The sequence below is a fragment of the Symphalangus syndactylus genome, chromosome 2, assembly GCF_028878055.3.
Source record: "Symphalangus syndactylus isolate Jambi chromosome 2, NHGRI_mSymSyn1-v2.1_pri, whole genome shotgun sequence".
NCBI lineage: Eukaryota > Metazoa > Chordata > Mammalia > Primates > Hylobatidae > Symphalangus > Symphalangus syndactylus.
In genome coordinates, this window is record NC_072424.2 from 28,569,929 (window position 1) to 28,714,107 (window position 144,179).

General features: G+C 42.6%; 1 protein-coding gene and 1 pseudogene across 15 annotated transcripts; one reads left to right on the forward strand and one right to left on the reverse strand.

Annotated features, from left to right (window-relative positions):
* Positions 1-1,187: 1,187 nt before the first annotated feature.
* Positions 1,188-59,778, forward strand: XPNPEP1 (X-prolyl aminopeptidase 1). 15 transcript variants are annotated; one of them, XM_063617922.1, is made up of 22 exons: positions 1,203-1,349; positions 10,299-10,387; positions 16,168-16,292; positions 31,271-31,334; positions 32,510-32,614; positions 35,739-35,831; positions 36,142-36,285; positions 38,004-38,099; positions 40,196-40,277; positions 41,699-41,909; positions 43,377-43,466; positions 44,066-44,116; positions 46,222-46,280; positions 46,413-46,490; positions 48,688-48,759; positions 50,856-50,916; positions 52,424-52,493; positions 53,353-53,526; positions 54,232-54,308; positions 55,857-55,955; positions 56,982-57,039; positions 58,819-59,078. In XM_063617922.1, exons 1-22 carry the CDS (start codon positions 1,318-1,320, stop codon positions 58,941-58,943), a joined length of 2,055 nt encoding a protein of 684 aa, XP_063473992.1. In that variant the 5' UTR covers positions 1,203-1,317; the 3' UTR covers positions 58,944-59,078. The 15 variants fall into 15 exon arrangements, with proteins under 15 accessions (XP_055105730.1, XP_063473992.1, XP_055105738.1 ...); XM_055249763.2 differs by lacking the exon at positions 58,819-59,078 and adding an exon at positions 59,237-59,778 and having other exon boundaries at positions 1,216-1,349; XM_063617932.1 differs by having other exon boundaries at positions 1,216-1,349; positions 58,880-59,095.
* On the reverse strand, positions 54,335-54,403 carry LOC129477439 (uncharacterized; annotated as a pseudogene).
* Positions 59,779-144,179: the final 84,401 nt, after the last annotated feature.

Here is a 144,179-nt window from a genome sequence, read left to right on the forward strand (position 1 = left end):
GGGGGAAGAATACAGTACACATAAGTACATTTAAAGAATCCTGTTAAAAGGTGATGTGCTATGGAAAAAACGAATTAGGAATATTGGAAGGATTTACAAGTTTAAATAGGATGGTCAGGGTAGGTGATACTTGAACAAAGACTTGAAGGAAAATGAGGAAGGGTGCCTCAATATTTGGGGGATGAGCAAGTCCAAAAGCCCTGGGGCATGAATGTGCCCTGCTTTTTCAAGGCGAGCCAGGAGGCCATTTCAGCTGAAGAAGAGTGAGCAAGGTGAGAACAGGAGGAAATGTGGTTGGGGGTAGATCAACTGGAGCTTTTATCCTGAGTGAAACAAGGAATTAATGGAAAGTGCTGAGCAGAGAAGTGACCTGGTCTCACGATTCAAAGGACTGGTCTGGTGGCTTCGTTCAGGCTGGACTGTGCAGGTGCAGGGTGGTGGGGGGATATTTGGGGGGCTGCTGTAACCACACGGGTGGGGTGGTACAACCCTCTGATGCACATCAGAGGGTAGCAGGTGGAGGTGGTGTGACATGGCCAGATTAGGGGTCTATTTTGGAGGCAGGGCCAACGAGATTTTGCTGGCAGATTAGATGTGGGGTGTGAAAGAGAAGAGGCAGGGAGGATTCCTAAATTTTTGTCCCTTAAGAATGGAGTAGCAATCGATTGAGATGGCAAAGAAGACTGGTGGAGAACGTTTTTGTTTTGCTTCGGTGCACTGGGAGTTCCAGGAGTTCCGTTTGGACGTTAAGTTTGAAGGGGCTATTTACTATCCAAGCAGAGCAGAGAGCTGGATTTTGAAGCTGTCTGGGGACATACTTTTGGGGACATTTCTAAAGCTTGAGACCCTGTTCCAAAGCCTCGAAGACCCTGTCGAGGTTCTTCCAGAGCCGGCCACGTCCCTCTCTTCTCAGCCCTCCTAAATTAAGCCGGAAAATCCCTGGGACAGTAGCCCCTTTATTCGGCAAAGCCCTTTTTCCTCTTTGAGGAATGACGAGAAAAACGAACAAAAATGAAGACGCTCAGCAGCACTGCGTCCTTTCCCCGCACGCTGCAGGGAGAGGCAACGCGGCCTGGTGCGGAAGAACAGGCCCGGCTCTGGGCCGCAAGCGCCGCGGCCGCGAACCCCAGCTCCAGGCGTGTGGGCGGGGCCTTCGTGTGGGCGGGGCCGCGACGCCAGCGCACGCCACAGGCGGGGGCGTGGCCGACCCGGCGCTAGCCCGCCCGCCCGCTCTCGCGCCTCCCTCGCGCCGGCCCTTCAGCGGGTGATCAGCTGGTCTGCGCTCGCCTGACGTGGGCTGGGGCACGTCACCGCCGAATGGCAGCCTCCAGAAAGCCACCGCGAGTAAGGTGAGGGCACTCCGCCGGGAGCCGGCGTCCGGGCAGCGTGCAGCTCTCACTGCGCGGCCGCTCACGTTGCACCTCGGCGGGCAGGGACGCGCGGGTGAGGAGCCTGGCCCGCCGCAGTGTGGAGAGGGCCGCGCTCGTCGGAGCCCCGGAACAGGAGCAGGGGGAGGGGGTCCATGAAGCCGGGCGAGATCCGGTTCGTTTCTGGCGGGTTGGTGGGCACGGGGGCGGCCCGAGCCCGGTTCCTGAACGCATGTGCCCGCGGAACTGCAGCACTCGGCCCGAGGGGGCGGCGGCCGTCACAGTTCCCGGCCAGCGGGAAGGCCCTGCTCTTGGAGGAAGTTGGCCCCTCCTGGCCCCTCCTCGTGCCCGGGGAGGTGGGCGAGCCTCTGCCCTCGCTCCTGTTACCCAGGAATCTAAACCTGAAGTTACAATCTCGACAATACTGACTCCTACAATTCGCTCTATTGATCTGTCACCGCCACAAGGATAGACGGTCGCGGGCCCCTCCCCACCCAAAAGGTTTCAGAGGCTGTGTAAGGGAATATTTTGGTATAACCTCCAGGAAAATCCCCCCAGTAGCCTGCCCTGGGCTCTCCTTGGTCACAGGAAGGTGAGAAGGATAATTTCCCGGCCTCAAGTTAAACATGTTTTAGTTTATTCCCCTCCCATAACCAGGATGTACTTATCAGAGCCTCTGACAAAGTGGGAGACAGAGAGAGGTGTTCAGAGTTCATGGAGGCCACAGGCCAGACTCCCTGGCCTTCCCCAAGGGGTCACCCACCTGCTAACCACTTAGATATGAATGCACTCACTTTGCAGCATCGCCAGGCTTTCTTGCTGAACACAGACCATGGCTCCTGCTTGTGTTTGTAAGTAGGGGGGTCCGAAACCTACCTTGACCTGGATTTGCCCTTGCCACAGCTTGTTAAGGTGAGCAGAAAACCAGACCCACCCTGTGGAAGTATGTGGGAGGGGTGGAGAACTTCCATCTGGAAGGAGCTTCCTGTAAGTGAAGTGCTGGAAATGGAGTCAGGCAAGTGGATAATGATGAATTAGGCTGTAGGCCTCAGGTGGCCTTTGGGGGCCAGGGTGATCTGTGCTAGGTTTATAGACTCACAGCCTTTTAGGAGCAGAAGAGTCTTTTCTACACCAGCTGGTAGAGTCTTTTTTACCTCAAAAGAAAGTCCAGTGAAAGGCTGAGAGAGGAGAGGCCATTTTCCACAGGCACCTCCCCTACTGGTAGAATTTGAGTGCCATTCGTTGTAAAAGTGAGCACTTCTTTCAGTTTCGGTAATGGAAACTGAACTCAAATTGATTTAGCTAAAATGGGGTGGAGCTGGCTTCTAGTGTGGCTGAATCCAGGAGCACCACCAACATTGGCTTCAGAGTTGGGTTCTCTTTTTCATCTCTTGGCTCTAATTCATTCAGTATCGGCTTCATTCTCAGGCAGACTTTCTCCTTATGGCAGGTTATGACAGTTCTAGGCTGACAGCCCCAGCAGAGAAGTTGAGCCCTCTTTCCTAATGGAGCAGAAGTCCCTGATCTGATTCTCACTGGGCAGCCTTAATTCTCATGTTCGTATGTGAACCAATCATTATGGCCAGAGGGAGGGATTGACCTGCTTTGGGTCCCAGAACCTGATAGGTGTGTGGATAAGACTCCTTTGAACCCCCTTGGGCTGAAATGGAGAGGGTACATTCTCAAAAGGAAAACCAAGGTTCCCATCAAAAGGAGGGATGGATTCTGGGTAGACAAAGTCAACATTGCTTATTTCCCAACCTTAGAACTTGTTCCAGTTTACCCTTGTCTCATCCACTAGGTGTGACTGAGCATCTTGTTCCTTGTTTTGCCCCATGCTGAACACTATACATGTGTGATTCCCATGAAATGGGGGTTGCAGGGGGGTGAGGTATTCAGAACCCTGCCAGCATTTCTTTTTTTTTTTTGAGACGGAGTCTTGCTCTGTCGCCCAGGCTGGAGTGCAGTGGCGCAATCTTGGCTCACTGCAAGCTTCGCCTCCCGGGTGCACGCCATTCTCCTGCCTCAGCCTCTCCGAGTAGCTGGGACTACAGGCGCCCGCCACCACGCCTGGCTAATTTTTTGTATTTTTTAGTAGAGACGGGGTTTCACCGTGGTCTGGATCTCCTGACCTCGTGATCCGCCCGCCTCGGCCTCCCAAAGTGCTGGGATTACAAGCGTGAGCCACCGCGCCCGGCCCCTGCCAGCATTTCTTGGAAAAAGAGGGAGAAGGCCTTTTCTAGTGCTGCCATAACCATCTTATACAAAGATTGAAAGTGCTCTGCATGCTTCTTGCCCCTTACCCACTTTGTGGCTCATCATGAAGTTGAGAAGGTGTAGGTCGAAGAAGTTCTGGAAAGGGTAGGAGCACTGAGCTGGAAGTTGGGAGGCCGGAACGCTGGTTCTAGCTCTGTCAGCAGTTAGCTGTAAGGCCGTGAGCTAGTCATTTGATCTTTGTTTCTTGGTTTCCTGGTTTAGAGGAGGGAATTGAGTTGGATAGTCCCTGAGGTATATTCTTCTAGCTCTTAATATTTAACGATAATTGTGCTTTGACAGAGAACTTAAGAATTTTATCTGTCCAAACAAGTGAAAGGTGGATAGATCTTGGACTCTATGGAGACCAGGATATGACAAGAGCAGAGCAGCTGTAGTATTGAGCTGCTTCATAGCTCCTATGATCCTGACAGAAAGGTGGAGGTGTTAATGCTCACATAGAGAGTTTGAGCTCACCTGTCAGACCTAGTTTCTGGTCTTGGCTTTGTAGCTACTGAGTTATATGGCCTATGGTAAGTTATCTTTGTTTTTTTCTTCTGTAAAATGAATGAATAGGATTACCATAAGATAACCTTGGCTAGGCGTGGTGGCTCACACCTATAGTCCCAGCACTTTGGGAGGCTGAGGTGGGAGGATCACTTGAGGCCAGGAGTTTGAGACCTGACTGGGCAATGTGGTGAGATCCTGTCTCTTCAGAAAATTATTAAAAAAAAAAATCAGGTTGGTATGGTGGCATATACCTGTAGTCCTAGGTCTTTGGGAGATTGAGGCAGGAGAATTGCTTGAGCTCAGGAGTTTGAGGCTGCAGTAGGCTAAGATTGTGCCACTGCACTCCAGCCTGAGTGACACAGCAAGACCCTGTCTCTAAAAAAAAGATAACCTTCCACCTCTGTAGTCATGTGTCTGAACCAGTCGTTGGGATCAGTTACTTACCATCTTAGAAACTTATGTATGAAGTAATGGGAAATTGGATGAGAATCTGACTTGTATCCCTGTCCACAAGAAAGAGATGTTATAAAATTTATAACGGCCTTATTGAGATATAATTCACTTATATACAATTCATCTATCTGTTAAAATGTACAGTTCAAGTTATTAGTATAGTCACAGAGTTGTACAACTATCATCACAATCATTTTAGAACATTTTCTTCATCCCCAAAAGAATCCTGTTACCCATAATCAGTCACTTCTCACCTCAGCCCTTGGCAACCACTAACGCTGCATGTCTACTTCCTGTCTTTACAGATTTGCCTATTCTGGACATTTTATGTGAATAGAATCATATACTATGTGGTCTTTTGTATTAGGCTTTTTCCCTTAGCATGTTTTCAGGGTTAACCTATGTCGTAGGTGTGATTTCTTTCCTTCTTTCTTTCTTTCTTTCTTTCTTTCTTTCTTTCTTTCTTTCTTTCTCTCTTTCTTTCTTTCTTTTTTAGACGGAGTCTTGCTCTGTTGCCAGGCTAGAGTGCAGTGGCACAATCTTGGCTCACTGCAGCCTCCACTTCCCAGGTTCAAGTGATTCTCCTGCCTCAGCCTCCCGAGTAGCTGGGACTACAGGTGTGCACCACCACACCCAGCTAATTTTTGTATTTTCAGTAGAGACGGGGTTTCACCATGTTGGCCAGTATGGTCTCTATCTCTTGACCTCATGATCTGCCTGTCTCGGCCTCCCAAAGTGCTGGGATTACAGGCATGAGCCACCGCACCTGGCATGATTTCTTTTTATTGCCAAATAACATTCCATTGTATGGATAGATGCTTTTATTTATCCATTTATCAGTTGGGCATTTGAGTTGTTCCTACAGTTTGGCTGTTACAAATAATGCAGCTGTAAATATTTGTGTACAACTTTTTATAAGGATATATATTTTCAATTTTCTTGATTATGTACCTAGGAATGGTTTTTCAAAGCCATTACACCATTTTACATTCTCATCAGGAATGTTTGAGGGTTCTAATTTTTTCTATACCTTCACCCGCACTTGTTACTGTCAATCTTTTTTATTATAACCTTGCTAGTGGGTGTGAAGTGGTATCACACTGTGGTTCCAATTTGTGTTTCCCTAATGACCAATGATGAGCTTCTTTTCATGTACTTCTTGGTCATTTGTGTACTTTTGCTGGAGAAATGTCTATTCAGATCCTTAGCCCATTTAAAATTGGGTTATATGTCTTTTTATTGTTGAGTTGTAATAGTTCTTTATATATTCTGGATACTAGACTCAACAGATTTGCAGATATTTTCTCCCATTCTGTGGGTTGTTATCCATTTTCTTGATGGTATCCTTTGAAACACAAACATTTAAATTCTGATTAAGTCCAGTGTATCTCTTTTTTCTTTTGTTGCTGTGCCTTTTGATTTGTGTCTTAAGAAGTCATTGCCTAATCCAAGGTCAGGCAGACTTATGGTTGCGCTGTAAGAGTTTTACAGTTTAGCACCTACGTTCATACCTGTGATCCATTTGTGTTAATTTTTTTTATTTTCTTTCTTTCTTTCTCTTTCTTTCCTTTCCTTCCTTTTCGTCCTTTTCTTTTCTTTTTTCTTTCTTTCTCTCTTTTCTTTTCCTCTTTCTTTCTTTCTCTTTCTTTCTGTCTGTCTTTCTTTCCTTCCTTCCTCCCTCCCTCCCTCCCTCCCTCCCTTTCTTTCCTTTCTTATCTTTCCTTCCTTTCCTTCCTTCCTTTCTTCCTTTCTTTCTTTCTTTCCTTTTCTCTCACTCTGTTGCCCAGGCTGGAGTGCAGTGGCCCAATCTCAGCTCACTGCAAGCTCCGCCTCCTGGGTTCACGCCGTTCTCCTGCCTCAGCCTTCCGAGTAGCTGGGACTACATGTGCCCGCCACCATGCCTGGCTAATTTTTTGTATTTTTAGTAGAGACGGGGTTTCACCGTGTTAGCCAGGATGGTCTGGATCTTGTGACCTCGTGATCTGCCCGCCTTGGCCTCCCAAAGTGCTGGGAATACAGGCGTGAGCCACCGTGCCCGGCCCATTTGTGTTAATTTTTGAATATGATATGAGGTGGGTCAAACTTCATTTTTCTTTTTTTGAGGCAGGGTCTCTCTGTGTCACCAAGGCTAGACTGCAGTGGGGCGATCAACGCTCACTGCTGCCTCAACCTCTCTGGCTTAAGCGATCCTCCTGCCTCAGCCTCCTAAGTAGCTGGGACCACAGGTGTGCACCACCAAACCAGGCTCATTTTTGTAAATTTTGTAGAGATGGGTTTTGCCATGTTGCCCAAGCTAGTCTCGAACCCTTGGACTCAGGCAGTCTGCCTGCCTTGGCCTCCCAAAGTGCTGGGATTATAGATGTGAGTCATTGTGCCTGGGCTTTTTTTTTTTTTTTTTTTTTTTTTTGAGGCAGGGTCTTGCTCTGTAACCCAAGCTGGAGTGCAGTGGCGCTATCATGGCTCACTGCAGCCTTGACCTCGAGGGCTCAAGTGATCCACCCCACCTCAGCCTCCAGAGTAGCTGGGACTACAGGTGCATGCCACCATGCCTGGCTAATTTTTGTATTTTTTGTAGAAACGGAGTTTTGCCATGTTGGAAACTTTATTCTTTTGCATGTGGATATTCACTTGTCCCAGCACCATTTGTGGAAGAGACAATTTCTTCCCCATTGAATGGTCTTGGCATCCTCAAAAATCGGTTGACAGTTGTGAGGGTTTATTTCTGGACTCTTAATTCTGTTTTACTCATTTGTAAGTCCATTCTTATGCTAGTACCACACTGTCTTGTATGTAGGTTTGAAATTGGGATGGAAGAGTTCTTTTCCAGATTTTGTTCTTTTTCAAGATTGTTTTGGCTATTCTGGGTCCCTTGCATTTCCATATGAATTTTAGAATCTGCTTGTCAGTTTCAGCCTCCAAGCTAGCTAGAATTTTGGCAGAGAATGCATTGAGTCCATAGATCAATTTGGGAAGTACTGCCATCTTACCAATAGTAAACCTTCCAATCCATGACCATGGAATAGCTTTTGTTTATTTAGGTCTTATTCAGTTACTTTCAGGAGTCTTTTTTAGTTTTTATGGTGTACATTTTACACTTCTTTTGTTAAATTTATTTCTAACTATTTTTTGTTTTTGATATTATTGTAAATGGACTTTTCTTAATTTTATTTTTGAATTGTTCATTGCAAGGATATAGAAGTCAAATTGATTTTTAAAATACTGATTTTTGTATCCTGCATTCTTGATGAACTCAGTTATTAGTTCTAATTTTGTTTGTGGATTCTTTAGGATTTTCTGTACTCAAGATTATGTCATTTGCAAATAGAGATAGTTTTACTTCTTTTCTAAACTGGATGCCTTTTGTTTCATTTTCTTGCCTACTTACCCTAGATAGAACTTCTGGTACAATGTTGAATAGAAGTGCCAAGAGTAGACATCCCTGTCATGTTCCTGAGATCATAGGGGAAAGCATTCAGTCTTTCAGCATTAAGAATGATGTTAGCGCCGGGCGCGGTGGCTCACGCTTGTAATCCCAGCACTTTGGGAGGCCGAGGCGGGCGGATCACGAAGTCAGGAGATCGAGACCACGGTGAAACCCCGTCTCTACCAAAAAATACAAAAAAATTAGCCAGGCGTGGTGGCGGGCACCTGTAGTCCCAGCTACTCGGAGAGGCTGAGGCAGGAGAATGGCGTGAACCCGGGAGGCGGAGCTTGCAGTAAGCTGAGATTGCACCACTGCACTCCAGTCTGGGCAACAGAGCGAGACTCCGTCTCAAAAAAAAAAAAGAATGATAGAATGATGTTAGCTGTAGGTTTTGTAATAACTTTTGTCAGGTTGAGGAATTTTTCTTCTAGTTTGCTGAGTGCTTTTATCTTGAAGGGGCATTGGATTTTGTTATGCTTTTTCAGCATTTGTTGAGAAGATCATGTAGATTTTGTTCTTTTTTCTATTGATATGGCCTGTTTTAGTAATTGATTTTTCATATATTGAGCCAACCTTGTATTCCTGGGATAAGACCCACTTGGCGATGATGATCCTTTTTATATTGTTCTAGATTCAGTTTGCTGGTATTTTGTTGAGGATATTTGTATTTATATTTTAGAAGACATATTGGGGTGTCTTACTTTTTTATGAAAGAATAATATGTTTACCCTCATTAAGAACGTCCCATTCTGTCCAGTAAAACTAAAGTCACAGCCATATGAAAGCAGGCCTAGAGTCATTGGTAAAGCTGCCTGATTATCTGGTTCTGGCCGTGTGGTAGACTGAGCTAATGTGTCCCTGTCTGTCTTTACCAACATGTAAAAATGCGGTTAAATTATAACTTAATTAACTTTGAGTTCATAGCTGAGTAAAATTCAAAACCTTTTCTATGGCCCCACAGTAGGCCTCCTGGTGCCTCTATGATGTTGTCTCTGAACCACTTACCTCCCCGTCCCCTGATACAATCACACTGTGCTGACCTTCTTGCTTTTCCTCAGGTAAACTAGACATACTCCTGCTTCATGGCCTTTGCACTTGCTATTCTCCTGGAACATTGTTCCCCTAGCCGTTCACATGGCTTGCTTCCTCACTCTTTTTAGGTCTGTGTTAAAATGTTGTCTGTTACCAGAGAGGCTGTCCCTGGCTACCCCACATGAAATAATCCTTCCCCTTACCTCCTTGATGCTTTCTTCCCCTTGCTCTGCTTTACTTTTTTTCACAAAACACGTTCTTATTACCTGACATATTGTGTACTTGTTTTGTGTCTGTTGCCTTCTCTTCCCTGTCTTCTGCCCTATCCCCCTGCCTTGAAGCCCCATGTTAATTTGTTAAAGTCAGAGATCTTGTCTGTTTTGTTCACTGTTGTGTCCAGAATAGGGCCTGGATTATGGAAGATTTTTCAATAAATATTTGTTGACTGAATGAACTTGAAAGAAAGAGAAATCCTCAAGTGCCTAAAATGTAGAGGGAACCTAATGCCTGAATGGTATGCTAGTAACCTGAGCCTGGGAGAGTTACCAGATGCAGATACAGACCCTCATGCCTGGTGTCCAGGGCATTAGACTATCCCCGTATGGGAACAAGAAGTTTGTGTGTAAATCTTCTAGCTAAGAAATTAATGTGAAAGTCTTAGAAGCAAACAATAACAGAACTGCTTGTACAAACCAGGACCCATCACATTCTCGTAAATAGCCTCTATTGAAGATAAGCTCTTAATAAAAGATCACAAAGCGCAGAAGGAATGAATCACCAAGAGGGAAAGGCAGCAGACCTAGCAAACATGAGGGTTAGTCTCCCAAGATCTATTTGAAAGTATGGGAGAAATTACAAAATAAGGGCCTACAATAATGAAGGCACAAAGAGAAGGCATAGAAACCAGAGTGAAACAATAGGACACCATAAAGAAAGAAGGGGCAGATGTGAAAAAAATCAAATAGAACTTGTGTAAGGAAAAAACATATTGAAAATAAGTCTTCTTAATCTAATTAAGTAGGAGGTATGAGAATTTATGAACTGGAAGCTACAACTGAGAAGGTTAACCTGCAATGGGGATGTTTTACACCTGCAAGTTTTACATCAAACTTTTATTTATTCTGCCACTGATAATGGGGGTGAGAGTTCTTCTGACTCATGTTAGAGAACTGCTAGGTTAAGCGATGCCCCCTCTAACTGAGCCTTGCCACGTTTATTGTGGTCGAAGTCTGCAACTTCCTGTTCTTTCTCTCCTTAAGGGCGAATCACCAGGATTTTCAGCTGAGAAATTTAAGAATAATTGAACCTAACGAGGTGACACACTTAGGAGACACAGGTGTGGAAACAGGTAATAATTTTGTCTGGAAATTAGATGGAACATCTGTAAAGGATTTTAGATCTCCACCTCAACCCCAGGTTGGGTAAGAAGAAGAGGGTAGGGAATTAGTAATAGATCATGACTGGGGGTGAGTATCTGGAAGTTAAAAACCATTTTATTTTTTGGCTTCCTAAGTGGTTGGTTACTGTTTCTGTATATTTACCATTTTTTTTTTTTTGAGAGGGAGTCCCGCCCTTTTCACCCAGCCTGGAGTGCAATGGCATGATCTGGGCTCACTGCAACCTCCGTCTCCTGCGTTTAAGTGATTCTCCTGCCTCAGCCTCCTGAGTAGCTGGGATTACAGGTGCCCGACACCACGCCCGGCTAATTTTGTATTTTTAGTAGAGATGGGGTTTCTCCATGTTGGCCAGGCTGGTCTCGAACTCCCGACCTCAGGTGATCCACCCGCCTTGGCCTCCCAAAGTGCTGGGATTACAGGCGTGAGCCACTGCGCCCGGCCATTACCATTTTTTTTTAAGGTAGTAAGTTAGAGAATTCCAACTTTTTTTTTTTTTCATTTTCCGTTTTTGTCGGAGCAGTGGTGGTGGAGAAGGAGATAGGTTATTATGGAAAATGTTCTTCATTTCTCTAATATAGTCCTTTATTGATTGTCTTAGAAATTAGCTTTCAATTTTGATCATAAGATTGCAAAATGAGAAAAGCTTGTAATATATTATTGTGCTTTATAAATTGAGTGTGCATTTAGGAAAGTCTTTTTGGGAAATATTTCTTGGCTGTCCCTTCTCCCCAGAACTGATTGTCTGATGGGTTACCAGAAACCTGAATTCTGAAAAGCGGTATATTGCTGTATCTCTATCCCATGTAAGCCAGTACTGTTCTACTGATTACTGAGGAGAACCAGGTTTTTATTTTTTTTATTTTTTTTAGCTGACTGAAAAATTGATCTCTTGAAGTATGTAAGAAACCATGCCTATCTAATCTCTGTTTGGAAGATCAATGCTATAATTGCATGCAATTTTAGATCCTTTTCTTTTAAAAAATATAGATGTATCCAACACGTTTTGGACCATATTAGGAGGTATCAGAGGAAGGAGGAAAAAGAGAAAGTAAAGAAAGGAAAAAAGTGATGGAATCATCAAACTTAGAGTTGGAAGATAACTTCTTTTTCTTTTTGTAATGTATGAGGAAATAGAGGTTAGGGAGCTTCAGTTGCCTGAGGTTGTAGATCCCAGCTGGAAACTGGAGCTCACTTGTTTTGCTTCTGTTGGTCTTAGAACACTTTAAGGCTCTATTATGTCCCCCAGATAATATGGTGTAATAGTGCATGGACTTGGGAATTGCATAGACTTTGAGTCCTGGTTCCTGATGATCCAGCTGACTTTGGGCAAGTACTTAACTCCTTTTAACTCCTGTTCCTTTATGTGTAAAATGAGAATAGTGAAACCTCTCTTGGAGGATCGTTGTGAGAATTAGCCACTCATGTATGGAAAGCCCTTAGCCTTCCCTCAGCTGTGCAACAGAGAACCAAACCACTATCTCTAAAGCTGTTGTTGCTGGAAGAGCATCTGTGCCTGTGTTAAGATGTGAAATTGGAGTAAACTGGCCTCTTCCATTCTTATAACGAGACGTGGGAATTCCAGCTGGTGCTTCAGATCCAGATTCAAATATTTCTTGAGCTCCTGCAGTGTATTAGATGCCGTGCATGGTGCTTTCACACACGTTATCGTGTTTAATTTGCCTGGCCACCAGTGAGGTAAGTATGGTGTGCTTTTCATGTACAATCAGTGAAAAATCTTGTTTGTGATAAAGGCTGAAGGTATCGGAACTTATTTCTAAAAGCAGACCTGTATATGCAAGACTTTTAAGTGAGTCATTCTCTGTAAGGCATAGTTTGAAAATATCTGGCAGTGTATGGGCTAATGTTTCATCGTGGACTAGGCCTGTTGCTCTTGGCTTTCTACTTTCCTGCACACTTTGCTTAGCTCTTGGCTGTTTCTAACATTTCTAAAAGTCATTGGATGTGGAATGAGCAGATGTCATAATACAGCACCTTGCAAGAATCTATCTGTCACTGAAGATTCATTATTGTTCATTGATACTGAAAAGATCATAGACCCAATGTTGTGAATTTGATTTAGCCATCTTTGAGTGAGCATATGTATATGCTCTGTATCCAAGTGTCTATAACTAACATATACATATGCTCACTCAAAGATGGCTATCTGTATACTTCTCCTGAAGGCAGGGATGATGTCATCTCTGTATCACATGGACAATGTAGTAAGACCCCGTCTCCCCTCAGAAAAAAAAAAAGAATGCCCCTCTGAGCAATATTCAGAAGCAGCTGTAATGCAGGGAACATGGATATGCTTGAATTATGAGTAGGACAGTTTCCATTGACTCTTCCTTTGAGTACTTCTCTCTTCTCAGACTCCTGAGGTTGAGCCCTAAGGCCTGCTTTTGAAGTTGCCCTTGCTGCAGATGATAAGTGGGGCACTTTTTCTAGCTCAAGATCAGTATGGTACCCCATAGGGGATTCTATTGGAGATAACCGTAACAACTGAGGCATAGAAGCCTAAGGTGCTGGTGATGATGAAAAGGAAGAAGCAAATGAGTATGTTAAAGAAAAAGATCCAAAAAGGACCTATGCCCCGCAGGGTTTAAGCTACAGCAAGTCAGGATGTCAATCCTTAAAGATCACCTCATGTAATTGCCTTGATTTAACTCTGCGTTACTTACAGAGTTGTGTGTTACAATGTTTTTGATTAAGTAAAATATTTTTATTTGTTAAAAAATGAGTTGGCAAACTCCAAAACACCAAAAACACCAAATGAGTTGAAATCTTATGTCTACCTAAAATCTGCACACAGATGTTTATAGCAGCTTTATTCATGATTACCAGAACGTGGAAACAACCAATATGTCCCTCAGCAGGTGAATGGATAAATGGTGGTACATCCAGACAATGGAGTATTATTCAGGGCTAAAAAATGAGCTATCAAGCAATCAAAAGACATGGAGGAGCCTTAAATGCATATTCTCTTTTTTTTTTTTGAGACAGAGTTTCACTCTTGTTGCCCAGGCTGGAGTGCAATGGTGTGATCTCGGCTCACCACAACCTCTGCTTCCTGGGTTCAAGCAATTCTCCTGCCTCAGCCTCCTGAGTAGCTACGATTACAGACATGTGCCACCATGCCCAGCTAATTTTGTATTTTTAGTAGAGATGGGGTTTCTCTATGTTGGTCAGGCTGGTCTTGAGCTCCTGACCTCAGGTGATCCGCCCGCCTTGGCCTCCCGAAGTGCTGGGATTACAGGTGTGAGCCACTGTGCGTGGCTTAAATGCATATTCTTAAGTGAAAGAAATCAATCTGGAAAAGCTATGTATTGTATGTTTCTAACTATATGACATTTTAGAACAGGCAAAACTATGGAGACAGTAGAAAAGCTCAGTTATTGTCAGGGGTTAGAGGAGAGGAGGAAGGAGGAATGAATAGGCTGCATGTGCATATAGAATTTTCAGGGAAGTGAACGTACTCTGTGTGATACTATAATGGTGGATACATGCCATTACACATTTTTCAAAACCCACAGAATGTACAACACCACGAATGAACGCAGGAGTAAGCTGTGGACCTAGGGTGATGATGATTTGTTAATGTAAGTTTATCCATTTTAACAAATGTACTACTCTGGTCGGGGATGCAGATAGTGGCAGAGGGCTGTGTGTGTGTTGGGGCTGGAGCTACATGGGAACTCTGTATTTTCTGCTCAGTTTTGCTGTGAACCTGTAACTGCTGTAAAAAATGAAGTCTATTAAAAATGAATTGGAAAAACTCATTATTCTACTTAGAATTCTAATAGTATAGTTTTGTACCAGTATATGGGATATAGTGAAATATGTATGATCACTATTCTGTAATTGGCTCCTTCTGAAGTTGTTTTGTTATGTAGACATAGGACTACAGCTATGATGTTTATCAGAACATTAACTAATATCAGCGATTGTTGAGAAAAGGTCTTTTTGAAGAACCAACTAAAGTGGTTAAGTCAGCTTGCATGATCTGTGCTTCCACTTAGGGAGTACAAGAGACTATCCCTGACTGTAGATATAGATGAAACAAGTTTAAGAATTCCTAGTAGGACCAGAGTTAACATCTTTAACATTTCATTTTAATTAGTTTTATATTTCTATTCCTATTTTGTAGTTTCTAAAGCTGGTGATTCCAGCTCTGGTTTTATTTGAATGGTAGACTCCCCTGGCGCCTTGGGACTTCGTTTGAAAACCTTGGGTCTCATCCACTCCTGCCATACTTTATTTATTTATTTATTTATTTATTTTTTGAGACAGAGTCTCACTCTGTTGCCCAGGCTGGAGTGTAGTGGCGCAATCCTGGCTCACTGCAATCTCTGCCTCCCAGGTTCACGCCATTCTCCTGCCTCAGCCTCCCGAGTAGCTGGGACTACAGGTGCCCGCCACCACTCCTGGCTAATTTTTTTGTATTTTTAGTAGAGACGGGGTTTCACTGTGTTAGCCGGGATAGTCTCGATCTCCTGACCTCGTGATCCGCCTGCTTTGGCCTCCCAAAGTGCTGGGATTATAGGTGTGAGCTACTGTGCCCGGCCACTCCCGCCATACTTTAAAGAGGAGAACACAGAGCACTGAGGCCCTGGTCCCCTTCTCCCTTGCACAGCTGGTTGGTAGCAGGTATTCACTAGAAGATAAGACTTTTGACTCCTAGTGGATGGAACTTTCTTCTCTAAATCTGTACCTGGGTATTTAACAAAAGGTTTATAAAACATACTTCTTTTAAAGCAGTCAAATTTAAAAAGCAGAAAAATACAAGAAGACAATAATCACTCCAAATTTACTTACCCAAAGGTAACCACTCTTAACACTTGGGTGACTGTCCTTCTAGAAACTTCTCTTTGCATATATACATACACAATTTTAAATAAGAACAATCTATATGTGTTTTCTTTGTCATCTGTTGTTTTGTTTTGTTTGAGACGGAGTCTTGGTCTTTTGCCAGGCTGGAGTGCAGTGGTGTGGTCTCAGGTCACTGCAACCTCCGCCTCCCGAGTGCAAGTGATTGCCCTGTCTCAGCCTCTGGAGTAGCTGGGGCTACAGGCACGTGCCACCACGCCTGGCTAATTTTTTATATTTTGTAGAGACGGGGTTTCACCATATTGGCCAGGATGATCTTGATCTCCTGACCTTGTGATCTGCCTGCTTTGGCCTCCCAAAGTGCTAGGATTACAGGCGTGAGCCACCGCGTGCAGCCTGTCATCTGTTTTTAATCACCCAGAAGTGTTGTCTAGATATCTTTCCAAATCAAATATATAAGTCTATGTAATTCTTTTCTAGGTCTGTGTAATTTTTAATGAGTACACAATATACTGTTGTATGTATTATAGTTTATTTAACTGATCATACGCTTCTCCTGTTTTTTTCTACTATAAACAAAGATAAACACCTAAATTTCTGTGTACTTATCTCCTATTCTTGAATAAAGTCCTAGGAGTGAAAGAGGTAACCAGTCAATTTGGAAATGGTTAGTAGCTAAACTTTTCTGGCCACAAATGGCTATTTGGAGGTAGTATTTAAGAACTGTGAACATTAGTGTTTCTGGCAGCTTTGGTCTCCGTCTGGTGGTGGGATGTTCAATTTGAAGACTTAACTGGGAGTGGGGCAGAACGTGGAAGGCACTTCTCTCTGTGGCCCACTTCGAACTGGACATTGAATTGCCGGGGGCAGGCTGGTTTTGAAATAAGCTCTTCTGTTGTTGCAGACAGCAGAATGCCTCCAAAGGTGACTTCAGAGCTGCTTCGGCAGCTGAGACAAGCCATGAGGAACTCTGAGTATGTGACTGAACCGATCCAGGCCTACATCATCCCATCGGGAGATGCTCATCAGGTACTGCATGGCAATGGGCCTCTCCTTTCTTTTCAGTCTTTTTTCCCCAGCCCTAATGTGTTTGTAGGATTCTAATTGTCAACCCACAACCAGGGCCACAACCAAGCCCTTCCAGGGCTTGCTATGGGGATCTGTGTCCAATAGGTCTCACTGAATGCTTGTGGATTGGCCCTGGCTTCCTTGATTCTAGTGACTTAGCCATCTTGCAATGAAGAATTAGTGGGCAAATTAAAGGACAGAAGTTCTGGAACTTTCTGTTGCTGGCATACTCCACATCTCCTCTGCCATACTCTGTTCCTAGCAGAATTGTTTGCCCTGTCTCTCTTTTGCCCAATCCAGGAGAGTTGGAGAGGCAGAGACCTCATGTGATAGGGTTGACAGGCAGTAGGGTAAAAGGATTCTAGGATCCACTGTGAGGTCACTGAGTCAGCAAGTATTTGAGTGCTTACACTGTGGTTATGGTGTTGTAGGGTTCAAAGATGAACTTAATGTTGAATATCTGCTCTCAATAGGGTTATGGTTTAGTGAGAGATGAAATAATATAAGAGTGCTATTCTTCCACAGAATCATCTATAAGTATAGTTTTCCCAACCTTTGCCTATGTATAAGGCTCTACCCATCTCAGGTATTAGACATGATATAGAGATGAGAATTGTTCCTGGTTTTAAGAAGCATACGGCTTAATAATGGAGTTTAGATGTACATGCACATACATGTATTGTAAGGTAAAATGTGGTAAGTGTGATCTAGAAAATCTGGACAGAAGGCTGTGGAAGTTTGAGGGCGAGAGGGGAAGATGTTGAAGAGCTTCATGGCACAGGGGAGGCACTTGAATTGGACCTTGAAGGATGGGTGGAGTTTGGGTAAATAGAGGGATGGGGTGGAGGAGGAGGAAAGAGGTTCTAGGTAAAAGTATTAGTGGCAGCAAAGGCAAAGAAACAGGGAAGCTTCGAGTGCTTTTCAGAAACAGTGGGACAGGTTTCCCTGGCAAGAGACCAGGGAAGTGAAAAGCAGTGGTGGGAAATAAAGCTGTTGTTACAGGATTCTTCAGTTGCAGGTAATAGAAACTGCCTTGAGATACCTTGAGCAATAAAAATGCTTTATAAGGATTCAAGGGCAGAGCCACCATATTGGCACAACTCCAGATTGTGAATGATGCTCTCAGAGTTTTGCATGTCAGGGCAATGTCAGATAGGGTGTCTTGTGGAACATGAGGGCAGGAATGCAGCAGGCCCTAAAGAAGAACTGGGACAGGACGGTTTTCAGGTCTTGCTGCATATCAGTTTCTCTTTTTCAGCCAACTGGGTGGGTTGTATAAACCTGACAACACCTACATTTATATCTTTTCCTCTCTTAGTTTCAAGATACCAGATTGATCTAGAACCTTAATCCCCCAAATTCAAAGTCCAGGGTGAGAACTTGATTGGTATATGTAGCAACTTGGTTCTGCATGGTCCTGGTTACTCTGTGTGTGTGCACGTGCGCGTGTCTGTGTCTGTGTGATGTCAGACATGAGTAATGGGGGTCCACCAGTCCACCATGATGGAGGGGGTGGTAGATAAGCGTATTTCTGTAAGTTGAGCAAAGATCACAAAACATGTCCATTCTGGCTGGCTGACTTCCTGCCTCTCCCCAGAGGTCCTAGTCTACATGGTTGCGACAAGGGCAGGCCTGTATTGACCTGGGGACAACTCAACCTCAAGATTGGATCTCTGCCTGGAGACATGGATTTCCTGGCCTTAGGAGCAAATGAAGGGCTTGAAATGAATAAGCAAAGGGATCGGATATTTGAGGCAACAGTATGAAGTTTAGCATACTTTGATGTTTAGAACAGTGTTCCCCAAACTGTGTGTGTTCTTCAGTATTCCTGTTGTGTCTTGTAAGATGCTCTACAAAAAATAAATTTTTAGTTGAGAAAATAGTGAAATGAGCTGAACAGTGTTTTTTTATTGTGGTAAAAAAGTGTATAATATGACATTTTAATCATTTAAAAATATACAATACTGTAGTGTTAACTACATGCACATATTGTTGTGCAACAGATCTCTAGAACTTTTTCATCTTGCAAAACTGAAACTGTATATCCATTAAACAGCTCCTCCCAGTCTCTCTCCTCCCCTCCTATCCCTGGCAACCACCATTCTACTTTCTCTTTCTAAGATTTTGCTGGGCCAGTCACCATAGCTCATGCCTGTAATCCCAGCACTTTGGGAGGCTGAGGCAGGCGGATCACGAGGTCAGGAGTTGGAGACCAGCCTGACCAACATGGTGAGACCCCGTCTCTACTAAAAATGCAAGAATTAGCCAGGCTTGGTGGCACGTGCCTGTAATCCCTGTGCTCAGGAGGCTGAGGCAGGAGAATTTGCTTGAACCTGAGAGGCGGAGGTTACAGTGAGCCAGCCGAGATTGCACCACTGTACTCTAGCCTGGGTGACAGAGTGAGATTCCATTTCAAAAAAAAAAAAAAAAAGTTTGCCTGCTTTAGATAACGCATGTAATTGGAATCATGCAGTATTTGTCTTTTTGTGACTGGCTTATTTCACTTAGCATAGTGTCCAAGGTTCATCCATGTTGTAACATATGACAGGATTTCTTTCTTTTATAAGGCTGAATAATATTCCATTTTATTTAGAGACTTTTCTTTTTTTTTAACCTGTTCATCTGTGGATGGTCATTTCAGTTTTTTCCACCTCTTGGCTATTGTGAGTAATGTTGCAATGAACATGGGTTTGCGGATACCTTTTTGAGATCCTGTTTTCTATTCTTTTGGATAAATGCCCACAAGTGAGATTGCCAGATCATATGATCCTTCTATTTTTAATTTTTGGGGGAACTTCCATACTGTTTTCCGCAGCACCTGTACTATTTTGCATTCCCACCTATGGTACACAGCGTTCCAGTTCTTCCACTTCCTCACCAACACTTGTTATTTTTTGTTTTGTTGTGAGGTGATGGCTCATTTTGGGTTTGATTTGCATTACCTGATGGTTAGTGATGTTGAGTATCTTTTCATATGCTTTTTGGTCCCATTTGTATATTTTCTTTGGAGAAAGTGTTTATTCAAGTCCTTTGCCCCTATGAGTTTCATAGCTGCAGGACTTCTCAGGGCCTTTAATATGCTGATGTGCACTCTGTACCTCTAAGGAGGGGATAAAGTATTCAACTTTTTTCAGACTTAAAAGTCCATGGAATTTTCCCAGTTATTTCAGGAGTGGGGTGGGAGAATCTAGTGTTCCATGGAATACCTTTATATGTTGTTCTATGATAGTACTTTTCATCTGATGATGGGTCTTGCATGTAGAGGTGGATGAAGGGAGAGGTCAGAGTGAGAGGTGTATTCAGGCACCAGCTCACTGGATGTTCAGCCTGGCAGAATATAGCAAAAGTAGAATATCAAGCTGTAATCGGGGTGGTGACATATGAGGAAGCCATGAGGCTGGGTACATAACTGTTAGATCTAGTAGGCAGTAGGAAGGTAAGGATAGACTTGGTGAGGTTCATCTGTGTTCATTAGAATAGACAAATAAGATTGATCAGCTTCAGGCTGGGTGTGGTGGCTCACGCCTGTAATCCGAGCATTTTGGAAGGCTGAGGCGGGCGGATTACCTGAGGTCAGGAGTTTGAAACCAGGCTGGTCAACATGTGAAACCCCATCTCTGCCAAAAAATACAAAAATTAGCTGGGCGTGGTGGCTCATGGCTGTAGTCCTCACTACTTGGGAGGCTGTGGTGGGAGAATCGCCTGAACCCAGGAGGCGGAGGTTGCAGTGAGCTGAGATTGCGCCACTGCACTCCAGCCTAGGCGACAGAGCAAGACCCTGTCTCAAAAAAAAAAAAAAAAAAAAGATTGACCAACTTCATATGAAGCAAAGTATCATCTTGACCAAGGACTGGATGAGGAAGTAGGCTGGCCACTGTGATTTGGGCCAGAGTTATGGTAGGAGTCGTAGGTAGCAGAGGAGCTGGGCACTCCCCCATTTAAGAAGGGCAGACCATTGCCTTGTCTTCAAGGAATTTTGTTTTTTCTTTTCTTTGGGCCCCTCTGATGAGCTCTTCCTTGTTTCCTGTCAGTCATAAGCCTTAGCCTTTGGATGTGGGATTCATGTCACCTGGATTCTCTGCTGGATTCACCAGTGGCATTTTTAATTTTCTGCCCTTCAAGCATTGGACAGTTGCCCTAGGCTGATTTGATTACAGTCACCCTATTAATGTTGAGCAGATGGTGGTTCCCGCAACTGGAGCACATTATGATTATATAGCAGTTGGTTTGGGCAGTTCTGTAAGTCCCCTGGCACAGTTGTCTGAAATTGGGGCCCCCTCCGAAAGGGTTCTCACAGGCCGTCATGGAGCCCCAGCTGAAGTCTCCTAATAGCTCTACTATTTGTGAATCTTCATCTCCAGGGGAGGCCTCAGTATACAGAAAGATTCGACCTGCTAATGTTACTTGAATTAAGAGTTGAAGGTGTCTGGTTAAGGGTGTGTTGGAAGCTTTGTAGTCTTTGTATTTCAGTTTCAGTTTTCTTTTGCCTGGAGTTAGGATATTATCTGTGTGTTTACTAGTAGGAGACAGCTAAGTCAAGTTTATCTTGATGTTCTTGGTCCTGGGTGCTGTTCCTTTGCCAGCTTTTTTTGTTTGTTTGGTCATCATAAAGCTGATTTTTGAACACCATGACTGATACTTAAAAATGTTCTATCTTTGACAGTAGGTGTGGCCTAATACATCCGAAGCAATTCCTTCTGGGAGTGGCAGTGAGGCCATCCAAGCCACAGGGGATGTTCTAGGCTTTCCCTCAGCTCTTTATCTCCTACTAATGATCCTGCAATATCAGAATTGGATGGCTTTTCCCTCCATGAGGAAACTGAGGCTCTAATCCCAGACAGATGTGTTTTCTAGCAACATTCTGAAAATACAAAATGTGTCAAGCTTGCTCGGTGTTAGCTGTTGCTCTTATTGCAGAAGTCACTGTTAAGACTTCACAGACTTACATTTTTTTGCAGTCTTGCTGTCCTTGCATCTTCATCACCCCTCTCCACTTTTTCTTTGGTAATCTTAACTGTCATTTCTATTGCTGTAGCTTAGCTGTCTGTCTTACATACATGGGGAAATTGTGTTTTGTTTGTTTGCATGTTTTCTGACTGCCGTTCAGGGCTAGGTCCTGGGGCAAATGCAGAGGGCAGATAGTTAGCATATGGGTAATTGTATGAGCTCTAGAGCCTCTCTGGGTTCAGATGCCAGATTTGCTACTTACTAGTTGCTTGACATCAGGCAAGTTACATGAAATGCTGAAGTGTCAGTTAAAGTTTCTGGGTCTCAGTTTCTGTATTTGCAAAAAGGAGATTGTGACAGTATGGTATGTACCGCATGGGCTATTGTTAGGATGGAATGGGTTCATACTGTAGATGTGAATGCTTGAAGCACTTGAATGCTTGCTGCTTGAATGCTTGATGTCACCTGAAAAGTCTTGTCATATTAGCTGCCGCTATTGTTGTTATTATTACTGTTGTAGAGATGAATGAGATTCCCTTTGAAGAGATTAAAGAATAGGTAAGCCACAGTCATAAATGTGAGCACAAAAAGAAACTGGTGAATGTCATGGGAAAGGACCTCATTAGCACTGTCTGGTAGAATCTGTGAGATACATATGTAATATTAAATGTTCTCATAGACACATTAAAGTAAAAGAGCAGTGAAATTAATTTTAACAATATATTAATCCAACATATCCAAAATATTATTTTAGCACATCATCATTATAAAAATTATTAAGAAAATACTTTACATTCCTTTTTATGCTGAGTTTTCAAATATGGGAAATTTTTACATTTACAAAACTTGGCAATTTGAACTTGAAATTTTCATTGGAAGTATTTGATCTGTGTTTAGATTTCATAAGACTGACAGTTGAAAAGGTGGACTCACATACCCAAGTTGTTCTAAACATACTTAAAAGTTTTCCAGTAACTGAATCTTGAATATCAGTTTTAAAATTTGTATTTCAATTTATTAAAGTGAAATAAAGGCCGGGCGCGGTGGCTCACACTTGTAATCCCAGCACTTTGGGAGGCCGAGGTGGGTGGATCACGAGGTCAGGAGATCGAGACCACGGTGAAACCCTGTCTCTACTAAAAATACAAAAAAATTAGCCGGGCGTGGTGGCGGGCGCCTGTAGTCCCAGCTACTCGGAGAGGCTGAGGCAGGAGAATGGCGTGAACCCGGGAGGCGGAGCTTGCAGTGAGCTGAGATTGCACCACTGCACTCCAGCCTGGGCGACAGAGTGAGACTCCGTCTCAAAAAAAAAAAAAAAAAAAAAAAAAAAAAGTGAAATAAAATTAAGTATTCTGTTTCTCAGTCACAATAGCCACATTTCAAGTGCTTAGACACATGTGGCTGGTGGCAACTGTAATGTAAGTTTACTTAAAGTGTGAACTGAATTCAAAGGTGACAGAGTATTTTAAGCCAGCAGGATCAAGGAAGTCTTCATGGAGAAAGTAGGATTTAAATCGGAACGTGAACAGGTAGAATTTGGATGCAGGGAAAGAGGGAGAGAAGTACAAGAAATACCATGGATATCTTTTTTTTTTTATTATACTTTAAGTTCTAGGGTACATGAGCACAACGTGCAGGTTTGTTACATATGTATACATGTGCCATGTTGGTGTGCTGCACCCATTAACTCATCATTTACATTAGGTATATCTCCTAATGCTATCCCTCCCCCCTCCCCCCACCCCACGACAGGCCCCGGTGTGTGATGTTCTCCACCCTGTGTCCAAGTGTTCTCATTGTTCAATTCCCACCTATGAGTGAGAACGTGCGGTGTTTGGTTTTCTGTCCTTGGGATAGTTTGCTCAGAATGATGGCTTCTAGCTTCATCCATGTCCCTACAAAGGACATGAACTCATCATTTTTTATGGCTGCAAAGAATTCCATGGTGTATATATGCCACATTTTCTGAATCCAGTCTATCACTGATGGACATTTGGGTTGGTTCCAAGTCTTTGCTATTGTGAATAGTGCCGCAATAAACATACGTGTGCATGTGTCTTTATAGCAGCATGATTTATAATCCTTTGGGTATATACCCAGTAATAGGATGGCTGGATCAAATGGTAAGAAATACTATGGATATCTATGGAATTAGGAGAACATGCATGACAATAAGCTTGAAGAAGAAGGGAGGACAGTGGCCTGGTTAAGACCATCCGTGAATTACCCCTGACTGGTCATGGTTGTCCTTGACCACCAGAATCAGGATTTTAGAGTGACATGATCAGAGGGAGCAGTGTTTAGTATGGGTTGGAGAAAGGAGACCCTGGGAATTGAGAAACCTGTTAGGCCTTGCAGAATCTCAGAGTTGGGGTAAAGAGGGCCTGGACTTGGGTACTGGGGTTAGGAGCGGAGAGGAGGGGTAGGATTTGGAGAAGTAGTACAACCTGGATTAAATGTGGACCTTTCAGGTAGGTGGTAGAGGGGATTCGGAAGGTTTGAAGCCTGAGAGTGTTTATGGTGCCATCAACAGGAAGAAATGGGTTCCTTGTTTTAGTTCCTGTGGAGAAGAGAGAGATAGTTGGGGTAACTCTGTTAAGTGCGACTCTGGATCCTTGCTGTGACTGTGAGAACAAGAAGGAAGGGCTGGTTTCATGTGTGACCTGCCATAGTAGCCTCCTCAGTAATAGAGAGGCTGCTGTTCCCTGCGGCTCTTGTTCCTAATTGTTTCATTTCAGTGTAGATTCTGGGTTGATGGAGTTTCTCCTACGGTTGGGGAGGGGAGGGTGTTGGAGAAGTGAAGGGGAATCTTGAATTCTGTCCTTTTTGTACTTTCCAAAACACAAATATACACACCCACACACTGTTCCCTGCTAGAGAGAAAACATATCTCAAATGCATAATTACGCAAGGACTTGGCACTGCAGTGGTCTGCTTCTCTCTGTCCTCTGCAACTCTAAGGGTTTCTTCTTTTTAAACTCAGAACAAGGGTTGTAGTATTAGGGTTGTGGTATTAATGAGCTTGGGACCCGGGGGACTTTTATAGCAAGGAATCGTCTGTTCTCTCTGGTAATCTGGATACTTTCACGTACCGTCCTAGTCGTATATTGGGATTCGTGGGCACCACTTGCCTCAAACCAGGAGAATCCTTGGTTGGAGTCAGAGCTGTGCCAGCACCGCCTTTTAGAAATCCTGATTCCTCATCCTCCTCATCTGTAAGACCCCATATTATGTTGTTGGGCTTGGCTTAGTCAAAGGGTGATATTTTGTCAGGGACTGACTCTGCCAATGTGAATTTTTGGCTTTGTTTATGGTTCCTCCTCCTGGAAGACATGAATCAGATTTTCCTAAACTCTTTGGACCCTACTCCATTCTCCTGGAGTCAGCTTCCTGTTTTGTTTTGTATTTCATAAACAGGCTTTCTCTTGGGTTAGGGTTAATGATTTTTATCCCACAATGATTTTATCTGTTGTGCTAGAATAATGCTAGCTGTGGCAACACATCTCGAAGTTTCAGTGGCCTGGTATTGTAAAGCCTTATTTCTTATTTCATGTAGCAGTATAGAGTGGGTGTTCCTGGTTGGTGGGGGACTTCCCTCTACCTTGAGGGAAAGTGATTCAGGGATCTAGGCTCTTTCCATCCCATAGTACCACCATTTTAGCTGGTAGAAGGGGAAAGAGTATGGACAGGGCACACTCATTTGTAAGAGCCCCGACCCGGGCATCACCTCTCACCCACATTTCATTGGTAAGAATCAGTCATGTGACCTCACCTCAATGTAATGAGGCGTGGGCATGAAGGCCTCACTGGGCAGCTGCTTTCCAGTGACTCTTCTAGACTAAGGAAGGAGCACGAATCTTTAGACAGCTATCAATTTTTCCCACATACCCTGACTTGGTTTCTTTTAGGAGAGAAAAAAATGCCAATAACTTATATTTGGAAACAAGGAGTCCACATCTCCATTCACAGTCTAACCTTTGGTACTTCCTGTGGACCAATGGCCATTTATTCATTCAGTTTCATTTTTCTTGAGAGCCTCGTATGTTTGAGGCACAGTGCCAAGCTCATGGCTGATGGGAGAAGAGGGTCAGGGAGGGGGAAAGATGTCACCCTAATGTGGACTCTAGTAACTTTAGTTGTGCTTATCTTGGCAGTCAGCTGTCAGCTTTACTTGGCAAGTTCCATCTGCATGTGACCAGCCATGTTGATCCCTCTTCTTAAAACCCAGCTCTGGTCATGTCACCACCCTCTCTTCAACTTTTAGTGTCTCTCTAGAACTTGCAGGATAAAGTTCAAGCCTCTTAGTGTGATGTTTGAGGTCTTTGACTATTTGTCTTCAGATGGCCTTCACAGAAATCTCTGCAGCTGCTCCCTTGAACTTCTTGCCCCTGCCATTAGGCTAATTGGGTGTCGCCTCGTGACAGGCCTCTTGCCTCTTGCTTCTGGGCCTTGTCACACCTTTCCCTCTCTCTGGACTGTTTTCCTGCTCTCTTCACCTATCGTTGGTGGCCCAGTCAAACTTCTGAGCTTGGCCTGATGGATCTAAGGCACATCTGAGCATCCTTTAAACTATAGCAAATACCACACTGCATATTCAGCATCGTTTATATGGCTGTTTATTAGTGTTAATATTTCATGGAATATCTGTCTACTATTGCTGATTGTCTACTTCGATAAGATAGTTTCTTATATTTGCTATAGAGTCAGGCTCGGTGCAGTACATAGCAATAAGTGCTGCAGTTCATCAGATGTTTGGCATGCACTAATTGCTTTATGTCACACCTCAACCCTTCAAGGTGGGCATTATTTTCATCCCCATTTTACAGATGAGGAAGTTGAGCCCTAGGTTCACCTAGCTAGTAAGTGGGGAACCAGGCTTGAACAGAGTTCTAACTGCTGGTTGTAGGAGATGTCTATTATGTGGCTGATGAAAGTAGAGGTAAGTGCAGCATACACCTCGTATTCCTTGTTCCCTCAGAATTTATAATCCAATTGTGAGACTAGATGTGTACAACTTCTGTACAAAATTAGAAGAGGTTGCTTGGCAGCTTGCAAGGGTATGGGCTTTCGAAAGTCAGACCTGAGGCTGGATGCAGTGGCTCATGCCCGTAATCCCAGCACTTTGGGAGGTCGAGGCGGGCGGATCACTTGAGGTCAGGAGTTCGAGACCAGCCTGAACAACATGGCAAAACCATCTCTACTAAAAATACCAAAATTAGCTGGGTGTGGTGGCGGGCACCTGTAATCCCAGCTACTTGGGAGGCTGAGGCATCAGAATCGCGTGAACCTGGGAGGTGGAGGTTGTAGTGAGCCTAGATTGCGCCGCTGAACTCCAGCCCAGGCGACAACGCAAGACCCCGTCTTAAAAAAAAAAAAAGTCAGACCTGATTTCAGATCTTGGTTCTGCCATTTACTGTGGGGTTACCTTGGGAAAGTTAGTTATTTCTCTAAGCTTCATTTTTTTCATCTGTAGATTGGCGAGGAAGGATACCTTCCAGAGCTGCTGTGAGGATTAGAATGAGAGGAAATGAATATAGTTATTGACTAGTAGGTGTAGAGACAATAATAAACAATGCAGACTAAATAATCTTAGCTAACATTATTTGTCAGCATTACCCAAGGTAGGGTATGGATAAGTGCCAACATGGATGGTCCTGTAAAATTCAGAGATGTGGGAGCCTCTGAAAGCTGAAGTGGGTCAGGCAGCTTCATGGAAGAGGGGGCACATGAACCAGATTTTTGAGAGATGACTAGCTTTTTTTTTTTTTTTTGGTAGTTTACAGATGCTTTATTTGGCTATGTATTGTTTATATTGTTGGAATTAGATGCCAACATTTAAAAATTGGGTAATTTCTCGTGAACCCATATTTCTAGCTTCTTCTGAAATACTGAAGGTTGGCAACATGTGGCCTGCATTTCAGAAATCAGAGCTGAGTAGGAGCTGCTGTCTTTAGAAAAGATATCCTTTGTCCTGTACCCTGAGGTATTTGAGTTTGAAACCCCATTTATAATCCCTTACCATCTTTTCCCCATTAGATAATGTATTAGTTTCCTATCACGGCTATAACAAATTACCACAGTGACTTAAAACAAATTTATTCTCTTATGGTTCTGGAGGTTTGAAGTCTAAAATGGGTCAGCAGGGCTATGTTACTTCTGCAGGCTCCAGGGAGAGTCCGTTTCCTTGCCTTTTCCAGTTTCTAGAGGCCGCCTGCATTCCTTGGCTCATGGTCCCTTCCTCCATCTTCATAGATATGGTTGAGGTTTTAACTGGATGTAGGGAAAAGCTTCATGTGTCTTTCTGCTTGTTCATTTATAATACAGATGTGGGTTGAGCATCTACTGTGTGTCACCTGTGCTGAGTGTAGGGACAGTGACAGGACAGATATCCTGATCTGATGGAACTTATATGCTTGGGGGTAAGATGGGGGTTCAGGAACAAGACAATAAAAATATAAAAAGTTCATTAAAAAGAGAAACATTGCCCAGCATGGTGGCTCTTGCCTGTAATCCTAGCACTTTAGGAGGCTGAGGCAGGCTGATCACTTGAGCCCAGAAGTTCAAGACCAGCCTGGCAATGTGGTAAAACCCCGTTTCTACAAAAAAAAAAATAAAAAAATAAAAAAAATAAAAATAAAAAAAGTGTGTGCCTGCTGTAGTCCGAGCTATTCAGAAGATTGAGGTGGGGATTGCTTGAACCTGACAGGTCAAGGATACAATGAGCCATAACTGTGTCACCATACTCCAGCTAGGGTAACAGAAGGAGATTCTGTCTCCAAAAAAAAAAAAAAAAAAAAAAAAGACAAATATCTAGAGTATGTGTGTGCTATATAGAGACTTAAAAGTGGCCAGGTGGCTATTATAGCTGTACTACAGGTAGGCCTCTCTGTAGAGGTGATATTTGATCTCAGATATAATGATGAGAAGGACCTAGCCATGCCATGATCAGAAAGACGTTTATAGGCACAAGGAAGCACATGTGCCAAGGCCTTGAGGCAGGAATGAGCTCAGGATATGCAAAGAGCAGAAAGGAAGTGGGTATGGCTGGAGCATAGTGAATGGGAGCAGAGCTGCAAGAGGACTGGCAAAGTCAGATCAGCTGGTACCTTGACTGGGCCAGAGTTTGGATTTTATCTTAAATATAATAGGAAGCCATTGGAGGGTTTTAAAGAGGTTGCCAACATGATCTTAGATATTTGGAAAAGCTCACTCTGAGTGTATGTGCAGAGTGGATTGTAGGGGCGGTAGTCCAGGTAGAGATGATGGAGGCTTGGACTGAGTGCTGCTATTAGAAATGGAGAGAAGTGGGTGGTTTTGAGAAAAAGCCAGCAGCTGTGCTTCTTTGTGCTTTTTCCTAGCATGCTACAGCTTTGGTTTATTTTAGGCCCTATGCTGTGCTCTGAGGAGACCGCCCCTGGGCGTTGCCAGCTTCATGCCTGGGAGAAGGAGAGTGACAGCCCTGGGCCCAGTGCTTGTCTGGCTTCTGCATAGCCTGTCAGTGTGGAGGTGAGGCTGTGGCCAGCCTTGCTCAGCAATGTCTTTCTGGAATGTTGACCACTTAGGTCATGTCTGGACATTCTTACCCCAGACCTTGTCTCCATCCCAAACTAAACATGTCCATTTGCTGTTAATTCCACCTCCCTTTGGAGGAACTCTTTCCTTGCCTTTGCTGATGGAGAAGTCTTGGTAAACCCTGTGGATCTTCCATCTCTCCCAAGCTTGCCCAGAAAGGGGTGGGGCATCCCTGGAGTACTATGTCCCTGAGTGGAAGAGTCCAGCTGGGCTCAGACCTGCACTGCATTCTCTGCCAGCCTTTGCCAGTATCTTCACCCTGTGTCACGGGTGGAAGAGCCCCAAGCCCGTGGAGTCATGTTGTTGGTGGAGAGTACCCTCACTGTGTATTCCCCATTGTGCGCAGTGATTTTTAGCACAAGAGTTATTTTTAACGTAGTTTTCCCAGCCCCTTAGATGCCTTCTCACTGTTTAGGAAGAAGAGATTAATAATATCTCTTACATTGCATATGTGCAGCACTTTCAGGTTTCTGGTGAGTTTTCAAAGACGTTAACTTACTGTTTGTCACAAGAGTCCTAGGAGATGTGTGGGCCACCCTTCCCCCTATTGTTACTTTTTAATAAAAAGTCTTGCACACAGTGATTACTGGGTTAATAAACAAATGAGGATTCTGCAGTTCCTAAACGATGCTGGTGGCTATTTCTTTCTATTTCCTTAGTGCTGTTGACTGAATGTTCCTTTATGCTTTAGGAATAAAACGTGCTTGCTGTTGCATTTAGCAATCTGAAATGACCTGTCTTAGAGATGAGGAAATGAGGCTGAGAGAGCTGCCAAGACTTGTTGCAGACTATGCAGCTGGGCCTGGGCTAGTGGGCAGGTGGCCCAGAGCTGCTTTATCCTGCCATTGTGGTTCTCTATGCTGGCCCTTCTAGTATCTCCCTGAGGCTGGTTTGAGGCTGTGATTGCTGGTGCCTTGGTGAAAGAGGCAGTCCTTTTTATTTTTATTTTTATTTTGTTTTTTGAGACAAGGTCTCACTCTGTTGCCTAGGCTGGAATACAGTGGCGCAATCATGCCTCACTGTGCAGCCTCAACCTCCTGGGCTCAGATTATCCTCCCACCTCAGCCTCCTGAATAGCTGAGACTACAGGCATGCGCCACTGTGCCTGGCTAATTTTTGTATTTTTTTTGTAGAGATGAGGTTTCACCATGCTCCCAGGCTGGTCTCGAGTTCCTGGGCTCAAGCAATTCTCCCACCTCAGCCGCCCAAAGTGCTAGGATTACAGGCATGAGCCACTGTGCCTGGATGAAAGGGGTGGTTCTTAACCATATAGCAGGAAAGGAACATGAGGGCCTTTTCCCCCTGCATCATGTTGACTGTCCTAAAAATGCCTTGGGTCTGGCCAGCAGCCCCATTCCCCACCCTAAACTTGCTTAATCTTGCCAGGTCCTTTGGCTTGGGAGAATCCTGGTAACTGCAGAAGGAGCAGCAGCTTTGTACTCAGGCAGGCCTGGCTTTGGATCCTGAACTACTATTAACTTGTCAGTGGGCAGGTTACTTAAAGATTCTCTCTTTGAACCTCAGTTTTCTCATTTGCTGTTGGTCTTATCCTAGAGAGTGATGAGGGCGAGAGATAAAGTGTCATGCATTGGCAGCCTGGCATAGGGCTTCAGAGTCCAGACTGTGGAGTTGACTGCGTAGGTTCAAATCCTGCCTCTGCTACTTAATTAGCTGTGTGATTTCGGGCAAGTTACTTAAACTCTCTGTGCCTCACTGGCTATTACCAGAAGTTGCACACTTTGACTTGTACCCTTTACCCACGCATAAGAATTTCTTACTTTCTTCACTCCCTAACCCCTTCCATACAGAGCAAGGGGATTATCAGCTGATAAGACCTTGGTTTTGGACATGACATTTTATTTTGCTGAAGCCTCCTGGATTGGATGACGTGTTTCCGCTCACTCCGTAACAGGAAGGGACAGGGTCTGCATGGGAGAGATTGGTGATGCTACCTCAGAGGAGGACCCAAACAGGAAGTTTGGAAACAAGTCAGTATCTACAGAAACTTAAGTTAGGGAATTATTGATGCTTAACACAGAAATTCAGCCTTACTTTTCAGAAAAACAACAGATGCCTAAATGTCAGTGGCAAGGACGGAGAAGGCTATTATTGGTTTGATTTTTGAGTAAGGTCTCAGTGAAGAAAGAGCAGTTGTTATCTGTTTCTTCTGATGTGCTTTGGTTCTCCTAATGAGGAAATAGAGGCTAAAGGGAATAGCTCTCTCTGCCCTTAATTAATTCGAGTCTTCTGCAGTGTGTGCTAATCTGTTGTTTTCAGCTACACTATTGGCTCCTTGAGGGCGGGTGCCAAGGATTCCCCAGTCTTCGTAGTCCCCGCTGGGCCTAGCACAAGGCTAAGCAGGCAGAACAGTCTGCTCATGACTGATCGAGGGCCACTTTGTTGTCATCTTTGTTTTCCAGAGTGAGTATATTGCTCCCTGTGACTGTCGGCGGGCTTTTGTCTCTGGATTCGATGGCTCTGCGGGTGAGTCACTACCTTTTCTCTGTTCTTGCTGCACGTTTGTTTGCCTCCTAAAAATAACCGAACCGAGTTTCAGCCTGTGATATAGAAGCAAAAAGAAAATGCAAACCGGATGCTCCACATTGACTCTCTGCAGAAAGGTGTGGGTTCCCAGTCTTTCCCGCTCCCCAAGGTCACCTTTCAGTAACCCTTTTTTTTCCTCTCTGTATCTTTGCCTTCAAAATTTTAACAATTTTTATTTTAAAAAAGTTTTTGAACTTTTTATTGAATACAATATACATATAAAAGTTCTATCAATTAAACTGAATATACCTGTGTTACTAGCGCCCCAAATAAGAAATGAGACTTTAATATCATTACAGAACCTCCTCTCTTATCTTATTGGTCCCAAATGATTCTCCCAAGTGCTTGGGTTTTGGTTTCTCTGTTTTCACTCTTGACTTAAATAACAAAGGTTAACGTTAAGCTGCATTGGTGTTCCTCAAAACCATTATGCCTTTGAGTTTTAGGGTGGACTCCCCACTTCAGCTGGACAAGGTGGGAGCTCCCCTCCCCTCATAGTTAGCACGCTGCTTCCTTTGGCGTAAGTGCTTGTGTTGGTTGGCACATTAGGATTGGCTTTGGCTGACACCTCTGCCAAAACCCCAACTTCTGCCAGGCCTGTGGGAACGGAGGGCGGATAGAGGTAGGAGGCACAAGCTTCCTGCTAGTGACCACAGCAGGAACACTCATAGGGCCCACTTGGTCTTTCTCCAGGAAAGGTGAAACAGCTCCCCTGGGGTGTCTGGTGGAGCAGAGGAGTAGCTGTGATTGCTGAGCAGGAACCATCCCTCCCTGTGTCTTGTTGATTATACGAGAGCACTTTGGCCATAGGTCTACAGTTCCCCATTCTCTGTTCTTGACTCATAATGGGCAAGTGGAGTCCTTTTTGTGCAGGGACCAGTGCCAGGCAGCTTGGGTCTCAGGACTGTTCTTTCAGAGCTTGACACACAGCTTGTTCTCAGTGGTATGGTCTTCTCTTGCCCAGAGGTTTCCTTGGAGTCAAGGACCCATCTGCCCCACTAGGAGCTGATGCCTCTTACTGCTCTTGCCTGTCTGCTGTCATTTTGTGCAGCTTCTGAGCAGTTGTTAGAAACCTTTCTGCTTCTTTTTTTTTTTTTTTTTCTCCCCTGCTTCAGGCACAGCCATCATCACAGAAGAGCATGCAGCCATGTGGACTGACGGGCGCTACTTTCTCCAGGCTGCCAAGCAAATGGACAGCAACTGGACACTTATGAAGATGGGTGGGTACAGGCATGGCTAGCCCAAACTTAGTTGGCCTGATCTGAGCAGGGATCCTAGAGGTCCTCAGGACTCCTGGATCTTAATCCTTTTATGCAGTCATGGACCCTTTTGAGAATCCAAGGAAAACTGAGAAAAAAAAAAAATGGCATGCCTATACATACGTACCAATGTGCATTCAATTTTGGAGGACCCTGGTTCAGGATACTCATTTTACCGAGGGGAAACCGAGGGCTAGAGAGGACAGTTGATTTGCTGCAGATCACATTGCTGTGCATTTCACTCCTGTACTGGGGGGCCTTCTACTATTTGCTGCCTCATGATTCAGAGTGAGATAAAGGCAAGCAGTCATTGGCAACAGAAGCCAGAAAGCTTTCCCCCGAGGCTCTCTCTGAGGATCTTGGATTTGCTTCTGGCAGCTTAGCTCTGGAGAAGAGCAGCATTCAGGACAAGCGAACAGGTCTGGAACTTGCTTGGGCTAGTCGCTTCACTTGCAGTGCTTTAGTTTCCTCATCTGTAAAATGGGTTAATCACAGTAAGTAACATATAAAGTGGTGAGAATTAAAGCATTACTATGTGGAAAGCATATAGATTAATGTTTATTGAATAATGTGTGTATGTACTCTGTGTTTTCATTTAATTTTCTGCTGTGTGTACTTTCCTGTCATTAAAATAGTCTTTAGAAACACGGTTTTAGGGACTGTACAAAGTCTTTGCTTCCTGAATTTTGAACTTGGAGAACAGAAGATAAGGAAGGGCCAAGTGAGAAAGAGAAGATGAAACAAAATACCTGATGCTTCTTGTTTGTTGTAAGAAATAATGAGGAAATAAAATAGTCCTCAGACTCACAGCAGGGAACAGAGGACTAGAACATGACCTTGAGATCCAGGCAGCCAGCTGACTGAGGGGTGCGTGCACTCAGGTGTATGCCACACACCCTCCACACACACACTCACGTGTTCTTTGTCTTAGGGAGGAACAAGGAACATTTTTGTCTTGGCATTGGATTAAGTTTCTATTTCTCAAAAATCATTTCATAAATATAAAAACAGCAAAGCTACAGATTGTTGCCTGTTGGCTGCAGTTGATTTCTCCTTCCTTTTCTCTCTCTCTCTCACACACATACACACACACACACACACACACACACACACAAAGGCAGGCATTTGAGGCTGGCTGTTATAAATGGACAGGCTAGTGGCCTTTAAATTTTTTTCTTTGTGTGCTTCTGTTAATGGGAGTCAAGCACCCGCAACGTGTATGTATGTTTGTTTATTTGTTATTTATATGTGCTAGTGTTCCTCTGTATTCCAAATATAAAAAATTAACTTTGTAATTTCTTTATAAAACATAAATACAAATAGAAGCTTTGATACTTTCTTCTTGCACCCAGTAGATCATTGTGTCCCCCTGGGGAGCAGGCATCTCTCTTTGGGGCCTACAGATTCCAGCTCTTAGGTCTGTTAGCATTTTAGGGGTCAGAATGTTAGAGGCGCGAACACTGCCTGCCTGTTCCTTAATGTAGGTATGTGGCAGCAAGTGGGTGGCAGAGGGAGTGAGTCCTCCTCTCCTCCAGCCTCCTCCCTAGTTTCCTCAGTCGAGTCTTCTGTGTAGGGAGATTCTGGTGGGTTTGGTTGGCCAGTGAGTGATTCATCCCTGGGGTTTTGCCAAAGATCTGTCTGCTAGGAAATGACATGACTTCATCCTGTGAAAGTTATACTATATAGTATACTAGGGCATTAGGAGAAACTGTATTAATAAGTGGCTTGTTTAGTGATTTGAAAAAAAATAGGAAAGAATCAAATAGCAGAATGAAACTCAAATGTAAGCTTCTAGGCAGTGTTTTACAATTGGAATTCATGAGCTTCTTTCTTTATAAACCTTTGCACTTCCCTTCTGTGGTTATGTGGTTATATCAGTAGTCAGTAGAAAAAATAGTAAAGATAAGTTTCTACTGTTTTAGAATATGTGAACTTTTACTCTAAATATATGTATATTTTATCAAGATGTTAATTGTTTGGCCAAAATCTCATTGGTTAAAAAAAGTATACATGTCAAAGATAACTGGCTAGGTATGGAAGATGTTGGCTTAGATTAAAGGAAAACTGGACTACAGAAGTAATTTTAGTTCCATTCTGGAGGATGATATAGTGTCCTATTACCAGTGTTTTAGAAACAGAAAGGGCTGTCTCATCCTGGGAGTTGGGGAACTCAGAGGGTCATGTTAAAGGCAACAGGACGGTCAGCACTTTGGGAGGCTGAGGTGGGAGGATCACTTGAGGCCAGGAGTTCGAGACCAGCCTGGCTAATATGGTGAAACCCCATCTTTACTAAAAATACAAAATTAGCTGGGCATGGTAGCATGAGCCTGTAATCCCAGCTACTTGGGAGGCTGAGGCAGGAGAATTGCTTGAACCCAGGTGGTGGAGTTTGCAGTGAGCTGAGATGGTGCCACCGCACTCCAGCCTGCGTAACAGAGCGAGACTGTGTCTTCAGAAGTAAATAAATAAATAAATAAAGACAACAGGACAGGTGCCTGTGTGCCTCTCTTAAAATCTTTGGAAAGATCTCTTTGCTGCCAAGACTTGTGCTTAGCCCTCTATTCAGAGGCTGGTTATGGGGCAGCAGCCTTCTCTTGGCCACCCTGCCCTTGCAGATGAGGGGCGGGCACTGGGAGCATGTTATCACCTTACCTGGTGTGTGATATGTGGGAGTCTCCCAGTTCCCAGACTTCACCAAATCACTGCCCAAGTTCTTATCAAGTAACCAGTAATGGGGAAGTGACTGAACGCTGAGGGGACGATCTTTGTAGTGACACCATGTGCCTACGTGGCAATGATCCCCAGGATATTTTTATAAGGGGTCAAGTGAAAAATCATACTTTTTTCCCTTCTGTCTCACCCTTGTCTTATGCTTTTCATACACACAAACTTACACTTCTCCCTCTCTTTCTGTAGCCTTCCAGGATTAAGGGAGGTTCAGATTTTCTAAGTCCTGTCAATCCACTTTAAAGAAGCTGCTTAATAAAGAGCCTGCTATCATGATGTTAGAGAATTGTATCCTTCTGGTGGGATAATGAGCGTGGGCCCACTGGGAATTGTTTCTTATCAGTTCTTCCCCCTGTAGGTCTGAAGGACACACCAACTCAGGAAGACTGGCTGGTGAGTGTGCTTCCTGAAGGATCCAGGGTTGGTGTGGACCCCTTGATCATTCCTACAGGTAAGTGAGCTTGGTCCCTTTCTGCTTGGGTAAGGAAGTGGCTTCTAGACTCCCCTCCATCCTCTTCATTTGCTTGTGGGGTGTGGAGCACTGGAGGGCTTGGCATGACTGATTTTATAGTAGAGGTCAAGGTGAAGAGAAGAATTCCACTGGTGGTGAAGATGTGCTTTTACAGTTCCTCATCCTGCACACCCAGCTCTGGGCCACGGCAGGACCACCTTTCTGAAGGTTCCGGACTTTCAAGGCCCTGCTGCCTGCCCCGCTGCAATGGGCGTTCGGCTCATGGCTGGGCCACAATGTGTCTCCTCAGATTATTGGAAGAAAATGGCCAAAGTTCTGAGAAGTGCCGGCCACCACCTCATTCCTGTCAAGGAGAACCTCGTTGACAAAATCTGGACAGACCGTCCTGAGCGCCCTTGCAAGCCTCTCCTCACACTGGGCGTGGATTACACAGGTCAGAATCAACGGTTCCACCCAGCAGGGCCCCGGCCGTTGTCCCTCCACCTCTTTCTATTGTCTCCAACCTCGTCCTCCGAATCCAAGTCGAGTTTGAGCTGACAGGAGGATTTTGCCCTACTCTGCCCCAGTGGGATATTTGAAGAAGCAGGAGCTTTATTTGTTTCCACTGTTGCCACCTACTTGCCACTTAGTTTGGCTTTGGTTATTTTTGCAAAGCTCGTTTGGGTGGCTTTTTGGGTGCTGCTGAAAAGACGGAGTTTTTTTTTTAACCACTCAGCTGCTAACTGCCACTCGAACATATTTGATATTGGAAATACAGCATAGAGGTTTCTAGGTTCCATTTCCCTTCTTATGTCAGCATTTGTAGATTTACCTTCCTAGGCCTTTGTCCTCCATCTTGTACCTTCTGCTTTAGAGGCTTTGGGGTGTGGGTGTGTTTCCTTGGCCTGTGCGATAGTGATGGGTAAGCAGCGTGTTCTCTGAACCATTGTGTAGATTTATGAAGCAGTGAGGGAGCAGAGAGAGAGGCCTGGAGGTGGGGCTGCAGGGGAGGGCGTCTTGCTGTAGAAACAGAGGTAGATGGGGGATGGCTGTGGAATGTAGGCAGATTGCCCAGAGGGGTCCTGGGAAGAAAGCGTGACAGTCTAGATTCTGGGCCAAGTTTTAAACAGCATTCCCGAACTGATCTTCAGTGCAGCCCTGGGTGTGGGAGCAGCCCCCAGCCTGCTTTCTTGTGTGACATCCTCACCAGAGGGGTATTGCGGAATGGGGAGGATGGGTCCAGTGAGTGGCCCAGGGTCAGCTAAATATTTTCCATCAGCGTGGTTTGAAGTTTTTTTCACTAGAGCAGAAGCTCTGACTTGTTGCTTATAGGAGAGGGGAGAGCAAATGTTGCTGATAAAGCTTTTGTTCAGTACACATTTGGGTGCCTACTATCTGCAGGATGCTGTGCGAGGTGCTGAGTGAATAAGACAGATGTCCACCCTGCTCACAGGTGACTGTTCCTTGAGTTATGAATGCTGCCCTGGTAGGGTGGTTGTGGTGGCAATGGGGTGAGCTCTAGCACCACGATTTCATCTTGCAGAGCAGCAGAGAGGCCTTGGCAGTGTCTGAAAGGGCAAGTGTGATTTGGAAGTGGTAATCACAGTGAGTCAGACTACAGGGAATTCCTAGGTCTTAGCACCGAAAGGCAAGTCTTGCAGCCCCAGGAACATCAAGTGGTGGGTGCTGTTCCCCTGACCCCTGATACTGGGTGAGTTCCCTCTGCTGGGTAGTGTGTTGATGTAGGTCCCTGTGTGTCCCCTATTGCATCAGTATTTACAGTAGTGTGTTAATTGCTGGTTTAATTATCTGTCTTCCCTTCAATATTGTAAGCCCCATGAAGGCAGGGACTGGGTCTGGCTCAGAGCTGTAACCACAGTGACCAGCAGAGTGCCTGGCACGTATCTATGCCTGGCAGATCTAGATGCTACACAGGCATTTGTGGGATGCGTAAATGAATGAATTTTACTGGTGAGGCAATCAAGACTCACGACAGTCAAGTGGCTTGGACACCTCTTGTATAGGGCTTGAATCCAGGCCTCCTGCCTGTTTAAGTAGCGTGCTCCTGTAAGAAATGGTGCTGATTAAAGATGTTTGGGGTAGGTTCTTTTGCTGGGTTCCTACTGCTTTCTGGGACCAGGGCTGGAGTTAAAGCACATTTGTTTCTTGCAGGCATTTCCTGGAAGGACAAGGTTGCAGACCTTCGGTTGAAAATGGCTGAGAGGAACGTCATGTGGTTTGTGGTCACTGCCTTGGATGAGATTGCGTGTGAGTGCTCTGGTTTCGCTGTTTGGGCATGTTACCCGATCTCTCCTTTGGGTCTCTGGGTATCTGTGTGTTCATGCCATTCAACTTTCTGAGTGGCCAGGGAATAAGCAGAAGACTATGTCACCAAATGGGTATAGGAGATGCCAATTAGGATGAAGGAGAAAGAATTACAGGGAGTTGAGGGGGGGGAGTGGGCTTGTCCAGAGCAGTATTACAGCTGGGTGATGCCCACCTCTGGCCAGTCCCTCAGGACCATGGCACCTCTGAGGAAGGGCATTTCCTACAAATATTTTATGTCTGTCAGCCTCTCTGTAGGTGTAGAAGTGGGATCATAGGAGAGGCCTTCTTTCTTTACACTTGTCCTGTGGTTTCCTAAGGTCTTTATAGTGAGAATGTTCTGGGAACATTTCTACCTCAGAAAACTAGGAACTAAAAGTTCCTTCCCAAGCCCTTTGATATAATAGTAGCTTCTCAGTCTTTAGACCTTAACTCACCTTCATGCAGTTGTTCAGCACCTTCTTTCATCTAAAACCTGACGGAATCTGGTTGAACCTTCCTGTCCTGTCTTCTGGTTTCTGAGTTGATTTGACCCAGGGCAACTGAGAAGAGGCACTGCTTTATCTTTTTGCCTTCTCACTAGAGAATGAGACCCTACTGCAGTGTCTTCTCTCTTCAGTCCCTGTGTCTTCCATCCCCAAAACATTGTCAAGTGTGTCAGTGACTTACATCCCTAATTAATGACCTCAGTGTCAGAGAAAAACACCTGTAAAACTTTTTTCTCTCCCTGATTGTAACAAAAACACAATCCCATGACAGAAAACTTGGAAAATGCAGAGGAAGTAAAAAGAAGAAAAAAAATCACCTATAAATTCTGTTACTTAGAGATAATCAGTGTCAATATTCTATGCATATATCATTTTATACCCTGATTTTTTCACTGTATCAGTATACTATAAGCATATACAAGCATAATTTTAAGTGAGTATTAAATATTCCATCATGTGGTTATAGCATAATTTATTTAACTGTTTCCCTAAGGATGACCTTTGGGTTATTTGCAGTAATCCGTAATTTATTATGATGCTACCATCAAAATCTTGGTTCATGAGTCCATGTCTTAGTGTTTGATAATTTTCTTCCTCTTTCTGGTTGGCTTTTAGGGCTTTTGACCTATCTTGCCCTTTGCCTGCCAGAAAATATGCACCTTTATATTTGAATTTGTCTGTCTTGCCACACCTGAACCCCAGGTACTGTCATTTTTTAAGAAGTGCTAGTATGATAGGTATAAAATGTTGCCTCATCACTTTATTTTGAGAAGCCATTATTTTAAAATGGAGGTTATACTTTTAATGCCCAGGCCTTTTTTTGTTCTGATCCTCATGAGAACAAGTGATGGAAGCTGGAAGTCCTGGGACCAGAACTGTGCTCTCTCCTGGTCTGTCTAGTTCTCAGACGTTCAGCAACATCACTGATACTGGCTGTCTGCAGGTGCCCCACCCAGTCGTGGTGCCAGAGCAGACCCATGGGTGGGCTGCAGGCTCTGATTTCATTCGTGAGCTGCAGCCTCGCTGACTTACTGCTTTTCTTTCCACCTCTGACAGGAAGCTCCGTCTCCATGGGGCTCACTGACCCTTACAGAGGAGGCTTGCCTGGCTTCCCTTGTGGGAGGGTCTCAGTTTTTCTACCCTAGGTCATCTGCCTCAGAAGGGAGAGAGTGCTTGTCTCCTTCCTTTTTATTTGGGAGCGCCAGAGGTTTGTCGGCTTCAAGGCCAGGCCTGGCAGGTCACCACTAGGCGGATCGTTTCAACTACGTGTGGGGGCAGATCTCAGGATTTCGACTAATTGCTTTTATTCCCTTCTCCGGGCAGTGATGTGGAAGCATGAGAAACAGCTCTGGTGCCATCACGTGGTGGACATGAGCAATTGCAGCTCAGAGGTGGAACCAGATGGGAGTCAGGCTTCCAGCCTTTCTGTGCGATTCCGCTGAATCCTTCCACCGCAGCTGGACTCCAAGCTGAAGCTCTTCCCTCCCCCTACAAGCGACCCCTTAACATCTTAAGTCAGACAGGTGACAGGGACTTTGATTTCTTTTCTAGGGCTATTTAATCTACGAGGATCAGATGTGGAGCACAATCCAGTATTTTTCTCCTACGCAATCATAGGACTAGAGACGATCATGTGAGTGTTTGCCCCGCATCTGGAACTCCCTTCCACAGCTCCTCAGAGCCCTAGTGTGCCCTTTCTGGTCCTGGCCCACCCATCACTGCCTGATATTTCACTGATGTGCTTCTTTTTTCTTGCCCTTTTAACATTTTCCCTTCTTGTCTTCCTTAGCAGTAGGTGTTTATATCCTGCCTCTCTTTGAGCCACCAAAATGATTTGAAACGCATGAAAGTGTCTATAGTTCGGGCCACCCATTTGATGCCAAGTTTTCTAGCAGCCAGTGTAAAGGGGTATATATGCTCAGTTATACAATTCTGGGTCCACAATGCAAATAAACCCAGTCATTTTGAAGGTCAAAAATAATATGGGAAAACCCCTCCAACTACGCTTTGTTGAATTGTCAGTTTATTTTTTCAAAGCATTTTGTGTGGCCTTCTTTTCATGACTGTTCTATTTAAATAGCTTTTTGCATGAAGACAACACATTTATTAAGTGCCGGTGATGTGCTAAGGGTCTCTGTTAGGTGTTAGGGTGACTGAAACAGGACGGGGTCCTCAGTTGGAGTTAGGGAGATGAGCATGTCCTCTTTCTAAAGTATTTGGGCACATAAGTGGGCACCAGTCTGCTTGTGGGATGGATACAGGTGTTATGAGAGGGGCCTGACCTAGACTTGGAGATCAGAGGAGACTCTGGGGGAAAGCAATATTTTGAAGCAGAGAGTAAGGATAAATGTGGGTGAGTTAGGTGAATGGCAGGGTGAGGAGGAGCGGGGAACCATGATCCAAGCAGAGGGAACAGCATTTTCAGAGACTCTGGGCAGTAGAGAGCACAGTGCCTGTGGAGGACCTGAAGTGGTTCAGTGAGGTCAGAACATAGTGAGGCCAGAATTTGAACAGGGGCCACAGAAAAGAAAGGCCTTGTGGGCCACATTCAGAAGCTTGGGTTCTTGTTCTGAACAAGAATAGTGGGAAGCTATTGAACGAATTTTTCAGAGGGAACCACATGTTAGATGTACAAGTTGTAAAGAATATTATGACTGAAACATCGGTAGATGGGGAAAGACTTAGAGGCTGTGGCACTAACCCAAGTGAGAGATGGTGGGACCTGAACCTGAGTGGTGACTGGGTGAGGCTGTAGATGAGCTGGACAGATTAGATGGAGATTTAGGCTGTGGGTCTCAAGGTCTTAATGAAGGATGGGAAGAGGGTCATCAGTGAAGGAGGACACTGCCCAGATTTCTGGCTTGGCGAATTGGGTGGATGGGGACAGGGAGTGCACCTTGGAGGGCAGGATTTGGGAAAGGAGTGGGGAGGAGAGAAAAGGGGCTTGGTTTTGGTTGCCAGGAAACAGAGCCTGATGTGTATGTGTGTCTGTGTTGCCACCCTCTCACTCATGTTCCCTCCTTTTTCTGCCACCCACCTCTCCTCCATCTGCAGGCTCTTCATTGATGGTGACCGCATAGACGCCCCCAGTGTGAAGGAGCACCTGCTTCTTGACTTGGGTCTGGAGGCCGAATACAGGATCCAGGTGCATCCCTACAAGTCCATCCTGAGCGAGCTCAAGGCCCTGTGTGCTGACCTCTCCCCAAGGGAGAAGGTGTGGGTCAGTGACAAGGCCAGCTATGCTGTGAGCGAGACCATCCCCAAGGTTGGTGGCCCCACTCTGGCCCATCTAAACTCTGCCACCCCCTTCCCAGTTCTGGTATTGTCTTTGGAGCACAGGCAGATTTCTGAGGCTGTCTGTTGGATCAGAACTGTGGTCTCCCTGGATGAGGCCTTAGAGCTGGAGCCATACCAAGAGCCTGAGGGCCCTTATTGCTTGTTGAGTCTTGTGTTTTCCAGAGTGTGGCATGAGAGATTATTTTAGGTGGTACACATTATTATTTAGGTTTACTTAAATATGTCTGTTTCAACAGCATTTAGCATATAATAGAAAAAACATAACTAGCATGAGTTCATGTAATAAAGTTGAATTTAATAAAGCTGATTTAAAGATGGTCTAAAGAAAAATACTAAGTGAATAAGGGTACAGTGGATAAGAAGGTAGGGTAAAAGCTGTGCAAGTGGTATAAGAATGCTTGAAGCTTGGGAAATGCTTCTCTACCCCCAACTTCTGCCCCCCCACATTTTATAGCTAAGGACACTTGAGGCCCAGAGAGGATTGGGGAGTTGGGGATTTGTCAAACTCAAGTGATAGTGATAGCCTTGCCCTTTACTGAGCCCTTGCTGTGCAGTGCTAAGCAGCTGACACTTTTTGCTTCTTTTTCATTAGGGTCTGGGATAGGACTGGAATCCAGGCCTCTTTAGAGGTAGGCTTTTCTACTGTCCTGCCCTGGGCTTCTGGCTGGCAAGTGGCCTTTGGCAAGCCCAGTGATGTCCTTTCTTCTCCACTGAGCAGTGGGCCATCCCGGGAAGAGTCCAGGCCTGGCTCTCTAGATCTGGCTTGCCATTGTACCCCTGCCATCATCACACACAGTGTGACTCCTCCTCTCTCTCTGGAGAGAAAGAGAAAAGGAGATAAGATCATGAAAGCAATTTGAGAAGCTTCGTGCAAGTGCCAGGTGTGCTGAGGCCCCTTTGCTGGATTCTAACTTGTTCTCAAATTGGAAAGGGTCGTCTTCAGCCCTTTAAGATCAGATCATTATCAGTAGCTGAGATAGGACCACTGGGCAGGAAGGGAGGGAGCAGGAGACCTCACTCATCAGGTCATGTGCATCGCCAGACAGGGAGAAAAAGCCCCCTTTGTACAGCAAGAGAAGGGTGATTTCGGTCAAGCTTTCAGTGGTTAGTGAACTCTAACCACAACCACAGTGGCTTGGAAGGCAATGTCTTGCTGATGGCAGGCAGCCAGCAGTCTCAAAGAGCTACGGGATTGAGGGATGGAAGAGAGACACCTTGTTTGATATACTTACTCTTTTTGGTTGAGCTTAAGCTCAGGGTCGTCAATCAAAAGGGATAGGTCATTGGGGCCCCAGGGGACAGCTGTGTGGGTCGCCAGTGGGAGCTCTTCAAATGATTTGTCTAAAGTAAGTTTTGCTGAGCAAAAAGGTTCTTGCCTTGGTCTTGGGTGGGTGGAGCAAGTTTGATTTCCTACCCTACTGCCCTTTGCCTCTAGGACCACCGCTGCTGTATGCCTTACACCCCCATCTGCATTGCCAAAGCTGTGAAGAATTCAGCTGAGTCAGAAGGCATGAGGCGGGCTCACGTGAGTAGAGGAGCTGGTGCAGAAGATGGGATGTGAGGTGGTCAGAAGGCCTGGCTCCTTTACCTCCTCTGTGGCATTGAGCCTGGCACAAGGTTAGAATCTCTCTGAGCCTCAGCCTCCTGGCCTTCCAGAGTTAATGAGGGATGAAATAAAATACTTGGTGGATTAGATCTTTACAAAGTATAATACACAACACAAAAGGAGATATTGATGATGATAGTGTAGATGATGGTGATGACACGATGCTGATGAAGAAAGATTTTGGGCCCAGAGGTGGCTTTTGATAGTGGCCTATTTTTTCCTGGCCCCTGTAGGGTTCTTAACCTTTAAGTTAACCTTTTGGAGGAGCTCCCTGTGCTCTGAGGTGGGGCCCTTCCTGATTATACCTGAACTACTGAATAGCAGAGGAGCCTTTCCCTGATAATGGGAGTTGCTGCACACACCGGCTTCCCAGAAATGTCCACACGTAAAGCTCTGGTTGCTGATGATGTGTGGCCCTGCAGGTACAGCCTTCTCAGTATTGCATTAGGGCTAGGCTCTGAATCTGGTCATGTGATTTTCAATAATAACTTAAAAAAATGTCTCCATTGTTTGCACAGATTAAAGATGCTGTTGCCCTCTGTGAACTCTTTAACTGGCTGGAGAAAGAGGTTGGTTCTTAGTCTTTGTTTAATATGTGGATATACATTATTCAGACCTACCTGTATGTGATTCTAACTCTAGCATCTCCCATGCTCTGCTGACCATGAGGTCTGAGATCTTCATCAAATTTTTGGGCTCTATTTTAATAATTCTCTCTGGAAATTTTGTGTGTGTAGATTTCAAAATTCCTTAATTATGAAAATAGTAACAATAATGAAGTTCCATAATAGAGTGGATGCTTTTTGGGTTAGGGAATCATAACTAAGTGGAATTTCATTATAAGGAAAAATGAGTCTTGTTATTATAGGCAAGCTGATTGTATTAGGAGAAAAAGATCTTTCTGTACATTTTGAACTTCAGTTTAAGCCTTGAGCCTTTTTATATTAAATTGACTCTTGGCCATTAATTTCTTGCTCTAGTTGACAAGAGGGTGGTTTCTCTGTTCTGTTATTAAACAATATCATGTTCCCTTTAAGTATTGTATAAACAACTCTTTAATTGGGAAAAGAAAATATTGTCTTTATTCCCACCAGTGTAACTTTTTCCCTCATGTTTCCTTCTGGTGATTGTTCATCTATGTAAATTATTATTATTATTATTTATTTATTTATTTTTTGAGACAGAGTCTCACTCTGTCACCCAGCTTGGAGTGCAGTGGCGTGATCTCGGCTCACTGCAACCTCTGCTGCTCAGGTTCAAGAGATTCTCTTGCGTTAGCCTCCCAAGTAGCTGGGATTATAGGCGCCTGCCACTGTACCTGGCTAATTTTTGTAGTTTTAGTAGACACGGGGCTTCACCATCTTGGCCAGGCTGGTCTTGAACTGCTGACCTCGTGACCCAGCCACCTCGGCCTCCCAAAGTGCTAGGATTACAGGCGTGAGCCACCGTGCCCAGCCTTTATGTAAATTATTATTATTATATTTTTATTATTATTTTTTATTTTTGAGATGGAGTCTTGCTCTGTCGCCCAGGCTGGAGTGCAGTGGAGCGATGTCGGCTCACTGCAAACTCCGCCTCCTGGGTTCACACCATTCTCCTGCCTCAGCCTCCCGACTAGCTGGGACTACAGGTGCCCGCCACCATGCCTGGCTAATTTTTTGTATTTTTAGTAGAGACGGGGTTTCACCGTGGTCTCGATCTCCTGACCTCGTGATCTGCCCGCCTCGGCCTCCCAAAGTGCTGGGATTACAGGCGTGAGCCACCGTGCCTGGCCGTAGATTATTTTTAAAAATATAAATTATTTTTACATGTCTCTTAGTGTGCAGATACATTTTTTTTCTTTTTTTTTTTCTTATTTTGAGATGGGGTCTCATCTGTTGCACAGGCTGGAGAGTAGTGGTGTGATCACAGCTCACTGCAGCCTCAGCCTCCCCAAGCTCAGGTGATCCTCCCACCTCAGCCTCCTGATTAGTTGGGACTACAGGAGTGCACCATCATGCCCAGCTGATTTTTTCTGTATTTTTTTGTAGAGATAGAGTTTTGCCAAGTTTCCCAGGCTGATCTCAATCCACCTATCTTGGCCTCCCAAAGTGCTAAGATTATAGGTGTGAGCCATCACACCTGGCTTAGATATGATTTTGTGTTTTATTTTATTCTCTTAGAATCATAGTGTGAACATTTTCCTTGTACATTGAGGCCTTAAAAAAGGATCCAAATGAAAACTGCATCTAGTGGCTCTTCTGATTTACTAACCCAGTCCTCCTATTTTTAAATGTTTGGATTGTTTTTAATTTTTTGCTGTTATCAGTAATCCTGCAGTAATCTCTCTGCATTTATCTTTTTTATTTCTCTAGAATGATTTTCTTAGGATGATTTCTTAGGAGGGGATACTTTTGAATTTTTAAACTTAGATATATTATTTTGGGAGGTTTTAGGATAAAATATTGAAGCACAATAGTTGAGTGAAAAATTACATGAATAGAAACTATTGTATTTTAGATAGCTTTGGTGAGAGCCTTTGGGAGTTCTCCCTTGCTAAAGATGTGTCCTGTAGATTGGTCGATTGGGATGAAGAAATTGAGGAAAAAGTAAGCTTTTAATGTACCTCCTCTAATTTGTAAGAGGCACATGCGAATTTATCTCACCAGATGATTTATAAGCAGTTTTCTCATAGGTTCCCAAAGGTGGCGTGACAGAGATCTCAGCTGCTGACAAAGCTGAGGAGTTTCGCAGGTAAGGATCCATTTGGGGGGACCCAGGAACCTCGTGCTGATTTTCTTGCTAGTTGAATGAGGCTGGAAGGGCCCTGAATCTTAGCACAGTAAAAACCTTTAAGCCACTCTGCTTTCTGTCTTTCTGTTACAGGCAACAGGCAGACTTTGTGGACCTGAGCTTCCCAACAATTTCCAGTACGGGACCCAACGGCGCCATCATTCACTACGCGTAAGGCATGCGGAGGAGCATGCTGCCTGGCATTGCTGCTTCTGCACAGGAGCCTGAGCAGGGGAGAGACATTATTTTACCAGAGGCCTCTGTGCCCACCTTCATCTGTCTGTTGAGACTGTAAAATGAAGGGAAATAAGACTTCTAAGGTTTTATTTTCTCCCAATCCCCAAGCCTCTGCCTTTTGGGAGCCTCTTCTTAGGCTCAGTATGGCACTGGCATTCTCTACAGGGTAGTCAGATGGGTGTCCCTCTTTCCTTTTTGAAGCTGCAGGAACTGTATGCATAGCCCTTGCATCTTGATGACTGAGTTTTTTTTTTTGGAGACAAAGTCTTGCTCTGCTGCCCAGGCTGGAGCGTAGTGGTGCCGTTACAACTCACTGCAACTTTGAACTCCTAGACTCAAGCAATCCTCCTGCCTCAGCCCCCTGAGTAGCTGGGACTACAGGCGTGTGCTACCACTCCTGGCTGATTTTTAGATTTTTTTGTAGAGATGAGGATCTTGATGTGTTGCCCAGGCTTGTCTTGAATTTCTGGACTCAAGCAATCCTCCTGCCTCAGCCTCCTAAAGTGCTGGAATTACAGGTGTGAGCCACCGTGCTTGGCCCATGACTGGAATGTTTGAGTTGTTTTCTTTCCTGGTAACAGCAGCTGTTTTGTACTAGTCCATACATCTTGTGAGCTCCATCAGTTCCATACCAAAAAACACCTTAGTAGTAGGTTGTGAGGCAACCTGTTTTGGGTAGAGAGATAATCAGTACCCTCTCTTCGTGTCCCCCTGAGCCTGAAGCCTGGCATCCCAGTATGTGGTATTTTTACCACATGGTCTACAAGAACCCATGGACCCACAGGGCTGAGCCTCCCTTCCCTGTGAGACAGAGGGGCACTGAAAATGTCTAGGACTGACGGATCTTCCTGTGGAGATGGGGGGAAATGTCATTAGGTGTGGCTATTGGGCTTCAGCCTCAGCTCTGCCTGGTTCAAACCGCTTTGCTTTGCACTGGGTATTTTGAGTTCTGTGCGTCCCCATCTGTTATATGCACAGCCAACAAAAGAACACTGTGCTTGGGCACACATTTTTTTTCCCCCTTTTAATAATTGTTTTTAGAGTTTTTAGTCTTGGGGCAGATTTTGAAGCTGTGTGTGGGAGACAGTCACAGATGTGACAGTACAGTTTCCTCACTTAATGCTTCTGTTCCAGCATAAAAATATCAGAGGGACTTCAGTTTTTGTTTAACTCAGGATGAATTTCCTGGCTGGATACTATCCTAGAATTTTCTGTATAATTAAAACATTAAACAATTTCATGCCAGTGGAAGAAATTTGCCTCTGCGTTGGCATTTCTTCATTGTGGGTGGTTGGAAGCCTGTTTAGAGGCAGGGTTCTGGAGGCACTGGTTGTCTTTTTTAGTTGTTCAGCTTGTGTGTGGACTGGTGCCCTTGTTGCTGAAGAGGGGGTGGTACCTGGAAATGGAGGACAACCTCACTTTAGCTGCAGGGCAGAGACTTGGAGTGCTCTCATCCCTTTGGGTGTTTCCCAGTGCAGTAATACTGTTTCGAAAACGGTGTGGGGAAAGCGATCACTTTTTGAAAATACCTTGTTTCTTTGAAAAAAGTGCTCCAGCAGAAGAATATCGTGATCCATTCCTTTTCCCAGCCAAATTCCTTTAGTTTTTCTCCCAAATTGAGACATCCACTCTTGCCTGTCTAGTGGTCTGGGGAGCGAGTGGGGAGGTACCTGCTGGGGTCAGGGCTAAAGGAGGGGCCTAGAGGCTGAGGCAGGGGCCTGGGGCTCCCAGAGACAAGCAAGGCTGCAGTGACTCCAGGCTGCTCCTGTCCCAGTTCCCAGGACTCTAGCTAGGTCCTGTTGCATCTAATGATTCTCATTTTTTTAGCTTTGACAATTATCTCTTGAACACCTGTTTTGTTCCAGACACAGAGGTAGACATAAAGAAATATGTTACTTTTCCTTTTTTGAGCTCTTTATCTCAGTTGGGGAGATAGGTTGATTGGATCTTTGAAAAGTAGAAGTTTAATATTAGTTGAAATAATTCATTTATTGCATAACTTTTTATTTTGATATAATTTCAGGCTTATGTAAGTTGCAAGAATAGTACAAAGAGCTCTTGTGTGTCCTCCTCCCAGATTCGCTAAGTGTTTACATTTGTGGAATAATTAATTTTTAATTAACTTTGTTAGGCCAGTCCCTGAGACGAATAGGACTTTGTCCCTGGATGAGGTGTACCTCATTGACTCGGGTGCTCAATACAAGTAAGTAAACCAGGACTGCTGTGGAACTTGACTGTGTGATTCAAGGCAGTTGAGAAGGTGGACAGCTGAGCTCCAGCTGAGAGCATTCAGCTGGTCATCTCCCTCTGTGCTGGCCACTAATGGACTCGTTCCCGTGTCTTGTCCTTTTTTTCACCCCTATTTGAAATAGCCCAATTGTGACTCCGTTCTCACAAAAGACTGTTTGATAGAAATATTATAGTCCTTGGCCAGAAGTTTTAAAAATATAAGTAAACAACTGTGAAGTAAAGCAAGCTTTTGGAACCGTTGAAAGTTTTCCACCCCAGCCCATGAACCGCTTGCCGGTTCCCTGTACTCTCAGCTGCCCCAGGGCCTTATGAAGTAAGGGATTAATTTCGAATGAATAAATGAGAAATGAGGGCTGCCCCCACATTTCTGAATTTCTTTCTCCATGTTTTGCTGCTTTCACAGCTATCTTCTCTGGAACAAAGTTTCTCAGAAGGCCCAAGATTTGGTTGGGTCTTGATACAGAACCCATAAGAAGGAGTGAGAATAGACCCTGTCTGCATTAAGAGGGCACGAGCAAGGCCTTTTTTTTGAGACAGAGTCTCGCTCTGTAGCCCAGGCTGGAGTGCAGTGGCGTGATCTCGGCTCACTGCAAGCTCTGCCTCCCGGGTTCACACCATTCTCCTGCCTCAGCCTCCCAAGTAGCTGGGACTACAGGCGCCTGCCACCACGCCCGGCTAATTTTTTGTATTTTTAGTGGAGACGGGGTTTCACCATGTTAGCCAGGATGGTTTCGATCGCCTGACCTCGTGATCCACCTGTCTCGGCCTCCCAAAGTGCTGGGATTACAGGCGTGAGCCACTGTGCCCAGCCGAGCAAGGCCTTTTAATGCTGCTCCATTCCCCACTGAAGTTGGGACTATGGCTAAGGGAGGATGTAATTATTGAATGAGCTCAGCCAATTGCGTGGCAACCATGCCTGGCCTTGGGACACAGGGGTGTTAATAATATCAGCCTAGAGCTAAGGATTGCTTGATAATGGTGTAAACTTTTGTTCACTTCTAAATTTTTAGCAGGATTCTAAAAGTTATCGTTTCTATGTCAGGGATATAGTCTAGTGTGTGTTAAGATATGTACTTGGATATTTTTAGGGTCTCTGTCCAGGAAACCCCCTGCTGTTCTAACAGGAGAAGTTGGGTTTTGGCCCTCTTTTGCTAGAGATGGGCTCCTGTTTTCTTTGCCTTCTTCTGTATTGTTCATAACCTCAGTGATAGTGTCTCTCGTGAAACAGCCCTTACGCCGTAGACCAAAAATGCGTGTGTTGGGCTGACGTCACTCCCACTTTATTTAGCCATCCTTGCGTTCACACTTTGTTTCATTTTTTAAAATAACTTCATTGAGGTAAAATTTACATACCATGTAATTCACCCACTTAAAATATACAATTAATTTTTTTTATATATTCACAGAGTTTTGCAGCCATCAGCACAATCAATTTTAGAACATTTTCATTACCCCAAAAAGACACCTCATACCCAATAGCAGTCACTCCCCACTTTTCCACTACCCTGGAGAACCACTACTGTCCTTTCTGTTTCTATGGATTTGCCTATTCTGGACCCTTCATAGAAATGGAATTGTATTATGTATGGCTTTCTGTGTCTGGCTTCCGTCATTTAGCACAGTGTCTTCCAGGTTCATCCATGTTACAGCATGTATCAGTATTCCATTCCTCTTTAATTACTAAATGGCGTTGCACTGTGTGGATAATCCCCCATTTAGTTTATCCATTCATCAGTTGATAGACATTTTAGCTGTTTCCATCTTTCGGCTATTATGAATAATGTGGCTATGAACCTTCATGTACAAGTTTTTGTCTGGATGTATGTTTTCAATTCTCTTGCATATATAACTAGGAGTGGAATTACTGTGTCATATGGTGACTATATTTAACCTTTTAAGGAACTGCAAACTATTTGCAAAGATGGCTGTGCTATTTTACATGCCCACCAGCATTGTATGGGGGTTCTCACTTGTCCACATGCTTGCCTGTGTCATATTTGACTTAAAGCTTATTTTGACGGGAAACCAATTTGTCCTTTTTTTGGAAAGGGATGGCACCACAGATGTGACGCGGACAATGCATTTTGGGACCCCTACAGCCTACGAGAAGGTAAGGTTGAGGCAAAAAACTCAAGAGGTCCTCTCTGCTTTCTTAAGAAGAGCATTGCTTTTATGAAAAGGGATTGTATAAAGAAGTAAAAATTACATGTGGGGTAGTAAAATTGCTTATTGCTGTGGAGTCAGGCTTATCTGCTTTATGAGGTTCATTTAATTAATGATTGGAATAAGACATTTGGAGAAATTTTTAAAGCATTCTGCTAAGGTTAGGGCAGCTCAGGTGTAAGTTTAAATATAATAGCTTTGGCCTTCTCTTGAGTCAGGAAATGCCTTTGAGGCTGGGGATGAGATAGTGAAATACATGCTTTATAAGCAGTGTCTAGATTTGATTTTGAAGGCCACCCCCTTCTTTTTTCGAGACTCTTATTTATAGGCTTAACTCTCTGGAAACTTTCTGAAATGACAGACTCTATTAAGTTTCTGGTATGATTGGCATGGAAAGGGGAAAGAGAGCTGTGAGGCAGAGAGATGTGTACCAGGGGTCTGGAGACCTGGCTTCAGAGCTTCTGTGCCATTTATTAGCTCTGTGACGTTGAACAAAGCAGTCACCATCCATAAAAATGAGGATAAAAGGACCCACCTTCCCGGCTGGCTGTGAATTCCCATGAGCCCAGCAAGTTCCTGGATCATAGTCACTGCTCAGCAAATGCTGATTGAACACCTAAGTGAATCTGTTTGTCCAAGAGAGCTCCTTCAGGAAGATTATCCAAGGAAAAGGGTTTTATGCAATGTAGTGGGGCAGGTTTCATTGTCTTGGTCCCCTGCCTTGTCCGTTTGTATGCACCAGTGCCTTAGAAGAGTTTGGACCTTGCATCTAGGATTCTTTTGGTGTGACTCTTTTTGTGCTTTTCAAAGAGCTCAACTAGGCTTAGGAGCATGGAGTTTTAGTCCTGACTCTGCACCTTACTGGCAAGCCGCTACACTTCTGAGTAGCACTTCTCTTGTCCGGACAGTGGGGATAACTCCTGAAGATAGGATGGTGGTAGGGAGCACAGCTGTTGAAGCAAGACTGCCTGGCTCCAAGGCCAGATCCTGCCACCGAGGCACTGTGTGATCTGGGCATGCTACTGAATCTCTCTGTGAAGCGAGGATAACAGTAGTGCCTCCATCGTGAAGTGTGGGATCAAACATACAGTGCTTAAAATAGTGTGTGGCACAGAGGACTAGCTCAGTAAATGTTAGCTAGGGTCATCAGTACTTTTTATTACTTTTCCATTCTTTCTAAGGCTCACATGATGGAGTATGTCAGAGTGTTCATTATAAAGTCATGTGGGGTCATCTCTCTGACAGTGCTCTTCTACTAAATTGAATTTCAAGATTTTCTGGGAAATTGGTCCCATGGCCAGGCTTTTTTTCCACCAGATTTTTTTCTTTTTACTTACATTTTCTCTGTGATATTGCTAAAAACTTTAGCAGGCAGGATTTTCTGAACTACCAGAGAACTACAGGATTAGACATCTGTCCCCATTCTGCAACGTGCCCCTGGGTTTTCTTTGCAGGAATGCTTCACATATGTCCTCAAGGGCCACATAGCTGTGAGTGCAGCCGTTTTCCCGACTGGAACCAAAGGTAGGTGGTGCATTCTGTCACATGGCAGGCTCTTTTTCTTGTTTGAGAATCAAATATGTCTATGTTTGAGTGAAAGAACATGTTGTTCCCTCACTGTGAGGTCCCCAGCCCACTTCAGGCCCAGCCAGGTGCTCATGGGGTGAGTCTCCATAACCCACTGACTGAGCCCAGAGGCCTCAGGGATCCGGATTAGGATTGGTCCCAGTACCCCCTGTGCACCTTTCTCCTGACCACTTATGGTATTGGATGACACATGTGGATGGCTCCCAGGAGAGGACAAACCAGACGTGAAGGTCACAGGGCCTGAGTGGAAGTTGGCGCAGCCTCCTCTCTGCCCTTTAGTACTGGGCCAGTGCTTCCTTTCGGGATTCTTAGGACTTATTTTACTGGGACCCTGACTTAAGCTATGTACTACTTTGCTTGAGGCCTGGTGGGTGGAGCATTGGACTGGGCATTGACAAGACCTGGGCTGCCTTGCTTCTGGGTAGATTAGACGTGTACTCGTCTCCCTAGGCCTCAGTTTCCTTATCTGTCATGCCTGCCTGTCTGCTTGCAGTCTGGTTAGAGTCTCATCTTTGTAATTCTGAAACCTTAGGGTCGCAGAGCTGGCAAGGGAACGTCCACGTCTGATACGGCCTCACCAGCATCCTGAATGGATGATCGCCTAGCTTCAGACTGAGCTCTGATGGTTCCTCAGGAGCTCTGATTGTTAGAAAGTTCTTCCTTGTGCTGTGCTGAAATCTGAACCCTCCAGTAACTTACCTGTTGGTTTCTGTTTCACGTTCTGGAGCCACACATAATAAATCTAATCTCTAAAGCACTGTACAAATATCATTAAGTAGCTCTTTATATCTTTCAGGTCACCTTCTTGATTCCTTCGCCCGTTCAGCTTTATGGGATTCAGGCCTAGATTACTTGCACGGGACTGGACATGGTGTTGGGTCTTTTTTGAATGTCCACGAGGGTCCTTGCGGCATCAGTTACAAAACATTCTCTGATGAGCCCTTGGAGGCAGGCATGATTGTCACTGATGGTAAGTATCCCTCACATAGAGGGCATGCGTGGATCCTTGAGCCTTTTTGAAAGCTATTTGTTGTTCTGTATTTTTTAATTAGTTTAAAGTAAATTGGCAATACTTTTCCCTTCCAACAAACTTTTCTGATTATAGAACTGATACATGTTCATTTTAGAAAAAATGAGATGGGAACTGTGTAAAAAAAAATGAAAATAATTTGCAATCTAACCACTCAGGGGAAACATGACTTAGTGTTTTGCTGTATTAGCTTTTGTTGTTTCAGGTATGTAGATAGCATTTTTTTTTTTTTTTTAATCATTGAGATCTTACTGGGCATCTGGTCTTATGTTCTGCTTTCTTGCTTGATATATTGCCTTTTCTCAGGTCATTGCCAAGTCTTTGTAAATATATTTTAATGCCTTCATTATTGTGTCTTATGGATGTGAACCATGATTTATTTAGTGGATCCACTGTTATTTTACTCCTTACCCTGTAGCCAGTGTGTAGGGACTTCAGAGTCTAGCTTTCTGTATCTCAAGTACCTATAAAAAAGTGGCCATATGAGAGAAGGTGGCATCCCTGGGCTCTTACACTGGATAGAGTGGGCCCTTCACCCGTTTCTTCTCCTTTGGAGTAGGGCAGTCATCCAAGGAGTGAAAGTTTCTCTCTGTAGACATCTTCATTGTGGGCTGCTTCTCATTTTTGGGATTTGGTTTGTTTTAGAGCCCGGGTATTATGAAGATGGGGCTTTTGGAATTCGCATTGAGAATGTTGTCCTTGTGGTTCCTGTGAAGACCAAGGTGAGTATTTATTAAAAACATTTTCCTGTTTCTATTAGCAATAATCGCGCCTCCGATAGACCTCATTGGCTACGATACTGCCACTGCGCAAAGCTTAAAAATTTTCCTGTTTCGCCGGGCGCGGTGGCTCACGCTTGTAATCCCAGCACTTTGGGAGGCTGAGGCGGGCGGATCACGAGGTCAGGAGATCGAGACCACGGTGAAACCCCGTCTCTACTAAAAATACAAAAAATTAGCCGGGCGTGGTGGCGGGCGCCTGTAGTCCCAGCTACTCGGAGAGGCTGAGGCAGGAGAATGACGTGAACCCGGGAGGCGGAGCTTGCAGTGAGCCGAGATTGCGCCACTGCACTCCAGCCTGGGCGACAGAGCAAGACTCCGTCTCAAAAAAAAAAAAAAAAAAAAAAAAAAAAAAAAATTTCCTGTTTCTTAATGTGGGAAGATGAAGACTTAATGTCTTTGGAGCCAAGAGTATGCCATTCTGGGGCCAACATGGAGCCTTCTTCTCCAGATATCAGGGACTTTCCTGGAAACCACACTCCTTCCCTGCAAAGCCAGAAAGAAAATCCTTAATGAACTGGGATCTAGAACTGGGATTCACAGACCCTCAGGCTGATGCTTGCTTCACATGATTTGGGGCTCTGAGTTTACTATAGGCAGCCTGTTGTCTCTTCTGCTGGGGGTGCCTATTCAAGGTGCTAATTTCTAGGGCCCTTCCCAGACCCTGGAATCTCCAGGGTGGGGGGCCTGGAAGCTATAATTTTGTCACACTCTCCAGGTGACTTTTATTAGGTAAAGTTGAGGAACCCTGAGTTATCCATGCGTCAGCCTCAAAGGCAATACAAGACAGGTGTTTCACCCTCTTTTCCCATCAGTGTTACCAAGGTTGCAGGGTTTTAGGCTCTAGGCTTTACCTAAAAGACCTGTTTGTGCCTCCTCCATTGGTGGAATTGAACAATCGAAGGGAAGTAGCTTCCTGTGTCTGTAAGGAGGTTGACTGCGGGGATCTGCTCTCTGCTTTGGCATGGAAGTCACTCTTCTTGGAAGTGACCTCCTATCTCATTCCCAAAAGCTGCCATGAACAGAAACCTAACATGTTCTTGTGTGCTCCAGTGGATAGATGTGTTGTCGCCTGATGTGCCTGGCTGGGTCAAGGCAGGCCACACAGTTGACTGTTATAAAAATGATTTTGAGGACTTACACCCCTGCATCCTGGAGAACCAAAACCGATGTCCCTGAGCCCAGATACCCCCATACCCTGCCCATTTCCTATCACAGTAGACATTAGCCTTGGGACCTGCTACTGGGAGCCCCTCAGCACCCTTTGTTTGGCTTTTCCTGATGGCACAAGCTGTTGTTTGCCCAGTGGAGGAGCTCTTGGAAAGTGGCATCGGGTTCCATGTGTGCCTATGAAAAGTGGTGACCAGCTCACCACTTCTTGGCTCCCAGTTACCCCTGGCTCTGAGGGATGGCATGCTGGTGGAATGATCTCATGGTGCTTCAGCATAGTAAAGAGGAGTAAAAGCATCTGTTTTCTTCTTTCTCCCACAGTATAATTTTAATAACCGGGGAAGCCTGACCTTTGAACCTCTAACTTTGGTTCCAATTCAGACCAAAATGATAGATGTGGATTCTCTTACAGACAAAGAGGTAATGGGGAAGTCTTGGTGGGCAGGCATGTTACTAGGGGAGATGGAGACTACTCTAAATAGTTCTAATCCATTCTCTAAATCCTAAATTCTCTAATCCAGTCTCACTTTGTAATTTTTAAATTTAGAGGTCTAGGCCAGTTGAGTCTGAAAGCCCTAGGTTTTCTGAGGACTCCTGAGCTTTTCCTGTATTTGTTGGGCCTCCAGGTGGAGATAGTCCTGTTCCCCGCAGCCATTCTGGGGCTGTAGGGTTTGTGGGTGGAACTCATATGCCATTGTTTGGCTGTACTATTCCTCCATAGCTGCACTGAGGCGTGTTTAGCAAATATGAGCCTATGTGTGTCCCTACAAAAAGCCAGATGGATGGTGGGGCCTCTTGGCCACTGTACATACCAGATTGTTTTCTTGTGTTACATGAAACATTAAGGAAATGGAAAGCAAAATGTATTATCATATGTCCCGTTTTCACACAGACAAGGAGAAAGATAGTACCAGCCCTTCTCGGTTACTACTGTGGTCACTCTGGGGCAGTGAAACCCTTCACAAAGCCTGGGGCACAACAGTGCTTACTTGCCCAGCTCAGAGGGTTATGGGTCTTAACTCCTTCAGACCCTGGACTGGTAAGGCCAGGTGAGATGGCAGTCCTGGGGACATGAGAAAGGCCTGAAGAATCACACAGATGTTCAAGGTCAGAGCAGAAACAAGGGTCAGAAATGGGTAGGAACTATTAGCACTAGACAGACAAAACAGTTCCCAAACCAGGAAGCTGGAAGCCAGGAAGACACAAATTCCAGAGCAAGGCAGGGGTCAGAAGTTCCAATGAAAAGCAAATGACTGGTGGGAGCCGAAGGCAGGGTAAGCACGGTGGGTTGCTCTAGGAATAAGAATATTTTGTTATCTGAGGCAGCCAATGGCCTTTGAGTGCCTCTCAAGGCAGGAACATTTCCTCACTGGCGCCCACTTGGGCGTCGTTCTTGACACTATAAAGGAAAGGGTCTTTGGGGGTTAAGGACCTTCCCTTCCACAGGAGCTGTGGAATGGGATTCTCCCAGCTAGAAGCCTCTTCTGCCTGTTCCAGCTCACAGGTGGGTGATGAGAAAGGCCATCCACTTGCTGCTTAGCTTTCCTCTGTGCTTGAGTGCCTCTGCTAAACCATCCGTGCCTTTGGTTCAGCTAAACATTCCCACTCACAGGACCCACATGGGCCCTGCTGATACCGGGTAGGTTATGCAGCTTGTAGATGGATATGGAAAAGGAAACTCAGCCTATGAGCACAGTGTCCGGTGTGTCTCTTCAGCAGGAAGAGTCCTTCCAGTGTCCAGGGGCTCTTGTCCAGCCCCTCTGAGAGGAAATGAGAACACATAGGTGGGCATGGGAGCCACCCTGCTTAGAATCCCTCTGCCCCATAGGAACCAGTGTCTCTTGTAATGGCCCTTGGGCACAGCTTCCAGGGACTTAGCAAGGGGCTTTCCAGTAATAAGTCATTTCGCACTCTTGGAAGTCCAAGGCTATGGATTCCTGCCAGGTAATTCTAGGTCATGCAGTCCTTCCTGTCCACATAAAGTGTACCCATCAGGAGGCATTTCTCCCATATGACATTCCCCTTTATCCAGGGAAGTAGTGTATGAGGAAGTTTAAGCCAGGCGGTTTTTCCCTGAAGGAGAATCAATCTACTCCCATGACACTGGACATAGACCAGGTATCTGTGTTACCCAGTGTTTCATTGCTGCACCTTGCATGCCCACATCACTGAACTATTCTTTCGGCCAGTTACTCTTTGTAGGGCAGATAATGTCTTCTTAAAATATGTGGCTTTTAAAATATCTGGTCATTTGCCCTTTTACTGTTTAGCCGTTTTTTTGGAGTCACTTTAGGGAGTTTTTGGTTTGGGTCTGCATCCTCATCACTTATCACCAGATGGCAGCAAAGGACCTTGGTTGGATATGAATATGGCCAGCCGCAGACTGTCAGGGCCTTGTGCTGCTCCTCAGGCTCCGCCGAGGCTGTCCACACTCCCACTTTTCCCTCTCTGCTTCCAACCAAAAGGGCCTTGGGAGTTTGGCTGTGGCCCCAGGCTGACACCAGGATGCTGCCATTGCCTTACTGTTGAGCTGCTTTGGACAGTAGGCTGCTTTGTAGCCCTGCTGGCCTTGCTGTGGACACATAGCAGTTTGCCTGCTTTTGACATCCTCCCCTGCCCCCATCACTTCCCTGACTCCCAGAAGGGGCTAGTAGGCTCTTCTCAGTAGGGATTGGAACCCTGGCTGGGTCACAGCCAGTTGGTGACACCACCCTATCTGTCTGCCCTCAGTCCCTTGTAATTAATGGGCTTGTGTGCCCATCCTGACCCCAGCTGGGCTTTGGTACCTGGCTGGATTGTAGTCCCTGAAACCAGTACTTTTGTAACATCACTGCCCTCCAAAATGGCCTTTGACTCATTTATGACAACCACAGCCATGGCACTATCAGTCTCATCAGCTTCCAGACAGCTACCCCATAGACAGTGATGAGAGTGGCTTGTCCTCTTAGTAAAACGTGCTTCACTCCAGACTTCACCTTTTCTCCTGTACAACCAAGGGGGAGAGTTCACCGTTTTTCCTGCCTCAGAGCTTTTGCCATCATGTCTAGTGGATCAGCCCCTGCCCAGGCACCAAGTCCTGCCAGCAGGTCCTTCCTTTCACTCTCCTTTTTTGTCTCCTGCTCTTGTGGCATGTTGAGTTGAGAGTCTGAAAACTAAGTTTACTCCCAGCGCCATTCTGCTGCACCACAGTCTTTAACTACCACAGGTTTTGGGTTCATCTAGGCAGCTCACTCAAGACACTCACGGGCTTGGCTGATCCTAGTTTTTTATTCAACTTTTTCAGTGGATATAGGATATGTAGCCCAGTGTGTTGGCAGGACAGCTTCGGGTGTCTCTCTTAGTAGGAGTTCTCACAGAGTCCAGGGGCTATTCCCCTACTTACCACCTCCCAGGATGGCTCAGGTGTAAGGGAATGAAGCCGCACAGATGCGAGCAGGAGCTACTGGCTTAGAGACTGCTGTCTATGATAGTAAACTGTTCTGGGAGCCTTTTTCACCAGAAGCCATGAAGTCTGGTCCTACGTATTTCCAGGGAAACAGAACACAAGGAAAATACTTACCTGTGAGTAAGGGGAAAGGGTGTTGCACACCTTTTCTCTCAGCTTGTGATCTTAGCACATGGGGGCCTTTGCTATTGACCTGGGTAGCCAGTTGTTAAAGATATGGTGGTGAATACTGTGTCTGTCCTTCTCTTCCCTGCAGTGTGACTGGCTCAACAATTACCACCTGACCTGCAGGGATGTGATTGGGAAGGAATTGCAGAAACAGGGCCGCCAGGAAGCTCTCGAGTGGCTCATCAGAGAGACGCAACCCATCTCCAAACAGCATTAACACCTCCCTGGTTTTGTTCTTGCAAAATGCTCTGGGGAAAGGAAGAAACGTGGCAGATCCCTGACATCTTTCCCCTTTCCTTTCCTTCTTCCCTACCTCCCCTTTTTACTTTAGACTTTAAGAAGAACAGAAAATCTTCTTATCCTCTTTGATATTTTATTGCAAACACTCAGTCTTTTATGATTTTTTAATTGTTGAGAACAAGCCACGAATAAAATTGCTGCACCAGAAGGAGGGTCCCTCCAAAGTTGAACACTTGGTGAAAGGGAGATGCCCTGACTTCTTTGGCCGGTGATGGGGAATCAGTGAGTGCTCCATGACGGTCATGTTCCAGGTGCTAGTACATCATTCATGATCACCTTAATGCTCATGAGACTATATTTATGATCAGTGAATAAAAATGTCAAAACTTTGCTTTGTCTTAGCTGTCTCTTTCTTCGTGGTGCTGTCCTCTGGCATGTCAGGTGAGCTGATCTCCAGGGCTGCTGGCTCTGTGGCAGACATTTCCTAGGTGGAAGGCCCCTTTGAGAAGAGACCCCTGGCCTCCCCGCACATTTGGGGGCTTAGTTGTAAACTTTTTCTTTTCTCTAGAAAACCTATTATTATGGTATTTTTATCTCAGTTTTTTTTTCTGATTTTAAAATGTGTCATTCCTATGCAAAAAACAATAAAAACTATGTCAAAAGTCAGTTTTCCATAACTCACCCTATAGCAGATGCCGCAAGTGTCTTACCTACATGGCCACAGCTCTCATTGTTCTGTTACTTGTAGTCAGGATTCTGTGACAAGTGCCTGCGACTCCCATTCTGCAGGATTTCTTTTGACTTGTGTATGTGGGGCAAGCTCCAAGGGTTGGAGAGTTAATGTCCCTGAGATCTCAGACCATCATGTTTGGGGATGGGCAAATAGACTTCCTCATCCCTTGGCTAAGATATCAGAGGTGTGTCTTACATTGTCACTCAGAGTTTCCCAGTGGGATTGAGCCCCACTTGCCCACCATGGTAACTTGCTCAGTAACCAACCCTTTGTTTTCTTTCTTCTCTTCCATGTCCTACTTTCTTCTTGTCCCATTAGTGTTTCCTCGTACTATCCTGAATGAACCATTTACATGCAAATCCTTGTTTTAGGGTCTGCTTTTTTATTAATCCAACCTGACATACTCCTTAGGTATTACCACTATTATCTGCTTTATATTTTTGCTGACTCCTTTTTTTGTATTCAAAATTTACTAAAATACTGATGATTTGTGTATGTATGAAAGAATATGCCACATATGAACATGTCACATTTACAAACAGTGAATCATTCTGTATGTATACAATTTTATCTTTTAACTTGGCAATATTTTAGATTTATTTTTAATGACTTAATTCCATCGTATGGTTATATTGTTTTAAAACTAGTCTCATTAACTTGTTAAAAACAATACTAGCATTTAGACATAATTTTTTAAAAAGTGTATTAGTCTTAAATCATATAGAAAACAAAAACTGGAATCACAAGCTATCAGTACACTAATACTAGTTTTTATAATTGCCCAATGTATTTATTTTTCTTGAGATCTTTATTTCTTCATATTGCTTTGGGTTACTGTCTAGTGTCCTTTTATTGTACTTTGCAAAACTCCTATAAGCATTTCTTGCAGGGTGGGTCTAGTGGTACTGAACTCCCTCAGCTTATGTTTACCTGGGAACCTCTTAATTTCTCCCTCACTTTTGAAGGACAGTTTTGCTGGATATAGGATTCTTTTGTTGTCAGTTTTTTTTTTTCTTTTAACATTTTGAATATATTGGCCTACTGCCTTTTGGCCTCCAGCATTTCTGATGAGAAATCTGCAGGTAATCTCACTGAAGATCCCTTTTACATGGTAAATAGCTTCTCTCTCACTGCTTTCAAGATTCTGTTTTTGACTTTTGGAAGCTCAACTATAATGTATTTTGGTGTGTATCTCTTGGAGTTAATCTTACTTGCGGTTTATTGGGTTTCTGGGATGTTTACATTCATGTCTTTTACCAGATTTGGGAATTATACAGCCATTATTTCTTCAGATATTCTCTCTGCTGCTTTCTGTCTTCTCCTGGGACTCTAACAATGTATATTTTGGTCAGCTTGATGGTGTCCCACAGGTCGTCTAGGCTCTGTTCCCTTTAATATTTTTTCTGTTTTTCAGACTCAAAATTTCTGTTATCCTATCTTCAAGTTCACTGATTTTCTCTTTTGCCTGCTCATATCTGCTTTGAATCCCTGTGGTGAATTTTTCATTTCAGTTACTCTACTTTTCAGCTCCAGAATTTCATTTTGGTTTCTTTTTATGTTTTCTGTCTCTATTGATATTTCCTTTTTTTCTGTGGATTTTTCTTTTCCTCTGAATGGGCCATACTTTCCTGTTTCTTTGTATGCCTTGTGAGTTTTGGTTGAAAATTGGACATTTGAATCTAATAATGTGGCAACTCTGGAAATCAGATTCTCCTCCTTCCCTAGGGTTTGCCCTTTTTTGTTAATGTGTGCTGTGTTATTATTATTATTATTTATTGTTATAGGTAGTCTCTGGGCCAAGTATCAGCCTGAGGTATCAACTTAAGGTCTTCTCAGGTTTTTTTCTGAGCTTGAGCCTTTCCCTGGATATGTACAGTCAGTCTCTAATTTCCCCTATATGTGCAGTTGTTTTTGAATGTTCTAGTACTTAATGTCTGGCTCCCAACAAGGGAAAAAGAAAAATGAAGGGCAGAAAAAGGGTACTGGTCCTTTAAATCCTCTGGAAGTCACTTCAGCCAGAAGGGGAGAAGGGACTTCTAACAGTCGGGGGATGGGATGTACAGCAACAGTGGCTGCCCACCTGTTTGTCTGCATCTCTGTGTTCAGAAGCAGTTACCAGAACACAGGTCTGCAGTATTTGGAGGGCAAGTTTCCTTTGGTTCATTTTGGCTCCCACAAGCTGTATGCCAGTTGCTCTGGAAACGTGTGGAACGTGTGCATAAGTGCCTGCCAAGGGGTTAGGAGTAGACCTTGGTAGCTGCTACTGTGCTAACAGCTGAAATGGATTGAAATTAACGTTTATTTACCATCCAAGTTGTCCTCTGGAGGTTGCAAGCCTTCAGTAGACTTCAGAGTTCTAAAGTAGTTACATCAGGCAGATTCTGCCAGTGCGGTTGTTCTCTAGGTGGAGAGACACTTTCCGAGTGCTTCTTACCATCTTCCCAGAATCCTCTCATTAAATCCTAAACCATATATTTAATTTGAATGGCTTTGACAAATGAATAAATATAAGCATACTTTGGCCATTTACCAAAGCATGGCTGTAAGTGCCCATTACTTTCTCCACCTGGGGGAGCAGAAAATGAAATGAAACAATCTATATTTACCATTCAGAACCAGGGTGGTCCTAAATAGAGTGCCTAAAAACAAATGAACCAGCATTTATTTGCTTTTTGTCTCCCACCCTCCTCTTTTTTTTTTTTTTTCTCTCAAGGATCATTGATTTCAATGTGCTATGTGGGAGGAAGCAAGATTGACTGCTGCCTCTCAGGGTATATTTCTAACGAGGTCAGGAAAGCATAGAAGCAGTGCCTGCCAATGATAGGACATATTTTGATCCATCAAAGATCAATTCTTGAATGCCTTTTGTCCATGCTTGGTCATATTTCTAATATGTACCATAACACTGGACTTAAAAGAGAAATTTCTCCCCAAATGATAGAACGTATTAAGCATGCTTCTCATCTGTCATTCCTCTGGAAGTTGCAAGATTTCCCTTAGGACTCAGGCTGTTGTCTTCTCTGATATCCCAAAGTCTTCTCTTGCTGAGGAAATGGGAGGCATGAATCGCAGTTGATTTGGAGTTGAAATAGCCATAACTAAAGTATGACGGCAACTCCATTGTCTGTTCATCAGGCTGTTAAGCCTGTTACTTCCCAAGGCAGCCTCAGAGCAAAGTTTGATTTAATTGGCTGTAGCCCGAGAAGCAAAGGTAACAGGTGCTGGGTGCTTGGCGCTTCCTGCCTGGACCTGCTTTGTCTTGGCATTAAGTCCAAGAGACATAAACTAAGCAAGATGGCCCCATAAGGATTGAGGACCAGAATAAAATTCTAATGTGCCAGAGCTCAGAGGGAAGATGAGGAGATAAAAATGTAGATTAAAAAAAAAATCACTGTTCCTCACTTTTAAATAAATGATATAAATGTTGGGTAGGAAAATGGGCATTGTGTTGAATTTAAAGAAGGAAGCTGATCTTGTTTCTTTGTCTTGCTCACTGTATTCCCTGGTGAAGTTTTATGTATAAGGTAGGAGGATTCAAGGAAGGGGACAGATGTGGGGCCCCTGCTGTGAAAACTCCAGGGACTGACTTGTGGGAAGCTTGTTCGCCTTCTGGAAAGAGTCCATCTGTGCCTCCTGCCAGTGAGGGGGCTGCCCCCACCACCCCAGCTCTCACCGCTTCTTTAGCTTGAGGGCTGTGCCTGGCATCTGGCTGCCTGACAGTAACCATCAGTTGTTTCTCATCAGGCTCATTCCCGGTTAGGGGTGGGCAATTGTGAAAGGAACCAAGGTTGAACTAACAAGCCATGAGGGAGGTGTTGCCTTGGTGTTTCCCAACAACTGGGGGTTTATATCGGTAATGATATGAAGACAATGTGGCGTGCTTTGTGGCACCTTTCAAGCACTGTTGGCCTCTAGCAAGAGACAAGATGGGGGACTGGGAGGGCTGCGAGAGGGGAGGAGGGATACTGTGCTTGCTAGTTCCTGCAGGTAGCTGGTGCAGTGATTAAGAAATTCATAGAATCATGGATTAAGAACAACGATGCAGATCCTGGCAAGGTGGCAGCAGTTGTGCCATAGTGTTTGAATCTCTCCAAATAACTTCATAAAAACACGGATAAACTGGGGTAGCAAAACTAAAATTCAGGGATGAGCGTTGCACCAAATATACAGGTGTCAGGCATTTCCACAAACCCTTAATAAGAGCACGTGAAGACTAACCAGCGTATTATCAGCATCTGTGCAGGAGGAAGCCGAAGGAAGTGATGGGGTGTCTGATGGACCTGAGAACAGAACCCCACAATAGCCATCAGGAGCTCAGAATCTCAGCGAGCCAATCTGAGAACAGCCACTAACACTGGGAGCAGTTTGCACCTCCAGTGGGTGAGTATGAGAGGTTTTGGTAAGGCCTGCAGGGGTTGGAGCAGTCAGCGTCCCAGGAACTCCCAGGACCCAGCCCCATGCTCAGGCGTAGGAGCCAAACAGGAGCAGGACAGGTACAGCGGAGGCAAAGGAGAAAGAAGGTTCTTTTGGAGGAGAACAGAGCCAGGAGATCTCTGAAAGTAAGTGCTATATTTTTGAATACTTCAGGAAATTAACAGAAAAGGGAGCTCTAGAGCCCTAAATAAGAAAAAACTATTCTAAAATCTCCCAGAAGTTCAGAAAAATTTCACATAAAAATAAGAAACAGAAAAAAAGGTTGAGGTAAAATGCTATGCAAACTTAGAAAGGAAAATAAGGTGCAGAATGACGTGCCGACAAGGAAACACATCACAGAGACATGCCCATAAACAGATGAAAATCTGTAATGTTCAAAGCACATTTACAGGTTTAAAAACAGCGTATGCAAAAACAATATACAACAGAGAATTAGAGAAGCTGAGGAATTAAGTGAGAGAACTCAGGAAAGAATGAGAAAATCAATTTAAATAATGGAGACTAAAGTAGGAGGAACACAGGAATGAATAAACACCACAGATAATGTCTTAAGATAAACAGGAGATGACTAAAAGGAGAATTGAAACCAAAATGAATAAAATTATTTAAGTGAAAGAAATATAGAAGATAGGCAACAACATTCAACATTTACATAACAGGTTTCAACAAAGAAGAAAGCTAAAGGGAACAGAACAAATTTAAAAAACTATAAGAAAACAATCCTGAGATAAAAAAACGTTTGAAACTATACTTTGAAGAGGCACACCTATAACCGAATAAATAAACCTAGAATGGCCAACAGGGCATACTTATGGTAGAATTACTCCACTTAAAAAAAAATTCCCTGGTTGATCAGACAAAAGACCAAGTAACTTATGGTGAAAAAAAATTATATTGCCATCAGAAATTTTCAAAGCAACAGTTTAGGTCAGAAGAAAATAAAATGGCATGAGTTGTAGTGACAAGGGTGTTTGTTAGGTAATTCAATAAGCCCCATGTTTGCTTTACATGGTGTTCTGCATCTGTGTTAAGTTTAATAACAAAGTTTAACCCAGCAATCCCATTACTGGGTATATACCCAAAGGATTATAAATCATTCTATAAAGACATATGCACACGTATGTTTATTGCAGCACTATTTACAATAGCAAAGACTTGGAACCAACCCAAATGCCCATCAATGATAGACTGGGTAAAGAAAATGTAGCACATATACACCGTGGAATACTATGCAGCCATTAAAAAGAGTGAGTTCATGTCCTTTGCAGGGACATGGATGAAGCTGGAAACCATCATTCTCAGCAAACTAACGCAGGAACAGAAAACCAAGCATCTGATGTTCTCACTCATAAGTAAGAGTTGAACAGTGAGAGCACATGGACACAGGGAGGGGAACATCACACACTGGGGCCTGTCGGGGGGTGGGGGGCAAAGGCAGGGAGAGCATTAGGACAAATACCTAATGCATGTGGGGCTTAAGACCTGGATGATGGGTTGCTGAGTGCCACAAACCACCATGGCACATGTATACCTATGTAACAAACCTGCATGTTCTGCACATGTATCCCAGAACTTAAAGTATAATAATAAAAACCCCAAAATTTAAAAAGAAACAACAACAGTGGCCAGGTGGGCAAGGGAATGAGTTAGAGCCGGTGGGATTAGCCTATGATGGATGGGAGAGCAGTACTCTATGTAAAGGTGGCAGGAGGTCCCATCTCCAGCCTATCTGCCTTGGGATAAAGAGAGCTCACAGGGGAAGAGTGAAAATGTGATTTTACTATTTTTATGTCTTTTTTACTTTTTGTGGAGAACATGGTCTTGCTATGCTGCCCAGGCAGGTGTCTAACTCCTGGGCCCAAGGTAGTATCCTACTGCCTCTGTCTCCCTAAGTCTGGCATTATAGGCGTGAGCCATCACATCTGGCCTGAAACAGGATTTTAAAGAGGAGCTGAAACTGTGTGTGTGGGCATATCCTAGTTTTTAAACATTTACAACCAATGTAACATTTTACAAACCAAAACAAAATCTCATGTAGGTCTGACAGAACACATGTGTGATCTAAAATTGGTTCTCAGGCAGAAGTTGTGGCTTCTAACTGCACTGCAAGCTCTGTAAGGACAAGTACCCAGCCAGGATCCCCCTCCTGGCAGTCTGGAGGCCAGGGAAAGGTTGGCGGCTGAGCAGCATCACAGACACCTGAGGCTTAAGCATTCCCGCTGCACACTCTGAAAGCAGAAGCTGCAAAAGACAAGCTAGGTCATTTGGTTGGGCTTTCTTACTTACTTAGAGACAGGGTCTCACTCTGTTGTCCAGGTTGTAGTGCAGTGGCACAATCATAGCTCACTGTAACCTCAAACTCCTGGGCTCACGCAATCCTCCCTCTTCAGCCTTCCAAGTAGCTGGGATTACAGGTGTGCACCTAGCTAATGTTCTTATCTCTTCCTCAGTCCAGAATGCCGTGTATTCTAATTTTTAGGGTGGATTCTAAACAGCCTTTTTTTCTTCTCTCTCTCTCTTTTTGTTTTTTTCTAAAGAGTGTTGGAAGGGCTGGGTATGGTGGTTCATGCTTGTAATCCCAGCACTTTGGGAGGCTGAGGCAGGCAGATCACAAGGTCAGGAGTTTGAGACTAGACTGGCCAACATGGCGAAACCCTGTCTCTACTAAAAAAAATTACAAAAATCAGCTGGGCATGGTGGCACAAGCCTGTAATCCCAGCTACTCGGGAGGCTGATGCAGGAGAATTGCTTGAACCTGGGAGGTGGAGGTTGCAGCGAGCCCAGATCTCGCCACTGCACTCCAGCCTGGGTGACGGAGTGAGACTCCATCTCGAAAAACAACAACAACAACAACAACAACAACAACAACAACAACAACAACGAGTGTTGGAAGGAACCGTATGAGGTCCAGATTGAAGGCTAAGACCAACTTCACATCAATTCCTGGTCTCCTGGCTCTCAGGCCAGGGCTGTTTGCACCAGGTGGATTGTGCTACTTCCTTAACACCTATTCTGCAGGCGGATAGATAAAGTCATTGGCTCCAGCCTCTCTTCCTGGAGGGCTTCCTCCTGTCCTTCAACTTTGAATTCCTTCCCATCTTTAGAATTTAGTGCAATTCCCACATAGCTTCTTCATGAAGTGTTTCCCAATTATTCCAGCTACAAGTCCTCGCTCTAAGTTTTGTTGGCATTCATTTTCTTCACAAACTGTAATTGACATTATGAAATTTAACCTTTCCCATGTCTTGTAACTAGACTTGTAGTTCCTTGGGGCCCAGCCCCAGCTATTGCTCAGGACCAGGCACATAATAGCTACTCAATAAATATTTATTGATTGGTACATTTAAAAATTGATGAAGACATTCCAAACAAGTTTACAACAGAATGGATGATGGGAGCAGAATTGAATTCAGTCCCATTACTTCCTAGCTGGTGACCTTGGTTGGGTAAATTATGTATCTTCTCTGACCTCCAGTTTTATCCTTTACAAAATGAGGGTGATGATATTTTCTGACAGCATATTTGTGAGGATTAAAAGAAATAATGTGCACAAATCACTTAGCGTGCTGCCAGACATGTAATCAGCCCTCCATAAATGTCAGTTGTTTATCATGACAGGGCACCTATATTTTTAAACAAGAAGGAGATGTGCAATTCTGTTTTGAATTCTCTGTTTATTGTGCCTTATTTCTTCCTTCCCAAATACCTCCCAAATTTCCTATATCATTATTTTTAAAAAAGAACTTTATTGTTTAAAGTTTTAGATTTACTGCGAAGAAAGTACAGTTTCTTTATGCTCCACACCTAGTTTTCACTATTATTCAGATCTTAGTATAGTACATCTCTCACAATTAACGAACCAGTGTTATCACGGTATTCGTAACTAAAGCCTGCACTTTATTCAGATTTCCCTAGTTTTTACCTAATGTCCTTTTTCTCTTCCAGAATCCCATCCGGAGTCCCACATTATATTTAGTTGTTGTGTCTTCTTAGGCTGTGACAGTTTCTTAGATTTTCTTCATTTTTGATGACCTGGACAGTTTTGAGGAATACTGGTCAAATATTGTGTGGAATATCCTTATATTGGGATTTTACATGCTTTTCTCATGATTAGACTGTGGTTTTAGTTTTGTAGGCGGAAGTTGATGGAGGTAAAGTGCCATTTTTGTCACATCATGTCAAGGGTACATACTATCAACATGGCTTTTGATGGCTGAGGTTAACTTTGATCATCTGGCTGAGGTAGTATTTGTCGTATTTCTCCACAGGAAAGTGACTCTTTCAACCCCCTTCTTATCCTGTATTCTTGGAAAGTCACTACGTGTAGCCCATACTTAAGGAGTGGAAGTTATGCTCAACTTTCTTGAGGGCACAGTATATGTGTAAATTATTTAGAATGCTTCTGCACAGATTTGTCTCTTTTCCCACATTCATTTATTTTTTCGTATTTGTATAGGCTTGCAGATATTTATTTTATACTTTGGATTATAATCAATACTACTTTCTTTAAATTGTTCCAGCTTTGGCCACTAGGGGCTCTTTCAGCTGTCTCCTGTGTTCCTTTGATATATCCCATCGTGTGTGTGTGTGTGTGTGTGTGTGTGTGTGTGTTAAGCACTTCTTTACTTTCTGGCACTACAAGTTGCTCCAGGCTCATCTTGTGTATATCTTGCTCCAATTCTAGAATCAACCATTTCTTCAAGAAGCTCTAGTGCCTTTTACTGGAGAAGGGTATTTAAAACCAAGATCCCGGCTGGGCATGGTGGCTCACAACTGTAATCCCAGCACTTTGGGAGGCCAAGGCGGGCCGATCACCTGGGGTCAGGAGTTCGAGAGCAGCCTGGCCAAAATGGCAAAACCCTGTCTCTACTAAAAATACAAAAATTAAACCCTGTCTCTACTAAAAATAAAAAATTAGCTGGGCTTGGTGGTGGGCACCTGTAATCCCAGCTAGTCGGGAGGCTGAGGCTGGAGAAACACTTGAACCCAGGAAGTGGAGGTTGCAGTGAACCAAGATCATGCCACTGCACTTCAGCCTGGATGACAAGAGTGAAACTCCATCTCATAAATAAACAAATAAATAAAACCAAGATCGGAGCACTAGATATGTTCTCTTACTGGCTTGTCCTTACTTCTAGGCCGTCTCATCTGAGAGCAAGGACAAAGAGGTATGCATATGTATATGTACATATACATACACACACAACTATCTTTCAGTGTTTCTATATGTAACCATCTGTTTCTATATTAAGCTAAACATGAGTTCATACTGATGTCTCCAACTCTAATTCATGATCATCTCCCCTTGCTTCTCCGTGACCTCCTATTTCATCAATGAGAACGTGGCTCCCACCATCCGCCATCCATTTCGCTTACATTTCACTTGTTTGTTCAGTTCTAATGTACATGTATAGCAGTGTTAAGATTGCTAACCTATACCACTGTGGGGAACAGCTTTATTAATTTGAGTATAGTGTTTTTTTTTTTTTTTTTTTTCTGAGACGGAATCTTGCTCTGTCGCCCAGGCGATCTCCACTTACTGCAAGCTCCACCTCCCGGGTTCATGCCATTCTCTTGCTTCAGCCTCCCGAGTAGCTGGGACTACAGATGCCCGCCACCACGCCCAGCTAATTTTTTGTATTTTTTAGTAGAGACGGAGTTTCACCGTGTTAGCCAGGATGGTCTCGATCTGTTGACCTTGTGATCCGCCCGCCTCAGCCTCCCAAAATGCTGGGATTACAGGCGTGAGCCACTGCACCTGGCTGAGTATAGTGTTTATATGCAATTATTTTTGCTTCAGTTTTACAGACTCCACTAATTTATTTCCAAAGTTGCTTAGGTCAGCACCTTCCTTCTCACCCCCTCCCCTTCTTTCAGTGAGGTATTATAGTTTCATACATTTTAATATAGTTAGATCATTTTATCACACACTGCATTCCATCCTGGGATTCCTTTGACGTCCTAAATGTTTTTTTTTTCAATTTGCATACATTATGGTTCACTTTTTGTGCTGTAAGTTTCAGTAGGTTTTGATAAATGCATAGTGTCATGTATCCACAATTATAGAATCATACAGAATAGTTTCACCACCTGAAAAAAATATCCCCTGGGCTTCCCTGATTTTAACTTCCCATTTCCCCGTAAGGTCCTGGCAACCAGTGATTTTTTTTTTTTTTTTTAACTGTCTCTATAGTTTTGCTTTTTCCAGATATCATATAATTAGAATCAAACAGCATGTAGATTTTTTCAGGCTGGCTTCTCTCAGTTAGCAATATGTATTTCAGGTTCATCCACGTCCTTTCACGGCTTGATAGCTTCTTTTTATCACGGAATAATGTTCTTGTTATAGATACACAAGGTTTGTTTATACATTCACCTATTGGAGGACATCTTGGATACTTCCTACCATAATTTTTTTTTAAATCAAAAAAGAAACTTTGTTTTTTTCTTACAACAGAAATTTTTCTTTTATTTTTCCTTTATAGAAGTAACATGTGAAAGAAGAGTATATAGTGGTTTGGAACATGGGCTCTAAAGCAGATGGCACTGTGTACCAGCTGTGAGTCCTTGGGCAAGAGCACAGCCTCTCTGAGCCCCCATTTCCTGCTCTATAAGGTGAGGTTAGCGGCGATGTCTCCTCGTTTGGCTATGAGGATGGAATGAGAAAGCTCCTGTAGAGTGTATCCTTGAATGTTAGCTTTGTGTGTACATCCATGTTCCCCAACCCAGCCTGTGACAGCTTTAAACAAAACTAAGTGTAGCCTTATTGAGATATAATTCACACACATCATGCACTTCACCTATTTAAAGTGAGACACGTTAATGCTGGTGCTTCTTGATGTCTCCAGAAGGTGTCAAAGTTTTCACACGAGACCTCATGACTCTAAAATGCATCCTCATTTCTGAGTTGTTGAAATGTGAAACAAACAAATCACAGATCTCACTATAGAAAATCTAACCAAGCCTGCTTGGGCATCATGATCTATAGTGAAGTGCCTTAGAGAAGGGCTGAGCTGTGGAGTGGAAGGTATCTGGCTGTCTTCTGTGCTCTCTTTTCTCCACCTCAGGGTTAAAGGAGTCTGCAGTATGCCCAGGTGGGATGGTGGTGGAGGACACATTTCTGAACTAGAGAACAATTTGTGAAGAAAAGGAGGATGCATCCAGGGAGATGCTTGGGAAGTCACAAGGAACAGAGCCTGAAGTTTCCACGGCTGACACTGTCACATGCCAAGGGTTAGGAGGGCATTACTCGGGGCATCAGGCATTGGGAATTGCCGCACGCCCTGCAGGGTGGGCACAGCGGCTTTGAGACGCTCCTGTGCCTTCTGCCAGCAGATGGCAGTGTGGATCTGTGGAGAGAGTGGAGACGGCCAGCCAGCTGAGGAAGCGGGTGGATTATAGAGAAGCACGATACCGGGAGGACCCTCTCGAGCTTTCCTACTGACCTGGAGGTGCTCATGTGGCTGCCACTCGGTGTCCTCTCAGAGGCCATTGTACCCAGCTCATGACCATAGGCAGGAATGTAGGGAGAGTTCATTTAATAAAGATGGGCTGAATGCCAGCTCTGATGGGACCCTCAGCTGGGTGTGATGGGAACAGAAAGATACATCCTACGGGGCCCCTCACAGAGCCTGTGCTTTGACGGAGACTTGACATGCCCAAATGTGACTACAGTACAGAGGAGGTTATGGTTATGATGCAATGGAACAGGTGGAAGGTATCTATAGAACCTCTCTAGGGTGTCCCCTGGCTGGGTCCCAGTGCTCTGTCCCATTGGCACAGCCTGTACCTGGCTCAGACTTCCCTAGTTATGTGCGAATCCATTTCATTAGAATAGCCTACCTCTGGTCTCTGTGTAAGGCGGCTCACCGTACCAGCAAGTCGCCCCAGGCCTTTTCTCTTCAGTGTCAACAATCTCACCTCCTTTCCCTTTCCCTCTGGGACTCTTCTGATGCATCCCTCTGTGACTTTCCTCTGACTTTGTCCTAAACAGGAAACCTAATGAGGATTCTATTCTCTGCAATAGGAAGAGGAGGGCTAAGGTCTGCCTTCTATCGTGCCATTTCCTATTTAAACAAAGGCTTTGTGCTGTGATACCACTAGGCGTTTATGTTCACTCTGACCCCACAGTCCTTTCTTCTCTCTCCATGTGTTGTGCTTTGTAGTCTGTAGCCTCAGGTAGTCTGGTTAGTTCAGTGGTTTGGAGCTCAGCACTGATAAGATCAAAATCCTTTGCTAAAACTGTTAAAGAAAAAATTTTTCAATGATACTTGTCAAAGCACTGTAAGGCAGAGTTTATTCAGGACCATTGTGATAGCTAGAGGGACCCCTGCAATGGTGTCTTCTAGTTGGGGAGAGAGATTTGGCTCAACTTTGAATACATCATAGCATGGGCGAGCAGCAATTTGTAGCCAAGGAGCAGGGTGGGGTCAGTGGATGGAAATTACTTAGAAGAAACCTCAGGGGCTAGGAGATTCTGGCTAAACTGACCTAAAAGGATTCTTCCTGAAGAAAGGCCAGGGGGATCAGTTATCATTTGGGGGATGGTGGAGGATGAGAAACCTGATCAGATTTTGAGGGTGGTCTGATATCAAGGGTGGGAGTGGGGGTTCTTGCTAAACTGACTTAGCAGGATTCTTTGCTAAAAGTGGACTTTACAAGAGAGTACATAGCTGGGCCTAGGAGAAGTTTCCAAAAGTGGACTAAAGTTTGGCCAAGCAAAGAATCTTTGTCAAGACCTCAGGTGATCTAGTAGATTTCATTTGTTCCATGATCACAGCCAATACCTTTCACCTTGGCCCTGTTGACATGATGTCCTGGCTTTACTTCCTGCATCCCCATCTCTCCAGCCCCAAAATGATCTCCTTTCATCCCCACCTTCAGAACCAACCCTGCCCAGACTCTAGGACCAGGGCCGCCTCTGTGAAGCTGAATGCTGAGCAGATTCGCAGTCTTCTTTTTGCAGGCCTGTCTCCCCCTGTGCCTTTTTTTTTTGAGATAGAGTCTTGCTCTGTTGCCCATGCTGGAGTCCAGTGGCGTGATCTTGGCTCACCGCAACCTCCGCCTCCCGGGTTCAAGAGATTCTCCTGTCTCACCCTCCTGAGTAGCTGGGATTACAGACGTGAGCCATTACACCTAACTAATTTTTGTATTTTTAGAAGAGACAAACGGAGTTTCACCATGTTGGCCCGGCTGGTCTCAAACGCCTAATCTCAAGTGATCTGCCTGCTTCGGCCTCCCAAAGTGCTGGGATTCCAAGCTTGAGCCACCGCACCCAGCCTCCTTGTGCCCACTTCTAAGAAAGGGCCTGGGCTTCTGAATTACCTTACTTGCCTGAAATTCAGCTTTGGTTTCTTGCTCAGCCCTCTGGTGGCTTCTGAACTCTGAGAGGGCAGAGGTACTGGCTTGGTGGGGTGGAGGTTACCTACCACTTTCCCACCATGTGCCTTGACTTTGTTTGCTGGCTTCTCAGAAACACACTTTCTTCCTTTCTTAAAAATACAAAAAATTAGCCAGGTGTGGTGGCGAGTGCCTGTAATCCCAGCCACTTAGGAGGCCGAGGCAGGAGAATCGCTTGAACCCAGGAGGCGGAGGTTGCAGTGAGCCGAGATCACGCCATTGCACTTCAGCCTGGGCAACAAGAGCGAAACTCCATCTCAAAAACAAGCAAACAAACAACAACAAAAAAGGGATGGGAGTGGCTCATACTATGGCCTTCTTCGAATCTGAACAAAATGGACATCAGTTAATGCTAATTCCAACTCTCCCAATTCCCCCATCTTTACATTCCTAGGACCTAGAAGCTTAAGCTTGATTGATGCCAAATATTTCTTGAAAGTCTATGGTCTACTCACCCCCCGACTACGGAGTCGCATGTTCCTTTATATCTGGTGGAACATGCCCCTTTTTGCTGGACTCCTCAGAGGAGGTGCCACTAGCCTAGACCACCCACTGCCTCTCACCCCCTCTCTAACACCACTTCCCTGTCACTGTGTGTTGTGTTGCTGCCTGCCCCAGGGATCAGATCCCTGATCTCACCTGTCTACTCCCCACTCTTCTCTTCCCAGGGGAGTCACAGGACATGTTGCCTACATCTCTGTAGACTGGATTAGGTGGCAGCCAGGTGAGGAAGAATGTGAACGAATTAGAGCAGCCCATTACCATCCTGGGCACCTGGTTCATGGAGCATTTGGCAAGGAAAGTGGGTGGCCTGCAAAAAACAAAACCAAACAAAGCAAAGCCAAAAAATCCCCCAAACATTAGGAACGTTTGGGTCTATGGGACTGTTGTAAAGATGGACAGAAAGGTCTCCACAAAGTGTACAAAGTTGAAGGCACAAAGTTGAGCTCCACAAAGTTGAAGGCAGAGCAATAGCAAACGCTTATTAAGCATTTCCTAAGTGCTGGGTTATTTTCTAAGTGCAACCACGCTGTTTCATTTAGTCCTCCCAACACCCCTGTAAGGTGGGTACTATTAATAGTCCAATTTTCCATGTAAAGAAGCTAAACCTGAGAGGAGTGAAAGGACTTGTTAAGGTTGCACCGCTAGTACATGCTGGAATTTACAGCTAGTAAAACCAGGAATTTCACCTGGCAGGCTGATGCTGGAGCCTGCGCTGGCATCTGAGAGGCAGTGTTGCCCCCCGCCCTGTGCTGATCTCATGGAGGCAGCTACCATTTGCAGACTTGGACACATCCTTGCATAACCTGGTTGTAGGGGAAAGGCTTGGGGACCTGGGGTTGCAGGGGCACTCTTGATGGTTTTGTTATGAGGGAAATTGGATTTGCCATGATTATACATCAAGGAATGGCATCCACAGATGCAGCTGTAGGTATTCCAGATGTCCTTTGGCAGGGAGGTGACAAAAAGTGAGCCACCAGTGGGTGGAAAAACCCATATACATAAAATGAAAGAGAGGTCATTAATTTCCCCTGGGCCATCCCGGCGTGCAAGTGAGGAATTAGAGGACATAGGTATGAAAGATAGATCTGACGCTAATTGGCAGAAATGCTCCTCATTGCCTTGTGAAGCAAGGTTCGTTAATTAAAACATAATGTTCAGTGTGACTTTAAAATTAAATACCTAAGACATAATGTCTGCTCATGAGGCAGACATGAAGTGTAGTTATTTATATTCTTGTACTTTAGTATATGAACTTATTGTATTATTTACAACCCAATCTACTCTAGAAGACTTTAAGATGCTTCTATTTGGCCTCTTCTCAGTTCACTTCACGCTAAGTTTCAATATCTTGACTTTGGAGTCCATATTGGTTAGTGTCCCCCAGCTCTTTTGTTGGTCTGTTTCATCGGTGGAATGGGAAGAGATAACAGAAAATGTGGTCTCTACTATTGAAGAACCTGCAATGTATTAGGTGTAGAGTCTGTTGGGAAGGCCTGTGGCCCTTTTATATGCGGGCTAGAAACAGTCTTTTTCAGTTTCCCAGCTGTATTCTCATTTGCAAGAATCAGAAACCAACTCTGTCCGTATTTAGGGAGAAAAGGTAGAAGGGGGAGGGATTTATGAAAAGTTATTGGTGGGATTGGTGTTGGGATATCAGGAACAGTTGGTGTCAAAAGGCTTCACTCACTGTGGTGAATCTGTCCCTTCAAATATTCCCTCTGAGTTGACATCACTTGGCCAAAGCTCAAAGTCCCAGGAATGAACATCTGACTGGTCAAGCCTGGCATGGTGTGGTGGAGAAATGGTGTGGCCTCCTTGACTTCCACTAGTAGAGCAGGTGGTGCAAGGTGGCAGGGGCTGGGACTTACCTTCTGCCGAGATCTTAAAACTGGGGAATTCTCCCCAACAGGAGATGGAGATGCTAGCAGAAATGGGCGGTAGGGTGGGTGTGGGGGGTGTTGTTGAATGCTGGACAGCCAAAAAAAAAAACCCCAAAACAGCAACAAAAACAAAACAAACCCCAGAACTGCCCCCTATGGAAACAATGGCAAAACAACCAACTATGGAGAGATGCTGGTATATATCTTGCCTTATGCAATATATAAGCCTTCTAAAAAGTTGTATTCACAAGGAATCCTATGTTGAATGGAGCAGGACACCATTTATTAAAAGAAACTCTTGGTACATCCTTTTGCAAACTAATGATGCAAACATAGCCTGAGATTAATTTTGTTTTATGTGGAATTGTCCTAGAATGGATTGCTCCAAAGAAGGTTCAGCTGCATATATAATTGTGCACTCCTGAGGAGCAGAGATCTTCTTCCTTGAAGGCACATCTCCTTGAATAGATTTTGATGGAAGATTCCATCACAGACTCTGTATAATCACACCAGACAATTATTCCTTAAGAACTGGGCATGCCCAGGTTCCCTTTTTAAAAATTTCACGTTTATTCTGTCTCCTATATGGCTTCTTGAGAACAGGGAATAAGCCAGAGTCATTTTTTTTAAGGTTTCCTGTGAGGTGCTCAAGTTAAATGGATGCTGTTGCAGATAGACTGAAACCTCATCACGACTGGTATTGTTTGCAACAGCACAGGTGATTTTTGCTTCTTTCTCAGACTTTTTTTTACCTCTTGCCCCTCTGCCGGAGAAGTCAGTGCAGCAAGCTTTTCTTTTCTTTTTTCTTTCTTTCTTCTTTTTTAAACGGAGGCCCTGCATTCTCCTCAAGGTCCTGCTTCTGGTTCTGAGGCCTCCTGAGGACACAGCCCACACCCGTCCTTCTCTCCCCAGCATTCCATGGGGACCCTGAGTTGAGGAGACTCTGACTTGAGTTTGTGCTGCCTTGCTCCATCCTCTGGTCCTGTCCCACAAGTGAGTTACTTGTTTCCCTCCGCCCACCTCCTCCCTCCCCCGACTCCCAGCCCAGAGTTCTTTGCTGCCTGATAAAACCTCATCTGGTCTGTTTTAATGGGGAGATAAAGCTGCTGTTTATGTCGCTGGGTGGACAGTGTGTGGAAGTTTCAAGCCTCCCCTCCCCTCTCCTCTCTTCTCCTCTTCTATCTCCCCTCTTCAGAAAAGTCAAGAGTCTTACGTCTGTGGCTTCTGCAGACACTTTTGAGAGCCTGCGGCCGTCTCTTCTTTCATATTCCGCCATCAGAGGGGGCTGTAACCAGGAAGTTCAGAGTCTTAAAGCTGGGCCCAGTAAATTACAGTGTCCAGAACCCTACAGTTCAGTTACACCAGTAGGGCTCACATCTGGGGGTGGCGTAGCCCAGCCAAATTTCTGGGCAATATAATTTAGAGGTTGAATTTTCTTGATAGGAACAAAAACATGTATCTCAACAACAAAAGAAAACAAAATACCAACCAAAGTTCCAATACTATGGGGGAAAATTTTTCAAAAGGACTGTTTATACAAAGTAGATGAAAGAACATTATCTCAGGACAAAGGACAGTCATTTAACTTAAACATATTTAGCTTGATAACAAAATGTACAGTATTGTCTTTATTTTTCACATATGTAGGAATGTATTGTAGCAAACTTCATGAATGATCCTGAGTGGAAGAAATTCGACATAAAATAGCACGTATTCTAGGAGTATACTTGGAGACGGGACAAACACAGGTGAAACTAATCCATGCTGTTAGTGACAAGGATATAGTTACCCTGAGTGAGGGGTTAGTGAGCTCGATGGGGCTTCTGAGCTACTAGTTATGTTCTGTTTCTCATCTGAGTGTTGATTTCATAGCATGTTCAGTTTGTGAAAATGCAGAGAACTGAAAATGTATGAAACATTCATTTTTCTGTCCTTATTACATTTGAATTGTTAAAAACACACAGTTCATCATTGTCTAACCTGGGTCTCTAGTTCTCTGGGACCCAATGGTAAAGTTCAACCTCCACATTTGATAGTGGAGAAAACTGAGCCCCTGAGAGGGGAAGTGCCTTGTTCCAGGTCACAAAGCAAATCAGTGGCCAAATTAGAAATTGGTCCCTGGCCCCTGGACTCTCTGCTTCCAGCTTCCTAGTCCGTGCAGCTGCAGGCTACTCTAACAGAAAGGGTCCTGGCTGCCTCAGGAAACCTGTTCATGGAAGACACTCAGTACATATTTGTTGGGTGAAATATGGAGTGGACGCTGCCGATATCCTGCCCTCGCCCTGAGGCTGTTCAACTCCATCTCCTGAGTAGCTGTCTACTTCCTCCCTGCACGTCCTTTGCTCATGATACCTGCCTTTTATATATTTTCCAGAAGAAAGCTCCTCTGCTCCTTTTTAAGGCAAACTATTCTCCCACTTACTTCCTTGAGGCTCTCTTTATTTTATTAATTTCTCTTGCATTTGCATTTTTTATACTCCACCAAAGGATCATCTCTTTCTGATTACAAATATACTCAGTATTTTTCTTTCCTAAAAAAGAATTCTTTCCCTGCCCCCAATTAATGAGTCAACAGGCATTTCTGAAGTGCTTGTGCTGGGCACTGTGCAAGGTGCTGTTCCTGCTCATGGTTGAGCAGGTCTTACCTGCCCCCCACCCCAAGTTATTTTTAATGTTTTCAGACTTTTTTGAGGTTGACAAGTTCGTCTTCATTTTCTCCAGCTCCTCATGAACTATTTCTCTTCGCTTGCTGTTATCTGGCTTCCATGCTCACTGCCATTGTGTTTATTTTATTTTGTTTTAATGGCCAATGCCCTTTTAGTAGGACGAACACATGTCCTAGGTTGCTTGGGAAAGTCCCATCTGACATCAGTTCTCCTGGCGTAATTATTGATAGCATCCATTTCACTCTCTAAAATGCTCTGGTTTGGATTTTAAGCTATACAGTAACCTCCCCAGCAGCACCCGCTTACTAGCCATATACAGTGGCCTTTTCTTTTTTTCATTTGGGCTGATTCTTGGGTCTGTTTTGACAAAGTATTGGTTAAAAGCTCAGACTTTGAGGACAAACAGAGACCTGAGTTCATTCCCCACACCTCATCTGTGCACAAGCTCTGAGCTTCAGTTTCTTTACCTGTAAAGGCAGGAATGAAAGGAAAGTGCTTGCTTTATAGGGTGGCTGCTGGTTCTGGGAGGGAAGCAAGTGCAGTGCCTGCGGGCTCCGGTAGAGGGGGTGCCCAGGAAGCAGGACCCTCCCACCCTTGCTGCTCCCTTCTCGAAGCTCCCTTCTCCCTTGACTCCCGGACTTTCCACAGTCCCCTCCTTGCTGTCGAGACTCCTTTTCTGTCTCTTCAGCCTTGGCCCACCCTAACCTGCTGGAATTCTTGAATTCCTGCTTTCTGCAACTCAGCCTAGCTTTGCGATGAAGAAGGTGGGCTGTGGAGACAGGATCCCCTAGTTCAAACCCCAGTGCTGTCACTTACCAGTTGAGAGCACCTGGGCAAGTTATTTAACCTCTTGGTGCCTCAGTGATCACACTTGTTAAATGCGTTTGCTTACTTCATAGGTGCTTCTGAGGATTCCATGGGCTGGGACCTGTATGGAGTCTTCCGCATAATGCCTGGCACTCAGTAAGCATCCAGTATCAGCTGTTCCTGTCTCAGCTTCCCAGGTGTCCTGCGTTGACTCCTCCCTCTCCCACACTCCCTTGGTGGAATCTTGTCCATTCTCTCCCTTCCTCTTCCCCTTTGTGGAATCTTGTCCATGCTGTCTCTGTGGGCACTCAGAACCCTTTCCTCTCCTTTGTGTCTGCTGCTGCCCTAGTTGTTTCAGATCATCTGCTTTCTTTATAATCTTCTGAAATAATCTCACACAAGTATCCTTGCTACAAACCTCTTCCCTTTCCAGTCCAGTTTCCATGTTAATAGCAGGTACATTTTTCTGAAGGACATTTTAGATTATGCTACTCCCCTGCTCTAAAACCTCGAGTAGCTCCTTATTGTCCGTAGACTAGAGATCAAATCCTCAGTCCTGCCACTCAAGCTCCCTACATCTGGACCCCACCTGCATAACCAACTTAATTCCCCCGCTTCACCCTTTTGCATCCAGCAATCCAGCTAGATGGACATGTTCTTTGCCCCTCATGTTCTTCCTGTGATTACCTGCCTCGGGGCTTTTGTCCTTGCTGTTTATTTGGAACACCCATTCCCTCTCACGTACTCAACTTCTTCCATCCTTCGGCGCCCAGAGGAAATGTCATCTTCTCTTTGGAGCCTGCTCTGATTTTTCATATACTCCACATTGGAAAGATTCTCTGGAACTCTGCGTGAACCTTTCCAATGACCGTTCTGCTTTCTACCCTGCATTTTGTCTGAAGATCATTTATTCACAAACAGGTCACCTATCGCTGGTCTCATGTTGGCCTGTCTCCTGCCCACTGTTATTAGTCATGGCAGTCTTTCTCGGCATTTCCAGGACAGGAGGTATTTCTTGCCACTGTGTGCAAGAACCACACAGCCATAGGACAACCTTCTTTTTCTCCGCCACGAGGGAGCATAAAGCTGAGTTGAGGAAAGTGTATGTGTGTGTGTGTGTGTGTGTTCACTTAGGAATATTCTCAGAGCAGCACAGCTCATAAATGAGTGCAGATTAAAGACAGGGCCCCAGAGAATTGGCAAGTGCTAAGAGGCTGCAAAGCAGGGAGGACTCAACCTTGCGTATAATGGGACATGGCTCAGTGGAACAGGGAGTTCTGTACAGTGACCTGAAGGCAAGAGACACAAGGATTGGCTGGCAGTAGATGGGAATCCTGGGAGGGGGTAGTCATGTCTGTTTCCTGACATATTCATTGGCCTGAGGGACAATTTCTCTCCCAGTCATGGGACCACCCTAAGTCTCTGTTTCCTCATGTTCCTTCAGCATGGTCTAGTGACTAACATCACAGGCTTTTGTATCAGAGTGACTTGGTTGTAAATCCTGGATCTCCTAATTGCTGTCGGAGTGACTTTGGGAAAGTCATCTGAGCTTCAGTATTCTCATCCTCACAAGACTGTAGGAGGTAGAGTGACATAGTAAGCTGAAGTGCCAGGCAGATCATAAGCTCACCAAGTTTAGGATGCGATTAGAGTCTCAAGCTCTTCACCTTTAAGATGGAGACAACTAACAACCTTCTCCGAGGGTTGTTGTAAGCTAGGCTCTCTAAGGGCTGGACACATAGCACTCAGTGAAATCGCAAGTTATATCCCAAAGCAAGATGTATCTGTGGTTATTTAAAAACACTCAATACCACTCTATGTATTATAATTAACTGTCTTTCTATCTTTCTAAAAAGTGTTAAAAGATATTTTTTAAAGTTAAAAGAATGACTTTCATACATATATCAAATGAATGTGTGTCAAAGATTTCACTTGAGTCATTATGAATGAGGCGGCCCCTGCTCCTGCCCCCACAGTCTCCACTTCGGTCTTATTGCTCATTCTGATTTTTCCCCATGTTTCTTAATTCCTACTGGACAGGTAGAATAAATATGAGTGTGTGTATGTGTGTGTGCGGGCACGTGCGTGTGCATGTGTGGGTAGGCGGGGCATGTGTGTGTGAACAACCTTGGTTTTAGGAGTATACCTTCCATTTTGTAGTTATAGTGTGTTTTGTTGTTGCTTTGCCTAATTAATTATAGATTGGATTAATTATAACTCCTCTAATTAGATTGGAGGAGGAAGGAGTTCCCTGACAGTGAATGCTCTGGAGAAAAGAGACAAAACAGAAAGAAACAAAGAAGAAGAGATCTTGCTGTGGAAATCTAGCTCAGCCAGGCTGGAAGTTAAACAGGGGCTAAGGGCTTTATTCATCAATACTTACTAAGCACTTACTGCATGCCATGATGCCATGTGCAGTCCCTGGCAGTGTGAAGATTATAGAAATGGTCATGACCATGACCCCTGGTCTCATAGGCTACAACCATTGCTTGTCACCTGGTTGGGAGGGATAAAATCACCTGAAGCCAACCTGTTGAGAACCTTGACTTAGTAGTCAGAGAAGAAAGACCCACATGGAGAAGCAGCTTGGAAACTTGTCCTAGGAGAGAAGTTTTAGCAGGGAGCTCAGGTAAACGTGTACGGATACATCGTGTAATGATTATGCATCAGAATCTGAAAGGGTGGTATGTGGAAGGAGGTCAGACTTATTCTGTGTAGCTCTGAGAGGCTGAGCTATGACTCATTTTTTCATTCATTCAGCTGATACATATTGTGTGCTACTCTGTGTCAGGTTGTATTCTAGACATTGGGGTTACAAACAGTGAAACATTTAAAAAAGGACAAAAATCCCTGCCATCAGGGTGCTGACTTTTATTCCCCCCTCAACAGGAGAAAATTGCAGAGAACAAAGGCTCAATGTCAGGATGAACTTTCTACAGCCAGACTTGTGCAAAAATGGACTTTGAATTCCTTGAGGGGATAAAGAGGGCATTCAGGTTTGCTGGTTTGACAATCTTGGTGATGATGTGGTTATTTGCAAATGACAGAACCAAATGTGTGTGTGTGGTTTTTTTTATTCATCCTCTTTTTTTCTACCCTGTTTTGGTTCTTTTGGAAGACCTGGACAGACCTTCTTTCTGCCTGTGTGAGAGTATTTTGGCATAGGGTAGCCTAACATTTGATGGAGTCCATTTCTGGTGCTGGGCTTGGCAGCGGTAACAGAGTGCTGCTCTCTGCCATCAGCTGTTGAGATTGTGCCTATAGTAACATAGAAAATCTTTTTTTGAGTCTCACTATGTCACCCAGGCTGGAGTGCAGTGATGCGATCTCAGCTTACTGCAACCTCCGCCTCATGGGTTCAAGTGATTCTCCTGCTTCAACCTCCTGAGTAGCTGGGATTACAGGTGTGCACCACCATGCCTGGCTAATTTTTGTATTTTTAGTAAAGATGGGGTTTCACCATGTTGGCCAGGCTGGTCTTGAACTCCTGACCTCGTGATCCACCCACCTTGGCCTCCCAGAGTGCTGGTATTACAGGTGTGAGCCACTGTGCCTGGCCTACAAAATCTTTTATTTATTTTTTGCTCTGTGTGCTCACTTCTGTGTCAGGTGGCTGAGGAATACTGGCAAGACCCAGCCCCTGCCGTTGGAGAGCTCAAAATAGAGCTGGGAGAGCAGAATACCTTCTGAGAGGGGGACGGGCCATCTTCTATCTGTGGTTTGAAGAAGCCCAAGCAGTCGACTTTATCAAAGAGCTAGTTTAGGCTTTATCATCTGCAGTTATCCTTTTAAAAACAAGGATATCTGGGAAGTGGTAGCACATTGTTAGTAACATAGTTTACTCTGATCACGATGGCAAGGCACACCAGAAATCAGTTTCCACATATATTTATGGGGCTTCTGCTGCCAACCAGGCATAGTTCTACTACCAGCCAGAGTACTGTGGATATAAAGATAAAAACAGCCTCAATTCCTTAACAGTATAAGTTTCTGTAAGGAAAGCAAGCAACTGCTTATATAAATAATTTATGAATATACTTGTAAACCCCGTATACATAGTAACTGACAGGCATTCATTGCTCTCTTTAGCAATTTTCACCCATTTATACACTTAGGATTGCAATTCTTTCAGCTACGAAGCTGCTCTCATTTGCAAGTTTGGATTCATGTTTATTATTACCTTGGCAGCAAGAAGGCCCAGCCCAGCTGATGGAAAGAGCAGCTTGAGCATGAGAAACATATTTTCCTGCATTGTTGAGACAGCCATGGGAGGGCTGATAATTAAGTTGGGGATCTCAGGGATCTTATGGAGGATACAATCAACTTGTCGAGCATCCCTGGAAGACTGTGGCACATACTACTAGGTACTCATTGTAAAGCCCCTTCCTTCAAACAACTTACAGCCTAGGGAGGGTGCAAAAGGAAAAATTGTGATATAAAAGCTTTGGAAGATTTAGAGAAGAAAGATATCATGGCCTTTTAAGGGATAGTAATCAGGAAAACTCAACAAGGGAGATATTATCATAACATGGACCATGAAGATTGGTATGATCTTTCTTTCTTCCTTTCTTTCTTTCCTTCCTTCCTTCCTTCCTTCCTTCCTTCCTTCCTTCCTTTTTTCTTTCTTTCTTTCCTTCTTTCTTTCTTCTCCTTCCTTCCTTCCTTCCTTCCTTCCTTCCTTCCTTCCTTCCTTCCTTCTTTCTTTCTTTCTTTCTTTCTTTCTTTCTTTCTTTCTTTCTTTCTTTCTTTCTTTCTTTCTTTCTTTCTTTTCTTCCTCCTCCTCCTCCTCCTTTTTTTGAGATGGGGTTTCACTCTTGTTGCACAGGCTGGTGTGCAATGGCATGATCTCAGCTCACCACAACCTCTGCCTTCTGGGTTCAAGCAATTCTCCTGCCTCAGCCTCCCAAGTAGCTGGGATTACAGGCACGCACCACCACACCTGGCTAATTTTGTATTTTTAGTAGGGGCGGGGTTTCTCCATGTTGGTCATGCTGATCTCAAACTCCCAACCTCAGGTGATCCACCCGCTTTGGCCTCCCAAAGTGCTGGGATTACAGGCGTAAACCACCACGCCTGGCCAGAGTGGTGTAATTTCAACTGAGGAAGAGCAAAAGGGTGGCCCTTTGGAATTGTGTTTGGATTCACAAACATGGTAGATTTGAAATCAGTGAGGCGGACTATTCAGTCTCATTAGGAAGACGGACTATTCAGTTTAACTAGGAAGAGAGAATTAAGAATAAAGTCTCGTATTTTTAGTTAGAATGTCTTTGTACTTCAGGAGCTTATGAGGACTCCCTCATAAATAAACAATATCCTAAAATGTGTCCTGTAATCCATAAAACGATGATTAAGTGCCCAAGTGGCTAACATTCCCACTTAAAAAGCTTCCTCAGTTATGGAACTGTCCTGTAGCATGTACTAGAAGCTCAAGGTTACAGTGAGGAGTCAGATGTCATTTAAACACCATAGAGGAAAAGTAAATAGGACATTGATTCATATGCAAAATTGATGTGATGAACCCATGGCCCTAAATCTTAGCTAGGATATCTCGTAGGAGTGAGGTGGCACGTGACAGGGGCCGTTATTCCGTAATGGTCATCCTGGGTCAGGAGAGCAGCCTGCAGTCTGGAGTTGGGCTACACAGCAACACCGTGCTTTCTGGTGGCCACGGTGGCCTGCGAGTTTGTGTCCAGTAGAAGCTGAGTGAGCTAATGACCACCAGGAGGTGCAGCATACTTCCGATGGTCAGGCCACAGATTGATGATCTTTCCCTCACTGTTTTTATCACAAAGGTAGTATCTCTGCAGGCCAAAAGGCTACTACTACAGGACACTGGGTTTCCAAGGATCTACTTGGAGATGATTTCAAACAGATGATTCCTCTAGAAACACATGTGTTGATGTAGCAACAGGAATGGGGAACAATAAGAGCTCAATAATGAAAGCGTATTGTTATTATTAACCTTGCAGTTAATATTTGTCTGCTACCATAAGGCAGTTCTACTTCTGCTTTCTCCTTTTGTATTCATGATTTCACTCTGGTTTTGAAACCCAAATCCAGATCTGCCAGCCTCTCTGCTTAACATCCTTCAACACTTCTGTGGCTGTTAGAATAGAGACCCTGGAACATGGACCTAGGAGTCTGCGTGACCTGATGTTGCCCATTCTCTCTGGATTTTTCTCTCACCACACTCCCTAACTCTCTCTCTCTCTTTTTTTTGAGACAGAGTTTCACTCTTTCGCCCAGGCTGGAGTGCAATGGCTCAACCTCGGCTCACTGCAACCTCTGCCTCCCAGGTTCAAGTGATTCTCCTGCCTCAGCCTCCTGAGTAGCTGGGATTACAGGCGCTGGCCACCATGCCTGGCTAATTTTTGTATTTTTATTAGAGATGGGGTTTCACCAGGTTGTCCGGGCTGGTCTCAAAACTCCTGACCTCAGGTGATCCGCCCGCTTTGGCCTCCCAAAGTGCTGGGATTACAGGCGTGAGCCACCGCGCCTGGCCCACACTTCCGAACTCTCTGCTTCAGCCCTTCAGGCTTCTTTCTGCCCTTGGTAACTTCCAGATTCCTTTCCACAGAACTTTGCACTTGCCACTGCCTCTACCGGGGACATCGCCTCTCTCTCCACTTGTCACCTCCCACTCACAATTGAGATCTCAGTTAAAGCTTCGGTTTCTCAGGGAAGCACTCCCTGACCTTGCTGACCAGCTCAGAGCCCCGTACCGTAACCCCTCTTAGAACCACGTATGCTGCTCTGTCTTAGCACTTAACACATATATAAGTCAGCATATATTTTGTGATGATTTGACTGGTGGTCTGTCTTCCCCACTAGACTTTTAACTTTGTAGTGTGAGAGGCCATGTTTATTTTTTCACAGTTTCATCTCTGGCACCTAGCACAATACTTGGCATGTGGTAACCAAGTATCATAAATAATTTTGTAATCATTCAACCAATATTTGTTAAGTATTCACTAACTGACTCTAGTGACTATTGCACAAAGTGAGCAAGGAAAACAAAACAAAAGGTTAATAGTGGAATTACTATAGAAAAGGAAGTTGCAGCATAACTCGATTTAAAGAGGCAAATGAATAAAATGTAGAAGTTAGTAAAACAGTTCCAGTCTCTGACCAAGAAAGGTTCTTGGCATGTCCCACTTTAATGCACCTACTACTACTCAGTACTTGTGGTTTCCCAGGATTACAAACTCAGTGACGTGCCAGTGCTTCCTATGAGACATCAAAACAGCAGTGGGGAGTTGCTCAGAGCTCTGGGAAATTCAACTGAGAATTTTTATTTCATTTAGCAAATATGTACTTAGACGTAGCCTTTTATGGGGTAACTCTAAAATGTTAGGAGCAGCAAGAACAGCCTCACCTGTTCAGAAGTGATTCAGCCACAGGCAGAATGTACTTTGATGGCTGTACGAAAGAGTTATAGCCTAGATTTATTTATGTCATCCAAGGCATATCTACAGACAGCATCTTTCAGAATGGAAATCGAATTCTGGAGATGAAGAAATGTTTTTGAAAGAAATTGTGTTTGTACTAACGTGATAACTTGTGAGCATCAATTTGAGCCTTTGTATCCAGAATTTACTGAACTGTAGAATAAATACACGATACATCATGTCTCTTATGCATTGCATTGTGAATATTTCATGGTTTTAAATATGTGCCATGATTAGGTATGTGCTTTAGTAATCAACTGAATAAGGGTTTAAATCAATGAAATCAAAGTATCTCCTTTCAATTTGGCATGTTTCCTTCTGGGAGGTTTAAAAATATATCACAAAGAAAATTCCACTGCCAAGGCTAAAGCTCTTCTGGTGATATCACAATTGAGCAATGGGATCCCAAGTCTTGGTCTTTAGTGCTCCATTTTTTAAAGAAGAAAATCCCTTAAAGTGCTCATAGAAGTCTTCAGCTTTTCCACATATTTGTGTTGCAATTAGATAATATTACTTCAAAAGTGAATAAAAAATGAGAGTTTTAGCATAAAAGTGGCCTTGAAATGAAATGAACCAATAAACAAATAACATTCAAAAATATTATTGTATACTTATATACTTATATTGAGCTGTTTAATATCCAATTTGACATGCTAACTAGGGGCTCCTGGCACCATAGAGATCAAGATAAGATTGGTTCAAATCCCTAAAGCCATGTCCTGTGAAAGTCCATATTTTTTAGCCTTATCGGAATGTACCATTTAAGAGGGGAGATAAGGCAAGTTAGCAATGATGATAATATAGGAGTGAAGTAAAGTACGCAGAGGAGAAAGAAGAAAACGTTTAGAAGAGAAAGGGAGAGGAGCACTTCCAGCTGGAATGTTTCTTGGAATTTTGGAGATGTGTGGAGATAAGCAAGAAAATACAATCACAGACTGAGGAAATAGTATGTTGGCAGGAAAGTATGAGGCAGGCACAGGAAAGGGCTATTCTTTGTTCTGACTGAAGTGGAGTGCTGAGGATTACATGGGAAGGGGAGGAGAAGAAGGCCAGTTTACTGGGGGCTTTGGAAGTGAAGTTAGGGATTTTGCTCTTTATTCTGTAGTCCGTGGAGAAATGATCCGGATGTTAAGCAATATAAAGGCTGTTCTTATCCCCTGCCACTGATGACATTCATGCACCACGGTTTGTTTGAGTACCTGTTTTCAGTTCTCTTGGGTATATACTTTGGAGTGGGCAAATGTCATTCTAAATCTTCACTTTATGGAAAAAACCCATGAAGCTTTTACAGTTTGGTTCCAGATCCAAATCCTCCCTGTGGAACTCCAAAGTACCATTTCCCTGTTTTGCTTCAATATTCTCTGTAAATAAGACTTATATTCTCTTTGTTGAAAGGCAGTGTGGGATAAGATAAAACACAGGATTAGAAGCCAGAAGACCCATAGAGTAGGGCTAGCTCCACTGTTTGGTTACCTCATCATATGTACTTCAGCTCAGTGAAACCTCAGTTTACTCAACTGTTCCCTTTTTTCCTCTTAAGGTCATGAGCATCAAGACAATTGGTCTTTTGGAAGGCATTTTCCAAATCTTTCTGATTATTTCATAATAGGCTAGTACTTGGTCTTTAAAATTTCAAGCCAGAAAGGACTTTTACATACTAACTGCTGCAAAATGCTGTCATTTCACAGAACTAGCGGATGCCCAGAGGGGTTGGCTAGTTATGGGCTGAATTAGGGGTAAACACCAAGTCTTCTGACTCTGAAGTCTGGGCCCTTTCAACCTCACCCTGGCCAGCCCTTGTCCTGAGGCTCAATCAATTTTTTGTCTTTTCTTCCTCTAGTTTGAAACAAACAACAGCAAAAATGTACCTCTGAGTCATTCACTGAGTTAGTGGAGCTCAGATTTATCTCCAGGTCTGGCTGCTTTGTGACCTTTCCTGTGTTTTGTCCTCTAGGTGTGGAAGTGAAGAAGCCAGCCTTTCCTCAGCCCCACTCATTAATATCATTGGGAATTCTCTTATTTGTATTCCTGTTAATGTCATATTTAATGCAGCAAAGCTTGCATTTAAAGCAATAATCATCCTGAAGTGTATGAAATAAAAGATTGATATCAACTTCATTAACTCAGGCAAAAGCAATATCTTTTCTTTATCTTGTTATGTCCTTAACTCCAGGAACCTTCAGACTTGGCAGCCCTTGAAAAATGAAATAACAACAATGATAATGATAATAACAAACAAGGAGATACCTTCCAAGAACTGCAGATTTTCAGTAATGTTGAGTAATTTCTTTATTGATTTAATGACAAGGGAGGATTATACTTCCTACTTCCCTCAGTTTCCAAGTGTATTTTCACTTTTAAAAGAAAGATTCATAGTATGTGGTATGTAGCTTGAAGGTTAATGTTTTTTCACCTGGCTTGTTTATGCATTAGGGACCTGGGCAGCTGAAATGTATGGCCACGGCCACTCTGTTTATGAAGAAGGTAACAATCAGGGGATGGGAGGAAGATTTGCTTTCCGTATGAAATGAAACGCCCTGAGAAGGAAGCTTTATACCTGTTCTTTCAGCAGGTCATGCCATTTCATAGGCTTGACTACTTATTTGCACACAGAAGGCACAAATGCCTGTAGTAAGTATAGGACTTGACACCCATGACCCAACATAGCTTGGCTTCAGTCAAACTTTCTAGCCTATCTCCCATTACTTAACTTTCCAAACCTGAGTAGTTGGTCAAACTGGACACTTGCTATTTTCCAAGTGATTATTTTCAATTTTATTTTTTTTCTAGCCGGATGACCACCCCACTTTAATTGGCATGTTTATTCCATTTACATTTAGTTGGGATTGAGTCTACCATTTTGCTATTTCTTTTCTACTTGGGTCATATGTTCTTTGTTCCTTTTCCCCTTCTTTCCTGTATTTTTTAGGATTAACTGGGGTTTTTTTTTTCAGCATCCTATTTTATCTCCACTAATGACTGTATTAAAGTTCTTTCTGCTAATTCCATCATTCCTTTTCTTTACTGTATCTGTTTCTATTGGCTAATTTCTCTGTTGGTTAGGAATCACATTCTCATGCTTTTATACATAACTAGTAAATTTTAATTGTATGTTGGATGCTGTAGTGTTGACTATCTGTATTTCATTATCTTTCTTAATCAAAGTGTTAAGTTTTATTCTGGTAGGGTTTACTTGTGGATCAGGCTGATTCTTTTAAGACTAGTTTTATGTACATGGTGAAAAAGGAAAGTGATTCAAGTCTAGAAAAGTATTTAGGAGCCAAATCACCTAGAACATTGTAGATCCCCATGAGGAGTTTAGATTTTATTGTAAGTAATCAAGAAACCATGAGATGAGTTTCAGCTAAAGAATGATCTACAATCTGATGTATCTTTTTAAAAAGACTATTTTCTTTTAAATAATGTTTAAAATTATCTTTAATTGTTATAATAAATTAAATTAAAATATAATTATATTATTATATATAATTATATATAATAAAATAAAATAATTTAATTATTAAATTTTCATTTAAATAATATTTTAAATGTTCAGTTAAATAAATATTATTGAAGACCCATTAGAGCAAGGGGCATGTGATGGGCACTGGAGACAAGAGCATAAATGAATATAGAGGATGTTCCTGCCCTTGAAGAGCTCACAGCATAATTGGGGTTATTGTGTGTAAGTGTGTTGATGGAAGCAAGCAAAGGAAAGTACTGGGAGACTGACCAGAGGCCTCAGAGATGGTTTCCTAGAGGAGGCTAATCTCAGCTGACTCTTAAAAACAAAAAATGACAGGACTTGTCCAGGTGAAAAGAAGGAAGGTATCACAGGCAGGCAGAATGTCTTGATTAAAGGTATAGAGATGTGGAAGCGCATGGAGTGTGTGGAGCAACACATTTCAGTTTTGTTAAGTGTGAAGTGCAAAGCTTTGTTTACAAACTTTCTCCTTCCTTGACTTTGCCTTCTGCCCTGACCTGAGTTTCACCTGGACAGGTGCATCCATGCAGTCTTCAAGGTTCAATTCAAACACCACCTCCTTCGTGAAGCATTTCTTGGTGCTCACAGAGAAGTGATTAGTGCCTATACTGGTGGTGTTTCTATTATGCTCATATCTAATTGGCCATGTCCAATATACTGTGTTTCAACCTCAGAGTCCAATAGGGACTGGCCCACAGTCAGTGCTCAATAAATATTTATTGATAAATAAATTCAACAAATCTTCCACGTTGGTAATCTCTAAGTTTATTACCAATTCTGCCTTATTTTTCCAGACTCATACATCTTTTCACCATCTTGGGCTCAGCCTTTCAAAATTTCCCCAAATCATGAGGCAGCCATACCTTCTATTTACAACACACCCCGTCTGGCCCAAACAATGGAGTATTTATATTTTCTTGATTTTGTTGTATCAAGTATGTGGTACTTTGAATCTTAATCCTGGAAGAGCTGTTAAGAATCATCAAGTTCATGGGGTTTCAAATTTGGCTGCTCATTAAAATTAGCTGGGGGAACTTTTAAAAAAAATCTATGCCTGGTTATATGGTTTGGCTGTGTCCCCACTCAAATCCCATCTTGAATTGCAGTTCCCATAATCCGCATGTGTTTTGGGAGGGACTTAGCGGGAGGCAATTTAATCATGGGGGCAGTTACTCTCATGCTGTTCTCATGATAGTGAGTTCTCACAAGATCTGATGGTTTTATAAGGGGCTTTACCCCTTTTGCTCATTCTTCTCCTTGCTGTCACCATGTGAAGAAGGACATGTTTACTTCCCCTTTCACCATGATGGTAAGTTTCTTGAGGCCTCTCTAGCCGTGCTGACCTGTGAGTCAATTAAACCCCTTTCCTTTATAAACTACCCAGTCTTGGGTATGTCTTTGTTAGCAGGGTGAGAACAGACTAATACACCTGGGATCCATACTCTAGAAATTCTGATTTAATTGGGTTGGGCTGGGGCTTTGACGTCCTATTTAAAAATATATCTTCCCAGGTGATTCTGGTGTGTAACCAGGACTTAGAACCACCGATCTATGTTCCTCATATGACACAGGACGAAACTGCTGCCCCCGGCAGTGCTTGCACATGTAAACTTGTTCCTAGAGCAGGAAACTCTGTTTCATCTTCCCAGGAGGTAGCTTCCCATACCGCCTGGCTCCTGGCACAGACCTCGGCATACTGTGTCCACTTCCAAGGCTCACTCGCATGCCCTGATTCCAAGCGAATCTTATGCCTCTGCTTTGTTCGGCTCCAGTGAACTGCAACTAAGGGCTAGGATCACACAAGAGGAGGAGGGCCCTGGCTGGAGAGGCCAAAGTGAGTCATGGTGTGAAATCTTCCTTCTGTATGAAGGACATGTCCAGTTTCATCAGGCAAGCATAAGGTAACATTGCTTCCTTTTGACCAAGAATTAGCACTGTCTGGGCATCCACCTTGCGACCTTTGGGCAAGTTTGGCCTGTATCCTCTGTATCTGTGTATAAAGTCTTTCACCTGCTACACTGATGACAAAATGGCTTCTGAAAAAATATCAAAACCAGATTAATCAGGATGGCCAGTTCAAGCCTGGCCTGTTTTTGTTTTGACAAGCCACATAAGAATGTTGGGAGATACAGCTGTGTCCCCTAATGAGAGGAGAAAGATAAATACCATTAAAAGGCAATTAATACATTCAGTCAGTCAACTAATCACCATTTATTGAGCACCTACTATATGCCAAAGATTCTACTAGGTAATGGGGTATTTGAATAAAACATGTCACCTTATCAAATACAATAAGCAAAGGATTTCTTGACATGCAGGCTTATCTTTTTTTATGTTTTTAATAATGGTTCCCAGAACTGCTCATCTACTGTTTGTTAGGGATAAACAAACCAATTAAAAATAAAAAGAGAGAGCCAACTAGAATTTCTGCCCAGATTTTGAGCCAAAGCTTGTTTTTCAAAGTGCTTCCTCACCTTACAAGTCTGGCCCAAATCTCCTAATTCTCCTTTCTTCACTCCAGGCTAGAAACATACACAAAAACTCTATGTTCTGAAAAAGAAATGTGTAGGGAGAAAGAAAAGTCAACTCTTGAGCAGACTAGACTTGCAAAAGCATCCCTGACTCAGTGAGCCACAGTATAGGTTGGTGGTTGCTGAAACAACCTGGATATGGGATTCAGCTCCACAAAACTCTAGATGTGATGAAGAAGGGGTCACTGCAGAGTAAACCAGGATTGAACCAAATCTTTATAATTTCCGTGACTCTAGCTCTTCAGAGAACAACCCCTTTGACCAGTCTCTTCACCCAGTACACTCATAGAAACACTTTATTTTCATTCCTTCTCACATCTTCAAGTCTAGTGGAAAAGTTACCAATGTGATATTTATACTGAAAGTTATTGAAGTCCAATAATCTTAAAGGCAATTCTTTCTTCTGGAACTTTCTGCCTTCTCTTTCTAGTTCTCTATTTGAATGGGTCACAAATAGAGAGGAGAGAGAGAGAGACAGAGAGAGAAAGAGAGAGAGAATGAAGAGTCTTTGAGCAGACTATTGGCCAATATAGATTAATATATATAGAAAGAAGGTCGAGAGAGGGTGAAGAATACAGCACAGTTGCTTTCATTCAGTGTGATGACCTTGACATCTACCTGAGCCCTGTACTCCTGGAGAGCAAGAGTGATGGTTGAGAAATCTCCCCAGCCTTTTGTGCTCCAGTAAAGAACACCTTTCCTTATATGATTTGGATAAAACTCAGAGTCCATTCGTTCCCATGACTCTCATAAGACTTGTGGGTGGCTCTCTTGTTTACCCTTTGACAAGGCCAAACACAGACCTTTCCTCTTTGGTCTGAACATGCTGACAAGGCTGGACACAGCCCTTCCAATTCCTGTTCTTTTTTTCTCATAATTGATTAACTGGATTGGAATGGCTTGTACCCCTGAAATTAGTTAACCATAGAGAAAAATATTCCTGGCCAGATAACTGACATAGACTTGTCCTGCTTGCAAAACAACTCCAACTGTAAATTACCTCCTTTGCAAGCTATTTACCCTCCATCCCCTTCACTAAAAGTTTAAGGCAAAGCCACCTTGTTGAGACATTCTGGTCTTCAGATCTTTTCATCTTATTGCAATTACCTGAATAAAATCAATCTCCTTACTCATCTGATTTTTGTCCTTGACAAGCTCCCATAGGTTTTATTGAACCTCTAACGTATATGCGGAAAGCAGAGAGAATTATGGCACTCTCTCCTCTAAGAGCTTACCTTGTAATGGAGAAAATATACAAAACTCAAGCAGTCCTAGTACCTGGCTGTCTATAAAAAGTGCTCAGATATAGGTGAAGAGTGCCAAGGTAGCTGTAGAGATGGAGAGAGGAATTCTACCGGGGAATATGGGATTTAAATGGGGAGCGAACAACAAAGCAGTCCTCTGAAGTGAGTGTTCTCCCACTAGTTGTGAGGCAGGATAGGTAGTCAAGGAAATGACCATGTCTTCAGGACGGAGCAACCGTGGTGACGGTATAATCAATATAATAAGCCCAGCATCGCATTGTAATTGAGCTCATTCAAGTAAAGATATCTTCAGTAGGGAATTTCTCCTGTAGATACCATGTGTACTTTGATTTTACCTGTTCTCAAACTGACCCCTTACTCGTTATAACAGTAAAAATCACACCCCGAGTGGAGATTTAAGATGCTAATGAGACAGGTGATCTATGAACAAGCATGGACAGCTACTGCGCATGTGTGCCCAGAGGACCACCCAGGACATGCTTACTAATAACACCTCATCCCACCCCCTTATGAATAATCAGATAAGACTCCCAGAATAAATCTATTCTATTCTAGATATATATCCTTTGCTATGTGTCTCTTGCTTAAATTCTTTTAAACTAAGAAGACAAGAAGCGAGGTATCACAACAGCTGTCAACAGTAGTACTGAGGGGTCATCTCAGAGAGTTCTCATTACACTGTGCCATAAGCTCTCTCCATGCCATCTCAGATAAACACATATTTGAATAAGCCCAATGTCCTTGTCATGCAAATATAATAGCTTCAAAAAAGTCTCTGGCCCTGACTTGCAACCAGATTGCTCCCTTTGGAGAGAAAATTGGTGGCAGACACTGTGTTCTTTCAAGTCTGGAAGTTACCAGAGCAGCCTGCATGAGACCAACTGACATAGGGCAGGGGAATGCAGTACGTGGGCAGCATCAGGAAAGTGTCGGGGACTGCGTTGCTGAACTGATTTCTGTTGGAAGCTTATTTACAAAAGCCCAATCTGGTCCTGCCAGTGAAAAGAAGACTGAATGGAATTATCAATTGGTAGTTCATCATGACTTCAGCCTGGCCTAGTTTGCGTAGGCTCAGATTACAGCAGATGGGTTGGTTTCCTTCTCTTTCAAAATTGAGGATGGATGAAGGGGAGATGAATTTGCCAAACAAAACCAGATTGTAGAGGGCAGTCTATCACAGCTTCTAGGGGAATCATAAGGGGCATCATCTTTATGATAAATCATAACTGTGCACACATTTAAATGCACATTACAGTAGCTGAAGCCTAGCCTAAATTGGTACATTTTGTTTCAATAGCATTTGATTATTCTTGTGATGTTATGACTATGATCATAACGATTGCAATTTGCTAGTGTATAGAGATGGCTTGTCCAAAGAGATGCAACTTGAAATCAAGAATCACAGAGATGATTTGGAGGGCAAATGGTCAGGCAGCATTACACTCAGGAAGCTCAGTGTGTTAGGGAGGGTCTGGCCACTTACAGCCGGGGAGAAGGATGCTCTGGAAACCATCCTGGACCCCAAGTCGTGCGGTTAAACAGCTGCAGGACCTTGGACAAGTACTTCATCCAGGCCCCCTACTATGAAGTGTCCTAAACACACTATACTGCAAACGAATCATCCAGATCTTTGCATAACCTCTTCTCACTTTCGAGAATGCCCTCTTCCCTCTTCCTCCAAGGTCCACTTAGTAAATTGTCTTTCTTCAGTTTCTGTTAGAGCATCACCTCATTTGATCTTTTCCTGGTCTCATCATGGAGGGCAGACAGTAAAATTTCCTCATTAAGAATAAGGACAAGCATTAACATTTACTAATACTATGCATATAAGATGGAATGGTGGTAGTGGGCTTCATTTATCACATGGTATTATAATTGTCTGTCTACTTGCTGCCTGCCCTTTCAGACTGTAAGTGTCTTAAAAACAGGGCATCTGCCCGGCTCATCTTTCTGCCCATGGCCCGGTGATGGCACTTGGCAGACATTCAGTCAACGTTGGTTGAGTAAGTTTCTTCCCCAGTATAAGAAGGAAAATGCTCACAGAATTGTGGCAAAGATTAAGTGAAATGGTAAGTATTAAAGTACCTAGTAATGAACTGTCTGTACACATACCACATGTTTTCATAATCTCTCAAGAAGACAAGGAGAATCTGGGTGAGAAATCACACAGTAGGTGCCCTCAGAAACACAGCAGGTGTCTGCTGATCCAGGTCTCTGAGAATGCAAGGCTCTTATCAGCTGCTGACCTGGAAAAAAAAAGTCCCATCTTAGTGCAAGTCAGAAAGGGGAAGCTGCTGCCATGCTTTAAAAGAGTAAGGAGAGGTGTAATGAATGGCAAGAGAGAGGGATGCTTTGAAACAAAATCTACTTCTCAAGAATTGTATTTATACACAATGATTCTGTCATAGTCTCATACTTCGCATAGCAGATTGGCCTCTGAAATCCCCCTTCTTAGGAAGGCCAGGGAAGAGCAGGGTTGCTGTGTGGTGGTGCCTGCCCCTTCCACAGAGACATGAGGCATGGGAGGCCAGAGAAAGGGGTTTGGCCCATGGGGGAGCCAGAAGGGGAAGCCACTTGGCTATGCCACCCCTGAGCCACTTGTTACTGCTGGGCAGGATGGTCACTCAGGCATGGATGGCCTTAATCTCCATCCTGCCCCCCACACCCACGGACACAGGTGGGAGGCCGATGACAGGAGACACTACCAAGAAACAAGGGGAAAAAGTCCTCAGGACACACAAAGGCTCATGAGTCTTGGTCTTAGCACCAAGATTTGTTGTCCTGAAGTTAACCCGAGGCTTCACCATCGACAGGCAAATATTTACCAAAATAACTCAGTTTTAGAATTTCAGTTCCATTATTTGCTGTGGATATATTTTACGGGAGTAGGTCAGGACCAGGAAGCAGTGGTTACTTTCTTTGGCCAGGGAACCAGGGCAGAGCAACCCCAGTTGATGGCTGTGGGAAAAGCAAACTGCTTTCTTTGTCATTAAGACTCCTGCTGGGAGCTAGCTGCAGTGGCACACACCTGTACTCCCAGCTACTTGGGAGGCTGAGGGGGGAGGAGCCAAGGAGTTTGAGGCCAGTCTTGGCAATATAGTGAGACCTCGACAAAAAAACAAAAGCCTCTTGGTGGGTGAAGGTGAAGAGAGGAAGGAAGATGTACGCCCTGTGTGAGGTGAATGTATATTAATTCAGGCTATCTTCCTGCTAGAATAGACTGTAAGCTTCCTGAGGGAAGAGGTGATGGCTGGCTTACTTAGCTCTGTATTTCCATCAACATGCACAAAATATAAGTGAATGAATGATGAATGAATGAACGAACTGATGAATGATCTCTCTTAAAAAACCATGCCTGCAGAGAGAAAGGAAGCTGGCTCTACTAGAGTGGGAGAGTGCTGCAGGTGGGTGGAGAGAAGCTGCAGGAGGGTGGAGAGAAGCTGCAGGATGGTGGAGAGGAGATAAGGCTTGACTCCTGGATGAGGACCCAGCACCATTAGCCCAGGAGCCAATGATTCCTCCCCAGAAAGAGGAGCCAGCCAATCATTTCTACCCCAAAGAGCCTGGCTGGAGCAAGGGAGATTGGGCAGGTTCACCTCTCCAGGTTCTATACAACAGTTCCTGGTGCAGCCTCTTGCCATGTTGAGGGTCAGAGGAAGGGCCCTGGAGGAGAAAGTGGAACCTAGTTCCAGCTCTGCCTATAGAAACAGGATGGCCTGGACAAGACCTTGTTCTTTCCTTGACCCCCTTTCATCATGACAGCACTGGTGAGGAGGCAATTCACTCTGCTGCTCTGACATTTCCATTGAGGTATGCCTGGTGGCAGAGAGAGATGGCCTGTGGGTTTGGAGCACAGCTGAAAGCAACTACCTCAATCACTAAAGTTCTTTTATGGTGCCATTTTTCAAGTTCAGGCACATTTCTCATTTTACTTGATTGTATACCTGTGTTTGCTTTAATGTATAGTAATGCTATATATGGATAGAATTCTCCTGGAAGCTGAGCCACGTTTGCCTTTGATTTCTACCACTCACTGGCATTAGCACCTCATTCCTTCAGTGTTAGGAAACTCAGAGCTAGATGACTCCAGGGTCCCTTCCTGTTCCCAAACCTCATGATTTTTAAACAAAGGGGAAGCAGATGGCTCCTCTTACTTTCCCTGCAAACAAATCCACACTCTCTTTCTTTGTTCCACAATATTTGGATCTGAATGTTGTTCTTGGATGAGAAAGGGCATAGCAAGCCTCAGTGAAGTTATTAAGTATCCTTTGTTTCACTTATTCCTGACCAATCGCCCTGCTTGTCAATATCCCTCATAAATTTAGGTGTAAAGCATTCAGGAAAAATGCATTTCCAGATATATCTCTTCTCTAAAATAATGCCATAACCCTTGTGGTGAATGCCAGCTAAGCTATTTGCTTTTTGATAACAAGTTGGTGAAAAAATTGCAGGGAAAATGGTTATTCATTTTTTTCTTTTTGGTCTTTGTGATTCATTTTATAATTGCTAGACTATGTTGGCACAGGTAAAAAACTGTTTGCCATTTTAGAAGCATGCCTGAGTTCTAGATGGTGATGAATGATAGGATTCTGTGGCAACAAAAATACATGATACCGCTGGTGTTGCTGTGCGGAATTTGCCACCTTTCCCTGTACAGTCCTAACAAACTCAATGAAGACCTGCCTTACTGTGAGGGACCAAAGAGCAAGTCTCCCTGGTTGCCTCCATTAGCAGAAAACACTGGTTCTGCTGACAAGGAAATTACTTAGTCCTTTAAATCATAATGTCATCTTCATTTCTGAGACAAGAAGGCCAGAGCTGCATCCTCCCAACCTTCGTAGCCACAAGGACTTATGACCCATTTGAAGGAACATCTCAAGGACATCTCTCAGGCATTGCTTCTGACAGTACCATGTCACTAACAGGAAATTGCCAGCTCAGAACATGGCTTTATTTGTCTGCTGAGAGGACAAATACAACATGTTAAATGGGAATTAATCTAAATGGGAAAACGTATTGTTGCCCTTGCAGCTGACTCTTCATTTATGTTTCGTTAAAAAAATCACCATACTGAGATTTAATTTACAATACAATAAAATGATTCATTTTAAATGTACAGTTTAATGGTTTTTTTTTTTTTTTTTGAGACAAAGTCTCACTGCTCTGTTGCCCAGGCTGGAGTGCAGTGGTATGATCTGGGCTCACTGCAACCTCCACCTCCTGAGTTCAAGCAATTCTTGTGTTTTAGCCTCCCAAGTAGCTGAGATTACAGGTGTGTGCCACTACGCCCGGCTAATTTTTTGTATTTTTAGTAGAGATGGGCTTCACCGTGTTGATTAGTCTGGTCTTGAACTCCTGACCTCAAAGGATCTGCCTGCCTCAGCCTCTCAAAGTGCTAATGTTTTGACAGATATAGACACCCACGTAACTATCAGCACAATAAGATATTGAATAAGATATTGAACATTTTTATCCCCCAAAACCTTTTCCTGCCCCTTTGCACTCAATCCTTCAACCTCCGGCTCCAGGCAACCACTGCTTTTTGCCACTGTAGATTAGTTTTGCCTATCTAGGAATTTTTAATGAATGAACAGCATGGCAGATACTCTTCTGTTTCTGGCTCCGTTTGTTCAGCATATGGTTTCTGAGATTCATTCATGTTGCTATACATACCAGTAGTTTTTTTGGTTTTGTTTCCAAGTAGTATTCTATTGTATAAACATATCACAATTTGTTTATACATTTACCTGTTAATGGACATTTGAATTGTTTTCAAGTTTTGGCTACTATTATGAATAATGTTTCTATGATAAAAGACTTAGTTTGTAGACCTATGTTTTCATTTCTTCTAGATAAATACTGATATGGTTTGGCTGTGTCCTCACCCAAATCTCATCTTGAATTGTAACACCCACAATTCCCCCATGTTGTGGAGGAACCCAGTGGGAAGTAATTGAATCATGGGGGTGGGTCTTTCTCGTGCTGTTCTTGTGATAGTGAGTAAGTCTCAATGATATCTGATGGTTTTATAAAGAGGAGTTCCCCTGCACAAGTTCTCTATTTTTGCCTGCTGCCATCCATATAAGACATGACTTGTTCCTCCTTGCCTTTCACCATGATTGTGAGGCCTCCCCAGCCATGTGGAACTGTAAGTCTATTAAACCTCTTTTTCTTCCCCGTCTCCAGTATGTCTTTACCAGCAGCAGGAAAATAAACTAATACAGTAAATTGGTACCAGAAGAGTGGGGCGCTGCTGAAAAGACACCTGAAAATGTGGAAGTGACTTTGGAACTGGGTAACAGGCAGAGGTTGGAACAGTTTGGAGGGCTCAGGAGTCAGGATAATGTGGGAAAGTTTGGAATTTCCTAGAGACTTTTTGAATGGCTTTGACCAAAATGTTGATAATGATATGGACAATGAAATCTAGGCTGAGGTGGTCTCAGATGGAGATGAGGGACTTGTTGGGAACTTGAGCAAAGGTGACTCTTGTTATGTATTAGCAAAGAGACTGGTGATATTTTGCCTCTGCCCTAGAGATGTGTGGAGCTCTGAACTTGAGAGAGAGATTTAGGGTATCTGGCGGAAGAAATTTATAAGCAGCAAAGCATTCAAGAGGTGACTTGGGTGCTGTTAAAAGCATTCAGTTTTTTTTTGTTTTTTCTGAGATGGAATTTCACTCTTGTTGCTCAGGCTGGAGTGTAATGGCATGATCTCGGCTCACCACAAACTCTGCCTCTTGGGTTCAAGTGATTCTCCTGCCTCAGCCTCCCGAGTAGCTGGGATTACAGGCGTGCGTCACCATGCCTGGCTAATTTTGTATTTTTGGTAGAGATAGGGTTCCTCCATGTTGGTCAGGCTGGTCTCAAACTCCTGACTTCAGGTGATCCGCCCGCCTCAGCCTCCCAAAGTGCTGGGATTACAGGCATGAGCCACTGTGCCTGGCCAAGGCATTCAGTTTTATAAGGGAAGCAGAACATAAAAGTTTGGAAAATTTGCAGCCTGACAATGTGATAGAAAAGAAAATCCCATTTTCTGAGGAGAAATTCAAGCTGGCTGTAGAAATTTGCATATGTAATGAGGAGTAGAATGTTAATCTCCAAGACAATGGGGAAAATGTCTACAGGGCATGTTGGAGGTCTTTATGGCAACCCCTCCCATCACAGGCCTGGAGGTCAAGGAGGAAAAACTGGTTTCATGAACCAGGCTCAGGGTCCCTGTGCTGTGTGCAGTCTACGGGCTTGGTAGTGCACTGTGTCCCAGCTGCTCCAGCCATGACTAAAAGGGGCCAAGGTACAGCTCAGGCCATGGTTTCAGAGGGGGCAAACTCCAAGCCCTCGTAGCTTTCATGTGGTGTTGAGCCTGCAGGTGCAGACAGGTCAAGAATTGAGGTTTGGGGTGGAGCCAAGATGGCCGACTAGGAACAGCTCCGGTCTCCAGCTCCCAGCCCCAGGGACACAGAAGACGGGTGATTTCTGCATTTCTGCTTGAGGTACCGGTTTCATCTCACTAGGGAGTGCCTAACGGTGGGTGCAGGACAGTCGGTGAAGCGCACTGTGCGTGAGCCGAAGCAGGGCGAGGCATGGCCTCACTCGGGAAGCACAAGGGGTCAGGGAGTTCCCTTTCCTAGTCAAAGAAAGGGGAAACAGACGGCACCTGGAATATCGAGTCAGTCCCATCCTAATACTGCGCTTTTCCAACGGGCCTGGAAAAAAACACAAGGAGATTGTGTCCCGCACCTGGCTCGGAGGGTCCTATGCCCACAGAGTCTTGCTGATTGCTAGCACAGCAGTCTGAGATCAAGCTGCAAGGTGGCAGCGAGGCTGGGGGAGGGGCGCCCGCCATTGCCCAGGCTTGCTTAGGTAACCAAAGCAGCCAGGAAGCTCGAACTGGGTGGAGCCCACCACAGCTCAAGGAGGCCTGCCTGCCTCTGTAGGCTCCACCTCTGGGGGCAGGGCACAGACAAACAAAAACTCAGCAAGAACCTCCACAGACTTAAATGTCCCTGTCTGACTGACAGATTTGAAGAGAATAGTGGTTCTCCCAGCACGCAGCTGGAGATCTGAGAACGGACAGACTGCCTCCTAAAGCGGGTCCCTCACCCCTGAGCAGCCTAACTGGGAGGCACCCCCCCAGTAGGGACAGACTGACACCTCATTCAACCGGGTACTCCTCTGAGACAAAACTTTCAGAGGAACTATCAGACAGCTGAATTTGTGGTCTCACGAAAATGTGCTGTTCTGCAGCCACCGCTGCTGACACCCAGCCAAACAGGGTCTAGAGTGGACCTCTAGTAAACTCCAACAGACCTGCAGCTGAGGGTCCTGTCTGGTAGAAGGAAAACTAACAAACAGAAAGGACATCCACACCAAAAACCCATCTGTACATCACCATCATCAAAGACAAAAAGTAGATAAAACCACAAAGATGGGGAAGAAACAGAGCAAAAAAACTGGAAACTCTAAAAAACAGAGCACCTCTCCTCCTCCAAAGGAACGCAGTTCCTCACCAGCAACAGAACAAAGCTGGATGGAGGATGACTTTGATGAGTTGAGAGAAGAAGGCTTCAGATGATCAAACTACTCTGAGCTACGAGAGGAAATTCAAAACAATAGCAAAAAAGTTAAAAACTTTGAAAAAAAATTAGAGGAATGGATAACTAGAATAACCAATGGAGAGAAGGGCTTAAAGGAGCTGATGGAGCTGAAAGCCAAGTTTCGAGAACTACGCGAAGATTGCAGAAGCCTCAGTAGCAGATGCAATCAACTGGAAGAAAGGGTATCACTGATGGAAGATGAAATGAATGAAATGAAGAGAGAAGGGAAGTTTAGAGAAAAAAGAATAAAAAGAAATGAACAAAGCCTCCAAGAAATTTGGGACTATGTGAAAAGACCAAATCTACGTCTGATTGGTGTACCTGAAAATGATGGGGAGAATGGAACCAAGTTGGAAAACACTCTGCAAGATATTATCCAGGAGAACTTCCCCAATCTAGCAAGGCAGGCCAGCATTCAGATTCCGGAAATACAAAGAACACCACAAAGATACTCCTCGAGAAGAGCAACTCCAAGACACATAATTGTCAGATTCACCAAAGTTGAAATGGAGGAAAAAATGTTAAGGGCAGCCAGAGAGAAAGGTCGGGTTACCCACAAAGGGAAGCCCTTCAGACTAACAGCTGATCTCTCAGCAGAAACTCTACAAGCCAGAAGAGAGTGGGGGCCGATATTCAACATTCTTAAAGAAAAGAATTTTCAACCCAGAATTTCCTATCCTGCCAAACTAAGCTTCATAAGTGAAGGAGAAATAAAATACTTTACAGACAAGCAAACGCTGAGTGATTTTGTCACCACCAGGCCTGCCCTAAAAGAGCTCCTGAAGGAAGCACTAAACATGGAAAGGAACAACCGGTACCAGCCACTGCAAAAACATGCCAAATTGTAAAGACCATCGAGGCTAGGAAGAAACTATAGCAACTAACGAGCAAAATAACCAACTAACATCATAATGACAGGATCAGATTCACACATAACAATATTCACGTTAAATGTAAATGGGCTAAATGCTCCAATCAAAAGACACAGACTGGCAAACTGGATAAGGAGTCAGGACCCATCAGTGTGCTGTATTCAGGAAACCCATCTCACGTGCAGAGACACACATAGACTCAAAATAAAGGGATGGAGGAAGATCTATCAAGCAACTGGAAAACAAAAAAAGGCAGGGGTTGCAATCCTAGTCTCTGATAAAATAGACTTTAAACCAACAAAGATCAAAAGAGACAAAGAAGGCCATTACATAATGGTAAAGGGATCAATTCAACAAGAAGAGCTAACTATCCTAAATATATATGCACCCAACACAGGAGCACCCAGATTCATAAAGCATGTCCTCAGTGACCTACAAAGGGACTTAAACTCCCACACAATAATAATGGGAGATTTTAACACCCCACTGTCAGCATTAGACAGATCAACGAGACAGAAAGTTAACAAGGATATCCAGGAATTGAACTCAGCTCTACATAAAGTGGACCTAATAGACATCTACAGAACTCTCCACCCCAAGTCAACAGAATATACATTTTTTTCAGCACCACACCACACCTATTCCAAAATTGACCACATAGTTGGAAGTAAAGCTCTCCTCAGCAAATGTAAAAGAACAGAAATTATAACAAACTGTCTCTCAGACCACAGTGCAATCAAACTAGAACTCAGGATTAAGAAACTCACTCAAAACCGCTCAACTACATGGAAACTGAACAACCTGCTCCTGAATGACTATTGGGTACATAATGAAATGAAGGCAGAAATAAAGATGTTCTTTGAAACCAACGAGAACAAAGACACAACATACCAGAATCTCTGGGACACATTCAAAGCAGTGTGTAGAGGGAAATTTGTAGCACTAAATGCCCACAAGAGAAAGCAGGAAAGATCCAAAATTGACACCCTAACATCACAATTAAAAGAACTAGAAAAGCAAGAGCAAACACATTCAAAAGCTAGCAGAAGGCTAGAAATAACTAAAATCAGAGCAGAACTGAAGGAAATAGAGACACAAAAAACCCTTCAAAAAATTAATGAATCCAGGAGCTGGTTTTTTGAAAAGATCAACAAAATTGATGGACCGCTAGCAAGACTAATAAAGAAGAAAAGAGAGAAGAATCAAATAGATGCAATAAAAAACGAAAAAGGGGATATCACCACCGATCCCACAGAAATACAATCTACCATCAGAGAATACTACAAACACCTCTATGCAAATAAACTAGAAAATCTAGAAGAAATGGATAAATTCCTCGACAAATACACCCTCCCAAGACTAAACCAGGAAGAAGTTGAATCTCTGAATAGACCAATAACAGGTTCTGAAATTGTGGCAATAATCAATAGCTTACCAACCAAAAAGAGTCCAGGACCTGATGGATTCACAGCTGAATTCTACCAGAGGTACAAGGAGGAACTGGTACCATTCCTTCTGAAACTATTCCAATTGATAGAAAAAGAGGGAATCCTCCCTAACACATTTTATGAAGCCAGCATCGTCCTGATACCAAAACCTGGCAGAGACATAACCAAAAAAGAGAATTTCAGACCAATATCCTTGATGAACATTGATGCAAAAATCCTCAATAAAATACTGGCAAACCGAATCCAGCAGCACATCAAAAAGCTTATCCACCATGATCAAGTGGGCTTCATCCCTGGGATGCAAGGCTGGTTCAACATACGCAAATCAATAAATGTAATCCAGCATATAAACAGAACCAAAGACAAAAACCACATGATTATCTCAATAGATGCAGAAAAGGCCTTTGACAAAATTCAACAACCCTTCATGCTAAAAACTCTTAATAAATTAGGTACTGATGGGACATATCTCAAAATAATAAGAGCTATCTACGACAAACCCACAGCCAATATCATACTGAATGGGCAAAAACTGGAAGCATTCCCTCTGAAAACTGGCACAATACAGGGATGCCCTCTCTCACCACTCCTATTCAACATAGTGCTGGAAGTTCTGGCCAGAGCAATCAGGCAGGAGAAGGAAATAAAGGGTATTCAATTAGGAAAAGAGGAAGTCAAATTGTCCCTGTTTGCAGATGACATGATTGTATATCTAGAAAACCCCATTGTCTCAGCCCAAAATCTCCTTAAGCTGATAAGCAACTTCAGCAAAGTCTCAGGATACAAAATTAATGTACAAAAATCACAAGCATTCTTGTACACCAATAACAGACAAACAGAGAGCCAAACCATGAGTGAATTCCCATTCACAATTGCTTCAAAGAGAATAAAATACCTAGGAATCCAACTTACAAGGGATGTGAAGGACCTCTTCAAGGAGATCTACAAACCACTGCTCAATGAAATCAAAGAGGATACAAACAAATGGAAGAACATTCCATGCTCATGGGTTGGAAGAATCAATATCGTGAAAATGGCCATACTGCCCAAGGTAATTTATAGATTCAATGCCATCCCCATCAAGCTACCAATGACTTTCTTCACAGAATTGGAAAAAACTACTTTAAAGTTCATATGGAACCAAAAAAGAGCCCGCATCGCCAAGTCAATCCTAAGCCAAAAGAACAAAGCTGGAGGCATCACGCTACCTGACTTTAAACTATACTACAAGGCTACAGTAACCAAAACAGCATGGTACTGGTACCACAACAGAGACATAGATCAATGGAACAGAACAGAGCCCTCAGAAATGATGCCACATAGCTACAACTATCTGATCTTTGACAAACCTGACAAAAACAAGAAATGGGGAAAGGATTCCCTATTTAATAAATGGTGCTGGGAAAACTGGCTAGCCATATGTAGAAAGCTGCAACTGGATCCCTTCCTTACACCTTATACAAAAATTAATTCAAGATGGATTAAAGACTTATATGTTAGACCTAAAACCATTAAAATCCTACAAGAAAACCTAGGCAATACCATTCAGGACATAGGCATGGGCAAGGACTTCATGTCTAAAACACCAAAAGCAATGGCAACAAAAGCCAAAATCGACAAATGGGATCTTATTAAACTAAAGAGCTTCTGCACAGCAAAAGAAACTTTCATCAGAGTGAACAGGCAACCTACAGAATGGGAGAAAATTTTTGCAACCTACTCATCTGACAAGGGGCTAATATCCAGAATCTACAATGAACTCAAACAAATTTACAAGAAAAAAACAAACAACCCCATCAAAAAGTGGGCAGAGGACATGAACAGACACTTCTCAAAAGAAGACATTTATGCAGCCAAAAAACACATGAAGAAATGCTCCTCATCACTGGCCATCAGAGAAATGCAAATCAAAACCACAGTGAGATACCATCTCACACCAGTTAGAATGGCCATCATTAAAAAATCAGGAAACAACAGGTGCTGGAGAGGATGTGGAGAAATAGGAACACTTTTACACTGTTGGTGGGACTGTAAACTAGTTCAACCATTGTGGAAGTCAGTGTGGCGATTCCTCAGGGATCTCGAACTAGAAATACCATTTGACCCAGCCATCCCATTACTGGGTATATACCCAAAGGACTATAAATCATGCTGCTATAAAGACACATGCACACGTATGTTTATTGCGGCACTATTCACAATAGCAAAGAGTTGGAACCAACCCAAATGTCCAACAACGATAGACTGGATTAAGAAAATGTGGCACATATACACCATGGAATACTATGCAGCCATAAAAAATGATGAGTTCGTGTCCTTTGTAGGGACATGGATGAAACTGGAAAACATCATTCTCAGTAAACTATCGCAAGGACAAAAAACCAAACACCGCATGTTCTCACTCATAGGTGGGAATTGAACAATGAGAACTCATGGACACAGGAAGGGGAACATCACACTCTGTGGACTGTAGTGGGGTGGGGGGAGGGGGGAGGGACAGCATTAGGAGATATACCTAATGCTAAATGACGAGTTAATGGGTGCAGGAAATCAGCATGGCACATGGATACATATGTAACAAACCTGCACATTGTGCACATGTACCCTAAAACCCTAAAGTATAATAAAAAAAAAAAAAAAAAGAATTGAGGTTTGGGAGCCTCCACCTAGATTTCGGAGGATGTATGGAAATGCCTGGATGTCCAGGCAGAAGTTTGCTGCAGGGGCAGGGCTCTCATGGAGAACTTCTGCTAGGGCAGTACAGAAGGGAAATGTGGGGTCAGAGCCCCCACACAGAGTCCCTACTGTGGTGCTGCCTAGTGGAGCTGTGAGAAGAGGTCCACTGTCCTTCAGATCCCAGAATGGTAGATCCACTGACAGCTTGCACTGTGCCTGGAAATGTGGCAGACACTCAGTGCTAGCCCATGAAAGCAGCCAGGAAGGAGGCTAGGCTGTATCCTGCAAAGCCACAGGGGCAGAGCTTCCCAAGACCATGGGAACCCACCTCTTGCATCAGTAGGACCTGGATGTGAGGCCTGGAGTCAAAGGAGATCATTTTGGAGCTTTAAAATTTGACTGCTCCACTGGATTTTGGACTTGCATGGGGCCTCTAGCCCCTTTGTTTTGGCCAATTTCTTCCATTTGGAATGGCTATGTTTACCCAATGCCTGTACTCCCATTTTATCTTGGAAGTAACTAACTTGCTTTAGATTTTACAGGCTCATAGGTGGTAGGGACTTGCCTTGTCTTGGTTGAGACTTTGGACTGTGGAGTTTTGAGTTCATGCTGAAATGAGTTAAGACTTTGGGGGACTGTTGGGAAGGCATGATTGGTTTTAAAATGTGAGAACATGAGATTTGGGAGGGGCCAGGGCTTGGCTGTCTCCCCACCCAAATCTCATCTTGAATTGTAACTTCCACAATTCCCCCATGTTGTGGGAGGAACTCAGTGGGAAGTAATTCAGTTATAGGGGCAGGTCTTTCTCATGCTGTTCTCGTGGTAGTGAATAAGTCTCACAATATCTGATGGTTTTATAAAGAGGAGTTCCCCTGCATAAGTTCTTTCTCTTTCCTGCCACCATCCATGTAAGATGTAACTTGTTCCTCCTTGCCTTCCTCCATGATTGTGAGGCCTCCCCAGCCATGTGGAACTGTAAGTCCATTAAACTTCTTTTTCTTCTGAGTCTCGGGTATGTCTATATCTGCAGCATAAAAATAGACTAATACAAATACCTAAAAGTGAAACTGCTGGATCATATGGTAAGTATAGATTTAAATTTTCAACAAACCGCCATCTTAAAATCTTAAAAGTGATCTTAAAAATGATGGTACTATTTTGCATTCCTACTAGCAATCATGAGAGTTGCTTCATATCCTCACCAACACATGGTATTTTTAGTCTTTTTAATTTTAGTCATTGTAGAGTATATTTACTGGTATCTCACTGCAGTTTTAATTTGCATTTTCCTAGCAACTAATACTGTTGAGTGTCTTTTCATGTGCTCATGGACTATTTGCATATTTTCTTTTGTGAAGTGTCTGTTAAATATTTGGCCATTTAAAATTTTTTTTTTTGTCTCAGTATTGTTTTTTAAGTTAAAAAACATTTTGAATACAAGTTCTTTGTTGGATGTATGTAGTGTACATATTTTCTTCCAGTCTGTTACTTGCAGGTTTTTATTTTTTTCTAAATTATTTTATTTCTTCCATGATGATTTAGAGGGACTATCTTCAAAGCAGCACAAATATTTCATAAATACAATCTGGCCATTTTCCAACCAATTGAGTAATTTGTTGCACAATAAGCTACCTCACATCTTTCAGCAAGAAATACATTAAATTTGAATAGTAAAGATATTACACAAATGAATTAGGACACAATTAAAATTTGCTTTAAATATTTCTTTGGGAGAGGACCACACTTCTACTCAATGAGGAGAAACATTTCTACAGTCCAGAGGTCTTTTATTTTGTTTTTTAATGCCTACTACACATAAATTCATAAGGAAGAGTTTCCAGCAGCCAACGCTCCTTCTCATTGGTTCTCACAAAGTGGGCTTCTCTGGGTGGAGCAGGCTGGCACTTCAGTTGAACCCCAGTAACTTTCTCTTTGGCTTCCTTCTTTTTCTGATCATTTTCCTTCATGTGTTTCAGGAAGCTATCTCGGCTCTTAGAGTGCTTAATGTGCTCAATATGAACATTAATTTTCTTGTCAAGAATCTTGCCCTTAACTTGTTTGTTTACAACAATGCCAACAGCATGCTGGGTCACATTGTAGACCCTTCCAGTTTTGCAATGTTAACACTTGTGGGACATTTTGTTTTGAACAGTGCTCATTCCCTTGATGTCTACAATATTACCTTTCTTACAGATTTGCATATACATGGCTAAAGGAATAACTCTATGTTTTCTAAAAGGCCTAGAGAACATCTATCAGGTGCCTCTCCTCTTTCCCTTTGTGTTTGTCGTTTTGGTAAATTACTGGAAGATAGCAGTTCTCGCTGAAATGCTGCAGTTTTATTTTTAATAATGTCTTCCAATGAGCAAAAGTTTTAAATTCTGATTAGGTCCAGTTCTTCTTTAAAATCATTCAGGCTTTTTGTATCCTAGTTAAAAAATCATTTTCCATCCAAAGTCACAAAGATCTTATCTTCAGTTTTATTTTTCTAGAAGTTTTCGAGTATTAACTTTGCCGTAGAACCCTATGATCCATTTCGAGTTAATGTTTTATATATGGTGTTAGGTAAGAGTGAAGATGCTTTCCCTCATATTTATATCTAGTTGTTCCAGCAACAGTGTTGAAAAGACTATCATTTCCCCATTTTACCTCAGCAAAATACCCCAAATCAACTGATTATAAATGTATGGATCTGTTTTTGAACTTTCTGTTCTGTTCCATTAATTTATATATTTATGCTTCTGCCAGTACACACTTTACTTACTGTAACTTTGGAGTAAGTCTTGAAATTGGGTAGAATAGGTCGTCTGTATTTATTATTTCTTTTTCCTAATTGTTGAGACTCTTTCAGTCTTTTGCTTTCCACATAAATTTTGAAATTGGCTTTTTTTCTGAACACAAAATAGCCTGTCTGGATTTTAAGATTACATTGAATCTATAGAGTAGTATAGGTGTCTCTTCCATTTATTTAGGGCTCGTTTAATTTTTCTCAGCAGTGTTTTATGGTTTTCATTTTACAAGTCTTGCACTCATTTTGATAAATTTATCTCGAAGTATTTCATTGTTTTTGATGCTATTGTAGGTAGTATTGTTTTGTTTGTTACTTGTGTATAGACATAAAATTGTAGGTATATCAACCTTGTATTCTACAAACTTGTTGGACTTCTCAGTTCTAGCAGCTTTTTGGGGGGATTCCTTAGGGTTTTCTACATACACAATTATGTCATTTGTGCATAAACACAGTTTTACTTCTTTTCCTATCTATATGCCCTTTGTTTTTCTTGGCTTATTTCATTGGCTAGGGCCTCTACCACAATGTTGAATAACAGTGGTGGGGGTGGACATCCTTGTGTTGTCCCCAATTTTATGGATGAAGCATTCAACCTTTCATCATTTAGTATAATGTTAGCAGTAGGATTTTCATAGGTGCCTTGTTATCAGGTTGAGGAAATTCTCCTCTATTTCTGGTTTGTTGAGAATTGTTATAATGAATGGGTGTTGAATTTGGTCAATCACTCCTTATGCGTCTAAGAAAATGATAATACACTTTTTCTATTTTATTCTGCTAACATCAATAATACGTAAAAATAAATATATATTATTAATAATAAATTATATTGATTGATCTTTGAATGTTTTTTAAATTTTCTTTTCCCACTTTTATTTTTGGTTTGGAGGTACATGTGGAGGTATGTAAATGGATAAATTGCGTGTCACTAGGTGTAGAAATGATTTAGTCACCCAGGTACTGAGCATAATACCTGATAGGTAGTTTTTCAACCCTCACCTTCCTCCTACTCTCCACTCTCAAGTAGGTCCTGGTGTTTACTGTTTCCCTCTTTGTGTCTATGTGTACTGAATGTTTAGCTTTCATGTATAAGTGAGAACATGTGGCATTTGTTTCTCTGTTCCTGTGCTAATTTGCTTATGATAATGGCCTCCAGCTGCATCCATGTTCCTGCAAAAGATATGATTTTGTTTTTTATGGCCGAGTAGTATTCCATGGTGTATATGTGTCATATTTTCATTATCCAGTCAACCACTGATGGGCATCTAGGTTGATTCCATGCCTTTGCTATTGTGACTAATGCTGTGATGAACATATGAGGGCATATTTATTTTGTTAGAATAATTTATATTCTTTTGGTTACATATCCAGTAATGGGATTGCTTGGTTAAATATTATAAGTTCTTTGAGAAATCTCCAAGCTGTTTTGTACAGTAGCTGAGCTCATTTACATTCCCACCAGCAGTGTATAAGTGTTCTCTTTTCTCTGCAACCTTGTAAACATTTGTTATTTTCTAACATTTTAGTAATAGCCATTCTGAGTAGTGTGAGATGGCATCTCATTGCAGTTTTGATTTCCATTTCTCTGATGATTAGTGATGTTGAGCATTTTTTCATATGCTTGTTGGTTGCATGTATGTCTTATTTTCAGAAGTGTCGGTTCATATCTTTTGCCCATTTTTTAATGAAGTTGATTGTTTTTTCTTGTCGATTTAAGTTCCTTATAGATTCTGGATGTTAAACTTTTGTAGTATGCATAGTTTGCAAATAGTTTCTCCCGTTCTGTAACTTGTATTTTATTCTGTTGATAGTGTTTTTTATATTTTTTCTACACAGAAGCTCTTTAGTAGGTCTCACTTACCTATTTTTGTCTTTATAGCAGTTGCTTTTGGAAAGTTTGTCATGAAATTTTTGCCAAGGCTTATGTCCAAAATGGTATTTCCTAGGTTTTATTCTAGGGTTTTTATGGTTTTAGGTCTGATGGGTAAGTCTTTAATCCATCTTGAGTTGATTTTTGTATATAGTGAAAGGAAGGGGTCCAGTCTGAATCTTCTGCATTGTTTGTTATTGTTGACTTTGTTGAAGATCAGATGGTTGTAGGTGTACAGCTTTATTTCTGGGTTCTCTAACCTGTTCCTTTGGCCTGTGTGTCTGTATTTGTACCAGTGTCATGCTGGTTTGATTACTGTAGCCTTGTAGTATAGCTTGAAGTTGGGCAGTGTGATGCCTCCAGCTTTGTACTTATTGCTTAGGATTGCTTTGGCTATTTGGGCTCTTTTTTGGTTCCATATAAATTTTAAAACAGCTTTTTCTAATTCTGTGAAAAACTGTATTGGTAGTTTGATAGGAATAGCATTGAATCTGTAAATTGCTTAGGGCAATATGGCCATTTTAGCAATACTGATTCTTCCTATCCATGAGCATGAAATGTTTTTCTATTTGTTTATATGTCTTTGGTTTCTTTCAGCAGTGTTTTGTAATTCTTGTTGTAGAGATCTTTCACCTCCCTGTTTAGCTGTATTCCTAGGTATTTTATTCTTTTTGTAGCAATTGTGAATAGAATTGCACTCTTGATTTGGCTCTCAGCTTGGATGTTACTGGTGTAGAGAAATGCTAGCGATTTTTGTACATTCATTTTGTATCCTGAAACTTTACTGAAGTTGTTTTAAGAGTCTTTGGGCAGAAACCATGGGGTTTTCTAGGTATAGATTAATATTTTCTATAAAAAGAGATAGTTTGTTTTTCTGTCTTCCTGTTTGGTTGCCTTTTATTTTTTTCTCTTGCCTGATTGCTCTGGCTGGGACTTCTGGTACCATGTTGAATAGGGAGTGGTGAGAGTGAGCATCCTTGTCTTGTTCTGGTTCTCCAGGGAATGCTTTAATTTTGTTTTCATTAGTTTCGAAGAATTTTTTTTTTGTTTCTGCCTTAATTTTATTTTTTATCCAAAAGTCACTCAGGAGCAGGTTGTTTAATTTCCATGTAATTGTCTAATTTTGAGAGATCTTCTTGGTATTGATTTCTATTTTTATTGTGCTGTGGTCCAAGAGTGTGTTTGGTATGATTTCAGCTTTTTTGAATTTGTTTAGAATTGCTTTATGGCTGAGCATGTGGTCAGTTTTAGAGTATGTGCTGTGTGCAGATGAGAAGGATATATATTTTTTGGGGGTATTGTATTCTGTAGATGTCTTTTAGTTCCATTTAGGCAAGTGTCAAGTTTAGTTGCTGAATATCTTCATTAGTTTTCTGCCTTGATGCTCTGTCTAACACTGTCAGGTGGGGTGTTGAAGTCTTCCACTATCATTGTGTGGTTATCTAAGTTTCTTTGTAAAGTCTCTAAGAACTTGTTTTGTGGATCTGGGTGCTTCAGTGTTAGGAGCATGTATATTTAGGATAGTTAAGTCTTCTTGTTGAGTTAACCCTTTATCATTATGTAATATTCTTCTTGTCCTTTTTTTATTATTGTTGGCTTAAAGTCTGTTTTGTCTGAAATAAGAATAGCAAGTCCTGTTTTTTTTTTTTTCCATTTGCTTGACTGATCTTTATCCCTTTGCTTTGAGCCTATATGTGTCATTGTATGTGAGATAGGTCTCTTGAAGACAGCATATAGTTGGGTCTTGTTCCTTTAACTTGCCAATCTGTGTCTTTTAAGTGAGATATTTGGTCCATTTACATTCAAGGTTAATATTGATATGGGAGGATTTGATTCTGTCATTGAGTTGTTAGCTGGATGTTACATAGACTTGATTGTATAGTTGCTTTATAGTGTCAGTGAACTGTGTACTTAAGTGTGTTTTTTCATGACAGGTAACAGTCTTTCATTTCCTTGTTAAGCACTCCCTTAAGGATCTCTTGTAGGGAAGGTCTGATGGTAACAAATTCTTTTAGCATTTGCTTATCTGAAAATTATTTATTTATTTATTTATTTGCATATGAAGCTTAGTTTGGCTGGATGTAAAATTCTTTTACATCTATTCCATTGTATATATATGCCTCTTATTTTTTTCTTAATTTTACCTTGGGGTTAATTTGCTTTATTTTTTTCTACTTTCTTTAGATGGAAATTTAGATAATTGATTTTTATATCTTTATTCTTTTTTAATGTAAGCATTTAAGGTTCTAATATTTTCTATAAACACTTCTTCAAATGCATCATACATATTTTGATATGCTGTTTTAATTTTCATTAAAGACTAACCTAACACCAATCCATATTTAGAGATCATTGCAAATCCAGTGCTATCAACTGGTTCTTTGCTAAAAAGAATCGCTTCTTGGTATCAACATTTTTTGTTTTTAATTCTTTGTCCACTGAAAGCAGTTAAAAGAAGAGGTCCACATTACTTGCCTTTTGCTCTAATATTATGTAGAACTGTATGTTTAAAAATGACCAGAGAAAAACCTACAACTTCTAGATAATGTTACGTTTGTAGATAGATAATTTAATTTTATCCTTGGTTAAAACTTAGAAATGATTTATTACGTCATAAAGAAATTTGAAAATTATGGTCAAGATAGGTAGTTTCTTATCTTAATCTATAGTCCATAATCTTACTCAAAATAATTGTTGAAATATATTATATTTTAGAAACCTGTCAATTAAATTTGATCTGTGAAAAGTTAATTGACTAGGTAAAAAATATTCTGCATTAAATGACAAAGGTGGTAATGGTGGCTGAGAAAAAGGAAGGAAGAAAAGAAGTAAGAGAACATGAAAAACAATTCAGTCTCTCAAAGGGGGAGCAGAAAGAAATGACTATGGTCAGCATCTGGTGGGTGTCCCATATAAATAGCTTATATAACTTTTAAAAATTAAACTTTTAATTAAAATTTTATATATACATACATACAAAAAGGGTGCACCTTGCTGTCAGATCAATAAATCTTCATACACTGACACCTCTATGTAACTACAACTCAACATTTTTCTCATTTCTTTTGTGATCTCTTCTTTGACACATAGGTAATTTAGAAGTGTGTTATTTACATTTTAAATATTTGGAGATTTAATTTAATTCTATTATGATCAGAGAACATACTTTGACTTCAGTTTAAAAAAATTTATTGATACTTGTTTTATGGCTTAGCGTCTAGTCTATTGTGGTGAATATTACATGTGGAATTGAAATAGAGCATTGTTACACCCCAGGAATCCTCTTGTGCACCTTTCTGGGTATCACTGCTCAGGGAGAAAACACTATCCTGACTTCTGATAGCATACATCAGTTTATTTTTGTACTTTATATTAAGAGAAGCATATAGTGTATACTCTTTTGCATTTGGCTCTCTTAATGTGTTTCTGTGGAATTTATCCATAGTTATTTCATTCTCATTGTGCATATGAATACCATATATGAATGTAACATGTATATAATAGTTATAGATATATAATATAATAATATGAATGTAATATATTATTATTGTAGTGATATGGTTTGGCTCTGGCCCCACCCAAATCCCAACTTGAAGTGTATCTCCCAGAATTCCTATGTGTTGTGAGAGGAACCCAGGGGAGGTAACTGAATCATGGGGGCTGGTCTTTCCTGTGCTATTCTTGTGATAGTTAGTAAGTCTCAAGTGATCTGATGGGTTCATCAAGGGTTTCTGCTTTTGCTTCCTCCTCATTTTCTCTTGCCACCACCACGTGACAAGTGCCTTTCACCTCCTGCCATGATTCTGAGGCCTCCCCAGCCATGTGGAACTGTAAGTCCATTAAACCTCTTTTTCTTCCCATTTTTGGGCATGTTATCAGCAGCATGAAAGCAAACTAATAAAGTAAATTGGTATGAGTAGAGTGGGGCATTGCTGAAAAGATACCCCAAAACGTGGAAGTGACTATGGAACTGGGTTACAGGCAGAGGCTGGAACAGTTTGGAGGGCTCAGAAGAAGACAGGAAAATATGGGAAAGTTTGAAACTTCCTAGAAACTTGTTGAATGGCTTTGACAAAAATGCTGATAGTGATATGAACAGTGAGGTACAGGCTGAGGTGGTCTCAGATGGAGATGAGGAACTTGTTGTGAACTGGAGCAAAGGTGACTCTTGTTATGTTTTAGCAAAGAGACTGGCAGCATTTTGCCCTTGCCATAGAGATTTGTGGAACTTTGAACTTGAGAAAGATAATTTAGGGTATTTGGCAGAAGAAATTTCTAAGCAGTTAAGCGTTCAAGAGGTGGCTTGGGTACTGTTAAAAGTCATTCAGTTTTAAAAGGGAAGCAGAGCATAAGAGTTTGGAAAACTTGCAGCCTGACTATGTGATAGAAAATAAAAACCCATTTTCTGGGGAGAAATTCAAGCCAGCTGTAGAAATTTGCATAAGTAGCAAGGAGTCTAATGTTAATCCCCAAGACCATGGGAAAAATGTCTCCAGGACATGTTGGAGGTCTTCACGGCAGCCCCTGCCTTCACAGGCCTGGAGGCCCAGGAGGAAAAAGTGGTTTTGTGGGCTGGGCCCAGGGTCCTCATGCTGTGTGCAGCCTAAAGACATGGTGCCCGCTGTCCCAGCTTCTCCAGCCATGACTGAGAGGGGCCAACATACAGCTTGGGCTGTGGCTTAAGAGGGTAGAAGCCCTAAGCCTTGGCAACTTCCATGTGGTGTTGAGCCTGTGGGTGCACAGAAGTCAAGAATTGAGGTTTGGGAACCGCCACCTAGATTTCAGAAGATGTATGGAAACGCCTGGATGCCCAGGCAAAAGTTTGCTGCAGCAGTGGGACCCTCATGGAGAACCTCTGCTAGGGCAGTGTGGAAGGGAAATGTGGAGTTGGAGCCCCCACACAGAGTCCCTACTGGGGCACTGCCCAGGGTAGCTGTGAGAAGAGGTCCACTGTCCTCAAGACCCCAGAATGGTAGATCCACCTACAGCTTGCACTGTATGCCTGGAAAAGCTTGCACTCAATGCTAGCCCATGAAACAGCCAGGAGGGGGGCTGTACCCTGCATAGCCACAGAGGCAGAGCTGCCCAAGACCATGAGAACCCACCTCTTGTATCAGTGTGACCTGGATGTGAGGCCTGGGGTCAAAGGAGATCATTTTGGAGCTTTAAAATTTGACTGCCTTGCTGGATTTCAGACTTGCATGGGCCCTGTAAGCCCTTTGGGCCAATTTCTCCCATTTGGAATAGGTGTATTTACCCAATACCCATACTCCCATTGTATCTGGGAAGTAACTAGCCTGCTTTTGATTTTACATCCTCCTAGGTGGAAGGGATTTGCCCTGTCTCAGATGAGACTTTGGACTGTGGACTTTTGGGTTAATGCTGAAATGAGTTAAGACTTTGGGGGAGTGTTGGGAAGGCATGATTGGTTTTGAAATGTGAGGACATGAGATTTGGAGGGGCCAGGGGAGGAATTATATGGTTTGGCATTGTGCCCACCCAAATCTCAATTTGAGTTGTGTCTCCCAGAATTCCCATGTGTTGTGGGAGAAACCCAGGGGAGGGCAATTGAATCATGGGGGCCAGTCTTTCCTGTGCTATTCTTGTGATAGTGAATAAGTCTCAAGAGATCTTATGGGTTTATCAGGGGTTTCCACTTTTGCTTCCTCCTCATTTTTTCTTGCTGCTGCCATGTGAGAAGTGCCTTTTGCCTCCTACCATGATTCTGAGGCCTCCCCAGCCATGTGGAAGTGTAAGTCCAATTAAGCCTCTTTTTCTTCTCATTTTTGAGTATGTTGTTATCAGCAGCATGAAAGTGAATTAATATATGTAGTATATTAATTATACATTATAATATATGATCATGATATACACTGTATCTTATGAACTTTCTCTTCTTATGAACACACAGCTTCTTTAAAATACATTCCAATAATCCCTCGCTGTCTTCCCAAAACACTGGTGCAGATAGGGTTACCAAGTCTTCTTTGGGAGAAAATTTTCTACAGCCAAATATAATTGAGAAATATACATATATACATACATAATATAATACATTATATATAATATATGAATATAATATATACATATATAATATAATACTTAATATATAATATAATATATATTGTGCAGTCTAGAGATTGCACAAATTATATCTGAGGTTCCCAAACCTCAAATATAATATAATTCATAATATAATATAATACATTGTATACATAATTATATGCATGCAATATATTATTATATACATATATACATAATATATTATATTCATATAATATATATTATATATAATACATACTATATTATGTGAATATAATATAGTATGTATAATATATACTATATTATATGAATATAATACATATTATATATAATATATATTATATATAATATATACTATATTATATGAATATAATACATATTATATATAATATATTATATATAATATATACTATATATAATATATATTATATATAATATATACTATATATAATATATATTATATATAATATATACTATATTATATGAATATAATATATATGAATATAATATATACTATATTATATGAATATAATATATATGAATATAATATATACTATATTATATGAATATAATATATATGAATATAATATATAATATAATAATAATATTCTATAATATATAATATATATATAATATATATAATAAATATATATATAATATATAATATATAATATTATATAATTATATATATAATTATATTATATAATTATATATTATATATTATATAAAATAATATTATAATATATATTATATAATATATTATAGAATATTATTATATGAATATTATATATTACATTAAATATATATTATATGCATATAATATATATTATATATAATAATATAATATATAATAATATTATTATATATAATATTATATATAATATATATTATATGCATATAATATATATTATATAAAATATAGAATGTAATATATGAATATAATATATATTATATATAATAATACATATTATATGAATATAATATATATATAATATGAATATAATATATATTATATATAAACTAATATGAATATAATATATATTTTATATATAATATACATATTATATGAGTATAATATATATTATATATAATAATAATATATATTATATGAACATAACAAATCAATTTATCCATTCTGCTCTTGATGGGCATTTGGATAGTTTGAATAAATTAAAAATATGTTTTATAGAATCTTTTTGTATCTGTGGTTAAAAATTCATGTTACGCAGAAATACATGTATATATTTATACATGTATACATACATATATACTGTGTGTGTATACATACCTGCTACATATTCTTTGGAAAAAAGATTGTAAGAAATATATCAACATATTAGCCCTTAGTACTACCCCTAATTTTTTCCATTGTCTTTCTTCTACCTGTTCTTTTCAATTTTCTCTAATTAATAACTATTCATTCAGCACTCAAAATAAAAAATCAGCTCATAAAAGACTTAGGCCCTGCCAGATTAACCCAGCCATAAATTATTGGCACTTACTAAAATTTGCCAAGCCCATGGCACAGAGCAGAGCTTCTCTGAGTGACAGCAGCCAGTAACCAAATGATTTGTCTGCTGGCCCACACAACTGGAAGTTTACTGATCAATCTGAGTTCAGTTTGTGAAAGAAAAGTAGACCACTAGTCCCTAAATTCTCCAGTCTGTTTATTGCAAAAAGGAAAATCTGTTATTCGCTCGTCATAATGTGGCATATGGAGAAAGAGCAAAGACACACCAAACAGCAGATCAACAGTGAGGTTCTATGCCAGGGCTGGCAGTGATTTTTGCTTTCTCTAGTGTTATTCTCTTGAAGTTGCTTCTCTTCAAGGAATGGTTGCAAAATTTTGCTTGGCTTAATTCCCCAAGCCGTCTTTTTAAAATGAGAGACCAGAAAATATTCCTTTGTCTTCTATCTTTCATATGTTCAGTTTCCCCAACCTCTCTTCATTCCCAGATTGTCTATAAGCTTTGCCCTGAAAACCTCGTTTGGAGAATAGGTCTATGCAATGGACAGAGATTGTGATATACACTACATCTCATGAACCTCCTCTTCTTTTGAACACACATAAGTTTTAAAAGAACCCTTTAAAACATATTCTAATAATTCCTGGCTGTCTTCCAAAAAACACTGTTGCAGATAGGGTTACCAAGTCTTCTTTGGGAGAAAATTTTCTACAGTGAAATATATTTGGGAAATATTAGGTTAAAACAATTAGATTTATTCCTTGAAATGTTTCTAGAACCATAAGTGAGTTGTGAGGCCTCAGGTGGCTGAGGAGTTATTATGAGGCATTTTCCAATAAATGTGACCAAGGAGACTGTGTGTGCGTGTGTGCGTGTGTGAAAAATGTGTCAGCATAGAGTGGATGTAGGGATTCTACGAATATCTTTGTTAAGTGCTGATTTGAGTTCCAAAACTCTAAAGCCTACAAGGGCTGGACAGAAAATACAAATAAGTGGGGTTTGCAACACAGGTTTAAGGTGGGTCCTTCTGAACCAGGCAGACACTTCTCAGCTCTAGCTAATTGTTGCCATACTAAAGTCTAGCCCCAGGACTGTCAAATCTTCTGAGTTGTCAGGAGAGAAGAAAAATCTAGATTTTTATATAAAACACCCTAAGTTTTAGGTGTTGAGAAACAATTTGAATGTTTTAAAAAACCCTGAGTGGATCATACCAAACATGGTTGCCAACTGGATTCAGCCCACAAGCTGACAGTTTGCAAACTCTGAAGGCTATACATCCATCACTTACCACAGAGTGCTTTGTGCTGTCTGATAGAGTTCAGGGTACTATGTATGATATTTAAACCATGCATTATATTATGTAGTTTGCCATATGCATAATGATAACAAATTAGTTCATTCACTGACTAATACTAATCAAACACAGTGTTAAGAATTCAACTGTAAGGCATTTAACTGAATCTTTGCCATATGAAGGCACATATTAACTAAATTTTAAGGTGAAGAAATGGAGAAATTAAAGAAATTAAGTCAATCATTCAAGGTCAAAAGTTAGTACATGGTAATAGGTGAAAGAAGCAGGATTTAAATCTGAGGTTATGCTTGACTCCAAGTTTGTAAGGTTTACCACAAATCTTATGGTCATATCTTCTATTTTCAACTAGGTTGGAGAATGCATAATAGATATTTGGTAGCTATCTCTTGCATTTATGGTATTAAATATAAACTCTTCGAAAATGAGAATCATGCCTACTACTTCTATAATGTAGTTTCTTCCACATAGAAGGTTCTTAGAAATATTGGTTAGGTAAATGAATAATTGGAAAGCTGACTTATTTATTTATTAATTCGTTCACTCACTCATTCATTCTTTCATTTACAGTAAAGAACCCCTAGAACTGAGCACATAGTTGGTTCTCAAAAATCACTAATTAGGCTGGACAAAGATTTTTAAAATAAGACCTCTAAAGCATAGATAACAAAAGCAAAAATAAACAAATGGGATTATGTCAAACTGAAAAGCTTTTCCACAGTAAAGGAAACTATTAACAAAGTGAAGAGACAGCCTGTGGAATGGGAGAAAATAATTGCAAACTACACATCTGACAAGAGGTTAATATCCAGACTATATTAGAAACTTAAAAACTCAACAGCAAAAAACCAAATAACTTGATTAAAAAATGGACAAAAGATCTTAATAGGCATCTCTCAGAAAAAGACATACAAATGACCAATAGGTACATGAAAAAATGCTCAACATAACTAATCTTCAGGGAAATGCACATTAAAACCACAATGAGATACGACTTCACTTCAGTTAGAATGGACGTCACCAAAAAGACAAAAGAAAACAAGTGTTAGTGAGGATATGGAGAAAAGCTACCTGCTTACACACCGTTGGTGGGAATAGAAATTGGTACAGCCATTGTGGAAAACAGTATGGAGGTTCCTCAAAAAATAAAAAATAGAAATACCATATGATCTACCACATGATTCCAATATTGGGTATATGTCCAAAGGAAATGAAATCAGTATGTTGAAGCGATACTAGCCCTCCCATGTTTATTGCAGCACTATTCAAAAATAGCCAAGGTATGGAATCAACCCAAGTGTCCAACAATGAATGAATGGATAAAGAAAATGTGTTATACATACATACATAATGGAATACCATTCACCCATAAAAAAGAATAAAATGTGATCATTTGTGACATTATGGATGAACCTGGAGAACCTGAAGTAAGCCAGACACAGAAAGACAAATACCACATATCTCACTCATACATGGAACCTAAAAAAAGTTGCTATCACAGAAGCAGAGAGTAGAACAGTGCTTACCAGAGACTGGGGAGAAGAGTAAGGGGAGAGGTTGTGTAATGGGAACAAAGTCACAATTAGGAGAAGTAAATTCTGGTGTTCTATTGCATAGTAGGGTGACTATAATTTACAGTAAAATATTGTTTATTACAAAATAGGTAGAAGAGAGTCTTTTAAATGTTCTCACCACAAATGAATGATGAATACATGAGGTAATGAATATACCAACTACCCTGATTGGATCATTATACAACATAGATATGTATTGAAACATCAAATCATACCCCACAAATATGTACAATTACAGTATATCAATTAAAAACATTAAAAATGAAAAAAATGGCTGCCAAATACATTCTTAATATATTATCAAAGAAGTATATAGTAGTGGAACAAAGTCATTTGACTTCAAGTCAAGAAATTTGATCTTGATATATAACTTGTCACCTACTAGTGGGCCTTTTTCTAAAACACTGTAGACTTTAAGTCTTCCAATCTGTAAAATAAGTGTTTTATACTAGAAACTTGATGAGTTCTATTCTAGCCCTAAACAAATCCATAACTCTGACTGATCTATGTTTCTGTGGAGATCAGCCTGGGAAACTAGACTTTTGGTATAAATTTGCCAGTGGCAGTGTTTTGGTTAGGACAGTTTCTGCTGCCAAGTAACAAAAAACAAAAGACAGCTCTCTTCCCATGCCAATCATCCAAAGCCAAAAAAGAATGTACTGGCTCAGAGAGCTTCAAAGTCCAGAACTGATGTTGGCTTCACATATAGTTTAAAACATTTTCACCAGAACCCACCTTTTTGCCTGTCTCTGCACAGGCCGTGCACCTCTCATGCTCCTCGGGGTCACAGAATCTCCAAACTTTATATCTTTTTGGTTTCACCTCTAGCCAGAAAGAGAGAACTTTGTCTTCCTTTCCTCCTCTTCCAAATAGACAAAAGTTTGGGGTCCAGGTCTCCCTCTGTTAGGTAATGTTGAATTCATATTTCAGAAGCAATCACTAGAGCCAGGAGGATAGGATGTGCTGATGAGGTAAACCAGTGGTTCTGTATTCTGGCTTCACATTATAGTTACCTAGAGTAGTTAAAAAACATTTAATGACTGTGACAGAATTATGACAGAATATCTGGGGATGGGATACAAGCATTAGCATTTTCTAAAAGCTACTCAGTTGACTGTTGTGCTTCCATGTTTGAGAACCATTGATTTAGGCTATTCAGTACCCAACCCTGGAAGGGTGATTAAGGCCAATGCTATATGAAACTCATAGACTGAGAGTATGGGAGGGGTAATCTAGCAAAGGAAATTTAGATGATGATTTATCCAAAGAAGGGTGAAATGATCCTGGATGGTATAAAATAATAATGTCCTCTACTTTGAAATAAACATAATTTGACTCTTCTTCTTCCCTGTTTGTCTCCATGTTTTTCCCTAGGTAGGTAGAAGCTGAGATTCTTATAGGATTCTGTGGCCTGACGATTCAGCATCAAATAGCCTGAGAGTTAGAAGTGCAAACCCAGTTGGGTTTCGATTGGACAGTCACATATGCCTTTCTCCAGAAAAGTGACAGGTCTTCAGAGGATGGAGTATGGTCTTTTCCCTGGGGTGGTATGGGAGTCAGGCAAAGAGAGAGGAAGTCAGTGAGACCTTGCCTTCTCCTAGAGATGTTTCTGCCTGGGGATTCCATCCCAAGAATCATACTATTTCCATTTTACCTTGAAATATAATACCTTTATGGCAAGCCAACCTGTTTTCCCTAAGAAAAATGCATTCCCAGCTTCATGAAAATGTAGAACATTAACTCCTGGATTCATAAGCCAGCCCTATTCCCTGGCAGTAAACCTCTGAAAAAGACTTGAAAAGCACCAAGAAAAGTAAGATGAGTCTTAACAATTTCCCCCAGAGCCAGGACTGCATCTTTCAGGATACAGAGACTCTTGCCAAGGCCCATGCTGACCTCACTCAAGGTCTCAGAAGGTCTCCAGTTGCCATTAGTTCTAGAGTCTTGCAGTGATGTCTGGTGAGGTTGAATTTGTTGGTCCTCAGTCCTCCTTTCATTGTTCCAGTCAAACAAATTCTTGCACAGCCCTGAATGCTACATGTCTTATACCGAGATCCACACATTGGTCTGGCCTCACAGGTCCCCGGCATCTCTAATTATACCCATCCTACCTAGATTCTGTCCTCTCATTGTCCTGCTCTCTACAATAATCTTCAGAAATAAAAGCCATGTGATTGGGAAGGGAAAATAAACTTTCCTACGCTAGGCTCTGTGTCACATGCTTTACGTACCTTATCTTCATAACATTCCAAGAAAGTGGGTACTATTATTTCCCAGCTAGTAATTAAGGAGACTTAGTAAATCTACTTAATTACTAGCTGTATGTTATACATAACACATCCATTTTATTTTATTTATTTTTTTCGAGACAGGGTTACTCTGATACCCAGGCTGGAATGCAGTGGTGCTATCTTGGCTCACTGCAAGCACCACATCCCAGTTTTAAGCAATTCTCCTGCCTCAGCCTCCCGAGTAGCTGGGATTACAGGTGGGCACCACCACACCTGGCTAATTTTTGTATTTTTAGTAGAGATGGGGTTTCACCATGTTGGCCAGGCAGGTCTTGAACTCCTGACCTCAAGTTATCTTGAGGTTATACAGCTAGTAAATCACTGAGTTCAGATTTGGTGCCATGTTTTACCAATATATAAAGTTCAACATATTAACCTTTCTGGTAATTATAGTTTTCTTTCCCATGAGGATCACCAGGGTCATTGAAAGTAGTGCCTGTGTCTAGTACACTGTAGAAATCCCTCCTGGCCCAGAGTGCCTACTCAGGACATATGTGTTGCATAAAAGATATGGTGGGTGGTGAAGATATTTTTGACTTGGGAAGGAAGTTTCAGATTCCCCTTAACTAATACTCAACTCTTCCAGTTCACTGACCAGTTTAGTTTGTCAAAATTAAGACTACAGATGTGTCTATATTCCTTCTGGCAGCTCAGGCATGCCCCAGTACACCCTAGCACTTATTCTCAGAGTAAGAAGGTGCTGAGGAACTTTCCAGACTCACAAAATCCCTTCTTCTTTTGCCCTTCTCCCAGACTGCCTATGCATGGGCCTCGTTCTTAGAGCCCCTCCTCAGGGCAAGAGAACCTCACCAGAGTGACTTTAAACCAGGGACATGTACGTCCTATAAAAACCCATGAAAAAGACTTATGGTGGGTCCTCAAAAATATTTGGAATTTTGAAATCAAAGCATATTAGAGGGTAAATTACAGCAAACTTGATTTAGTTCATCTCCCTTATTTTATTACCTTTCCAAATTATAAAAGCATCAAATACTGTGTACACTATTGACTGGTTTTGTATAGAGAACAGATTCTCCTACTGACTTTGTGTTAGACAGGTTGAGAATTATAACACTGGAGGTATGTCTAGAACACTTAGCTATTTAATCCCAAGGGGTTCAAAATAAAAGTGAAAGTGAGGAAAGAATCTCTAGAGTCCCATCATCAGTCTTGATCCCCTGAATCTGTGAGCACTGATCAGTGCCTATGTTCAGGACTGGAGAAGACAGATATGCTGGCAGAAAGGGCTGTAGAAAAAGCATTCTCATAGCAAAAATTAAGGGATTTTTGAAAATGTAATTAATACCTGGAATCTGTTCATTTTGAGTTAATCAAAAGGGAGATAGTCTAAGTAGACCTGAATTAACCTGGTGAAAGCCCTTAAGAGAGGGACTGGGGTCTCTCCCTGAGATCAGAGACTCTGTCCCCAGCTCACCTTGAAGAAGCAAGTCTCCACGATTCTACACTGCAGGAAAATGAATTCTTTCAACAGCCTGTAGGAGCTTGGAAGCTCTTTTCCCAGTGTGGCCAGTACCTTGATTGCAGTCTCATGAGTCACTAAACAGAGAACCCAATTAAGCTATGCCTGTATTTCTGCCCCACAGGAATGGCAAGATAGTAAATGGGTGTCGTTTTTAAGCCTCCAAATTGGTGTAGTGTGTTACAAAGCAACAGAAAACTAATATACTGCCTCTCCCCCCATGACTTTGTGAAGGGTAATGGTGGGTTATTTTAGTTTGGATTTTGGGTGGGGGTGGGAATAGTGCTGGTACTTTCCACGATTTTTATACCTCTGATGTCTAAGACAAATTGAGTCAGGGGACTATTCAGCATAAGCTTAGTTAACAAAGATATTACTTGTAAATATGACCATTACTGACCTTTGGGGGCATAGCTGCTTAAAAAACCCCTCAAAAGCAGAAAATAAACCTAGGTTGTGGGGGAAAACATACATGATTTATACATACTATGTCATCCAAATCCTCCAGCAACTCTGTGAGGTAGTATTAACCCCACTTAAGGATGCAATAACCAAGATGTAGAGAGGAAAATCCACTTAACCAGGGCCATTTAGCTGTTAAGAAAAATTGTTGAAAACATGGCTGTGTACCCATTTGATGTCTAACTCACCCCCTCAGGTATTATTCATTCTTTAGGTGAATGTACCTCTGTATGATGTATTAGTTTTCCATTGTTCTGTTGATGAAATCCATTTTCTTATGGTTGTAGGACTGAGGGCCCCAGTTTCTTTCTGGCTCTTATTTGGAGATTGCCCTCAGCTGCTGGAGGCTGCCTGCAGTTCCTAAAGGCCACTCACAGTTCCTAGAGGCTACCTGCAGTTTCTTTCCACATGGACATTTGCAACTTGGCTGTTCCTTTCTTTGAGCCAGCCAGGAGCCTCTGCTAGAAAGATGGAGTATTCTATGATGCAACCTAATCATAGGAGTGGCATCTCATTACCTTGGTTATATTCTATTGATTAGAAGCAAGTGTCAGGTCCTGCCTACCCTCAAGGGGCAGTGATGAGTTTTAAGTTCTTTATTGAGGTCCCCGTTTGTAGGGTATTAATTCTACGTTTGCAAGGTTATTTCCTTTACTCTTTGTCATCCTTAAGGTCAATTTTTTGCAGGTTTTGATGGTGTCTTGTAATTGGCAAAGAGATACAGTCAGCTGCAGAAGACAGCGCCTGCTCAACACATTGTGAGGATTTATACTGCTTGATCTCTAATCAACAGTAAGTTATTAATACTCCAACACTCTATTTTCACGAAGCCCAGGGAAACAACCTTAAGCACTCTAGCCTAGTGAGGTAAGGAAGCTAGGGGGAAGATGGCTCTGCAAAAAGAACAGGAAGAATGGACCCAGTTTTCGAGTAATCAGGTGAAGGCTTAATTCCTTCGACCTGGAGACAATGTCCAAATTAATTTGCATGATTTTTTCCCTGTGCATGAAAAATGCTTGAAAGCAGACAAGCAACTTTTTCATCTGGGTCACTGACTCAAATAATGTTTTTATTAATACATTGTCTCTATTTGAATGTGTGGCTTTTTGGCCTGGCATGTATAGAGGATGTATTCCGCATATAAAACTCTTCATCTGCATGTTGCTAGAGGCTCCCAAAAGCCCTGAGAAGTACGGGGCAGTGGAACAGGAAGAATCTAGGGTTTTGGAGTCAGATCCCAGATTGTGTTTTAGCCTGCCCCTTGCTAACTCTGTGCCACTGAGAAAATTATTTCTTCTTTTGTGAGCTTTAGATCTTTCATTTGTAAAATGAGCTTAATAATACCCAAACTGAAGATCAAAAGAATGGATACTTGTGAAAGGGCTTATAATGTAGAAGTGCTCTATATATGAAGTACCATTGGATTATTAAACCGTGGTAGACTTTTTCAATGAAGTTTTGAGTAAAGTCAAGGGATATTTTTATCTGACAATGTCAGTATAGAAAACCACAATGTTTTTCCTTTGACTCTAGAGTGCTAGGTATTAAGGACATTGATTTGCCTCAATGTAATAATGCTTATATTTCACATATTTTGAACTTGATAAGATTTCTACAATGCTCTGCAAGGATTTATAAAAAAAAAATCAATGGACTTCAGAGAAATTGCCATAAACACATAATGGGAAAACAGGTGCTGTTTAGGGGAAAGAGCTTTGCTTTGTGGACAAAAATTATATGCCATGTATAACATGGCAATTTTTCCTGTTTCCAGAAAATTTATCCTTTGATCACAGAATAAAGAGCAGGACTAGGATAAAAGCTGAGAGTCCTACACTGATTTTCTCCCATGGGACCAGGGGGCTTCTTGATAGTTGAAGGAAAGATTCTTTAATATCCCCTTCCCTGCTTTTGTTCTAGTTTCTGATGAATTTGGCCACAGGAAAGCAGTGAGTCTTGCTGTCTATGGATATAGCTGATTTCAGCATGAGCTAAAGAATTCAGCCTAAAGAAAAAGTGAGATGAGGAGATAAAAGATCTATTAGTATCATTTTCTTCATTCCAATGCAGTTGAGACTAGGGCCTTTTTGCCAGCACATCCTTGGAGACTTTGTCCAGTTGATTTTCAAATAATTTAGGTGATTGGCCTCTTCTTAATTATCTTGGGCATTCATTCTACCATGCGATGGAGCTGATTCTTAGGATGTTCTTGAGATCATATTATTGTATACAATTTCTTAATACATTTTCCTCTATTTCATTTCACATCTATAAATAAATCAGTAAGAATAAAAAAAGGGAGAAGAAAGTAGTTAGGAGATGGACTGGACAGGTAGGAGCAGTTGTTTGTTGGTGGGAGGAAGGAGAGGAGGCAGGACCTGTGATAGTAAAGGGCTAGTTGGGGGAAAATGGCTCTCATATAGTGGGTCTGAAGAGGCAGCAGCAGCCCAGGATTAACAGTGAATCTCCTTCCTAATTTTGAGCTCCCTCTAAGCTGAAGTGTGCCTCAGGATGTTTACTTCATTAATCTGTATGGATTTGATCAATTTTCCGGTTGCTAACTTCAAATTGATATTTACTCCATTTCAAAATTCCATAGCTATCCATGTTAGCCTGCACAACCCAAGTTTTTAACATCAGTCACGGGAGGACTGGGGAGTGAGGGTGAGGAAGATAGCTTAACTCTCTTCTTTATTTTGACTTAGCCGGTGCTTTTCCCATGGACTCCACCTATCCCCTCCTCTAGTTTACATTCCTGTGTTGCTCTGCTGTTGAATGCTGGCTTACAAAGTAGTAGATTTCTGAAGGAAACGCAAGAGGGCACACCCACAGCATACAAGAGGGCTCCAGAGCCCAAACAGAACCAGAGTCATCTCCATTGTACCTCTGAGGGCAGTCAAGAGTAGAGATTCCAGATGGATGCGGGAAAGACAAGGGAAGTAACACATGGCATTCTTAGTGTTCCCTTACAAAAAGATACCGACAAAGAGGAGAGATATTCAAAGAATTGTGGATATCAGCCAAAGGTAAGCATGCTTTAAACATTTGAGCTCTGCTCTGCTTTCTATTGTTACTGGACCCCAAAGCCGACTGTTTAACTGCTTTCAATGACTTGCATTTGCTCTTGGAATAAAATTCACAATCGTCCACGTGAACCATAGGACTCTGCCTGATTGGGTCCTTGTGCTCTCTGGCCCCACATCTGGCCAGTCTTGCTTGCATTCTGACCACACTGACCGACATCCATTTCCTTGAAAATGTCAGCCTCTTTACGCTTCAGGGCCCCTGTGTGCTGCTGGCTTCTCACCCCCTGCTGTTTCCCTGATTAATCCCCACTCACCTCTTATACCATCTTAATTATCCCATCTTCAGGGAAAGCTTCTCTGACCACCTTGCTCCCAGACTAGGTCAGGCCCCTGTTGCGAGCTCTCACAGGACTTGGCCTCTAGAGAAGGTGTAATTAAACACATAATCTCATGGTACACAGGTAAGGGTATCCACTTCCCTGGACTGTAAACTCCAGGAGGACAGATACCTGGTCTGCTTTGCTTGTCTGTATCCCCAGATCCTGTTCATGTTTGGTGCATACTGGAAACTTACCCCTTTCTGTAGGAAAAGAATGGCAGTGTAGCTTACTGCGCATGCCCAGAAAAAGTTCTGTTTATAGCAGGGTGCGACCCCTCCAGGAATAGCCAGGGAATGACAGGATGCAGTGTGGTGGTAGTTGTTCAAAGTGATTTGAACAATTAACATCTCTTGTTTAAATGGATTAAAGGAAGCCTTTTCAAATGGGAAACTAGTTTGTTGCCAGTTTAAGTCATCAAAGCAATACTCTAAGAGTGTCACAGGTACCTTCTGGTGGATTCCTGGGTTTATTAAGCACATGATTAGAAGTATACACCCCTTTATGCTGTTAAAACATCTTTACAAATGAATTCTCAATCTCCTGGGTATTTTGTGTGCTTTCCCTGACTTCATAGTATATACCCATCTATTTACATAAGTTTTTTTTTCTCATTGAAATTGTTAACCCACTGAGAAGTAAAGACATCTTTGTTTCTCTTTGTTTCTTCACAGCAGCTGGTGCATTGTTAAATAATGTTTACAATAATACTTAAGGATAACAACCGTAGCATATGTCTTGGGAAAATTAAAAGGCTCTTAGAATATCTTTTTTTAATTTTTCTTATATAGTGGATAGCTCACTGGGATATTTAGGTCCAGTTAAATGTGGATAAGGAGGGTGAAGACACTCAGTGGTGTTCCATGGATAAGCACAAATCAGCCATTATCCAGAAACTGTATCATCCAAAGGCATTAGTTCCTTTTACTGGTGAACAGGAAGCCTGGTGGTTTCAAAGTCACTAAGACACACTAATTTTGGAAGAAAGGAGACTCTTCAGAGGCCTTGTTCGGGAAAGGGGCCATGAAGATTTGGAGAAATGGGAGTCAATAGTGTTAAGGGCCCTGAGAGAAAGACATGGGGCATGAAAAGTGTCCAAGCAGGACCATAACACCATCATCATTGCGTTGTGTTAAGGTTGAGTTGGTGAGGAGCTTCCCACACAGCCTTGGCTGGTGTTGGGGACACAAGAAGGCAGCACAGAAGCAGGAGTTCATGTTCCCAACTTTTCTGTAAGTCCTGAGTAGGAATGAAGAGGTCAGTAGCAGCTGATACTGTAATGGCCCAAACTGAACCACCACCAATATTAAGACATGTGGGCCCAAGAAGAGGTGATTAGGGAGGGGGACAGATCCAGGATATTATCTTTAAAGTCCTTCACTCCCATCCCGGGGTGGCAGCGGGGGCAGGGGCTCAGCAGGATTCCTCCTGCTCTTGCTGCCTGTTTGCTAGCAGCTCTTGCTCTCTCACCTGGCACTGATGTTTCACTGCTTCTGGTGGTCTTTGCAGTTAGATTAAGGAGACTGTGGTCCATCCTCTGCCACTGTCTTGGCCACCTCAGTGCATGGTACAGATATGGTTTCTGTACAAATCTTACATTTGAAAATAGTCTTGCTCTTTATTCAAGTCACACATGTAGAAGTCATCAGGTCCACCCTACCAATCCCTCCTGATATCATTTGGTCCTAATGCCAACCTCCTAACTGAATAGCTCTGCATTTTCACACCTGGCTACTTGTTGCAGACATCAGAAACCATAGCATGCTTTTCTTGGAATCAACTACAGTTGTAGAATTTTCCTTACTTTTTCTTCTTCTCTCAAGGTTCAAACGATGCTACAGTTGTTTGAGTAACCACTGGTTATTGATGATGCAGGTGGTCCAGCTTCATTTCCTGCTGTGTACTTTCATTGGCCTCCTTTCTGGGTCATGCTGTTGGCCTCCTGGATGCTGGGCCATATGGGTGGTCTGAGGTACTGCCTGTATTTCCTTACTGGACTCTGCAAAGCTTTTTAAAGATTTTTGGCCTCCGTGGAATTACTTTGTTCTTGCTGCTTTCTGAAATAAATCCATAATCATGCCTGTTCCATTATCCTCTGATTTAAAAACTTAAGTGGCATAGTCTAGAGACAAGATGAAGTGAGAGAAGGAATTAAACTAAAATCAAACTAAAATTTTTAAACTAAAAATTTAGCAGGAAGCCAACCAAGAGAAAATTGTGGTGTCTTCAATTTCAGCTGTTAAGTAGAATAACAAATTAGAAGAAGGACTGAAATAGATGTTAATCTGTGCTTTGCTACTACCTGACCAAATAACCTTGAACCAATCATTTTAACTTTTGTGATCACTGTTTCTTCATCTATAAAATGAAAAGATTACAACAAATGGACCAACTTGAAGGCCCTTATTGGCTCTAACATTCTAGGGAGACATAACACACAAACCTCAAATGCTAACAGAGGAATGGAACTTTTCTAGTCCAGTGGGGAATTTGGACATGACTAATGTAAAGATCATTAGAAGTTGGAATAATTATGACATGATCCCCTTCATGAAAAGAAGTCTCATGCGTGGGGTTACTGTGTGCAAAGCTATTACACAAGGCAAGTAGAAGGGAAAACAGCAGGAAAGCAAAAAAAAAAAAAAAAAATGATTAATCTATACAGTAAGCATAGAGTAGTGCTAAGCACTTGGTAGAAATTATCTTATAATTTTCACAACTCCATAGGTAGATATTATAATCTTCACTTAGCAGATGAGGAAAATGAGGACTAGGAAGGTTAAATAAATTGCCTAAGGTGGCTGGGCATGGTGGCTCATGCCTGTAATCCCAGCACTTTGGGAGGCTCAGGTGGGTGTAATCACAAGGTCAGGAGTTCCAGGCCAGCCTGGCCAACCCCATCTCTACTAAAAATACAAAACCCGTCTCTACTAAAAATACAAAAATTAGCCAGGCGTGGTGGTGGGCACCTGTAATCCCAGCTACTCGGGAGGCTGAGGCAGGAGAATCGCCTGAACTCAGGAGGCAGAGGTTGCTGTGAGCTGAGATCGTGCTATTGCACTCCAGCCTGGGCGACAAGAGTAAGACTCCATCTAAAAAAAAAAAAAAAAAAAAAAAATGCCTAAGGTTGAGTACATTGCCTAAAATTATAAGATACACCAAAAGCAAGTTGTGTATCTCAGATTCAAATTCAAGTCTTTCTGATTCCAAAGTTTCTACTCCTAAACTCTATTAACAACAACAAAGCTGTATTTAAAACATTACAAAAAATCAAGAAGAAATTCCACTCCCCCAAACTTCCAAACTTGGATTTACTGCAGATGTTAATGCAAGTGATTCTACAAAGGATTCAGACCGATAGTCAATAGGAGAGAAATGCTGCCTCATTTTTATAGTAGGGGAGGCTCCTGGAGAAGATGGTCTTCTGAGAGCCTTTTCAAGTTTCCATCATTATTGCTGAAGTTGAGATGGAAGGAGCTGGAACTCTTCCAGAAAAGGGAAAATTGTCAGGAATCAAGAATCCAGGGACGCCTCTTTGTGCCTCTCACATGTCTGCTTTGTTCTGTTCACCTGCTTTATTTTTCTGTGTCTACAGATGGGCTTTCTTTGCCGGTAGTCACATGGTAGAAGGGGCTATGCCACAGCTATCCAGATCACATCCACAGAGGTAACTTCTGATCTCTATCCCCATCAAAAGAATTCCCATTTGTCCAGCTTGGGCAATAGACTGGTAATTACTACTGTTGGTCCCAATTCTTTGCTACCCTTTCAAAGAATTATATATCCATAGTATTTGCATTGCCTCTTGGTGGATAGATGGCAGTGAAGAGACTGTTATAGGATGTTGGGAGAATGATAATTCATGTGCTGGCAAACATTTTGTAAAACTATTGCCTGTGGAATCTGGAAAACAAAGTGTTCTAAATGAACTTGAGCATCAGGTTAGTCCGTTTGAAGCAGAATTTGAAAGTACGAGCCAGTCGCTACATGTACATTTGATAAAGTAGTACAAGAAAGGGATTAGCTCCAGGAAAGAAGGTTTATAAACAGTTTCAGATGAATATAGAGATTCCAGAGATTCTGGACTTTCATGGCTGGAAAATGAAACTGCTACTGTCTCAAAGGCATGGCCATTAAACCACAGCCTTAGGACTGAGACCCCGTTCAGAGCACTGCCATCAAGAAATAGTCTCAGAGCAAATAAAAGTCACAGCCTTTGTTAACACTTTCGAAAAGACCGTGGGGTTACTGAGTAGACAAAAGGCGTTGTGAGAAATATTAGGGATGTGGTCCCACCTAAGCCCCACAGAGCAGATGCTTCCCGTACCCCAACCAGATTCCCTTGACCAGGCTGATACACTTAGGCCTCAGCTGCTGCAGGTGCTGGCTGCTAATGGCTCACACCTTTGCTCTTACACACATACTTGCCCTTAGCAGACTCAACAGGTCCTGACTTCCCTTTGGCCTAATGCCTCACCATCCACTGGCCTTTCCACAAACAATTCTCAATGATTTCAAACTTAGATTAAGAAGCAGAATTTTAAATGGAAGCCTAAAGCAGCACTATAAGTAAAATAGTCACTAAAGTATAGAAAAGTGGTCTTGCTTTATGTACATATTGAGTATACGAAATCCCAGAACTATGTCATAGTTCTACAGCATTTAAGCAACTTCACTCCATGTGATGTCGATAAAAATAATACTAAAGTTGCAGGCATCATCCTTTCCCCCATTTTCCCTGATATTTTTGCTGAAGTTTGAATGAGAATAGGAAAAGTGCCGAATACTACATTATACAGAAGACTTATAAGAAAGCCAGCTCACAAAGCCCCAGTGACTATAACAAAAGGCAACTGATAAGAATAGCAAGAAAGGGGAGTCATTACTGCCCAAAATATCTTGACAGGTGAATGTGGCTGACCTTCTGATGTAGAGCTCTGAAAATTGTAAAAATTGTGAAAATTGTAAAAATGTGCAGCTCTATTCAATCTGAAGTAGCAGCATTTTTTAGTTCTGATTATGACGCAGGCTCCATGGTCTATCACTGCATTTCTTCCAGTAGCAACTGATGTGGAGGAAGGCCATTGCTCCCAGGAGCGCCTTAAGAAAAGACTGCCCAGGGCCTTCTCAATCTGGCCCCAAGTATCCATGTTCTCCAGCCTCCTATCTCATGACTTTCCTCCCGGGTACCATCTTCACTCCCGTCTTGGTTCACTTCCTAGTGGGCCATGAGTGCACTATACCACGCCATTTGCCCATCTTCTCTGTGGTCAAATCATTCTTTAGTTCCAGAGATACGTAATTTAATTATTATTATTTTTGAGACAGTCTTGCTGTGTCGCCCATGCTGGAGTGCAGTGGCATGATCTCGGCTCACTGTAACCTCTACCTCCTGGGTTCAAGCAATTCTGGTGCCTCAGCCTCCCAAGTAGCTGGGATTACAGGCGTGTACCACCACGCACAGCTAATTTTTGTATTTGTAGTAAGATGAGGTTTTGCCATGTTTGCTAGGCTGTTCTCAAACTGCTGACCTCGAGGCCTTCCTCAGCCTCCCAAAGTTCTGGGATTATAGGCCTAATTTAGTTCTTTAAGTGAAGTAAAGTAATCCCTCTTCTGCGCTCTCTTGAAATATTACATGCACATTACAGCTTTTCTGATGGCTTTGCATTGCACGTAAGATAAAATACTAAATCCTGTCCCCGGCTTGCAATGTCCTGAATTATCTGCTTTGGCTTCCTTTTCATTCATTGTTTCATGATTTGCTCCCATGTCTCACAAAGCTGTAGCTAGCTTTTTTCCATTTCTCTAAAGCACAGAAGCCCCAGGGCGTTTGTCCATCCCTTTCTCTTAACCTAGAACTGGTCTATTTCTATTTTTCATTTGTTTAATTTCTACTTATTCTTCTGACAGCTAATGACATTTAGATGCAGCCTTGCAGAGTAGTTAGTTGTGTGGACTTCATAGGCAAAATGACTGGATTTATATCTGACTTCTACCACTTACAATGTTTGAGAAATTTAATTTCTCCAAGTACCATCATAAAATTAAACAGAGCAATTAGATAGAAAAATCCCAAGCCCCCCAAATCTATGATAAACATTTACAATAATTGATAAGGTATCTCCATGAACCCTAAATATGAGTAGGTAGGGACAAACCACTGATCCTTCAAGACCTAAATGGTATCAAAGCTGTACCGGTGAAAGCAAAGGAAAGCAATGGGGCATCTAATGTATGTCACAGTCCCCCAGTCAATCAGACAGGTTTTCACTGGAAACCTCAGAGGGCCAACCTGAGAGCAATTGCCAAATTCAGAATTTTGCAGACTCTGCTAGCAGTGTGTGCAAGTGGCCAGATCTGAAGGGGCCTGAGAGTCTGGACCCCGCGAATGCTTTAAACTAACCAGACAAAACTCCCTTTTAAGACAAAGCTCCACAGTGAGTAGGAACTGCTTGGAATAAGATTCAAAGTGAGCAGTACGGGGTCAATAGAGATAAATTAAAAACAAAGTTTACATGAAAGGAGGGGAGGAGTTCAGAGCTGAGATTGTCAGGAAGGAAAACGTATCATGAACACTTCACAAGAAGAGCAGAAGAGGGAGCTCTAGAGCCATGAAGATAGGAAGGAAAATAGCCAAATTTCATATAAAAATGAACAACAAAAAGGATATAAAATTCCATAAAAAGATGTCAAAAATGAAAAAACAGAAATAAGGAGTGCGACAACATTCCAATAAACAATTAAAATGTGCCAGAAGAAACGTGTTTACAAAACTGATGGGAACATATTCTCAAATGCAGAAAGAAAAAGGGAGGAGGAGCTTGCCAGCGTGGAGATGCGTCTGCTAGAGAAGGCGTTTTGGGAAGGGGATCACGAAGGAAGCTGTGGGTCTTTTCCAATCCTTTCCCTCATGGAGAAGCAGGCAGACCAAGCTGGATCCCATGCTGGCCAGAGGTTTAGTTCCAAGAAAGTAACTGGCAGCCATCACCATGCAAGAGAATGCAGAGCAGGGAGCATGATCTTGCATGGATGATGGAGCCAAGACTCTAGACTAGAGCAAAGAGCATAAGAGCTGAGCAGAGTTCAACCAGGTCATAAACCAAGCAGTGCAACAGCCAGCAGGAAGCGATTCAGGAAGGTGTCCACAAATGGCTTTGAAACCGTTTCAACCTCCATCGAGTGGTCAACCTATTCGCAGCCCTCAGACACATCAAGCTGGTTTAAAGTTACAGAGTGTGCGACAACATCCATGGATGGATTAATACCTAAAAAGGAGGGAGGATATTTTGGAGCAGAGCAAGGACACCAGCATAGCAAAGTTTTAGGATTTGGAATGGGTAAACTAGCCTAATGAGGTGGGTCTATAGCAGAGGTCTCTACTCTGAGCACCATCTCACTCACTCTAGATCTCCCACTTTAGAAATTACACAGCCTTGTTGTGACTTTCAATCCTCTACCCTATTACTCTTCTGTATTCTCACTATGCTCAGGTCTTTCTTTTTCTTCTCACCCATGTAGGTTCCTTGGTTCTTTCTGTTCACTCACTTGCAAACCTCATGGATGTCAGCCCCTCACTCCATTGTACTCAAAGAGCATCGCTGACTCTGGCAAACCTCTCCATAGGTCTATCATTGCCCAATATCTTTTTCCAGCCCTAACATTTCCTAGCAATTCCGTCTGCTTTCCTGACATTTCCACTTGGATATTTAAAAGACATCTCAAATCTAACTTATCAAAACAACATTGACTTCTCTCCCTCGCCTACTTTTTCCAATCTTTTTCATGTCAATAAACAACGCTGCTGTTACTAATTAGCCAAGCCCAATCCTAGTTCTTCTGTGTCCCTCAAGCACCACATTTAATCTATCAGTATACTGTGTGGTGTCATTTGCTGAGTCCATTTAATCTATCAGTGTATTGTGTGGAACATACACTGAATCCATTGACCCCTCTGTACCTCCACAAAACTTCCCTGGCACAACAATAGCCTTCCAACATCTTCTAAAGTAGCCTTCTACATAGGTCCATTTGCAAACAGTAGCTGGAGTACTCAATTAGAGTATAGATCAGTATAGATCATGTCACTCCCCTGTGTAAAATCCTCCCGTGTTTTCTGATTGTGCTTAGAATAAAATCCTGAATGAAGCTTTCATGCACCCGACTAATCTGGCCAGTTTGCCTCTCTGGCCTACTTATCCCTCCTCCCACTATACCCTGGTCACACCGGTCCTCTTGGGACAGCTGGAAACTGTCAAATGTGTTCTGACATGAGGACCTTTAGGACAAAGAAGGAATGAATCATACTTGCTGTGGAGGAGTAGTGTATGGTGCTGGGGAACCTCTAGTACGGAGGCCTGACCTCATCTGAGGAGGCAGGGAGGCTGAGATGTGAAGACTAAGCTGGACTGGTAACTATGTGCAGAGCTGCAGAAGAAAGTACCAGATGGAAAGAAGAGTGTGTGCAAAGGCCGTGTCTGATGGGATGGTAGTATGTTTGAGCAGGGAGATGAGTGTCACAAGTAGTAAAATATGTCACAGATCTGGGCAGAGGCTACATTCTTTAGGGTGTTAAAGGCCTTATCAATGGTGATTTCACTGGGTCCAGCCTACTCATAAGACTGGATGTCACTAATATTCCACTCTTAGCAATTCGTTCTTTAGACTTAGGGCTTGATCCTAATTGAAATGTAAAAATACAGAGAGGAGGACATTCCAATGATATCCGGGTGTAAGTGATGACTCTGTGAGTAGATCGAAAGTGGGGTGGCAGGGGGAAAGATGCTTTCTCTTTTGAGAGCCCTGAGGGAAAGACACAAAAATACTTGGCGCTACTTCTCAATTTCATCCACAGAAGCCCTTGTAAGAATGCCTCAGTGGGAGCAGGAGAACGAAATGTCTTCCAGTTGCTCCAGAGGGCAAGGAACTCACAGATAGAAACTGTGAGTCAGGAAACAGTGGACTCAGAGCTGCCTCTGTGTGGTAAGAAGAACTAGCAGGAGCTCAAACCAGTGTGACATGAAATGTCTGGGCGTTTCTATTTTCAGAACTCACAGGAGAGAGGAAACAGGTATCCCTTAGAGCTCACGAGCGTTTGAAAATAAGAATGACATTAGATTTGGACCAAGTTAGCTGATCTGATGAGCAATTACGGACACATTATGACTCTAGGCAACTTCCTCTCACTCCCTTTGCTTCTTTGATTAGTAAATATTTGCCTTCTTTTTTCTTCTTTGGTTGCATCTGTCTTTCACTTGCTCTCCTGTTTTTGCTTCACTCTCAATCCTGCCTTTCCTCTTATTTTGCAAGTGGAATAGCTAAGCAGCTGCTCACTCTGTGTTTCCAAAACCCCAGCTTGACCACCAGCCTTTAATCTCCAAATCTTATTTCTGGCCACAGATAGAAGACTCGTGGATTCATGCAAGCTCCCCCATCAACTGCAAGAATAGTTGAAAGCTTCTCCCTTTAAGACAGACTCCTTTTGTTCTCCTGTTTTCCCCATGTGAATCTATTTTCCAAAACTCAGCTCCTTTTTAGGCCTTAGAGCTTTTGAGTCAATTACAAAATTTCTTTCTGTTCCCTGAAAACCAATGTCAGAAAGAGGCTGTCCCAAGTGCCCTTGGCTCAGACTCTTCAGTCCAGTGAGATGGGCTGGCAGGAGGCTGACAGCTTCCTTTAATGGGCAGGATTTATTTTCTAGTGATTGATCACTTCCTCCATAAATTATGTATATCTCTGCTGAGGCCAATGAGTTATCAAGAAGCCGTTTGAACAATAAATCCCTTCTCTCACCATTCGTTGGGCAGTATAGTACTGACATTGTTCAAGTCACACAGAAATACAAGGCTTTGCAGGAATGATACTTTCCTAAAAAGCAAATTTTCACTTGTTAAAGCCTCAGCAGGGAAGGCTTGGGGGGACGTGCAACTTCAGTCTGGGCAGCCTTGCTTCCCTCAACTCATTTAGGAGGGAGGCCTGGCTAGGATGACAGCAGGCTTCATTTGAACGAAGTGTATGATTTGAAATGAATGACTTTTGATTCGTTGTTATTTTTTGGCAAAAGGGTATTTTATTTGTGGGCTGATGCAGGAGGGGTGGGAAAGAGAGAGAATAGGTAGCAGAGGGTTAGGGGAGATCACAAAAGATTCATTGTAATGAGGACTCTGTGAGACTACAGGCTCAAGCAATTTCACTTTGGGACCTAGGAGAACAAATGTGGCATGGAATTGAAAATAGATCATTTTCTCCATTTTTGCAGGAACCCTTTCGGCACCTTCTGTACTGGCATCTTTGGGAATGATATCTTAGTCACAGACACTGGTGTTTTCATGAGCATAAGACATGAGAAATATTAGAACAGATGTGTGAGTCAACAGCCCAGGATATATTCAGTCTCATTCTATTGTAGCCAACCCAGCACTGAGGACTTGGGTGGTGATTGGCAGCTGCAGAGACCCTATAAGCCGAGAGATCAGAGGTCTGAGTCTTGGCTCTGCTGCTTCTCTTAACCTCATGGGTAACTTTGAACAGTTTCTCCTTTCTGTGTTTCCAATTTCTTATCCTTAAAATGAGGCATTTAGGGATAAGGGATCTTTTAGTTTCCTTCCAAATCTAGTATTTAATGTCATTCCCATTAGTCAACAGGGATTATTTAAAAATGTTAAAATCATGGTTTCAGATTAGGCCAGGTCCTTGCTTAAAACTTCTCTACAGCTTCCCACTGAATGTGGGTAAATGCTGATGCCTCCACGCCCCACAAATCCTCACAGTCTTGCCCTTGCGCAGCCCCTGACCTCCCCTCCAGCCAGCCATCCCCAAGGTGCTTATGCTGCAGCTCCTTTCATCTGCCAAGTTCATTCTCACCTTAGGGTCTTTGAACATGCTGATCCCTCAGCCTGGAAAGAACTTCCCAAGTTCCACACAGATAGATTCTCATCACCTAGCCTCAGCCCTGATGCCGCCTTCTCAGGTTATCATCCTCATAACCTTTCTAACTATCTGCAATAAACTCATTTATTTTATATTTATTTATTTGGTCTCCCATTAGAGGGCAAACTCTATGAGAGCAGGGCCCTTGGTTGTCTTACTTACCACTATAGTCCCAGTGTCTGGCTTACCTCAGTTGCATACAAACCTTTATTGATGGGGACAACACAGACATTTCACTAGCAGTAGAATCAGCAAAGTCTGAAGTTTTTGACTAAATCTTAAAAAGGGAGCCTTTTAAACTTTGATCAGCTTTAGGAACATTTACTTTTTCTTAGTCTGAGTTATGAGGTTGGAAAGAGGTTCCCCCATCCCGATTCCTTCTAAAACTGAATACGAATCAACATAATACTTAGTTTAAAATAGGGAGAAAGGAAGTAACACACATTGAGTACCTAAGATGTACCAGGCATTATGTTAGGCGCTTTAGTTGCAAACTCCTTTACTTCATGCAACTCTATGATGCAGGTATTATCACCTTGGTTTCACATGAGGAAAGTGGAATTCAGTGGCATTCAGTCACTTTTCTATGGTTGTACTTCTAAAAATTGTAGGACTGGAGTTTAAAATTAGAAATACATGGTTAGAGGTTCATGACAATTTCTCTCTTGTCACTGTCTTTTTATTGATTGTCCCCAGGGTCACGTTCAGGTTTGATGACTCACTAGAAGACTCAAAGAACCTAGGCAAGTTGTTATACTCATGTTGCAGTTTATTACAGCAAAAACATACAATTTAAAATCAGCAAAGACAAAAGGTGAATAAGACTGAGGCCATGAGAGAAGAGTTGTTCTCTTCCAGTGGAGTTGCTGGACAGCCCTTAATTTTCCCAGCAATGATATGTGACAACTTGTGCAAAGTTTTGCCAATCAGGGAATCTCACTTGAGCATTGGTGTCCAGAGTTTTTTTTTTTGTTGTTTGAGATGGAGTCTTGCTCTGTTGCCAGGCTGGAGTGCAGTGGCACAATCCCGGCTCACTGCAACCTCTGCCTCCCAGGTTCAAGCGATTCTCCTGCCTCAGCCTCCCGAGTAGCTGGGATTACACGCATGCGCCACTACGCCCAGCTAATTTTTGTAGTTTTAATAGAGACGGGGTTTCACCATGTTGGCCAGGATGGTCTTGATCTCTTGACCTTGTGATCTGCCCGCCTCGGCCTCCCAAAGTGCTGGGATTACAGGCGTGAGCCACCGCGCCCGGCCAGTGTCCAGAGTTTTTATTGGAAGTCAGCTGCGTAGGCATGTAGAACCTCTGCCATTCAGTCTCCAGCCAAGAATGGGCACAAAATTGGAATAAGGTTCTATCAGCCTAGAAAGTGGGAGACTTCATACATAGCCACCACTTGGGGAGGCCAGGCCTGGGTATTGATCTGACTTGGGTATCTGAGATCCCGTTTGAAGGGGCTTGACTTGATCTCCATAAGCTATGACATGGAGATAGAAAGCACCAAAAGTGGAAGTGGGGGAAGCTGAAGTCGGCTTTTGCTTTTATACATTTTTGTCCTGGTGTCAGTCAACCATGGGGTGAAAAGTATATTGGAAAGAGCACATGATTTTTTGAGTAATAACACCTCTGCTGTCATATTTATTGGTCTCAGGAACAACCACCATTTGGTTATTACTGTGTATGGAAACTAAAGACATAAGTCGTAGCATGACACGAACAGTGAATCAGACCATTCATAATTTTGAAGTCATTTATCATAATATTGTTAATATATTGGCTCCATTTGGTGGCAGGATACCTAGATGTGAAATGTTGCTCTCTAGATTTCCACTACCATTTTGTGTTAATTAGTAGCAACTTAGTCAAAGCTTGAGATGAAATATTAAGTTTGCTTGCATGAATTTAAATCACAGTAAGCTAAAGTCCATATTGTACATTTTATAAAACTTTACTAAAACAGAGAAGGGGAATTGTCTTGCTGGTAGGAAACCTGTTTCACTTTGTTGAATGGGGATTGAGCTTCCCTTTACGGGGAAGGAAGATTTTTCAGCTTCAAGTGGCAAACTCTGTAGTCATTTTTTGTACTTTTAATAGAGATGGGGTTTCACCATGTTGGCCAGGATGGTCATTTAATATTTTTAGAGAACCAGATGGGTATTCAGAGATTTGAGAGGGAGAAGTTTGTATTGATTTCTTAGTTTGAAATTATAAAGGCAGGTAAGGGAAACAGGTGCCTTTCTTTCAACATAACATGTGTTTCTCTAACGTTAATATTCCAACTTTACTGAATTATTGAGCAGGAATAATAATTTTACATGACAATATATGGGCTGACCAATGTCATTCTCCCTAGGAATTAATAAATTGTGTCTTTGTGTCTATGAACGTAACACACTCTGAATAGTGGTTGGATTTATTTTTCCTTGCTCCTTTTGG

Bases quoted from the DNA above. Each gene is read 5' to 3' on its own strand.
- XPNPEP1 (XM_063617922.1), top strand. From the start codon at position 1,318: ATGGCAGCCTCCAGAAAGCCACCGCGAGTAAG. The intron at 10,388-16,167 runs GTAATAATTTTG...CTGTTGTTGCAG, and splicing joins AGACACAGGTGTGGAAACAG to ACAGCAGAATGCCTCCAAAG. The intron at 48,760-50,855 runs GTAAGTAAACCA...TTTTTTGGAAAG, and splicing joins GACTCGGGTGCTCAATACAA to GGATGGCACCACAGATGTGA.